Source organism: Colossoma macropomum, unplaced genomic scaffold (assembly GCF_904425465.1).
Source record: "Colossoma macropomum unplaced genomic scaffold, Colossoma_macropomum, whole genome shotgun sequence".
NCBI classification, from domain to species: domain Eukaryota; kingdom Metazoa; phylum Chordata; class Actinopteri; order Characiformes; family Serrasalmidae; genus Colossoma; species Colossoma macropomum.
In genome coordinates this window covers 18,635,498-18,779,676 of record NW_023494792.1, presented here as the reverse complement: position 1 = coordinate 18,779,676, position 144,179 = coordinate 18,635,498, and the positions used below count along the sequence as shown (strand labels likewise).

Below are 144,179 nucleotides of genomic sequence, written 5' to 3'. Positions count from 1 at the left end.
TTAAGAGTTCCATACTCTCTATATCTTTTTAATAAATTTTTCCCCCATTTATTTCCTGTGATTTTTGTTCATATAAGTGGATTATCTTATATCTAATCTCCTCAGAAATATCTCCTGGAAAATGAATAACTTTATTTTGAATTCTGCTGGGAACATTCAGAATTTGGCTGGGAACATAACTAGTTAAACTTGATTTCAGTTTTCATTCATCAAACTTTCAAAAAGTAAGTTAGATGAAAATTAAAATAGTTGATAGAATTAAACTCTTAGCCCAAGCAAAGCACCTTGATTCATTTAAACCTCAGTTCCCAATGTGAGGTTAATATCAGCAATACTCCAGAAATTAGAGCAATGCTTTCTTTTTATTTTGCCACAGTAGAACCATTGAGTGATCTTGCTTTTTTCACATCTGGTCAGAGGAAGAACATGTTTATATCATCCAGCAGCTCTTTAGTACAAAGCTTTCTTGGTGGTGACCCCCTTGAGATTTAGCCCAGCAAATGGATTCTGTGTAGCCCAAATCCATGAGTTTCCGCCATCCTTTTATAACACATGCATCTTTCATTAACTCATTAGCTTTCTTTTTATCCGGTGAAGGAGACAGCAGCTTGTGGCAAAAATTCATGTTAGTCTTTACATGGCCATCTTCTTATGCAGGAAATACTTTAGACAACATGAGAAGTTACTGTCATTCATATTGACAGGAGTACAATAACAGTGTGGTCAGCTCATATACAAGAAGCCCACAGACACATGGACGGTCCCCTGGTTTTTGATGCACGGAAACTTTGCAGTCCCTAATTGTAACAGCTATCCTCCCAGTGGCCCCATTCACCACATCGCCTTCATCTGCCGTAGCGGTTTTCCTCCTCTGCGTGAGAATATGCATTTTGGATTTCTGCTGCTAATGGGTGTTTTACAAGAGTATCAGTCAGGGCATTCGTCAGCCGACTGCACTTCCTTCAAAAACAACAAATGGTTTTCTTGGAACAGTAATGTGTCGAGAAACTGAAACTGCACTGGACATCAGTGCTGTAACCAGTGCTCTTTTGCATTTTGTCCCTCACATGCACTATTAACTTGAAAGAGCAAGAAGAGAAGTTTATACCACAACACTGCAAGAACAGAATTTTGAAGACAGGCACTCAAGCATGAAAAACATATACAGAAACTGAAAATGCATTGAGCTATAAAATACAACAGTAAACAGGAAACGCTGGGGCTGCAGACAGCCGCATATATCCTGCCACTTAAGCTCCTGCTGGGCTAGTCACTGACTGATGGTTGAACTATTTCTGTGCTAGGCACAAACGTAGAGAAAGTGTTCATCCAAAACAGAAGCATCGAATAGTGATTCCATTACAGCCAATACAATATACATGAAATTTGAATAGAACGAAGAATTATAGAGCATAAACATATGAGACCTTTTTCATATACAAATGAAGCTATTCAGAGAATGAGCACTTAGAGCATGTCTCTCTGGATGAGCTATGAGCTGTGGCATTGTTTTTCACTAGTTAAGGGGTTACACTTTAGATCTGGAGCTGTTAGCCACCATGGCGGTCTTCCAGCTTTCAGAGCACTTCATTATCTGTGCTTTGTGTTCCTGTGATGGCTGTGTGAAAGTAATGAATAGCCAACTCTTTCCCATTAAAATAATAGCCTCATCAAACATGCTCATGCCAGGCCTGCTGAGCCAGCGCCAGCCTGTGGTATTCACTTCCTGACAGCCCATAGAATGCCAGCCAAAAGGTGGAATTTTAATTGTTGCACTAGAATCATCCAGCCATTGGATGGTGGAGGGATGAGGATGTGGGGTGACATGATGGCAGAAAATTTGGTTTGTCAATTAATCCCCTTAAAGTGCAGCTTTACAAATTAACGCCTGCTTAGCCAGGGCTAAGAAGAAAGAGAAACTTTCCCTCGGGTTCCACAGGGCTTGTAGAGTAAATATGTAGGGTGGGAATCATCAGAGATTACTAAGGTTTTTCAGATGCAGCACTTATTTAGCTTTGTCACTGGGCTCATCGAGATTAACCTCTGACATCATGCAGCCTCACAGGGCTCCGTCTTAGTAGAACATTTCATGGACCTCTTCAGCCTGGGTTAGCATTAGCAAGGAGGGGTGGTGGGAAGACAAATGTTATAGTTGGACACACATCACCTCCAGTAATCCACTCCTGGTCAATTCATGACCAAGGGATGAGGACAAGGCAAGGATCAGAGATAGGGATTATCCAACTGGAGGGGTAAGAGAAACTTTGGACAGACACACTAGCGTTCAGCAGCTCTGCTGGTAATACAACAGATTAGTTCTTTCCGTTGTTTTCAGTAAGTCAGTACCCATCATCCCAAAGAAAGGGTGTGGGTTCAGTGCCTAGGCCGTGGCTCTGAGCCATCAGTCTGGTAGACCAGGAGGTTAGGTGGCATGTGATGGGGAAGAAGGTATTAGGAAGGCTTAAAACGAAACACACCGCTCAAACCAGAACATTCCGATGGTCACCACGGCCTCCCTGACCAACGGATCAGGAAATAAAGATGGTATCCCAAAGTAACCTCTCTGTAGAGATTGTGTGTCTAGGACAATACAGACAACCCTCATGATTTTATTAAAATAGACTTTGTGTATTATGTGACTTATGATTTACCTCTGCAGTTTAAGATGAATTTATCTGAAAAATATTGTTCTGTCCTGAAAGTGACAGGACAGACCACTAGCAGGATGAAGAGCGTTTAACTTGGAAAGAAACACAGCAGAGACACAAATATCTTTAACAACGTGTCACGTACAAGGGCCCTAACCAAAGGACGTAAACAAAACCAACTATCTAACTTTCAGTGAACCATCCAGTGTTCTTTTTAGAGCAGCCTGCCTTTAAATGTGTACACATTCAGCTGCATAGGTATATTTTTTCAGGGTAAGGTCCAGCTAAATAAATTGTACAAATTTAAATTTGCAGTGCTGTATCTGACTGGATCTTGCATTTATTTATTTTAATCTGCACCTTCTTATAGTCGTATGCAGAATACCCCTAGTCAAATTACATGTTTTGTTGTTTTATGTGAAAATAAGTTAACACATCCTCTACAAGGAAAAATCTTAAATATGTTTTCTGCATCTGTTAACGTCAGCAAATGAACTGTAATTATGTATTAAAATGTGCAGAAGTGTGTTCTCTGTAGAGGATGTGTTAACTTACAAAACATGCAAATTGACCAAAGGTGCCCATAATTTTGCATACGACTCCATCTTTATGTCCACACTGAAACAACTGTGTGGACAAATGTTTGCATGCTTTCTGACAATGGAATACATCCCACTTTACCCAAATAAGAGGCTAGACTTCTTCTCATCCTTACAACAGAGGAAGTGATAAGGGAACACACCAGAGGCAAAAATATCCTCTGCATCTACTAGTGGCTGAACAGTGAAGAGAAAGCAAAGTACATGCACAACATAATATAACATGAATTTTGACACAAATAGGCTTTTAGCACAAATGACAGTTGAACTGTTAACTACTGCTTTTCACGTGTCGTCAGTCAGCTCCCAGCCACACTTAAGCTGTAAACAACAGCTTAATAATACATTACAAAACAGAGAGTTATTCAATCAAATGTCTTGTCTTGAGCCTCCTTTCAAATACACAGTGATGTGGCAGAGAACATGGGTTCACAGACAGACCTGCCAACAACAACAACATTCTTGGCCACAGACAAGAAATGGGAGAAAGTCGAAGTCTTCTGATAAAAACAGCTGTTAGCTACCAAACAGCGCTGCCTAGAGCTGCTGATGTATTAACATTCTATTCAGATGGGCTTTGCCATATCATGCAACCGAACACAACAGAAACAGAGACAATGTACCGGTTGTCAGGGACATGGGAAGTGGGGGTGCTGAGGTGGCTGCAGCGGTCCCAGATTTTAGCATTGCTTAACAGCAACTACTCAAAAAAAATAAAAAAAACAGAACATTAAAATATTTTAAGCATAGTAAAGACAAGTGTGCCTGTTTTTAGTTATTGCTGCATTTTCATTACAGCGAGCCAAGTCGCTTCCCTTGCCGATTGGGGGGCCTGTTGCTAAAACACAAGCAGATTTAATGTGTCCAGAGTGAAAGCGTACACAGAGTTTCTATAAATATCAACAAATACCAACGTAATAGTGATCCATGTTTTGAATACAATTGTTTTAAACCATTATATGCTCAGTGTGCATTTGAGTATTGAATTTTCAGTGTGTATCTAGACTATGAGCGTATCCAGAAGGATAGAGTTCAGTGTGCAGGGTGTACATCAGTGGTTTGATGTGTCAGTAATATGTGTATATTGTTGTCTTACCACATTGTAGCACATTATGACATGTTCTATTTAGTGAAAATTACAAAAAAAAGTGACCGAGGAGTCAAACAAAAAAGTCACTCTAGGCCTTCTGGAAGTCCCACATATATCACTGACTGTGAATATGAGAGGCAGCCTTATCAATGGGCTGTTAGAAACGGAAAACAGCAGCAGCAACTTAGTCAGCCTCATTACTGCCAGATTTACTCTGAAACTGCTACAAGATTAAAATATACTTATATACAATAAATATATACTAACACTTTCACAATCAAATATAGAATGTCTTTTGGAAGTATCAGATGTCTGTGTTTAATCTAGAATGTCCATAAAAGGTTCATGCGAATCGCCTTTAGCTTAGTGCTAACAAACTATTAGAATCTCATAGGGATGCTAGCAGTAATTAGCATTATTGTAGAAGTGGGTTTTTTCCTCATTTTTTGATCATGCTTTGACATTTATTGCTCGAATTCAGTTGTCATCCCAACAACTGTAGGCTATATGGATTTTCATGATGTGATGTGAAGGTGCCCCAATCTATTCTCCAACTCTGTAATTTCTGCTTTTCTCACCTTTTTAACTGTTCTTAAACAAAAAAAAAAACTGCTAATGACTTTTGATGATCATTAATTGTGACATCCATATTATAGGAATTACGTTGTTAGACTGAAAAGTACCCCTCCCCCACTCCACACACACCACACACACACACACTTCCTTTTTCATAAATACAAGACAATCAGCATGTAAATGATAATGCATCTACTCCATTTTTGTGGAGCTGACTTTCCTGATTGTTCCCTCAAGCAAGTTCCTTTATGGCAAGCATGGATGGTGCCTGAGTTTGGTGGACTATGCAAATATAAAACAGAAAAGTGAAAAATAAACAAAATTGAAGTGAAGGAAAAAGCGGTGAGCAGGTTGGCCAAACAGACCAGGATTTGCTTGGGTTTTGGCTCTTACATTGTAATACTAATTTGTTTTGTCTGTAGTTGTGCCTGGTTGTTTGTCTGAGGTAAATGCTCCAACTCCTGGGGTTTTCAAATTCTTGAAAACCACAAGCATGCTTGCTTGGTGCACCTCAAGACAAAAAAATATTCCTTGACTTAGTTTCTAAATGGCCTTTACCACATTCAGTTATCTTTCAGATCCTGCATTGTCATTTGCACAATATTAAACCATGATCACAAGGATATGTCAAGAATGGTTAACTGAATAAACATTGTGCATTAATTTAGGTCTGTGTTGAGGCCAGAAAGAGTACACTGGCTGTATTAACTTCACTTGACCTATGAGATTTGATCATTAAATGATTTACTGTTCTAAAAAAGCTATTACTCAAGAAGCTTGGCCAGATATGTTAGTCTCCAAATAGTGATTTCTATTAATTAATGGACAGCAGTCTGAGCGTCACCATAGATGTCATTAAATGCCATTATGAGGAACTATTTGTTCTTGTCAGCTGTCAAAATGCATGATTAATCCTCCATCAGTCTCCTTAAATTGCTGCTAGTGACTTAGAGTAGAGTGTAAAAGTCTGTTTTTATATGAATGTAGAAGAATAGAAAAGGTCTATGACATCTAGTATATCAAATGTGTGGTGCTGACAGGGATATGCTTGGTTTGATTGGAAAGATATTGGCTGTCCTGTTTTCTACAGACAAAATACCATCATGATGCTGAGAAACTGTAGATATTTGCCACAGCTTTGAACATGGAGCCAGCATAGTTCATGCCACAGGGCACTGTGACAAATATAATAACGCCCCATTTACCTTCTCTGTGTAAATAAATATGGTTTGCAGAAGCAGAAACTCGCTCACTGTATTGGATCATATGTCTGTGTTTTGAGTACACAAAGTATTATCTTAAAAAAAGACATTTGGGATGCAAATGGAGGTTTTTGGAGACAATCAAATTCAACAAAATTGTTTATTGATTTTGATAGGACTACATATCAAGCAGGCATCCTGATGTCACATTTTGCAAAGCTTGTTTACACCAACTGCTGTTCAAGAGAAGAAGCATTTGTTTCCCAAACCACTGATAATAGAAGCACTATTTCAGTGGTTTGGGAAACAAATCCCCTCGTACCATCAGTGCCATAATTCTTGTACGATTTTTTAAAATCCTTTTTAGAGCCTTTTAAAAATAAGTCAGTTGAATCTGATGTTTCAGTATTTCCTATTTTAAAAGTGTGAATCCAATAGAATTTCTTTCAAAACCTCAATAATATTTTGTTTTTTGAAAGCTATTGTTTAGGAGCCATATGTAACTTGAACAACAAGCACAGACATGGAGGATAAAGGGAAAAATCAGTGGCGTTTGTGTCAAACCAGAGACAGCATCTTCTCTGTTTGAATGAGCGGCATGAAAAGTTTCTTTTAAGGTGAACACAGGCCAGATACCTCACCATTCCATTGCTTTCAGTTTTTCAAAGACATCGGCAGGGATATTTTTCCATGCCTCTTGTAAACACCACCAAGGTTCAGTCTTAGAAGCTGGTTACATGTTCTGCTTCCCATGATCCAAGAAATCTCAATTACGGATTTACTCTCATCAGTCCATGAAACCTTACACTACATTTCATTTTGGTATTATAGTGCCAATTTTCTTGTTCTTTTTTGTTTATTTTCTTTTCTTAGTAACAGCTTCTTGACAACTACACACCCTTTCAGTATTGAGTTGTCTTCTCACAGTGGAAAGATGGATAGAAGCACCTGTGGAATTTTTTTGGTCTGAAGAAAGAGTGGAGCTTCATTTAATCCTATCTTTTAAATATGTTCAGTTTTTTTTTTAATTTAATGTACTTAGTGTAATTTTAATTTAATTAGTTTAATTAATAACAATCACGATTGTTGTCATATGTGTCTCATCACTGAGATAAATGATAAGAGGTACGTTTGTCATTCATCAAGGTACAAACAATGTAAATGTACCCTCACCGGACAAAAAATTAGTCAACTGTGACTGAATCGTACCTAATAGCGTGCAATACCTCCACGAGCACAAATAACAGCTGCAATTCGATTTGGTATGGACTGGACAAGCTTCTGGATGTAGGCAACATCATTGTTCAGCCACTCTTGCATCAAAGAATTGCACAGTTTTTCCAGATTTTGTGGATGCCTTCCCTGGCGTCTTACTCGTTGTTCCGGGTAGTCCCACAGATTTTCAAGAGGATTCAAGTCTGGTGATTTTGCGGGCCAGTCCAGATGTGTGAATGCACCTGAATGTTCATCATGCCAATCAGTCACATTTGCAGCTTTGTGAACACGAAAATTATCATCTTGGAATACAAGGATAGGAATGTTATGTTCATTGGTAAGGTAATGAGCAAAAGGCAAAACCTGGTTTCCAGCAGCTTAATGTAGGCACTGTGGTTCAGATTTACAGTCACCTCAACCAAAGGACCCATTTTTGCATAATTAAAACACCCCCAGAACATCACAGAGCCTCCAGCTTAAACCACACCTTGAATGCAGTCGTGATTGAAGGCTTTGTGAGGTCTATGATCAACATGACGATTAGCATCATTAAAATACAGGCAGAAACGTTATTCATCTGACCAGATAACATGTTTCCAGTTATGAACAGTCCAATTTTTGTGTCTTGTGTGCCACTCTGCTCTGCACTCTCTGTTCCTGGTATGCAGTTTCCTTCGGAGTGTTCTTCAGAAATTGGTTGTGAAGGACCTGTGTTGACTTTTAGAAGGAATTCTTTATTTTTATTTACAAGCTGTGAAACACACCAACAGTCCCTGTCCATCAGTTTTGTCTTTTGGCCACAATTTCTGACCTTATGCTTCAATACTGTTGCAAATTCAGCCACTTCCTTCACACTATGGCCTTTGGCACTCCCAAATGCAGTCATTCCATTTTGCCAATCATTAACATCTGCTTTGCAATCCATTTTCCACACATTGAACGAGACATTCACTGCACTGTACCACCTCTTCTCAATCTGAATCCGAATGCCTTATTTATAGCCCAGTGTTCCTTGTGCAACAAGGCCTGAAGTTTATATGCAAGGTGACTAATTTTTTGTCCAGGGAGCTTACCTTCAAAGGTACAACAATACCTTTAAGGTCCAATTGTGTCTTTTACATAAGATTGTGCCAGAAAAAGGTACACATTTTTGTATCTTTTCTTAACCTAATGTTGAGGGTACCACCCCAGTGACAAGAGGGGTGCTGCCCCAGTGACAGTTTTGTACCTTTTTTCTGAGAGTGTAGAAAGGGCATCAGCAGTTGGAACCATGGTCTGGCAGACCATCATGGAGCCTCTATTAAAACAAAATGGTTGCAGCTGGTCTGGCCAATTATGTGACCCTGCACCCAGGCCCAGTGGTCTGGAAGAACAGGGAAAACCACTGAGGGTGGTTGTTTGACCCTATGCTGACAAACAGTTCCACCAAAACTGTCCTATTTGTCCAAAACACCTCACACTCACCATTGTACTTGCTTTGAGAGTGACTCTGTTACCTGGTTGCTCACATTAGGTGGCTGAATAGCAGAGTTGAGCTGTAGAGTTGTTTGTAGTCAGTGCAGGATTTCAGTAGCACTGGCACAATTTTAATTAAAGAAATTCCAGCTACATTGATTATTTTAATAAGCCCTAAATACAAGAGATAACTGTCACATTATGGATCTGTCACATTATGGGTCTCCCCACACCTTTCTGTATCCACGCCTATTCCCTTGTTCCCATAGCTTTGCCACCTTTCATTATCCATGCCTCTCTACTTGTTTCCAAGGCTCTGCCATTTTTGTCACCTATATCTATTGTGTAGTCCCTCCCATTAGTCATTTTTCCCAGTTACATCCCTGTATCATCCTTGTTTTTCAGTTGCCCTTCACACCATTTTATTTGCTTCTAACCATTCATCCAGTTTGCTGTCTTTTTCTTTCCTTTTTTCCCAGTGGATCTTTCAGTGAATCATGGGAGTTGTGCCAATATCTATATGACATGCCCAGTAAAGATTTTAGGAGGCTTGCTCGCTATGGGCCTCAGTGTGGTTGCCCTCCTGCCCTCTCATAGTTACACCACTGAGACAAACAATGGCAGTAACCAAACATACATAGCAAAACTACAAAACAAACAGGATAAGGACATCAATCAAACAAAACCTTACTGACAGCAAATAAATTCACAACACAAAGTAATACACTTAAAGTAAGACAAGTCCAAAATGTTTCAAGGCCGTATGGCAATGCTTAGTAAAGAAAATGGCTTCTAGTAACTTTTAGACCCTTAGTCACACCCTTTCCTCTGGCAAAGATTGATGGTTTTTGGAGTTTTTGCCTGCCTTCCCAAGGGAATTTCCAACACATACATTAGGACGTTTTTTTTTGGGTTTTTTTTCCAGTAGCCTGGCTCAAACTTTATTCTTGTCTCTTGTATTTGCCTCATTGCAGGGGACATTCATTTGATAGTCTTCAAATGGATTGTTCAGTTGCTCTTTCTTTGTCAATGTAAGAGCCGACAAACCAAAACACATTGTTTCAGAAGCAAAAAGAAACATCAGGAAGTATTGATTTTCCTATTTTTAGATTTGATAATGACTGATCCTTGGTGAGTAACCCTGGGAGTACAATTCAAGATGAGTGAACAGTATTTAGATTTTTTTAATCTTTGTTGTCATGGAGTCCAGTATTTGTTTTTAATGTGATAGAGTCAATCAGCATTTTGTGAATAATGTTCATAAATTTCAAAATGGATAGCTAGGCTGACTGAACTGGGCACTTTGAGCAAGTTGCTTCATCAGTAGATAAAATGTTCTAAGAATCTCAGCTCCCTTAAAAAATTAGCGTTCATCTCATTTCATAGCACACATTTTTTAATCTGTTGTTTTCTCTTTCAGTAAGAGATCTTTCTGGCTTTTAATTAGAGTGCTAATTAAACCAATCAGACCATCTTTCCTCTGTTAATTTGAAATGACTTTTTTTCCCAAAAGCAGTGCAGTACATTCTATTTTGAGTAAGAAAGACAGTTTCGTCTGAGCTTTTCTTCGTTTACTAACTTTATGTACATATAATGCTAAAAGTCTTGCCATCTTCTTGTCTTGGAAATGAAAAATCTGGACTGGACTGTACTGAAATCTTTCTTTTGGATATTGAATTCATTGAATTCATCTTAACAAAACCAGACAGAACAGATGGCCAGTCCTCTGGATGAAGTGTAGATGCTCTGAATGGGGGATGATTTTGTTGTGGCTCAGTGAGAGACATACCTTGTTCTTGAGAAGGACTCTCTTCATCTGGATCATTTCATCTTTCATCCCTCAAGGTTCCATATGATGGACTGAAATAAAAAAAGAGTATTGCTATCACTCTTGTTAATAACATTAGTAATAATCCAATAAGTTTAATATAAAGAATAAAATACAGCTGTATATTATTAGTTTAATTTAGACAAAACTGGAGAGAATATGTTTTATGATAATCAATGGAATTAGAAGGCATCTGTACCTGAATCCTTGTGCTTGATTCACTTGACAGCAATATAAAGGTTCAATAGTTTCAGCACTGAATGGTGAATAAATTACAGTACAAAATCTATGAGGACTGTTCAGGACAGAGTTACAAACAAAAAAACAAAAGGTTAATAATGTGCTGTTCCTGAGGCCTTCAAATGAAAACTGGAAATGTTAGTGTGGGCTTCCTGGACAGCCATGGATCTCCACTGCATAAGAACATTTCATGGAAGTCCCAACACCAAAGACATTAGGCTTATTATAGAAAGAGGATTTTCGTGTGGTCCACGACATGGCAGACCTCGGTCATGAGGTCAGCTTTTTTTCATTGAACCCTCACAGCGTAGGCTGTCTTAGCCTTTTATGGCTGAGGTTACTCTTTGCCACACAAAGAGCAGCTTTGTCACCTTACCTGAAGGCAGCACTGCAAGCTCACCGCAACGCATGGACCTCCCTATTCACCCCTGGCTTCTGGTCTGGCCATGGTCCGATGGTTTTGATGACTATTACACCATCAACACTCTGATGATATAGGTAGTGACAGATATACAGTATTCATATTGTGCAGACTAACCCACTTGTCATGTCTATATTTCACTGTGATAAATTTTCATTTAATTTTATGTGTGAGAATCTGCAATTGACCAAATAAAATAAACACAAAACACTGTATATACCCAGCAAACCCGTGACTTTTAGTACAGTAGCTAATCACTACATTGATTGTGGAGGGGACTCTGAAGAGTCAAGAAGCTGGAAATAAACTGTCACTGGGGTGGTACCCATCATGCCACTGGGGTGTTTCCCTGAAGGATACGTCTTCAGTACCTTTATTTAGAGAACATAATTGCACCATATTCCATTGCAAACATTTTTAAAGTTGCACTGACCCCATGCACCCCATTATATCTTATTTATTTTATTTTTCCATTTTAAAATGTCAAACTGTGAAAAAGTACAGATGGTCAAGGTAAGTGAATGTACTGTACATTTAAAACCCATTTAAACTACACAAATGGACATTAAAACCATTGTTGTAGCTTTTGAGGGTATATTTACATTGTTTGTACCTTCATGAACAAAAATGCACCTATGTACTACACTTTTTTCTAACAGTGTACATATAAAATGTTGCACTTATTAGACATTGTGAACTTTCACACATATCCATAGCCTGCTCCCCTAAAGTACACACACACACAGTCTAAACCACTTATCCTTTGGGTTGCATGGGGGTGCTGGAGCTTATTCCAGCTGTCATAGGGAGGAAGGGAGGATACACCCTGGACAGGTCGCCAGCCCATCGCAGGGCAGACAGACAGACATATACATCCACACACACCTAGAGGCAATTTAGCATGTCCAGTTGACTACGTCTTTGGACTGTGGGAGGAAATCCACACAGACGCAAGAACATGCATAATCCGCACAGAAAGGTCGCCTGGCCGGGAAATGAACCTGTGAGGCAACAGCGCTACCCACTGCACCACTGTGCCAGCTCTGGTAACAGCTCTGAATTGGATTTCAGAACTACATACATCAGGGGTGTCCAATCATATCTGCAAAGGGCCGGTGTGGCAGCAGGTTTTCATTCCAAACAAGCTGGAGCACACCTGATTTCACTTGTTTATTTCAGTTAGGCTCAGTCTTCAACAACTGATCAGGTGTGCTCCTGTTTTGTTGCAATGAAAACCCGCAGCCACACCAGCCCTTTACAGATAAGACTGGACACCTTAGTATATCTCAGTATTTTCTTTTAAAGCTAATGAAGCCCCTGAAGCAGGCCAGCCTTACAACACCCCTCCTCTTACCTCTATAAATAGTCGTTCGGATCAAGTTGCTAAATTGTGCCTACATTCTTACTTTTTAAACAGCCTAAGATTACAGCTGACACAACCATTATTTCATGCTGCTGAACCAAAATTGTTGTCAAAGCCAAAGTAGTTTAATTTGAGAAGAGCGTTCTTGGGTAAATGGACTAATTGTTAATAACAAGATGATTGGATAGCATGATTCACAGAGCCACAGAGGCAGGGCCCATTTTTATTTTAGTACCTTTACACTATAATATGTAATTCCCTAACTCATTATCTACTTTCCTCTCAGACTCTCAAATACCTCTGCCTTTTTCTCTTCCCATTCCCTCTGACCTTCCCAGTACTGCTTGCATCTTCATAATTGAGGTCACGTCTGAAACAAAAGCAAAATTATGGGTCTGGTTTGGCTTGGTGCAAGAGGAGTGACCCTGGCATGCGGTTGCATGAGCCAGACCAGGGAGAGGTGAGGTGGAGAGAGGAATTTGTGTGAATCTACTGAGTATTTGAAGAAAGCCCAACCACAGCTAAATTAAATGTGTTATTAACAGAAGGTTGATCTAAACTGGTTCTGGCAGAGAACTAGGGAAAAGCCACATATTCCTAAAGACATCCCCTGTTTTTCCTCCTTTGTTGAGAGATTCAGAGGGCAGTGGTGAGGAACCCTCCTATGCCTTGCACATGCACTGTACTTAACACATAATAATTTTTTTACTTTACTCATCAAGCTCATAGAATTACTGTACACTAACAGGGTCATCACTCCAGTTACTGCTTTTGCTATCCATTGGAAACAACTCACTAAGAGATTTTACAGGGGTGACAAGCGTACTGCATATTTGAGATGCCATTTTGAGCAGGAATGTAATCCTTTCTGGAAAGCAGCAAGGTCGTAGCCACAAAAGAGCATCCCATGCGATTAGTGACAGAAATAGATACGACTTGAAAACACTGAGAATTCACATTGCTCAACTAAAAAAAGCTTGTATTTGATTTACTGACAGAAGACACGGTAGAGATCCTTATCACACTGTTCAGTGATTTAAAAATGCACACTCGCTCTCTTTCTAACACGCACACACAGATGTGTAATGTCAGATTGTGAGGTCTTCAGATCCTATTTGTATCTTGTGGGTGACCACAGCTCAATTAGCTCACTACACATCATACAGGAGGAAACCAGTAAAATTCCCAGTGGATGGAATACCCTCCGCATGTTTACATCTGTCCAGGAAAACCATCTGATCCCCAAGGTTTTGGGGTGATTGCATGATATGAATAGTATCAAGATCACGCCACGTGACAGTGATGTTTAGGTGCTTTAAGTGCAGCCACATTTGTGGAAAGACTTCTTTCTACTGCAACTAGACGCTAAGAATAGGTTTTTAAAAGTGGAGCGCACTGTACAATTTATTACATGAAACTGTACATCTTGTACACATTGTAAAAATAGAATCCAGGTGCTAGTGTATTACAGTCATTTGCTGGGGTTTAGGGATTCACACAAATGTAGTGATGACAAGCAACCTCATCTTTGTCATTCATGTTTAGTATATCAATAAACATGAATTTAAATGGGAATTCCACCCTTTTTAAAAGTGAAATAATTGCATGCTTAAACTTTTAAGATTCAGAGATGTTAACAAATTAATATATTGAGGCCACAAATGAAGTTTCTCATGGCCATGAATAAACATATTGAGGCCACATGACCATGAGAAACTTAACTCATGGCTTTGATATATCCGCTCGTGTGGCAATCAGTATGGCAGCATTACATGCATGATCTATCCAGTGGCATCCTTTTCCCTATGCCCTTCAAAACTTGTAAAGCAAAGAAATGGCAGCCTTATCAACTGGGAATTCAAAACTAACCATAGTGGATGTTGTGACATGTGAGTCTAGCAATGCATTTACAATTTAAGAGTTGGCAGAAGTAGAAGAACAAACATTTGATTTTGAGGCAACCATAAAGCCATATAATTTTAAACCATAGACTGGCAGAGTTTAGCCTGGTTTATACTTGATGTGTCATGACAATCACAAAAGTCTCCATGGATTGCAAGATTGTTCTGTCAGTATTTAAGGAGTTGGTGTGGTTGTCAAGTTTTATAAAACAGAAAACCTGATTCAAACTTAAAAGATAAGGAACATTATTACCTTGAGAACAAAGTTATGTTTGTAATAGTTTATTTTGCATTCTAAAACATCTAAACAGCAGAGAAACATTATCAGAGGACCAGCTAACTAACCAGAGGTTGGATTCTCAAAGCTATTTGGAGGTAACTAATGATCTAATGGACTTATGACCCTCTTAACCTAGGACCACTTTGTGACTGACTACAAACCATCCCGGTTCATCATTCTTAAAAGAAGGATAGAACATCCTAAGGTAGTTGTGGCATAACAGATAACTCTGGGCTAAAATGTAAAGGGAAGATAGCAGGTCAGCCGTTTTACCATCTACCAATGACAGACAGCATTCCAGCATACAAACAGCCAGTGATCATTGTTTATGGTTTATACATATGTGAGTGTTAATCTATTATTTTAAATCTTTTCAGTTGAATTTTTCATGGTTGTATTCAATCAAAACTGGTCTGAGGTGAAATTTCATTTCAGTGACACTCACAGATATGACAGATGATGTGACAGTAAGGTACCTGAAATGTTTTGAAAACCACTTAGTTATGGTTGGGGCTCTAAAGATACAGTGTGTTATTACTGTCCTAAGTGGTTAGCTGATAGCCAGTGTTAGCTGCTTCTGCAACTTTGTGCATTTCAAATTGACTGTTTCCACACAAGGCCACCTAGTAAATAGGGGAACATTGCTGTGCCACTTGAAAAAAAACATAAATCTTTGCATTATATAGGCCAATGACAAAGTTTGTAAACATTCAATTCTCAGCCTATGTGTAATTGAGAGAATGAGATCGCAGGCTGACTGGCTAAGAAAGCTTTGAGTAAGGCTGACCCGAGTATAATGGTTCTGATGTGGAAAAAGTAAGGTGAGGTGGCTTCAGTGTTATACTATGAGTTGGACAGAATCTCTTCTCTAAAAGGAACAGGAGAGAAGAAGCTTTGCTTGCCAAGTTGAGACTGGGTCTTTTAGTGGTATGTGATGAACACTTTCAGTGGTGTGTGATGAACTGGTATGTGATGGCTTTGCTTCCTGCACACTCTCCAACAGAAGTTAATATTGACAAAAAACATAGCTCCTTGCAGAGTAGCAAGGCTAAGTTAGTGACTTGCAGTAGGTGAGAATCCAGTAGTCCTCTGTGCTTATTTGGGTAAAGTGGGTGCATGGCTATATTTGTGCCATGTCAGCTGTTATTATAATCTATTATTTTAAGGTTTAAGGATTAATATAACCCTGCACTGATCAGTTAGCACCTCACATAGCGGTTAGAAGTTTTGCCATACTTGCATTAGTGCCACAGTGACATGGACATGATTATTTTGTGGGAGCAAAGCAACTTCCAGAACCAGATGCTGCAGTTGTTCTTAAAGGACTGTGCAAGCTGAGAGACAGCTTGATGATAACAAAGCTTAGTCCTCATTGGCTAGATGCTCCACCAACAACTATAATGCATTGCTTACATCAGTATGCCATGATGCATTGTTTTCAGCAAACTATTGTCGTCTCAATTATCTGTTTCAAAATTACGATTGACACACCTCTCAGTCAATCATAATCATCTTCAAACATTCCTCCATCCATCAAGCAAAGGAAAAACTTTGACAGAACTCCTTAATACAATCTGCAGTGAGAACGGCGCTGGCAGTAAATTAGTCAGAATTATGAGGCTAAGAAACAATGCAAAGGTGTTACTGAGAAACTCTTTTGATTTCATTCCTGAAATTTTTGACTAAAAAAGTTTTGTACTAAACTCTGTGGAAGACCACACTCAGTGTCAGCATTACTAAAAAGCAGACTTTCCTGGCTCTAAGGTAAGCTAAATTTTATCTAAGTTACTGTATTTGTTAAAAATAATTTGTCTAATGACAAATAACATTACAGACAAATGTTAAGATCAGTTAGCAAACTAGTTATCTTTTCATAACTTATTTGCCAACAGCTTAATAAATCAGTCAGTTTAAGCAGGAATTTACAGCACTTACAATTGTGATTAAAGACATAGTGTGTAAATATTAGTGCACTAGTACACATGCCATTCATTTTATTGTTTCATTAAGCTTGCTGAAAAACCTTGAGGAGGAACTCATTCTCCCAGCATGTGTATTCATGTGGTTTATGTGAGCAAAGAACAGAACATTGCGATTGTGAAATGGATGATGCGGTTCATTAGCTAGCTGGCATCTATTGGTTTTGACATTTTGTTTTACTGGTGTTTTGAACTCGTACAAAGCAGAAATAAAATGTGGGCGAACTGTACATGTTTAAAATATTTTCACTAGAATAAGAGCAAAATTAGTTTAACTAGGTTTAGTTTAACTAGGCTTAGTATAGTGCAGTATGTAAAACATTGAAGAAAATCATCGTAATCTTATTTTTGAAAAAGTTTTTTTTTTTTTTATTTGTTTTTAAAAGTAGCACCACTGGGGCTTCTTTTGTCTAGTCCAACTGAACCTCAGAAAAGTTAAATGTCATAGTACAGATCGTGTATTATGAAAATGTCTCTAAATATCACCGTATTACATTTTTGCTATATCTCCCACCTCAGGAGATTTTCTCAGAATTTTCAGAATCAATTGTGCATCAGCAAGCACTGAAGAGGAGCTTTCATATACCAGTGATATCAAGATCTCTCCTGCTTGTTAGAAACAGTTTAAATTGGAGGTCTGACTGCATTTCTTCCCTCTTCCTGCATTTCACCCTCAAAAAACAAGTTTTGAATGACATTTTAGATTAGAGGCATCACTTTCCAAAGTTAAATTTGACATCAAAATTGAAATTGAATTCAAAATTAATCCACAAGTGTGATTCCTGTCTATCTGTAATACAAAGTGAAGTCTATTATTTGAATTTATTGTTAGTCTGGTATCCGTGTCAGTGAATTTACAGTCTGTGGATCATTAGTTGTTCTTTAAGGGATTTTCTGTCCTAGCTCAGAGGATTGTTTCGGCTGAGTTGTTGGTGTTGGCTGAGCCGGACAGCATGAGAGTGACCAGTAAGCTTTAACTGCTCACCACTGTCCCTCATGCTGGTCTGGTTCTGGCCAGTGAGCATGGGCCAGAACGTGCCTAGAGCAGGGTGATGTGTGTGGTCTGCATTGGTCCAAGGTCAGTGGAGGCCTTGGGCCAAATATGCAGCAAGATTCCAGAAGTAATGGCACTTTCTCAAGTTCAGAAATCATAATTTAGCAGAGCCATGTGAAAAACAAAGATTTTTCAGCTGAGTTTATGAAAAGATGAGACCACAGGCTATAATTATCTAGGCCTGTGTTTGCACCTCGACATACCCTGACCTGCGTGACATCGTCTGACATTACACTTTAAATATTACCACTTGTTAGACCTGACCAAAGACTTAAATTTCTGGTGCAGTCTTTGAATGTTTTCATAGGCGGTAGATCTTAGGGCTTTCATCAGATAAAGAAGAATATTCCAAATAAGACTTAATAACCAAACTCCATTCATCTTGATGCATCCTAATGAAAAGTTTATGGTTAGTAGTTACATAATTGCTTAACCATTCTATGAACCAGCCCTCAGGATGTCAGCAACTTGTGCAGTCTGGGAGACAAAACCAGCCTGCACTCAATTGTGGTGAAGAAGAACTGGTGCGAGTTTCTTTCTTCTGAAACAAAAAAGAGGCTACAGTAGTTTAGGCAGACAGGATTTTCCAGCCACAGAACAAAACTCTACTCAGAATCATTGTCCGGGAATTTGAGAAATACCAAAAACCCCCGACTCGTTTTAGAGGACTCATCTACACGGACAAACAGATGCAGAAAAACAATCATTCTCTTTAATTGAGATGGCAGATGTTTCTACTATAGCTGAGACTTTCAAGGACAGTCATGGACGGTCTGAAAGACAAAGCGTCTGGGAACAGACCATGACTCTCCTGCGTTGGTGTTCTCATTTTAAAATGGGGGTCTGGGGTAGGAACCCACAACACTCAACACAGGCCCTGAATGGGTCTGAAGTGGGTCATACATGCAGCTGGTGTGCAGCCATCTTCAGGGTCGTGTTCTGTTTTTCATTTGTTAGTGTTTTATGTGATTTCTTTCCTGCCATAAGACAAACAGGACATAAGATTTAAAGCCTATCCTAAAGACAGCATGATAAATTAAAATTCATTTACTTGGAATAATCAACATTGTGTTCACAAAACCATAACCATGACAACAGTAATAACAACTAACTCTGATTATATTTTGCAAATATTCAGATCACTCTAAACACATTTTTTCCAGTCCATGTAAGGTATAGGAACATGGTGAGCATAGTTAAACTGAGTTTTCATTTCTTTAAGTCTATTCATCGTAAGGCTCCCTAGGTGAGGGTGGCTTCATTCAGAGCTGATTACTTTGTTCCTTTGTCTGAGGGGGGCTCAGGAATGTGGTTGCTCTAAAGCCACTCTGAGTCAACAGAGTGGACGGTCAGAGTCCTACTGCCAGACGACAGGGAGGAAGTGATGGAGCACTAGGCCCCAGTGAGTTCTAATAATGAGGTTATGCATTAACTAGTCTGCCTCTGTGCAAACTGGTACCAAAACAAAAACATATTGATGGATATCATTCGGGTGCAAGACGACAAAAGAAACCAGGACCGTTTTTCAAAAGCCAAATGCAGTATATCAATAATCATTGGCCATGGCATGCCAAGTCTTTGTTTTGGTTAAGCAATTATTCATGGCTGTTTGTTGGCTTCAAAGGGCCTGGAGTCACATACAGCAAAGGACAGCCCCTGCCTCTGTCTCTGTGTGGTGGCTGGAGGAACCAATAAAGACAAGGTTATGGTCCTGTGAATAACAGCATAAAGCAGCCAAAGCAACAGCAATGAGGCAGGAAGAGAGAGAGAGAAAGAGTGAGTGAGAGAGAACTACAAATACCGAACATTCTACCTCTGATACAGGCTGTTCACTTGGGTTTCTGTCAGGGTACCAGCACTGCTACATTGGACAGATTTCTCTCTTAGCATTCTCAGCCAGCCTGAACTTTTTGTGAGCTCCAGCTATTGAGTTGAATTCAGAGACAGTGGTACGAAATATATTACTTTCAACTTTCAATGACTGCGTATCCTTGGCTGAATATCTCTGCATGCATTATACCTTTCAGTGCAGAGTAAAATTTGGAGGACAGCACTCTGGTTCTCTCTTCCCAGTTTGAATTCTTCTTTTTTGCATCCAACCTACACTCTCCAAAATGAGCAATTAATGCACGAGAGCTGCCTTTGTTGCAGAAGAGATTTGACTAATTAATACCCATTTAAGGCAGTTTTAAGTGTAGGTTTATGTTAACTGGCAGGCTAGAGTTAATCTTATGAACAGTTTGACTTACATGTGTGATTTTTCTATGTGTTTTTTTGTCATATGCTGATAATTCCCTACTAGAGCTGTCAAAAGATTAAAATAATGAATTGAGATCGTATTATTTTGTGTTGTTCATTGCAATTACTTGCATTTGGCTTATTTGCTCTAATTCAGTCTTGTCAAACTGGGGACCTCCTGGGCCAAAGTGCTGCAGAAATGAGCGCTTACCCTCATCTAAGGCTCTGAATTCAGTTCATGAAGGCTTTGCTAATTAGCTGATGTTTTGACTGAGGCAGTGTGCAGAAGTCTGCAGTGTTTTGGCCCACGAGGACTGGAGTCTGTCACATGTACTTTAATTTGACCCAAAAGAAAGATTATTTTGATTATTTTCCATTTAAAAAGCAGTGTGTTTTGTTACAGCTATTTGAGCGGACAAAAAAAAAAAACTCCAACAAGTGTATTTATTGCTTTCAATAATTCTGTTACATGAACCTGAACATGAAAATCATGTGATTTCCACCAGTTTTCCAATTTTCACCACTGACTGCATGTTTAAACTCCTGTGCTAACTCTACTGATATTTCCGGCATCAGTGCTGTGTTTTGCTTACTGAACACTCAGCGTACTGCCATTCATGGCCTGGCAGTAGCTGGAAACAACTGTTTTTTATCAAGAAAGCCATCAATAGAATGCCTTGCCATTATGAGGAAGATAGTCATAGAGTCGCAGCAACCGCATGTGAACAGCTTTGATCCTCCATGGAACTACGGATGATTTGAAAGGTCAAACTATAAAAATGCGTTGACGCAGTAAAAAAAAAGGATGTGCAGATCTGTGAAGTAAAATGGTATCATTCCAACCCTGTAAGGGCTGTTAAAAATATTCATAATTGCATGATTTGGGTCTGCTCACACGTAGGCTTTTCTTCATGTAATGGCTCACATAAATATAGAATGTCCTCAGATTACACATCAGAAGACAAAGTTAATTAAAATCACTTAATAAAAAATCACATTGATTTTATTATTACAAAAATCCCCTTCACAGGAACAATGGATGTTCTACAGCATCAATTAACTTGTCCAATGCCACAGGCTGTGCCCCCACAAAAGAAAAGAACTCCTTGAGCACATGCAATAGTCCTCACCACACAGCAAGTTTTATTGTAAATAAGTGGCAGATCTATCCACACCAGCAGCAAGTACTCAGCAGCTGTACTTACAAGCTTGCAAAGAAACCACAGTGAAGTAGAGAACACTGAACAATTATCCAAGCTCTTTAAATATAGAATGGAGAAAAAATATACAGCTAATGTAAGTAAAATAGAACAAAAAGAAAAATAACTATTAACATTCAATGTAAATATCTTTAATCTGTAGCTGGCATGATTCTTGGAAGTTATATATCCACTTTGAGAATTGAGAGGCATACAATAGTATATAATGATTTAAACAGAAATACCCACAACCTTCCAATCTGCTATCTCTTGCTGCCAGGGACAACACTCTCAGAGTGAAGTGAAATGAAACTGTTTGGCTTGTCAGCTAGCTAGCTAATATTAGTGTTAGCCTAACCCCCTTTCTTTGCCTCACCAATAACTCGCTAGCTAACAAGCAACAAAGTAAAAACCCGACAGCCAGCTTTATTGACCATAATTTGCCATAAGTTAATATTGTAGGTGGGTACTTTCACTCTGTAACTACTTACTGTTTCACTCTGTCTATTATAGATTTTAAACCGCTTCAGCGGTTGATAATTTACATTATTTTGCAGAGCAAGTAAAACCAGGAACACTCCCCCTAGGTCTGATATGATTGGCTGAGTCAGGGTTTCCACTTTTCATTATATGTTAGTAAATCTCTGGTAGCACAGCAGAGGCAGCGCTGCATTAGAGCAGCAGCAGTGCATCCCCCCAGGTTGCACCCTGCTATGACATTACATTGTGAATTTGGAGATGTGAAGGCTCAGTTGAATAATAAAGAATGATTGATAATAAACTGTAGATAATTTGAACCAGTAATGAACATTTATTTGGGTAAAGCCCCCCTGAAACTGGTCTAGTGACACCCCTGCTTGTTGCTACATAGATGATGGATTGATTAATTTTACTTATAATCAAATGGCAATAAATTAATGTGAAGCCACAGTAATTTTATGACAAGAGAAATAGGAAGAGGTGGCAAATGATGTACTGGCAAACTCAAGGACGTTTCACCAGGTAAATAGTCTGGTGCAGTGGTTCCCTATTCTGGTCCTGGAGGACCCCCTGCCCTGCACATTTTAGTGTTTGCACTGCTCCCAACACGCCTGATCCAACTAATCCATTTATTAACACACAGTTGAAGTGGGTGTTTTGTCAGGAATACACAAAAATGTGCAGGGCAGGGGGTCCACGAGGACCAGGGTTGGGAACCACTAGTCTGATGAACACATGTTCCTCACCTGCTCATGGTCAAGAACCAACTACTTAACCACAGTAAGTTATTTGCTGGAATTCATCATATTTAGAAGACTGAAATCTTGAATAATGAGGTTTTGAATGATAAATGCTGTTGTCAGTTTGAATCTAAGTTAAAGCCAGTAGTTATGAATGTGGAAAAGGCAGCCCTTTGTAAGCTCTTATCTTTGTTATCTGCTCAACAATTCACACTTGCTTCTGGGTTCAGCTGTATGCTCTTGCCAGTAATTGTTTTGGATGTGTAATGGATAACTTGATGCCATTTCACTCACTCATTGCACCAATTGCAAAAGGGTAGGCGCAAAGTCACTTGAAAACAATTTCACGCCTGACATCAAATATCAAAACACACCGTATGTAATAGAAACTGAAACGGATCGTCTGAACATGTACATGCTGCATGGTTGCACTCTTTGTTATTCTACCTAGGCCCCTGCTTTCTTACAACTGGAAACTGAGGACGCAACACCTCCTGAGATACGACACACCACCCATGGGAAGACAACTGGGTGTGTGTTTACGGGCGCAGACAAAACAACACTCTCACACAGTTAAGTTTTCTTTTCACACAAGGAAAACTAAAACTGTTGGGTCAAGAGGTCTGGTGATGTCAGTATAGTTGAGAGGGAGAAAGACTAACAGCAAGGGTGGGTCTCCAACACATTACTGAAATCCTACAGAGTCTTCTGCTTTTACTGCAATTAAATCTTGATGAGGTTTTCTCAATGTATGGATTGTATAACAGAAATGTCAATAACTGCAGCTACAGTGAAATAAAAAGAAATACTTTGGGAGACACCCAGTCATTATTCTAAACAGACACTCTCTTTGTATCTTTTGAAGTGTCATTTTCCATTATTGCAAATTTACAAACCTTTTCAGCCAGCTTGTCATTTGGAGCATGGTTTTCTTCAGTAAGCAATGTGCTTTTCATTCGTTTAACAAACACATTTGTTTTGAATGTTACCCTGAGCCATAAAAGCCAAATAAATATGTGTCATAAATAAAGTAATTCTAAAGCCATCCGTCAAGTCCTAAAATGAAAAGCAACTTTTACAATCTGATGTCACTCTCTATTTCTAGATGCTTGTGACTGTGTGAGGTGGAAGGCCTCTTCTTTCCATTTGATTATTCAATATTCATCCACGGTGACCTCAGGGACGTAAAAAAGTGTCCTGTGAAATTAAGGGCCAGCACTCTGGCCTTCTATTCAGAGGCTACAGGAACATCAAAAGAAAACCCTTCGCTTCAAACACTTTGAATTTTCATGAGTGTGGGCTATGTCCCAGTAGCCCTTGCCGCCACTCTTGACGGGTCTAGTGTATACTCTGGCACAAGTTTCAAGCGCAGAGCTGGTTAGAGCTGGTTAGAGTTGGTTAGAGTTGGAGCTTTAAGTTATGTAGAGTCACATGTCTTGTTGGAGTGGATTGCTTTTGGGTCAAGGTGGAGCCCCTGGTCAGAGTTCTCTCCATCAGTCGTAGAAACCTCAATGAATTGCACTGATCACATAAAGCAATATTGGGACTGTCTGTTAGGTTTGCCTTTGGGAAGATGTGTGTAAAAAGGCTTTCAGTTTACATGGAGTGTTAGCTTTTAGTGCTTAGCTGTTGAGATCCTTTATCACTGCTCTTAAGGGCCAGTAATGCCAAAGGAAAGGCCTAGTGCTGTGTATGTCTGCCACCTATTGGACTGCTGTGAAATATCAGCACACGTCCAAAGACTTGCATGATATCCCTGCTGAAAAAGGACTATTGAAAACCATTAGAATTAAAACTTAATGGCTTTGCTTTCTAACAGGAATTGGCTTAATGGTTTTCAATAGAGACCACTACCTTACTGTAGAACTCTATCAGATCCCATGAGGACACCATCCAATGCATTTAGAATCAGAAATTGGTCGGCCACCTGTTAAACCGTTAGGATCCATTACAGTGTGATATATCAACCCATCGAAAAAGCCAAAACACATTACAAAACCATCACGAACCAAAAGAAACACTTAATAGTTTCTATGGTTCTATAGTTTTTCAGTAGGGGTTTTATCTCTACATAATTAAGAGAAACATTACATTAAGATTTCTAATATATCCCCAATACTGCCCCTTGCTCTTAACTCATAATGCAAAAAAATGGAAATATACCAGATACACCTTTTTTGAGAAAAGAAAAAAAAAGGTCTGTATGATTATTTATAAAAAATGAACAGACATTAAAGTTGTTGGTCTACAGACTACTCAGTGAACAATATTTGTTGTCCTGTAGTCTAAATTTTCAGGCATTCACCACTCACCAAACTGGTATCATCATAAAAACAAGGAGATATACATACCTTAGTTCCCAAAAAAATTGGGACAGTATGTGAAATGCAAGTAAATCAGAAAGCAGTGATCCACGTTGACCTGTTTTAAAGTTAATACAGTTCAAGATATTTTGTGTTTTGCTTCATCAACCTTTTTTCTTTTTTTTTTATCAACGTTTTTTTCTAAATATATTCTCATTCTGAAATTGATGCCTGCAACACCTTCCAAAAAGTTGGGACATGGGCAATTTTACATTAAAGTAAAATATTTTAAAAGCACCTTAAACAGCTAATGCAATCATACCTGGGTTTTTAAGGAGCTTCCAGGAAAGGCCTGGTCCTATATGAGTAAGTATGGGTCGTGGCTTGCCACTTTGCCAAAAAATGCATTAGTGATTAATCCAACAGTTTAAAGAGCAATTTTTCTCAACAACTGATTGCAGGGAACTTGGGTATTTTACCCTCTATTGAGCATAAAATCATTAAAAGATTCTAAGAAATCTCTGTGCAAAAAGAACAAGGCCAAAAGCCACAGTTGAATGCCTGTGAACTTTGACCCCTCAGATGGCACTGCATTAAAACTAGCACGCTTCTATGATGGATATAATGTCATGAGGTCTGGAATACTTTGACAAACCATTAAACACTATTCATCGCTGCTTACACAAAACTTAAGACTGTACTATGCGCAGGGGAAGCCATACATTAACAATGTCCAGAAATGCAGTTGACTTCTCTGGGCTCAGCTCATCTTAAATGGACTGATTCATAGTATAAACATGTATTGTGGTCTAAAGAGTGAGTCTTTTAGAATGGAAATAATGTATACTGTGTTCTCTGAACCAAAGAAGGAAAGGACGATCCAGTTTGTTACCAGCGTCTGTCATGGTATGGGGGCTTACACATCTGTAAAGGAACTACTAACGCTGGGTGATATGTACTTGTTGAGGAGCAAAATATGCTGCCTTCTACACAATGTCTTTTTCAGCAATGTGCATGCTTATTTTAACATGAATTACAACAGCATGGCAGTAGAGTGCAGATGTTAGACTGACCTGAGTGCAGTCCCAAACTGTCTGTCATTGAATATGTGCCATATTGTGAAACGTAAAATATGACAAAGAAAGGCAAAGGAGTTGTGCAGCTGAAAACCAGATAAATTGCTGTTGATTCAAATGATTACTGTGTCGTTAAAACAAAAGGTGATGTAACACAGTGGTAAAAATGCTCCAGACCTAATTGTTTTGGAAGGTGTTGCAGGCATCAAATGTGGAATGAGTGTATATTTCATAAATGAATGAATGAATGAATGAAACATATTTCATAAGGTAAAATATTAATTATTACTTTCTTGTGTTTAAAACAGGTCAAACAGAATTTAGTGTTTTAGAAAATTCTATGCTAAATGCTGCTTTCTGCATTTATTAACATCATGCTTCTTTATTATGAATAATGTAACCGATAGGATCCAGAAAGGATGGGCATTAGAACATAGCCCTGTTAGACACTTTGTTTACCCTCGATCTGGTCAGAATCAATCATTCTACTCCAATTCCAAAAGAGAACTGTACAAAGCAATAGTAAACTGATCTAAGGAAAAAAAGGTTTGGATGTACAAACTTTTGCTATCAATGGCCATTTTTTTTTAGGTTTTTCCATGTTTAAAGAACATACCTGTGACCTCATTTCTAAAGTATTGGTCAGGCAGGACACAGCAGAGCTGCATGTGTCTGAAGTATTGCCCTAAAGGCTGCATTTTTGTGTTCAGCATAATGAGAAACAATGGTTAGTAAAACCAGAGAGGAGAAATACCCCCACATTTTTATTAAAAGAACTCACTTATGTCTTAAAACATGTGTTGCGGTAGAGGGCAGGGGTTCTGGCCAGGAAAAAGCACAGGGCAAGGAGTGTGAATGTGTTTGGGGAATGTGTGTGTATAACTTAGACGACCCTGCGCAATCTGCCTGCTCTAGGACTGGGCCTTTTTCCCAAGCGACCCTGGCAGGACTGGACCTTGCTCACCGTTATCCCTCCTTTCCTCTCTCTCTCCACTCCGTCTCTCTTTCCTTTCACCTTTTTCCACAGCCAGAGAGCCTCCCATTCTCTTCTGACCACCACCCTGCCACAGCACAGTCTAAACGCACACATACACACACACGCCTACACACACATGCCCTGACCACTATCTGGCCACAGCACAGTCCCAAAACACAAACATGCACACACGTGCGCCCAGCAGGTTTAGCTGCACTGCAGTTACATTTCTCCTACTCTGATCCAGCGACAATTTGATTCCCCCTGTGGCAGCTACCAGAGGCTTGAGGCATGGCAGAAGGAAGGAGAATTTGGCTCTGTTCTACTCCACATGTGGTCTTTTTTTCTTTTTTGGTGGTGGTGCTGGTGGCAGTGGGGGGGTATTCTCTTTCTGCTGGCTGAGGTCATATGCATTTGTGGTTTACTGTTTAGTGTCACGTTACAGATGTAAGAGACAAGAGATTCTTATAAGGGAAGGGGAAATCTGCACACAATATAGCATAACTGCATCAGAAAGATCTTAAAACACATGTCTCTTTATCTCTCATTCTCTCAATGATAGAAAATACAAATTGCCGCTGTCATGTCAAAACCTCATAACGTTTTTTCACCAGCAGCCCTTTACCGCTCTTTACCCATGAATGTTTCATGATGAACAAAGGACAAATAGGAATGATCCAAAATTACAGGGAAAATATAATTGAATGTACATTAAATTACATTTTCTGTGGCAACACTGTGACACAGTAACACTCTGCTACACAACATTGACATAACAATGCCAGTGGCATGTCATATTCTGTCATGTTACCATACCGTTAATTGTCACGATCTGTCATAATGTTTGAAATCATGACAGATAACTACAGTACAGCAAAGATTAGTATGTGACATTAGCTGTCATCACATCAAACATTATGGCATCTGTCATGGCAGTTACTAGTAATGTAATGTTTATGTCAGTGTTATGTAGTAGGGTTCAAGTAAAATGTTTTTCCTTCTCCTGTAAAATGACCATGTAGGGGATGCAATAACTGTTATCTACATGGTTGTTAGAGTACTTTCTGGCATTCTTATCTTCTGAGCACGGTTAGACCCTGTACTGTACTGAGGACTTCATTCCGTTGTCTTTGAAGGGCTGGTCAGCAACGTTTTTGTCCCAACCACAGTGATGATTAACCAGCCATGGTTCAGGCCAGTCCCTCCATCTGCTCAAATGAGCTGGGGCTGCTTGCCTCATGTCCCCTGACATTGAGAAAAGACAGTTTCGGTTCAGTGGCCCCCGCTGGAAGGGATGTGGTCGTGCATAAGCTTTCTGACCCTTCTGTACCATATGCATTTTCCAGCTCAGAAATGAACACTACTTCATAATGTCAATTATCATAGCATGCCTGAATCGCAGTCAGTTTATGTACAACAGGAGCTAATGAACTTGTGCTGGCATCACTGTATGTCTTAAACTGACCCATGAGAAAAAAAGGCCTTTTATTTGTGGAGGCAACCAAGCCAAGTTACATGGAAAGTTTGATTTACTAATGATTTGAAACAACCCAACTAAATTATGGTCAAATCATGCAAAATAATTGAATTACTCATTTCTACCAGGGAAACTAATACTATAAGGGCACTTTTGGGTTTGAGTTTCACCATATTGTGTCAGTAGCTTACATACAGGCATATTTTAGCTCAAAGAAAACAGCTTGGAAATAAAACTTGTTTTTAATGAAAAACTTTGTGTAACATACATAATGAGAAGAAAAGTTATTGTGTACACAAGAGTACAATCAGTGAATGTGTAATCAATGTTCATTCAATGGTCGTCTCGGATCCACCTTCCAGAAAGGTGAACTCTCAATCAACTCTCAGTGCCTTCAATCTAACTCCCAAAGGCAACTGCAGCAAAGACATGCATGGAATACAAAAATAATAAAAATATGTGCTTTTTGATCATACAATAAAAAGCAACAGAGCAGCAAAGTGGTGTTTCCTCACCAACGAAGATTAAAACATGGTGGTTTCTATGACAGGATGAAACTGAGTGCATGCAATGTTCATTTCTGAACTGCATTCGTGTTCTTTATGCAAAAATGTGAGTGTGTGTGTGTGTGTGTGTTTGGTCAAAAGTGATTTTTTGTATTTTAGGTATCCATTTACATATCAGTAATACGATTACTCACATAACCTGCAACCAAGGAATAACTGGAGGACTTAATGGCTTATAGCTATACATTATACCACCCTAAGGCATGCAAACAATTGCCATTAGACATAGTGTAAGTGCATACCTGTGCATAGTAAAGCTTTATAAATGGACACCTAAAATGATGACTGATAGGTCTAGTTCATTTGCTAGGTCTGATTTATTTAAAACCAGAACTCAGAGACGTAGATGTGAACGTTGATGATGTTCCGATGAGAGACGACTCCATTTGTGACGTAATTCATAGCCAGCTTCAGAATTGTGCTCACTGGACCAACCAGCGGCTTCACCTGTCTGACAACACCTAAGAAGAACAAAGTCACATTATCAAACAATCAAACAAAGCTTCAAACTAACTCATACAAAAGGAGTAGCATCCTGGAAAAATACTAAAATCAGGGTTCGGATTGAGGGAGGTCTTGGGGGGTAAATGGCCCCTCCCATAAGAGGTACAAAATTGAACGTGGTGGTCCCTGCATTATTTCCTTGAAAAAATGTGTATTTCCTGACAACATGAAAGCCCCTACATGAGGTGACTGTTTTCTTCACCATTAGATTCTTCCTACTAGATAAACTATAAACTCATCCAGCCTGAATTCCTAACATAACCATACCATCTAGTGCACTGATTCACATTGAATTGAACATCAAATTCAGATCTTAATAAAATATCTCCTGTTCTGCTTACAGACTCTAATGTGGTCTGGACTGAATCTGCACTTTCCACAGTTTCTCCACTTGTTTCAGTGAACTACGAGTCAGAGATCATTCATATAAAACTACAGCTCCAGTTAGCTCTATGGTTAAGCTGTGCTCTTTGTTGTGGCCCGAGGAAAATGTTTTGCATTCCGCTATAGGGCAGAAAATAAATGCTGTTACCAGCCATGCCATAAGCTAACAAATGCTTTTGATGACAAAGAGTTTATTTTGTAGTGTGTTCAAGAACATGGGATGTATTGCATTCACACCAGCCTATCTCATCATGTGATAATGCATTTTTGTGCAATGACCATCATGTGACCAGAATTTTACCCTTTTGTACAGCAAACTGAATATAATTTGGTTTTATTTCTTATGGGACCTGCAAAACCTGCCTGGTAACAGCTAAATTAATGCTTTTACTATGTAAATAATATATTTTACTTAGTTGCCTGAGAAAAAGTAGGCTACTAGACCTACTTGCCATGTTTTCTTGATAGCTTCTAAGGGTAAAAATCATGTGTATTGATACAGATATGAAGTCAAAAGATTCCTCCTTAGTAATGCTTGTGGAAAAAAAACTGCAGGGGTAAGCTTTGCAAAAATATATTGTAAAAAAATATAATAATTAATATACAATATATAGGTCACCTCATTGTCAGACTTTCCACCAGGGAACCCCAACAAGACCTCCACCACAATTCGAACCTTGATTAAAATATATTGTTGCTGTCATAACAAAACCTTTCCAAACTGATAACTTATAAGAGAATGAAAAAACTTCAGAGTTATGTCAAAATTGATTATATTAATGTTGCACCAGCAGGCAGGGAAAAATAAAACAAATACAAATAAGAGAGAAATACAAACTAATAATATCATGTTAACCTCCCCCTCCCTCCATTCCCACATAAATATTTACGATACTGAAGGAAAATTTGTTATGATTTCTCACTCATGCTGACTTTAATGTGTCTTAATTAACAAGATTTACAAATTAACAAGATGACAATCAAGATGAGTGATTTCGGACCATTTTAATTGGTCGATTCATCATGAAATGCTTGCACAGTGTAGAGGGCAGCCAGAATTTTCAAATGGTGTAACAAAAACTAGAAACGAACAGAATAAAAGGCTTTAGATGAGGTTTTGATATAACATTTATATTTTGGAAAATGTTCAGTTGTATGTCAGGACCACACCATAATGAATAGTTATATTGCAGCTGTGATGTACGGGCTTTTAAAACTGATAAGACAGTTTATAATATAGGCTTTCATCGAGGTTATGTGATATAAGTGAGCCTTAAGTACATTATTACTAAAACAAATGCAAAGACCTCTCTTCCCTGAGGACACTAGACACCCTACATTACAGAAAAGAGAGAACACACCCTTTCGGAGGATGACCAAATGTGCCAAGAATGCGTCGGAAAATCTTTTTTAAGTGAACATGCGATTACAAGGAGGGGAAAATGCACTGTTTATACAGGCTGTCAGCAACTCCTCTCTTTGTGGACGACTGGTGACACTATATACCCCTGTCCTGTTTGCACAGACTTCATCACTCTACACGGAGCAGCCGGGGAGCAAACTCCCCACTTTTTTCTCCACACTTTCTCCCTCTCCACCCCGTCCATGCATTCTGCTCTGAACAAAAAGGTCTATTGTAAAAAAAAGTGAAATGGAAACTGCTAGCTGTAACTTCCACCACACAGTACACAAGCTGCTCAATAATTACAAGCAACCAGCAAAGATTTGAAATAAATCAAGTTGCCACTATTTGGCCATTGAAATGAAATAACTCAAAGGCAGCTAGCATGTTAGCATACTGGAAGGCAGATCCTCATAGTGCTTCCCTGGCATCAGCCCTGCTGTTTGTGGAAGAGCAGGGTAAATGAGGCCCATCTGTCGCAGTCACGCGATGCACTCATGCAGGCATTCCTCCCTGTTGTCATCGTCAATTCTAAATCTTTACTGAGCTGTGAATGAGCACACTCTGCACAGATCACCCTCACTGTGCTCCAGGCATGCTTGACAAAAACCCTAAGTTTAAAGTTCACAGACTAGAATCTTCAACTCTGTGAATGCGTTGCTCATATGCAGCAATTCACAGTCATTATGACACTCAACAGCAATTCATAAGGCAAGATGTCATGTATTCTTTTTGCTCTGTCATTTATGGAAGAGCTCAGATCAGGATTGTTTTCAGTATATATAAAGTTATTCTGATTCTCTGCCCGATCAGGACTGTGTGCAGTTCAGATCGCAGAGTGATTGTGGACGTGGCAACAAAAACAACCCCATGGCTGCAGGCTTTTTTCATTTTCTTTCATTTCTTTTGTAGGCTTTTGTTTTCTGGCAGGGGTCGGACTTTGAATCGATGTAAGGTATCAGATTCCCGAGGTCATTTGTTCAACTAGGAGAGACTAAGAGTGGAATTTGGGCAATCATCCAAACACTGTTAGGATTTGCCAAAGTATAGCACTCTGGCTAGGTGGCTATGATAGACAGCAAATCTGCTTTCTCTCTTTTCTTGACTGTGAAAACATGTACACAGAATGGTGACATAGTCCAAAAAACAAACTGTGCATAAACACTGTGTGATATCAGTTAATTAGCCAGGAAAACTTAAAATGCCATGAATCTTTGTCAGTTTTCGATAAACCTAGACCCTCAAAGCGCATCGTCTTGATTTTTAGTATCAAAGCTTTTATAGTACAGATGTTTTGTTATGATATATCTTCAGTGCCATACATAAAAATCAAGAGCAGACTTACAAGCTGTGATATGTAAGCTAACATTACTGGTGAGTATTTTATCATACAGTTTCTCTGGAGCGTCGTATGACATAAACTGAATGTGGCAGGCAAAAAAATGTTGGGTATGAGAAACAGCAGCACTGTGCTATCAGAATGGTGTTTAAAGCCCTGTTGTAAATTTACAGATGCAACTAAACTGTGCCGGCCCTCCAGGGACAGCAAAGGTTTTGCACAGCGGCATATTAAGCATTTAGAGCTTATCAAAAAGGTACTGTTAATTTTCCGACAAACGTGCATGCCAGTGAAAGACAATGAGAGAATATTTCTGAAGCAAAACCCTTATGTAGTACACACTTAAAAATGATGGTTCTTTAAGGATTCTTTCTATATAGAACCATGAACACTCATGAATAACTTTGCATGAATAAAGGGTTCTTAAGATTGATGGAGAATGTGTTGTAGATGGTTCTATATAGCACCTTTTTGAAAAGGGGTCTTTATAGCAATAAAAAGGGTTCTTCTATTGATACAAGCTTGACATTGTAACAATAGCAGAACCCTTTTTGGTGCTATATAGAACCCAAAAATATATGCAGATGAGAATTATGCAATTATGCAGTTGTACTACACTGATATGAGAATTGAGTACTGTAGGGATTGCGTAAAATTTATTGCACTGTGCACACATATACATATACATGTATATGAGATGAAGTATGATGTTAGGATCAACATATACATCGCTATGATGGGGTGGAAGCCGCATGAAGAAACTGGAGGTCTCTGAATGAATAAAGTGACGATTATAACCAGTCAGTAGGATGGAGGTCTATTTTTTCTAAATATTTTTATTTTTTGTTGAAACTTGCAGGCCTGTACCTGTTTTGATTTTGGCATGTAAAAGCACCTTTATGAGCAGCTATATTCTGCTCTTAAATTATATCTGTGTGGTTATACCAGTGGACAGTCCTGTAAAGTGATATCGAACAATTCACCCAATACTTGATTCCTATTCAAACTGCAGTTTTATGAAAATAGAAAGTTGTAGTTATAATGTTTGGTCACGGAATGACCTTTAGCTTAAGTTAAATGTGACAGATGAGCTTAAAGCTTAGTTGGACCACATCAGTGTAGGCTTTCTAAACCACAAAACGGTCAGGGATCAGAGGGATGAAAGGGTGGCCATAGAGGGACAAAAACAAACCTCGAAACCTCTAAGGATTTTTCCTCTGACCAAATCAAACCTCATAAAAAGGTCAAACTGTGAGTCTGAAACCGTAAACTACATGTTTAATGTTTTGAAATGACCCCTTAATGCTGGCTGAATAGCCAGTTGTCAAGTGGGTCTCTCCCCTGCTGTGACAGTACCATCAATCCTTCTTTGATGAATATTTAGCCAGTTTCTTCAACTGGTGATTTCACAACAATGTTGAGTGCCTCTTCATGCTGAAATGGTGATGTTAATCACCCTTGAAGATGCCCAGATGGTTGGTATATCACTTTATGATTAGGATTATATAATGCAGAGCCCATGCCATTATTTCCTCTCAATTAATGAAAAATAGTGAAGTCATACAGAGAAGCAACTAATATAATTTGTGCAGGGTTTGGCTGCCCTGTGAGCTCAAATCCGATAGTTCTATGTGACTGATGGTGAAGTCATTTTTTTGAGCCTCTATTTTAAGTCTAGATATAGCGTTAAGGCCAGTTGACTCAAATCAGCATTCACACAATTTGTTTTTCATGCAGCCTGTCTCCATAAACCTGTATTGTCCTGCTCAGCCCACAATGCCACGGAGAGCGTAGATAAAATAGTGCATGGCTGTAGTATAAAATACTCACCACAAAACAAAATCAGGTAAATGCCAGCAAGCATTTATCATTCCCAATGGCTAAACAGGCTTCATTATTGAAGGGTTACAAGTAAACAGTACAATTTCTGGTTTTATGGTTACACCAGCTAAGGGAAGAAGTGTATGACAGGGCCTGTAATGAGAAGGTTTAACACTAGGGACAAATGCGAAGTATGAGTCGCCTCACCGCAGTATTGGATAATGATACGCTAGCCAACGTGTTATCCACTAAAGGGCGTTGGAAAAAGCCCAGATGGCAAATACCATGGCTCAGTCTACAATAGGAAGCCCAGTAAGCTTACCCCCAGTGGGACACCACAGTAGGGTACAGAAGGCCTGGCTAGCCGGGCTAGGGGCAGCGTGGCTGCCTTAGACAAACAACCCTCAGCAACTGTAAAGGGGACATATCTTTTGCCTGTTCTCCCTGAAATGCCAGAAGTGTGGTTTGGTATCTCAAGCTCAATTAGCAATGAACCATCATGTCCAGCTGCACAATCAGGGTGTTTGCTCACAACAGTGTTCAGACTACCCTATGCAGTTTTATGATTCATCTTTGAAACTGATCAAGCTGAAGAGTTTAAGGAGGAATGGAAAAACAACATAAGTTGTCAGTCAGACATTTTCTCTCAAACTGAGAATGTTTCCTTCCCATGCAACTCTACAAACCAGACTTGTACCGTCTAGTGTTGTACCTGTGGTCATGGGCTACTGTGATCCCTGAGGTTCTGAATTACAAAGCTAGCTGATCAAATTATGAAACCACAGATTTCCAATCGCATGTGATCAGATCATTTGTTCCCTTGTAGTAGCTGTAGCATAAATAAAGCTTCCTGTCCTTCTTGCGGCCACCACCCCTGGATACGCCGTAGCAGATGATACATCAGCTGTGATGGATTGCCCTGGCTGCCTGGCTGAATGCTGTCAGTGAATGATATGTGTCTGTGGGGGCTGTGGACCACCGGAGTAGAGAAACCCCACTTTAATTATTTACAGTAGTCCCTCCTCTGACAGGCAGAAGAGACTTCTTGGGCTTGGCCCTTCTTATTGTATGCCTAATGATGCCATTTTGTGATTCATTCTGTGATGCTCAGCATCCACAGGCTTATATGTCGGCCTGCTCAAGTCTAGCTTTGGGGAGGCACCCTATTCCCTCTGTTATCAGTGAAATGGAAGGAGCCTTTTCATTTTAGTGAAAGTGGAGCATGTTTCCAGTAGAAGTCAATCTTCTACTTAATCAGAAAACCACAGAGATGTGACAAGGCAGGATTTACTGCTGTAAGTTGTCTTCATGCATGGTGTGGGCAACAAATCAGTTTAACTCTCCTCAGTTCCATACTGTATCAAATCCAGACATCATTACAGAACACATGACAGCTGGAAGCAAGACTAGTATAAACCTGAAACTGTAGTGGTACCAAAAAATGTTCTTTTCTCAAACAGCATATAAAACATGGGTATCTTGTCACAGGTATTGTTTCAATTACTTTTCCTGTCATGCTTTAAATGTTACCATAGTTTATGTCTTCCACAAAGAAAAGCCAAAGTTAGCAGCAGATACAAGGAAATACCCCACACACCACCCACAAACTCAAACAGCCTGACACGCCTAGCTAAAATTCCTCTGGTGTGTGTGAAGGACAGTAGCCACTGCCAGCGACACATACCTGAACACAGACAAACTGTCTCTTCTTTCGTTTTTCACTATGATGCCAACTGAATCATAGCAAATTATTTCATTATTTGGAGTCGGTTCAGACCACAGGTGCATATTCCAACCAGATGTTTCAAGTAGTTGGAATTTTTTTATTTACTTTTTTTATCTTGGTTTTCTAAACTGAATCCAGGCCATGATGTAGCCAAATTGGGAATCACTCAAGCAAGGATGCCACTGCTTTAATTTTTCCAACAATTGCTCTTTCGGAAGTTGGCAAATTCCCTTCATTGCAGTGAGGGGAAACACCACAGTGCACGGTTTTCTTCAGGCCTGCATTTTTGCTGGGGTTACGTCACTGGGGTTCCAGCCAAAGCTTCATGCCGGCCACCAAAGTGTGATATGAGCGCCATCTCTTAGGCTATGTGAAGAAGGTCTGATGCAACAGTTAGTACCTCAAAAGCCTGTATTTTCTTAGGTAGATTCAGAGGGGGTGCTGTTGAGCAAAGACATTTTAAAACATCCTTAAGCAGCAGCTCGCTTCTCTTGTAACTGTACCACACAAACTGATTGTAGAGAGATACATATGGTGATATAAGATGATTTATCCATATGGTATATATGGTGCTATATTCAAACAGAAATGTCAATGTTTCAGAGGCTGCTCACTGCTTTCTTTTAACTTTTAAAACATTGTCCACATAAAACGAATGCAGGATATGAGTGTTAATGTATACTTTAAAGAGCCTAAGCTAACCTCATCTGGTTCCACAATTCAAAGCTGACTTTAGTGTTGGTACCTCAGCAAGACTGAAGTCTGCTGTGTTTGTTCTGACGATTCACACTGCCAGTGTTTTCACTCAGACGTGAGTGCCATGAGAAACCTTCTCGTGGACAGTGATGGATGCGAGAGGAAAACTGATGCTTTCTCTCCCTCTGTGTGCTGCTCAGCATGGGGAAAACCCAAACAAACAAAGAAGCAGAATGCCTCTCAGCCACATCCATTTGTGACCAAGAATTCCCATCACATGAATTCCTATATGAGGGTCTTTCAGATTAATGCTGTGAACAGAATATAATTTTCCAGCATTTCATATTAACCCATACAGGTCGAGAGTCGTTACTGCTAATTATGTAATAAAGTATTAAATTACATACTGAGTTATGAAATGAATTACATTTACATTCAATGTACATTCTGTATCGACAGGTTCAAATCTGCAGGTTCAAATTTTCTTCATTTTTCTGTTTGTTTCAATGTTAAATAAAGATGAAACGTGGCAAAATGTAAAGTCCTTCTGTGAAACAAGACTGTACACTCACTGTATGGGTCATTTTACCATTGCGGTGGCAAATGGCGTCCCACAACTTTGAAGCCATGAAAATAAGCTCAAAATAACAATAAACCACAGAAAGCAGTTGTCCATGTACTCTTTGTTCTGCCCCTTAAATAACCTACAAAAACTATTATAGTTCTTCTTCATTTTCTTTTTATTTTGGTGTTTCTTAGCTGTTTTACATGAAAATCTAAATGTCACAGTAGTGACTTAACAGATGCTCAAGTATTTTTGTCATCTGTGGTGTTACAGAAACATATCTATCTATCTATCTATCTATCTATCTATCTATCTATCTATCTATCTATCTACCTACCTACCTACCTACCTACCTTCCTACCTACCTACCTACCATTGTGTAGCATCCCCTCTTCTTTTAACAACAGTCTGTAAACGTTTGGGAAGTGAGGAGACCAATTGCTGGAGCTTGGGAGAGGAATGTTGTCCCATTCTTGTCTAATGTAGGATTCTAGCTGCTCAACAGTCCTGGGTATTTTTTGCCGGATTTTTTTGTTTCATGATGTGCCAAATGTTTTCTGTTGGTGAAAGGTCTGGACTGCAGGCAGGCCAGTTCAGCACCCGGACACTTCTTCTGCAAAGCCACGCTGTTATGATGGATGCAGTATGTGGTTTAGCATTGTCTTGCTGAAATATGAAAGGCCTTCCCTGAAAGAGACTGTTGTTCTAAAACCTCTATATACTGTTCAGCATTGATAGTGCCTTTCCAGATGTGTAAGCTGCCCACGCCATAGGCACTAATGCAACCCCATACCATCAGAGATGGAAGGTCCCTCTTCTCTTGAGTCATGGCATCCATGGCTCCCAAAAAGAATTTAAAATTTTGATGACCACAAAACAGTTTTTCATTTTGCCTTGGTCCATTTTAAATGAGCTTTGGCCCAGAGAAGACGGCTGCGTTTCTGGATCTTGTTGACATATGGCTTCTTCTTTGAATGATACAGCTTTAACTTGCATTTGTGGATTGCACGGTGAACTGTGTTCACAGACAATGATTTCTGCAAGTGATCGTGAGACCATGTAGTGATTTCCAGTACAGAATCATGCCTGTTTTTAATACAGTGCCGCCTGAGGGCCCAAAGATCCAATATCGACCTTGTCCCTTGCGTACAGAGATTTCTCCAGATTCTCTGAATCGTTTGAGGACATTATGTACTGTGGATTGTGGGATATCCAAATACTTCGCAGTTTTATGTTTAGGAACATTTTTCTGAAATTGTTCCACAATTTTTAGATGCAGTTTTTTGCTGATTGGTGAACCTCTGCCCATCTTTGCTTTGGAGAGACTCTGCCTCTCTAAAATGCTCTTTTTATACCCAGTCATGTGAGTTAGTTGCAAACTGCTCCTCCAGCTGTTTTTTTTTTTTGTACCACTTACTTTTACAGCCTTTTGTTATCCCTGTCCCAACTTTTTTGAGATGTGTTGCTGCCATCAAGTTCTAAACGGGTTAATGTTTTTCATTAAGTGGTAAAATGTCTCACTTTCAACATCTGATATGTGTTCTGCATTCTATTGTAAATAAAATATGAGTCTTACATTTATTTACATTTTACACATCGTCCCAACTTTTTTGGAACTTGGCTTGTGTACACACACACGCACACACACACACTTTCTCTATGGATATCTCAAAGGAAGGAAGACTACTAACTCTGAGAAGTCTACAGTTTGTGAAATTTTTATCATATTTTGGATAAATTTATTTTATTTATTTACATTGACATCTTCATGACACCTTGGTTTGAAACTAAAGTGGTAGTGGACCATATTTTAGAAAAGATCAGATTTTTTTAATTTTGTTAGTGGTATTACAGTCAGTAGTGTTACAACTGTTCTACAGTTGAATTACAAGTTTTCATGCCTTGTTTGTCACTGCAATGGTAGAATGACCCACATGCTAACTAATCATAATAAAATAGCTCCTCTTCTAACTGTCACTACAAATACAGATATTAGTATGATTGGAAGTTTAGAATCTGTACTTCTGATATATTTTTTCTGCTTTTTTCAATATGCTATGAGTGAGAAATAGTTAATATCAAATTATGCCATGCTTTTGTTGTTGGCGATGATAACTGTGTCCTCTAAGGGTTAACTAGGCTATATGCAGACGTACAAGCAAAACTGGAAAAAAAAAATTCCAGTTACCGCAATTATCTTGTCTTAGTCAAGTCATCTGCTAATTATCCAGGCCTTCCAGAATTGAGTCATGTTTGTCCGAACAGACACAACAGTTAGCTGTGCTGCGTTGTGACCATTTGAGAACACAGGCTTACATTAATTGCAACAAGCAAACTCATCCTAGTTTAATGACCATATTTCACCAAATGAAATTCTAATAAGATTGTGCAAGAATTGCAGTGACTAATTGCCATGTCAGTGGAAAATAATTTCATGCATCTCTTTGTCTGACATTTTGGAAACATTCTACTTTTTTCCAAATTACCCAAGCAGCCCATTCACATCTGAGTATGAACAAGCATTGTCTTTATAGTGACACAACTCATAAATGAGATTAAGTCCTTAGTCTCCTCAAATACCCAAGAGATATGGGATGGAAGACTTTCTGTGCAAGCTTGCAAATTTATTCCAGATGCTTTCTCATGACTTATCCTTCTCAGTTGTTTTAGAGCTGGGCAGTGTCTGACTCGCTGATGCCTCTCTCTATGCTTTGGCCACTGCAGGTCCACCGCCTCATCGTGACAAAAGGCCCCGGCTCACTCTGCATAAGCACTGGGACTCTGCATGTGGGAAACGGTTCTGGAAGAGCCGTCTTCAGCTAATGAGGAGCTCTTTGCAATAAAGGCAGAAAGGGCTTTCATGTGGTACCAAATTTTACAGCTCTAGTGCCAAGCCAGACAAAACTGAGGACTGGAGAAAACAATATGTAACAATGAGCAACTGCATGAATCATCAGTGCGGATGTTTCATGAACACACACACACACTCATATATATATCATGACATGATGTTAGCATTCCACAGAACCACGTCTGCCTGCTGTCTGCATTACTTGTGGGGTGATGGTTTGAAAAGACACTTCTACCTCCAAGTGTTCAGTTCACTACACTCTTGTCCAAAAGCACAAAGAGCACAGTATCTGTATACTGATGTTTTTGGAAATTCTCTCCTCCTGGAGTACCAAAAACTGATTCGTCAAATGTAGTGATTCTGACTGAATCATAATTGCCACTAAACAGGAAATCAAGGGAATATACAGTATTTAACGTAAAGGCACTTAAAGCAGCATACGTTTCTACACTAATATCCAAACAGCTTAAAACAGCGACAGACATACAACTGTAGTTAGCCACATAAAAAAAACACATAAGGAGAATGTGTTGTATATGGTTCTGTGCAGATCTTTTTTGAAAATGGTTCTATATAGAACCAAAAAGGTTGTTTTATTGTTACAACCTTGACATCTGCACAATTCCCTACTGGACAAATAGTGCAGTACTTGGGTTTAAAACCTAGAGTTTCATAAATGACATAGCACACTAGGGAGTAGGAAGCAATTTGAAATTTAGTCCTAATATCATGGGAGAACCATGAGAAATTTTGGACTAAGTGTTGGTTGGGAATGTGTACTTAATAGGGTGGGAACAAACTAAGTGTGAAATTTCTAATTGAATGCTTTGTGAGGTAAACATTATCTCTCACAAGGCAAAAACTGTTCTGTTAGCCAACGATAACATTTCCCTAGCTAGATTGTTTTGCTTGTGTTATGTATTACTCCGGACGTTAAAAGAGCATGGACTAGAGGAATTTGGGGTAATTTGTTTGGGGCAGATTTTTGTTGCAATCCAGCAACAAAAGTTTAACAACTTGTTCCCAGATATGCATGTTCTTCACGAGATCATGTCTGGCCCCACAAGACTATTCATTAGCAGAACAATGAAATGTTAATATTGCAAAACTATGTATGGTCCCAAAATGGGATTTATGTAGTAACTCCATCTGTTATACATGACTGCTGATGTAACTTTATGCTGATGTTACTAGCTTGCAAGTTTGCAAGCTAAGGGCTAGTTAAACAGCAAAAAAGAAGGGCAATACAAATCGCTTTTTAACCCAAAGCTTAAGCTAAACAAAGGCATTAATTGAAAAGGTTTATGTATGTTATGCTCAGACCTCTCAACAGTTTGTATTACAAAGCTTGCTTAGCTAGCTAATTAGCTCACTTGAAACATGCTAGTTGTTTTACAGCTAGGCAGTGTCTGACTTGCTGATGCCTCTTTCTATGCTTTGGCCACTGCAGGTCCACAGCCTCATCATGACAAAGGGCCGCAGCTCACTCTGCATAAGCCCTAGGACTCTGCATGTGGGAAACATGGCTGATCACCAGCAAAGTCAGTGTATGGCATTAATGCTGGTTTAAGCTTTTTTTGCAGCAAGCCTAGCTGAGGGCCATTTCAAGTTCTCTTGAAAAGCCAGTCCCTCCTCCCCTTGTACTCAGAGTAACATACATGTCATGCATTTCCGAGCTATGAGGTGAAGTTGACAAAGGCATGTTAAAACCAGTATTAAACTGAAGGGTTAGCCAAATCTCAGGCTTATGGTGAAGAAATGACAAATGTGGTACCAGATCAGCATGAAAACTCAAATCAAAGCTCCTGTGGACTCCTCATAAAACAGTGGCACTCCGATAATGGCTCCAACCACCTCTTCAGGTGCATATGTATAAAGATTCTCTGAAATTAGACAGCTTTCTGAAACAAACACTGACTCATATGCTACAAGTTCAAGTGTCCATGTCTTCTGGGTTTTTCTTGTCAGTCTCAACCACGTTCACCTCAATACGTTTAGTACTGTTAGCCCTTCCAATTCCTCTTGTACGAAGACATAACAACAATAACCTTTTGGTCACTGAAAACCTTTCTGTGATCTTTCCAAACAGCCCTGGATAAACAAAGCAAGCAGACACAGAGTCAAGTGAAGTCAGTTCTGCCACAAGAGAGAAAAAATAAGTCCATATACTTAGTGAGTGAAAAAAAGGCCTCACTCATCTAAAAGGATGCACAGAACATGAACAGCTTTCCTCCAGAAGGGCCATGTAAAGGCTGAGACGACCACAAAAGATGCAAGAGACTCTTAAAGGCTATCATCAACTGAACCAACATTGGAAGACTGGTGTCACAAACACCTAAGTGGAATAAGCATCTACACGCAGTTTCCAAGTTTTCCAGTCTTGTCTTCCTTCTCTCCCACACAGAGACACACATGCAACTGGTTTGTTAAAAGAGAAAAAAAGGCGGGAGAATCTTTCATAACGCAAAATTAGGTCAGAAAACCACTTGAGGCAAATTCAATTTTCAGAGAATGGGGCCCCAGGGTTCAGTCTGTGTTCCCTAGGCATTGTTAGCCAGATACCAGAGTGTACTTACCCACAACCATGCCATGCTCAAAACGCTTAATGATGTCAAAGGAGTTTTGGACGTTTCCCTCCAGAATGTCATAGATAATTTCTGGGGAGTCCATGTGTGGATGATGGGATGGGGGTACAGATCTCAGGAAAACAATTTCTGTTGACAGAAATAAGAACAAAAAAAATACAACAATGAATTCCTTGCATTTGGCCTGAAGGTCATTTTTGGCATATACATTAACAGAATCATTTGAAACGTTTTTGTCAGAGGAGATATATGCAGTATAACATTATTATTTTAAGTTGCTTAGCACCTCATGGACCTGGATTGTAACTCAATCACTCACTCACGCGTGTTTAGCAGGCTGAAAATCCTCCACAAAGGGGAGCTATTAGCACTCAAGTAGCCTTTGTTGCTTCATAAGTGTGGTGTGTCACACCAATAACAATTTGTGTCCTTGTTTGTATTTCTGTACATACAGTGATGAACAATCAGTCTAATACTTTGTGCCCTTGTAGAAAACTGTCATAACATTGTAGATAGGCATTTATAACAAGATAAGTAGGGTAGGGTAGAATAAAGTGGGGCACTTTTTGCTAGATGCACCAGGAGTTCAAACTAACATCCAAAACGATGATGGCCAATGAAAACAAATGCTAAATGATAAAAGTAATTATTCATGATAGGTACATTAGTTTCGTTCTTGTTGCTCCAAGAGCAATGAAATGATATCTCCCAATTTTGCTAAACTCATCTTAATTATGATCCAGAATAATTCTGGGTGAAATATATACTGTACCCTCTGGTTTGGTGAACTCTCTAAAGGTGGGCAGAGAGATGACAGTGTGTGAGATGGAGTGAACAGGGTCCAGCACACATGTGATGTCGTTGGGCTGACAGGACTTTATACAGCGGATGGTGTCAGAGCGATCAACCCTTGCTCTGCTAAAAGAGAAGGAGAAAAAGCATGCCTTCACAAAGCATTGCACTGGACAAACGCTGATCTAACACAGATTCCTACTCTGTCATTATCAATCTTCGTTATTCGCTACAACATACGAGAACACAAGTCTTGATGGCAGCTGGTGACGGAATGAAAAAAAAATCCTTTCAAAACTGGGGGCACACAACAACGGGGAGCCTTCCAGTGCAACTTACCACAGAACCCAATGCCCAGCAGGCGAGTGAAATGTCCACTACATAAATATTATTTGCACAAATAGTGTGCATTCTTAAAATGGGACCTGCAAGTTAGACAATCATGTTTTGGGGGTAGGAATCAGAATAGAATCAAACAAGAGGCCAAAAATCACACCAGGAAAGAGACTTTGGTGGTCAAGTTTCCTGTTAGCCACTCATAGTTTCAATGCATTTTGCCTGTCAGGGTGAAGCTCTGACACTGATCTAAAGCCTGTTCAAGAAAATATTTGGTTTTGTGGAGCGGTCCCAGCGTTCATATCCAATAATCTCATGTGTAGGATTTATGGGCAGAGGGAGTTTTATATCCTTGGAGAGCCTGACTAGACAACTCCCCTGTCTTTGCAGGCCTGTGCAATGGGCTTATTTAAGACTTTGTTTGTGTCTCTGGATAATCGGAGGCAGCTCTGGTAGTAGAAAGCCGGGACAATGTGAGTGAAAACGGCCATGTTCCCTCTATGGTTTTCTCCCTGGAATAGGAGTCCTCCAACTCATGAAAATAGAGTCACAAAGTGAGACATTGCATCTGTAAGGTCACTTTTGTCCTCAGAATTGTATTAGTGAAGATGTAAAAGTGTAAAACGCATAATCTTTTTTCAAAAACATGAAGATCTTGAACAACTATTCTGCTCATTTCCCAAGACACACCTGCATCATCTGTTTGTTGATCTACCCCATGCGCCATGATGCATAGCAAATGATTGCAAGCTGATGCCATACAGAAATTAGATGGGCTTGTATGAGCTGGCCTGATGCGATTACTGACATTTACAGACTGTTACTGGATTTCTTTACCAACGACTGTTCAACAATTTCATTCTATTTGTGAACAACACCAACACGCACACATAAAAGCAGGCGGCTACTTGGCCTCTAATTCATGAAAGAAAGTGCACAGTGTTCCAGTGGTGTTAGGACTGCGATCTCTCAGAGCCACTGTGATTAGTTATCCTTCCATCGCTGCTTTCTTTCATCGGGCTCTAGAAGCTGGAGCTAAACCCCAAGGCCTGGATTGGGTTACGGGCCTTCTTTCATGCTGAGAGGGGAGAAGCCCCTGACAGAAAAGTCAAGCCACCACTGGGCATGGACTTGTAATTAGCAATTAGCGGGCGGGTCCACGTTTTGCTTAGAGCAGAGCCAAAACCACAAGATGTTCTCCTCACTTATAATAGCACGCCTCGTGCACGGCACGCACAGGAGAGTCCAGCGGGTTCTCGGGCGGGAAACGTCACGACGGACCATGAGCTGGATTCATGAGGACATAAAACCCTGAGGTGAACTGCCACTTTGAAGTCGATATCTAGTGACATCAAACACAGACATCAAAGGCAGGTTGAGTGCATGGGGGGTTGATGGCAGCTTGGGACGCTGCACGAGGCCATCAAAGTTATCTTGCGCTGCAGTCACGTGGCCAAAAGCAAGAACTCTCCATCTCTAGAAAAGAAAAAAAATCACTTTTTTTGGACAGGAGTCCTTATGGTCAAGCATAAGTTCTTTTTTTTCTTTCTCTCTCTGGTAATTATTATTTATAGTCAGAGTGTTGATAAAGCCCCAACACAAACTCTGTGGGCCTTCATTCTTGGTGCGCAGTGGTGATGCTGCTGCGCCACAAATTGGTGCAGACCACCGTCCAGAACCCAGAGGCCCATAACTCACTGTCAGAAAGTAAGCGGGGGGAAAAAAAAGAGGAGCATGGCCATGCTTTTTAAAAGCTGGATTTTGAGGACATGGCCCTGGCTGACAGTGAGGAGAAGAGCACCTCTCGCGGTGTGATCGCCCTACGCCCCGAAGAACCTGAGCGCTGATTTGATTTATGGTGTTCAAAACTCAGTCTCAGCTCTTTTCACTCAACAGTTCTTTCGAGTACTCCATCACTTGAGACAGGCTTTTCCTGCTCTATTATCATGGATGAGTGCAATCAGTATTGCTGAATCGATTCAGTTCAGTCCAGTAAGAAACCAGTCGGGTCCATCTTATTGGGCTGGATTTCAACTTTCTTCCCTTGATTTTTTTCTGTTGAAACATGTCAATGGTTAGTCATTGAATGCACACTTTTATTGAATTTACATTAACCCTGTATGAACAGGATCTCTCAGTTTTTCTTTAAAGTGGGATGCAACAGAGAAACTAAAAGTAATGACTAAACTCTTAAGATATTCACAGCTGCCATTATCTCCATATGAATAGACAACACTGGACTTGCTTTTCCCAAAAGCTCCATCTAGTGGCTCCAAGGCTATCAGAACATGAGCAAAACACTGTCACAAAGGAATTGTCACCAACAGTGTAATTTACAGTGTAATGACCATAATTTAAAGTGTGCCTAAAAAAACTACCACTGTCACTGACACTTTATAGAAACAGAATGAGATGACCCAATTCAGAGATAAGGGGGAGTAGGGCACCAATTATGTAGTTAACCACCTTCCCAAAGCAATGTCATCTGCAAATTTTGACAGCAATTAAATTTTTTGTACCATTTTTTGTACCATAACTGTTTTTGATTACTGAGCTTTGTATAAGATACAGAATTCACTTCTTTTTTATTTCATTAACCCTCTTGGTGGATCACTGTTTTGAACACACTGTGAGCTAGTCAGGCTAAAGTACAGCCTCCACACTGCACGGTTAGCTGTACTGCAGTGTTACAACTAAGCCTCCCAATGTCAAAGAAGAGAAAATCTATATCGCTGCTGTTGGAACCTCGTATCTCCAAATTGATAAGTTCACTGGAATAGGGAAAACATACTTTACCTTTAATGTAAATCTATGTCACCAGACCTTTTTCCAACTTGTTTTGGGCTGTTTCTTTTGGTCTATTCATCATGAGATTTACCCACAATGCAAATGGCAACAGGCATTTTAAAATTATATAAAAAACTGAAAAACGACAAAAATGGAGGTACGAGGTTTTGTTCCAACAGAAGCAATATCCACATATATATTCAACACAGTCAATATGTTAGAAGTGTTTTATTAACAAATTAATCAAAAATAAACATTTGGCACATTCACTTTTCACTGATCATATTTATTTTGTTGCAGATATTGTTATGTATTTAGATTGGAAAGCTTATCTGGCTCAAACAAATAGAACTGTATTGAATTAATTTTGTTTGCGGCTAATTTTTCAGCAACTTTTGCAACTAGCTCCTCAGTCTGTTACACTCAACCTCACCTATGGTGTTGGTTGTGACGTTTATACTTCTGCCACTTTCAGCTGAATTGTTCAAAAACAGTGAATACTTGAAACAAAGTTTATGTTTTGTTCGGTAGCAGAGATGTGTAGGTTTGTTAGCATAAAAATATTATTCATCTGGCATTATTAAGACCAAAGTGTGTTAGGTTGTGCCCCACTCTCCCCTACTGCTAATAGAATTCAGAAATCTTTTTAATGCCTGGACGTTTTGACTATATTTGCGTCTAAGAGAAAAAAAATAACTAGACGAAATACATTTTATTTTAAAAAATGGAATGGTACATAAATGGGACAACACAGACAACAAAAGAATGAAAGCACTAAATGTTCTTCTGAGAAACCCCTCTAGAAATATATCATCTATCATCACACACTGCCTCAATATCAAGACACTATGGAAAACTCACCTATTTTAATTTTGTTTTATTCAACACAATGGTACCACTATTGTTGGTCTACTACTGTGATACTACTCAAAATTTCTTCACTATTAGTAACCTACCTGTGAATCTAACATGTTTAACAGCACATCAGTTGTAGTTATCAATTTGTACGGTATATGGGGAATTTCGGTACTAAACCTCTTAATCCAGATAATCAGAATGAATGAGTTTACTACTAGTTTACTAATTAATAAGTTCACTAATCATTTTTTCCTCATTTCACTCAAGGATTAAATTGCTAAGGTCTTCTTGTGTTACAAACACTCGTATTTTGGACAGGTAGGTGCTGAGACTTCCATAGCGCCACAGTTTCATCTCCAGGGAGAGCTCAAAGTCCTGAGGCACAGTGATGGGCTCCTGAACCACTATCACACCTCCATTCTCTACCCTCTGAGCAGCAAAGTAGCCTGCCTCGTTCCCATCCACTATGGCCACCTGGAGGTTGTCGCTGAGCATAGTAGAGGAGGGGCCCATGCGGAAGATGTTGGTGGGTACGGGGATGTTGGTGGGAAAAGTGAGGTGGTAGTAGGTTATTCTCAGAGGCAAGGCCAGACACTCATTACTCTGATTGCAAGGCAAGCGTTCACAGCGACTGCAAATGGGAGACAAAGAGATGGAGAGAAGAGGGGGAAGGAGAGGAGACAGGGAAGAGTTAGGGCGATGCAGTGCTTGACATGCGGTGAAGGAAGGGGGGTTAAGGGAGTGTCATACACAGTGACGAAGTATTCTGCCCAATTCTTGTCATTTCAAGGCAGGGCTCTTAATTGATTTATTCATGCTCTGCTCACAAAAGCATTATGTTGTTGCAACTGTGGGCCAAGTTTTACAGAACACTGTGAAAAATCCCATTCAACCTATAGAGACGATTTGTCATTTGCAGCCTAGCTTTGATTAGCTGCATCAACAAAAGTCCTGCTCAGCAGTGTAGTGTTTTAAGCTGGAGGCTTAATGTTAGGCAGCCATTCTAAAGAAAGACTAACTAGATTGAATGGATTGTTTGCTGCACAACAGTTGCTGTAAAAGAACACATTTGTGAGCAGAGCATGAAGAGTTCTATTAACACTTAATGCTAAGGAGCATAGTATATTATGTCTTGCATGTAAATCTTGTGCTTTATTAATTTATGTATTGCTCAGCATGCATGGCTTTTTCTGCTATTAAGACTGGCAGATTTCCTAAACTGTATTGAAGTCCAAGTTTTCCAGTTTCTAGCTTTAAAGCCCCTAGAGGTACACAGGCTACATGTAAGGCATTGTTACTCCATTCCATGCAGTGTTCCAGTGTACAAAATATATAAATACACTGCAATCAACCTCAAATATATTATTATCATTATTTAATAATTTAGAACATATAGCAGGCCCAAAAGGCATTTAGACATTTGTGCGATATTTGAAAATGTATTATGTTAATTATGTTGGAAAAAAAATGTCAAATCAAGTGGCATTTATTTTAAACAGCATTCTTCTTGGCAAATAATTCTCAAGAATTATTCTGATCAAAAGATTCTTATTATTTGGGCAGTTTATTTGCAGACATTTGCAGGTTTGCCATCAAAAATGCCTTCTGAGTTCATGATCCCATCACAGAACACAAGCTCACCGACACCACTGGAAGAAAAACAGCCCTTGGCTTTGACGTTTCGGTTTGAATTCTTCTCCAGGCTTTCTCCACACAGGGAGTCTACCATCAAAGAGTGTTTCCTCTGAAACTAATATCATTTTGGTAAACATTCTATGAAGCAACTTAAAAACCGTTAAGTTTACCAATGGTCAAACTGTCCAAATACTTTTTGGGGCCACTGTACGCGCAATCATCTGATGCCACATCATATATTTGGCAACAAATTCACTATACTTACGTTTCGCCTGAGCGCCTGTAGTTGGTAGGACATTCGAAGCTCAGGCATCGGAATCCTCCCTGAACGTTAAAGCAGCTCTCTGTCTCTGAGCAAGTGTGTGTCCCTGTCACACACTCGTCAACATCTATTCATGAGGAAGAGACAGACCAAATCAACAGTATTTAAGGACTCCTTATTCATCATACAGTTTAATGAGTGATATGAGAAAACTGAGTGCTGAAGGGACAGAAACTGAACTGCTTGAGGTAAGCACTGATAATTTCTGTTGTATTGGTGAAAATCAGGTTCATACATATAAAGTCGTATGCAAAAGTTTGGGTACTTTGGTCAAATTCCGTTTTTTTTTATTTTATATGTGAAAATAAGTTAACACATTCTACACAGAGAACACACTTCTGCATGTAATGCACAATTACTGTTTTTTATTTGCTGAATGTAACATATTTGGAAAATAATAAAACATAAAATGTGGCCTGTGCAAAAATTCCGACACATATGTTACTTCTTTTTTTCAATTTTTTGCATTAAAATTTACAGAAAAATAAGAAAGAAAATAAAAGTACAGAAAATAAGTTAACGCATCCTCTACAGAGAACAAACGTCTGCACATTGTAATGCACAATTACTGCTTATTTGCTGAATGTAACATATTTGGAAAATAATAAAACATTAAATGTGGCCTGTGCAAAAGTTATGGCATATTTTACGTTATGTCTATTTTTTAAAATTTTTTTACTTAAAATTTACAGACAAATTCCATATTTTAAGTTTTTTTTTCTCTGTAGAGGATATGTTACCTTTTTTTTACTTTAACTTTTTACTTTTACTTTTTAGTCATAATAGGTTCTATACCCTGGCAGCTGCGTCCATTCAGGGCGAGGGTGTAGCCTTTAGGGGGGCATGTGCAATGGAAACTGCCTGGTGTATTGTGGCATCGGTAGGAACATATATGTCCACCAGTGGGCAGAGCACACTCATCAATGTCTGAGGGAACAGACAACATTGCAGTTTAATTCAAATGTATTATGTCTTGTACGTACAAAGTCATACATAAAAAAAGATGTCTAATCTCTCATATAATACAAATTCATGAACTGAAAGTAACACATAACCTCTCGTACACACCTTCACAAGTAATTCCATCCACATCACTCAGTTGGTAGCCTCGACGGCAGTAGCACTGGTAGGAGCCATAAACATTGGCACACTCTTGACTGCAGGGGTTACTTTCACACTCATTAAGGTCTGCATGTTAGTCAGAGGGAGAAAACGGTAATCATTTTGTCCCTCAAGAATGTTTTTTATTCAAAACCTCAATGATCTCCTGGTCTGTAAAGCAGGAGTACCTGACCATGCTTCTGGTTTGGTTCTCTGACAAGTTTAGTTCTATTTTTAACCAATTGCACCTGATATGTCTAATCAGCACCTAATGTGAATATTACAGTCAGATGTGCTGAAACAGAACTGTGCAGTAACAGGAACAGGGCTAAGTCTTTCCTTACCATCACAATTCCTGCCATCACTGGACAGCTTGAAACCTGTGGTGCAGCTGCACTTATAGGAGCCCAAAACGTTTTCACACTTGTGTGCACATAGACGACCAGGATAATGCCGGCACTCGTTAATATCTGAAATCCAAAAGGAGAGAGAACACACATGGTAGCCCAGTAAAAAAAAACAGAATGAAAAGGAAAAGCAGAAAATAAACACTGACACAAGTTTTAGGGAGCGTTTACAGATGACTATAAAACCTGCTGACAGCGAGCAAACCTCAACACCACTCTGTGCTGTAGGTCACATGTGTTGCTGGTCTTACATTGTATCCCTTTGGCTGTGTCTCCTTTACTTTATTAAAATCTGTCCCTGAAGTAGTTAGGCCATGTGAATGTTGACATTGGGCAGTAAAATGGATCAGCACATAGAACTGGAGCTGTCTGTGTTGTCTATCACTGTGTAAAAGAAGCACAACGCTGCGTTTATTGTTGGATGCACTGTGATAGGGCTTATTATTGATTTGTTTCATTGTTTAAAGTTATCTGTACACACTTCCTCAATGTTTATTTCCTGGCTTTCTTTTTCATATAAATTCACAGCAGCCTATGAATGTACTGACAGAGATACACCACATTTCCAAAATCATTAGCAACAACAGCAGTTCATCCAGTTTGGATTTTCTTTACGGTGAAATGTTCCTCTGGTAATCATACTAATTACTCTAGACACAGCAATTTACTCATCTCTAATCCTTCTAACGATGATATGATTTTACACCATAACACTTTCTAAATTCTGGTGAGTGACGCTCTGATGGGCCTGTTTCTAATGTGCACAAATATTTGCTTTCTCTGTGTATAGCTAAGGAATTTCACATAAATCAGTATACCACCAACAGTCTAATTAGATTCATTTTTAGGCTAGTTAGTCTAATAAAACAGCAAGTGAAAAACAAATCTGACAGGATTATTGATGTTAATTGTCCAAAGTTTATTTTTAACAGTAAACCAGATTGATTGACACTAATTGAAGTATATACACTATATGTCTAAAAGTATGCAGACATTCCTCCTAATGAGTAAATTCAGCTACTTTAACAATGACCTTAAAACTGACACAGGGGTTTAATTACGCACATACAGCTTATATAATCTCCATAGAACAACATTACTAACAGAATGGGCTGTACCTGAGCCTAGGTCCCCATTTCCATTGTCACGCATTAGCTAGAGGGGTATAAAGCCCCCCCAGCACTGGGCTGTGAAGCAGTGGCACTGTGTTCTCTACAGTGATGGAGGTCTGTGATCCAGAACTAATCATCCAGCATCAGTACCCGACCTCACATATATTTTTGTGGCTGAATACAATCAAATCCTCACAGCAATGTTCCAACAACTAGAAAGCCCTCCCAGAGGAGCTGTTACTACAGGGGGGAAACCTCCCATTAATACTCCTGATTTCAGAAGAAACGCTCTATGAGCTGGTGTCTACAAACTTCTGGACCTATAGTGTACCTATGCATTTGTTTGCTTGCTCCAAATGTTAAATGAATACATTAGATTGTGTGCTTTTATCAAAACAAATGGGACAGCAGCTCTGACAAATCATGTTATTAAAGGAGAAGAGCAGATTAAAAAGTACATTCAATCTTAATTCAGCTCACATGCAGCTCTGAAGGAGAGCCAGAGATGAGGCGATACTGAAATGACTTGTTCCATTATAATTTAACAATGTATAGTAGTAATGTAATGCAGATGCTATATTAAAGAAAGTAAGGTTGTTTTAACATATGGCTGCCTTTAACATATGGTTAAACTTTTTGGAGGGGCAATGAGTCCTGAAATAGGCAAAGAGAAGGTGCTCAAGTATGTAATTGATGTTGTGATCTGTATGGGCTCTCACCCTCACAGACCCTGGTGATGCTGTTGAAAGTGAAGCCACTTCTGCATTCACAGCGGTAAGAGCCCAGCACGTTAACGCAGCCATGACCAGCACACGCGGTATCTGGCCCTGCACACTCGTCAATATCTGAGAAACACACACAAAATACAACACAGCTGAGCTTTCATTTTACATGAACAGAATGGTTCAAAAAAGAGTCAAATTTACATTTATTTAATAATTAATCTACTGATGTTTTTTGCCGTACCCACGCAGCGTGTGCCCTCCTCATTAAGGTGGTAACCACGACCACAGCTGAGAGAGTTCCTCTGGCAGGTGTATGAGCCAACAGTGTTGAAACACACCTGGCCAGGTGGACACGGCCCCGAAGCACTCAGACACTCATTTATATCTGAGGCAGGTATAAGAGAGAAATAAATTAGAGACCTTATAGAATTGTCTTGGATTGTAAAATGTTCTATATGCAAATTATACTGTAATAATGTGCTGATCCTCCATTAAAGAGCATGTGGTATTTCTATCACTCTATGACTGCTGCTGTTCATAAGAGATTATTTGCTAGGTTGCTGAGAGATAAAGTGAAAGGGGAATTCTAGACTAAAACTAGCATTTAATATGCTCTATGCAACGTTATGTAAGTATTTTATAGCGCATCATTGCACATCTGAGCAACCGTTTGGACAGAATTCATGATATTGTATAATTTTCCTCATTTTGTCTGTGTTCTCTCATTACAATACTCAGCATTATGCAAATACATCATACGACTACTGGAAACCTCTACAGCAGGACTGCTAGCCGCAGATCTAGAGGCTAATAAATACATCTGCGGCGCTACCTATCATTTTTGATATAGCACTAACCTCAAATATTTGAAACTTTTTTCTTTGTTAAAGGAATAATTCAGTTGGAGAATTAGCCAGCTATCGAAACAAATTTCAAACAGCCAGCTCCCAAGTATCCACACCAAAGCACTTGTAGGATTTCAAAATTTACTTTCACCTTCAATATACATCATCAGAAAGGGGGTTTTTCCTAGTCTTTAAACCAGGAAATCTTGCTTTAAAGACTACTGTGGAACAACTGTAAGATGGGAATAGGCATGTTTATAATGGATGTAGTGCTGGTTATGTTTTTTATTTTCCGGCTGGAGTGTCCCTTTAATTTCTTACATAACAATATCTTAAAGGTACTTGCTGTAATACCCAGTCTGAATATTATGTTAAAAATAATAAAAATATGGTAAATATCACAAAGTATTATGACTCCTTCATGACACAACAACATGCATGTAAACATTTAAAGCAAATATTCACAGTCACAGTCATAGATTTGTAAATGAGGTTTTGTTATAATGCTTGCTGGAAAGTGATACTGCTGTGTTTTATTACATTAGTACAGTTTAAAACAGCAATAACATAAACAGATTTAATTTATAGCCTTAATATGTTGTACTTAATGTGGCTTTATGAGGTTAACTCATGCATGCTTCCTTGAGTGCTTAGGACATGCTCACTCTTGTTCTGAAATCTCTGAGAGTGACTTTAATTTCATTATTATATGTAAACTTTTAACACGTTAATAAGACAGTTGTAAACATGAACCAATCATCACCGATGCAGCTGCCCAGGGCGTCCTGTATGAATCCTGCACGGCACTGCACTTTGGGTCGGCAGCGGAAGGAGCCTGGAATGTTCTGGCATGCAAAGTCCTGAGGACAGTTATGAGTGCCTGTCTCACACTCATCAATATCTAAAAAACAGATCATAAAGAACACTTGATTTAAAGCACATTTCTGTCTTCTGTTTCTTTTGAGGCTAAGCTGAGAGATTTTGTGGAAATAAGTGAAATCAGATTATGCAAACAGTCTGAATGTAAGGGGCATTTTTTAATATACTGTCATTTAATCCCTTAAACTGCAGACGTATGGTTCAGTTATTTATATTAGGCCTTAAAGGATTAAGATGAAGACATTTATATATAATGATATAAATACAATTCCATAATTAATGTGTTTACATAAAGAGTTGCATTTATAATTTGAATCTTAATAAAATATCTCCTACTTACAAACACAAATATGACATTGACAGTTTTGAATCTGCAGTTTCAGCCACTTGTTCAAATGAGCTGAAGTAGGGTGAAAGTGTAAAATAACTGATATCAAATTACAACATGCTTTTATCACTTGTGATAACAGTGAGTTCTAAAGGGTTAATCAGCAACTACTGTATGATGCCATAAGTTATAAATAATCTGATATAATGATCTGATTACTTTAGAGGCATTGTAGCCATGCTGATATCTGTGATAACAAAACATTTCTTTCACAATAACTGCATTCCACTGAACACTGGTTGCTAAGTAGACTCCTTTTATGCTGCAACTAATCTTTACTACATTTCTACTTTAGTATATATAAAACAGAAAATGGATACATTAAATAATTTCTAGAAGATAATAATTAATAAATTAAATAAAAATAAAGATAACTCAAAATTATAAGGTAGCCCGGTAACTAACTTCTTTAAGTTAAAACACCAATGTTTTTTACAGTGTGCAGCCTGTTTGGTCAGATTCTGAGGAAAATTCCAAACCTGTCAATGCCCCTAAACAAGCTGTTCAGCCAGCAGCCTTTAGCTCGTGCCTGAGACCGACTCGGAACTGTGATGTTATTTGCAATCTATTGCTTAGCCCCTTAAAATCCCAGGCTTATTACATACTTAGGCTTATTATTCAGTAAATGCAGGGACTTTCAATGCAAACTGGCTGAGCTATTCTTAGGTTATAGAGTGTGTAATAAAACTTTGGGCTCTGGCCATTTAAGGGGTTACGTATCGACAATGGAACTAGTAAGTTATGTAGTTATGAGACACTGATGTGTAGGCCCACTTACTGGTGTAACTGATCCTTTCACTTAAGTTAAAACTTAAGAAAACTTCAGAAAAGTTTTTGGTAACACTGAATCCTACTACAAAACAGTGACATAACCAAGCAGATGTCACATCCAGTCATGAGCTGTCTTGACAGATTATGTCCAGTAGTATGACAGTATAATGTTGTCATTACCGGTAATTGTAATGACAGATGCCATAATGTTTGATGTAATGATGTAGCTGATCATTTTTGTGTACTGTAGTTAGCCATCATCACATTAAACATTATGACATATGTCATGACAATTACCAATAAAGATAACATGACACTGATTTATTGCTGGACATGATCTGCCATGACAACTGAAGAGAGTATATTGTCACTGTCCAAAAAAATAAAAATATGTATCTTATTTTTTCTATTTTTACTTTTCTGCATCATTTCAGCACCGTCCTTTAAATCATGTCAAAATTTCATGACAAATGGATCAACAGAAATGTTCAATGAAGGGAAAGAACATTTTTGCCTCCCAAAAAAGCTACCATTTTGGAGATAAATGTTTTGTTTTGTTTTCTTTCTTTTTTTGGATAACAATGATATTACATCTTCAATGATATGTTTATTGCAAAGGACATTGTTACCCACTTATATACTTTCAAACATTTTCAAATTCACAGTATAGCTAAATGAGTAATGGTGCATGTCACCTTTACAGATGTTGCTGTCAGTGAGCTCGTAGCCTGTGCCACAGCTGACCACTCTCTGGCAGCGGAAAGACCCCAGAGTGTTAATACAGCGCTCACCAGGATGACAGTGATGAGAGCCCAGCAAACACTCATTAATGTCTACAGAGAGAAAGAGAGTAAAGTGATCAAGTGAGAGTGCACAGGAAAGAGCCATATCTTTTGATTAGAGTGCTATGAATCTTCTAAACAGATGTTTGTAGGATACGTAAATAATCTTTTATGCTTGCAATGGCTTTTCTGAAAGATTTTAGTATTTGACAGGCATGTGATGAAGTGAGATTATTTGTGTTAGCCCTACCTTCACAGTTTTTTGCCATCTGGTTTGAGCTTGTACCCAGCAAAGCAGGCACAGGTATTATCTCCTGTACAACGTTGAGCACAGTTCCCAGGTCCAACTGCACATATACATGCACACAAGGTCAATATTTCCACATAGATCTCTTTTAAATGATGATGCATGTGAAGCTATCATGTGCTGTACGAACCAGAGGGTAATTTAGCACTCACCTTTGCACTTCTCACTAGGACTGGACTGTGACGCATCACTAGAGCTTCCCTCTGGAACTGAGATGATATAAATAAACACTTAAAATGGGTAAATTAAAAATGCGACTTATATCTGAAGAAGAAAGGTAGGCTTTCAATAATCCTCAAGTGCAGAGCTGCTGCGAGACCACTAGAGGGCAGCAGAGTTCAGTGCAGGACAGTAGTTCCTAACCCTGGTCCTGAAGTACCCCGGTCTTTCTAATTTTAGTATTTTTCTGACACATTTGTTTCAGCTCAGGAACAGCAAATGACAGCAAATTAGTTAGAGCAGGCATATTAGGGAGGAGAAAGCCCCAAAATTAGTAGAGCATTTAATTAACAGAGATAATTGCTGTATCCCTGTTTGCTAGGTAATCCAAGCAAGGCTGATTGTAGCATGAAGTCTTGTTTTATACTCTTCTCAGATGTTGAGTTGGTAGAAAGAGTAAAATATGTCTCCTTTAAAACATTTTATTCACTCTCCGGTATATACAGTCCATTTATGGAAACTAAGTTGCAAACTCAACTTGTTTTAAATTCGATATCTTTATAATCTCACAAAACCAACACATTTACACATTTACACCTACTCAGCCTACAACAGGTCCGTTCACACTGAAGTTCTAAAGAGTGAAGTATCAAAAACAGCTGTGTAATCCATTAATGGATTTATATCAAGACAAAAGTGACATGCTGTTGTGCAGGGATGCACCGAACATCAATTTTTATGCCCAAATTTGATTTCTTGACAACTAAATTAGCTAAATAATTATCAGCCATTAGCTCACACTGCGTGGGCTAAGTACCAGTAGTTTGTATTAGCCAAAGATGCAATGTAAGTAACATTATTTGTTGCCTATTTAAATAACACGAATCAAATAAAGCACTACATCAAAAGTAACAAGCAACTGACTGTTTAGCACAATGAGTCATGCACAATTATGCTGCAACATTTTGGCCCAGGTGTAATGGCAGCATTTAAATACAGCATAAGTGCACTTACCTGACTCAATTTATTTTCCTCATAAAATGGCAACACAAATTGGCAAAAATCCAAATAATAAACTGACCAAATGTTGATTGCTTGTTTTACGCAATAGTCATCTGATTCCAATTTTGGCCATTTTTGAACCATTTATTGTTAAGGATGTATAGCTAACAGTGTATAGCTATATGCCAAACCACGGCTCATCTGGCACTAAAATCTCTTGTTTGATCCATCCTCTAATTATGCACTACAAAAATATTTTGTCACTGAAATGAAAACATTTTACCGTATGAGGTGATAAGTAGTTTTACTGGTGTTATTCAAATAAAGTCAAATAAATTCCCTGATTAAAATGAAGCAAAAATAACTTTCAAACTGACAATCCATTTTTCATCAATCCAAATCCATCCAAACACTTTAAATCAACCTCTGCTTGTTTCCGTTTCACACTGTACAGGCACTGCAACCATTTGTGCTAACCTTGTGTGGATCTGCCATCGCTTTCTGGTGATTTGTCCACACAGCAGGCTCGGGACACCAGGCCACACTGATAGCTGACAGAGAGGCTGAACTCACAGGACAGACCCCGCTCCTCTGCTGCCCTGCCCAGCAAACAGCACTCACAACACACCTGCACAGCAACAGAACAAACGGGAAGAGAGGAAGTTCGGCTTGAAACCCTTTATCTATAAGGGTCCAAGCTCTTAATTTCTCAGTGACATACTTTACATATTAGTAGTCACATATCCTCGCTGTCGGGGTAAACCTTGTATCTATGGTTTTGTTGTTTTTCATTTGTTTTGCATAATTTGGAAACACCAGTTATCCTTTATACTATATTAAAACTTAATGATGAATGGACAAGCAGAAATGGTCCAACAAATAATTTCTCAATTAACTTCCATTAAATGTTAATGTTTTTGTCTTCTCCTGTAAAATGTTTTGATTCAACAGCAATGATATAGCAGCTACTGAAAATTACATACTGAACAATATATCTAAAAGGGGTCATATCATTAGAAATCAAATTTACCTCACTTTCTGGCACATTTTCCTATATAGAAGGCATGTGTTAGCGACTGATATGACTGAAACTTTTTCGTTTATTTATTATCCTCACTTTAGTAAGTGGGGCGTATTAACAGGCTAACAGGCTACAGTAATATTTAGATAGGCTTTCACTTTAAATCATTACTGAAGGAGCCAACATCCAAACCACACCATCCAAGGTATGAAACATGATACTTAAATGTCTGTTATGATCTTTAAAATATCTGCTCTTAATCTCCAGAGCAGATGTAAAATGTAAATATATACCATGTTAACTTGATGCTATCATAACACTGAAATGAAATTCCCATAGGATGGTAATGAAAATTAGCATTATTTTGGCAAACGAGTAAAAGAAATCACATTGAAGTATAAGGAGTAAACTTATAAGGCACAGTGCAGAGCAGCTAATCAGAACAGAGATCATTTACATATCAGGCACGGTATCAAAAACAGCCTGTTTAAGCATAAGGGATGAAAAGAAGTTGTGAAAATTGCCATGTAAAAAGGAATTATGATGGTTTTTGGTACATAAATGTCATATGTGAAATACAAGGGAAATGTAGAATAAAGACCCTTTAAGATTAGTAACTGAAAAAATAAGCCTGCAGTTTAAGAGGTTAAAACATGCAACTACCCCACTGTGCCCTTTTTACCTTGCCAGAGTATTCCAGCAAGGCAAAATAAAATGCTTTGTAGACAAAAATGCTTGAGGAAAGACATGGATAAATCATCTTGATTCATGTTATCTGATCCACTACAGTGGTAACATGCAAGCACAGACAAGCACAGGACGGGCTGCTGGTGACGTCACATGGGCTTTTGTACCTGTCTTCAAAAAAAGAAGAGTGAGGAGGTTGCTGGGGGGGGTTACCAGTCGAGACAAGGTTCTGACTAATGTAATGAGTTCAATGAGAGCACACAATAAAGGCTCCACACAGACAAACCTCTTAAAAAAAGAGTCTGACTCATCACCCAGCGCTTCAATTAAATTACTAAATATAATTTACCCCTTAAACCACAAGGTCTGTATGAGGAGCCACAGTTCAGTTCCTCACTCTCAGAGCTACATAACATAGATATTAGCTTAATAGTAGGTACTTATTAGGTCTTTTTCTAATAACTAAATAATAAGCATGCATTATCTAATCTAGCCACTTGATCTCTATGCATTTGCTGAAATGTTGAAAGGTACTTCTGATGTCCAGTAAGATGAGGTGAGATATTCACTTATTTCACTAAAGCGTGAATTAGCAAGATTCTTTTGATTGATTTTACAATGTAGCAGCTCCAAGAAATGCTGACTCCTTGTTCCAACACACCTGTCAGCCACATGAGCACATTCCCCAGTGCCATGCAAATGTGCATCACCACAAGATAGAAGCAAAGCAGTAAATCCCAGACTAACACCACTGACATAGTCTTAACTATAAAAATGGACAAAATTACAGACAAAATTTAGTCTCCAGGGTGGCTGATACTACTGTTTTTACATAATCAATGAACTTTTTCTCCATTTTTGAACACAGTGGTGTATCATAAAATGTCAGAAATTACATCAGAAATCTCTCTGAGATTACATTAAAATTTCAAGCATGTAGTTTGCGAACTGTTGGGCTATAGGCTCCCATTACTTATGTAGATATATTAGCTACTTTAGCTGTATTAGTCACATTGCTCCTGTGCAAAACTAAAGAAAAAAAATTCGGACACAAAACGTGATCAACTACATCTGGGGTAAGGAGAAAAATGTGTAATTTAGATTTTTTTGGACAAACTATCACTTAACATTATAAAGGAAACCAAAAACCTGTGCTAATGAATGTGAGTGCAGCAATTATAAAGTAATTTATATATGAAAACTACCATTAAAATATCCTTTATCGAGTAGCAGGTCATGCATTATCTTTTCAGATGAGCTGCAAAAAACTACAGGATAGATTAGCGTTCAGTCTGAAGTCAAGGGCGGACGTGGATCTAAAACTCAGAACTGGAACATACTGATCTAAGTAATAAAATATTACTTTGTCTTTTCCTGACCACATTTGGTGCACAGCCTTTTCGGTGAAAGACTTCTCTTCCATTCCTAGTACATTCAATACACGCCCGGTAATTGCTTAATGTTTATTATGAAATATTTCAATACCTAAAATTATTACTCTTGACAGGAGTTTATCGGACTTGTGACAGCTGTTGAAAGCATGCTGACACTTTCTATGAATGCTCAATGAAACAAACACCTGCTGAGCATTGAAATTCACTCAGGCGTGTATAGGCTGTTGTTCTGTAACAAATCTATCATGAGCCTGTGGATGGCATTACGCTTGAGAAAATAATCCACTAGCAGCATGGTGCATTCAGTTTAGCTGTAAACAGAGTGGAGAATTCTCTCTCTCTCCCCTCCCTCACTCTCTCTCCTCTTTTCCTCCCTTTCTCTCTACAGCACCAATCAAGCTTAATTTGTTTTATCAAAGTTTTACGAAAGATATAATAATGATAATAATGCAATTCTGTAAGGAATTTGACTGGTTGTTACAGACAGGAGAAGTTTCAGTTTAATTTCCCCAAATTCCCACAGATAGCCTAGATTAAAACATCAAAGACTGTACAAATCAGTGACATGCAACACTCAATAACAATACCAACACAGCATACAGGCATGTGTACTAGCAGCCTTTGTTATTACATTACTATGAGGTAAATCTGAACAGAACTATTATTGAGGGAGTCAATTACAGAAGTTCAGCTTGTAAAAACTAAGGATACTGCAGATTTGTAATGGATTAAAATAACAGCTTTCAGAGATTTTAATCACTTAAATTATAGTTCTTTGTCAAGTAAAACTAAAGAGGTCAAACAGGGCTTCAGTCAATTTGATTCAGCTCACCTGAAACAAAGTCTAGGAAAGGAGGATAAAGCAAGTGGTCTGTTTTGACATGGCTTGTTCTGTACACACCAGGCATATGGATATATGTGTAAAGACGCACACACACAAACACTGTACATACAGTACCTTAGCAGTTTTAGTCTCACAGGTGCTCCCAGATAGAAGGGTATCACAGGTGCCCTGGTCTTTGGCCATATTGATACCATTAGTACAATTGTTGTCCTCCAGTACTGCAGCACAGCACTGCTCCTGGGCTATCCTATTTGACAGAACATGGAAATATGAGAATGAAAAGAAGATCCTAAAAATGCTACAGCCTTAAATTAACACTGTAACAGTGTTAATCAACTCTAATGCATTCTGAACGTTTTTAAAATTTCCATTTAAAAATAAAATACTTATTTTACAACATGTAGTTTACTGCTGCTTGGTTATAAACATTCTGAGGGTAGCAATGAACACCAAAATAGGGCCTCACATTCATTAGTAAACTTCTGGAAATTTGCAGTCTAGTCACTGCAATTTGCATTGCACAAGACTCTTTTTATTTATTTTCTTACGAACTTGCTCTTCACTTCATCACTCCCTCTCCTGAGACTGTCAGAACCACAGGACTGCTGTTTAAGAGTGAGCAAAGTTACTGACGGTGGTCTCTCAAGCACTCTTTCAGACCATTTATCACTTATTACACCAGACATCTCCAGTTCTCTCTGAGCTTTGCCAGACTTTTGGGACAGTTGCACAAGGCAGCGTTTACAGTAAGACACACACACACACTGTGTGAGTGCGCTGAGAGAGAGGGAGAGAGAGAGTCATCCTCACTCCCTTAAGTCATCCCCCTTAATTCATTCCCCTTACAGGAAACAACTCTATTTTACTCTGCTCTCTTCTCCCATCATCCACCGCTGCAGTGCCTTTTAAGGGCACAGACGCTCTCCTTTCTCTCTCTTTACTTGGGTGTTTCTTTTTTTTTTCTTTCGGTGTCTGAAATAATCCGCAGATTTCCTGTTATTCCTCCCCTTCTCTTCTGCGTCTGACTATAGTTTCACCTCAGTGGTATTTCCTGGATTTGGAAATACCCCCTTGCCTAAGCTCCCCATCTCCCCTCCAACCCCCTCTCCCCAGCCCTAAACCATCTCTGCCTTCTCGCACTCTCTAATTTGAACAAATTCTGGATCTCCTGGCTTGCCAAAACAAACGCATTTGCCTCTGGAAGGGCAGACGGAGTAACCCATATGGTTTTGAATGGCACTGAACGTACAACAGCGCACCTCCTACCGTTACGCTATTGTTATTGTTACTGCCACTGCCTCTCTGGCAAGTGGTCAGTGGTATCTTTCTCAGAGAATCTGACACAACCACCGGACTATGCTTTTTTGAATACTCACTTCTGTCTGAGACAGATCCATTTTGCCAATAGTAATATAATAAATTGACTAATCCCTTCAAGTTCTTCTCCAAATATACTTTCCTTTTTTCCCCAAAATTTAGCTATGGTCAAGTCACACTGTAGTAACTGTAAGTCTAGCACTGCCTCCATCGATGAATCTTTTCAAACCGCCAGCCACATCACATTGCCAAACCCTTCTGGGTGCTTGAAGGACAGGGCTAATAAGTGGTTCACTCTGTCATGCGACTATGCAGACACCCTTCTGGCTGGAGGAGAGAGATTCTGCCATTTGCATTACCAGTTACATTCTACTGATCATGAGTTACACATAGCACAACTGGGATCAGAACAGAAAAACAAATAATAACTCAGTCAAAACAAACTGTAATATTTTTAAGGCATTTAGGCATAATGGCACACATGTACTGCACAAAGCACACTTGGAATGATGTTGCATGTAGTTAATGGAAGCGAGATGAAGCAGCGCATTGCACCTGCAGGTGGTGGATTCTGAAATGAGAGGGAGTCTTGTGCAGTCCTGGGACTCCAGGCCCTTCTCTTTGCCATCCTTACAGCAGTCATCCAGTGAGACTGTGGTTTCTGTGGAATAAACACAGTTACACCATTGCAAAATGTCCACATAAAAGGCTGCTTTGCTAAATGTAATTCTGGCTTGCAGCAGATTAAATATACAGGTACAGGGCAGCATTTGCCATGACTTGTCCCAGGATGACAAATCCCAACAATATCACAAGAAACAATCTCTGGTTCTCTGGTTAGAGGGTCTGGGCATTCATACAAAACACTAGACCAGTCCCACACTTTCTCATAAAACATTACTACAGAACAAATATTTACCGTGGGTTAAATATTCAACTTTTCTCCAAACCCTTGTGGAGAATTCTAAATTCTGCTACAATATTCTATTAGAATGTTGCTTTACAACATTGCGCTAAAATAATTTAATGAGTATTTCCACAGAACATATTTCAGACGCTCAAAGCACTTTAAGGCCTTGATCCACACTAAAAATGGCGTCTTAACTTTAAGACATACAACTGGGTTTGTTGGTGTTTATTGGAGAATGTTGCCTATGGGCTATAGAGCCATGCGATTGTCACAAAGTCTCTAGATCTGGTGTTCATTTATAATGTTGCACATAGATTTACATCAATTTATATGTATATTAAGTGGAGTAATGTAGATCAGTTCTCCACAGTGGTGCTGTATAACAACTTGGCATGCAAATCAAGAGTGGAAAATTAGTTGTAATGAGATTTTTTAAGTGCTTTGAAGACTTTTTATATGAATTTATTGATTTCAGACTACTACCTATGCACATGTAAAGAATAAGATTATATCAAATAGGAACACCTGGATAAATAATTGGAATGTTATGCCTATCTACTGTAAGAAATGAGAAAAACATGAGGTCTGTGGTGATCATCATGAGTCACGCAATGACGTCTGGTTGAAGAAATCTGGAAGCAAATGTAGTGGAATCTGATTGTCCAGATATCCACACCCGTAGAACAGTGTGCAAAAACGCTTGATCACTCTGTGATTCGTGCAAGCAAATATTTGCTCTTTCCCTTCAGCTAGCAGAAAGTGTTAGCAGAAACATCTGACACAGCAAGGGACAGTTCTAACAAAACTGAAAATTCTATTATTTACTTCAACAAAAACTACTTAGAAATTCTCTTTATCATTAAAAGTTGATTGGTGATTCTGTCGTGGTGGTGCAGCAGATCCAGATGATTATGGTTTTGTGCCCACTCTAACCTTGAAGAACAATATCAAATGAAATATATGAAATGAGAGACGTTGTATTGGTTGGTAAAAAGGGGGCCTTTTTGCTGTGGACAGCTCTTAGGCTGTTGAAGGAAATGGTGCATACAGGCCACATTAGACAAGTAAAAAACTTCTCACATATGACAAGTAAATTATGACAGTTCTGATAGATTCTGCTACAAAGTGACTTCAGCTTGCAACAGTTTGTCATAATCAATAGCCCAACCTGGACTGTGAACTTCTTGTCTTTGTCCTCTCTCTTGCTGATGCAACAGTAGGATCAGATAAGATTGTGGTGGTACACAACAAAATCCAAAGTGTTGATTTTATACCAGGAGACTTAAATGAACTGATGTATATATTAATAAATACTGTAACAGTGTATTCCACTTCAGATTATTTTTTCTTACCACAATTTTGTAAAATAAAAAGATGAAAGATGCTTACATGACATGGACAGAGGGCTCTGAGACTGTATGATTTCATGAATACCACTTATAACATTGCATTAAAACTTGGAAAGGCTTAATGACTTATGGGTCATTACCAGTTTGTATTATTCACGCAAATTTCATAAGAACTGCATTCTCCTGTAAAATGTTTTATCTGGTCAAGATCAGCATCAGGCAGCTTGTCAGTATCTGTCCCAAGAGACTACACAGTTCCTAAATTGTTCTGTGGATATCACTTGTTATTTGGGTTGTTTTTCTATTTGTGACTATCTGCTTCAGTACTTATTTCTTCCACCAGTAGAAGCTGTTCAGACAGTTGGAGATGACTGTTGACTGGCAGGCAGTCAACACAGCAGTGTCTGGCTGTCCCACTAAATTAGAGCACAGAAAATGTTCAAGATATCTAAACAATGACTGGCTGTCTCAAATTGATCAAATACATTCATTTCCTTGTGGTTTGCTTGATCTGCCAAACATGAAATACCTTTGGCAGTCGACACTTTTGGCCTTCTTTCCTTAAGGCTTTAGCATGTAGCAAACTGCCAAGCTGTTTTTATGTGTGCTAATTCTTTTAAATGAAGACCAGGGCCAGAAGCTTTTTGTTTACTAGACGTGATGAAATATAGGAGACACTGACAAAGCTAGCAGTTATAGGGATTAAAGTGCTTTCAAGCTGAATTTTACCTTTAAAACAGAAACTGAAACTTAATTCACAAGATGTAACATAAAGACGTACTTATAACATCTATTATGTAAACCACTAACAGCCTGAGCTCCAAAGATGGTCAGTAATGGTGTACGGTTTCAGCAGTTAGTGCCGGGACACCAAATAATTCTTCCTTCCTTGTCTGATTATAAAATTTTACGAGAAGAAATATCCATTAACTACTCCACAGATAATGTAAATGTGAAGTATCACTGGTTATCTAGAAGCAGTATTTATCATTTATTCAGATAAAAAATAGTTTCACAAGAACATGACTGTGTCTAGAAACCAAGGTAATGTCCAGCAAGATCCCCTTTTCCACATGGGCGCTCAGACATCCTTCTTCTGTCCTTTTAGCAGTAGCTTCTGTGGCCTGCCAGGGCATGCTGAGGCCTAAAAACGCCCTACTGTGATTCACATAACGAGAGAGAGAGTGAGGGGGGGGGGATGTAGAGCGACATGCAACAGGCAGAAAACCAGGCAGGCAATCAGGATGAAAACTTTTTCTGGCTGATTCTGAACAGTAAAACTTGGGTCCACTTTTACTGTGCTTTCCTTCAGCTGATAAGTAAAACGACCCTAGTTTTTCCTAATCCTACCTTACTCTGCCTGTCAAATTCTGTTCCCCTCTCCCTGCTGTGACAATCCACAGCCGTGCGCAATTACACGAGGAGGCCAGCTTTAAAAAACATCTCTGCTCCTGTTATTTTATCAGTCCAGACACTTCATCCAGGCTCAATGGCTCTCCCAGGCCTCCACTCCCCAACACTTTGTCTCCCTCTCTTAAAGCCTGATTGCCATCTTGGAACACAGTGGTGTCTGGGGGAGAACTGAGGACTGAGCCCAAAGAACGTAAACCAGGCTTAATGAGTCTGGCTCTGCCACAGTCCTCACTGAACACCAGCACCACTGCAGCCTGGCGCTGTGCAGCGACCCTCCAAATCTTCAGATAAAAGCACGCAATCGCAGGGACAGAGCCAGATCCACAAAGCCAGTCACTGTAGGATGTTTATATTTTACCCTTTCACCACTGGACAGAGGGCTAGACAGAAGGTACAGAAAGGTTGTTCTTAAGCTGTGGACCTGATAATATGCCTGACATGCAAGTACTGGCAAACAGTGAATCAGCAATTCAGTCAGCCGGTCTAAATTAAAGAGGTGGCTTTTAAAATTACAGGGTTTTTTTAATCAAAAGTGCACAAGAGTTTCTGTGATGGAAATCATGGCAATTAAAGAACAGCTTCCAAGTTGTATCAATCAGTAATGAAACACATTCTGTTACCACATTTGTTAGAACAAAACCATTTTATTTATAACACTTTCTGTCATTTTTATTATTTTATTCACATAACTTGAAAATGCCAGCTGTCACTGACATAAGGAATGGACAAATAGAAATGATCCAAAAATTACTTCGACTTCCATTATTGTTTTTCCTTCTCCTGTAATATATATATATATATATATATATATATATATATATATATATACACTAACATTCACACTTGAATGGTTCTTCAAGGGTTCTTCAGTGAATATATATACGGCTTGTCATGAAAACTGACATAACTCTACATAAATGTTTATAAATGCTTATTCCAATTGGCATCATCTGTCATAAAGGCTACTTTAGCTAACTGTGATCAAAATGGCAAATGTAACCTTTATAGCCCTTATAATGCCTATTGGAATGAGCATTTATAAACATTTACATAGGGTTATGTCAGTTGTTATGACAATCTTATGTAGGTCTCATGTAGCCTTATGAACGGTACCCTACAGTACAGTGTTGCCAAAGAGTTTTTTAATTGTCACTGATGGTCCACTGTACACAGGAGCACCTTCCAAACATGCAGTTCCTCAAACTGACTCCTGATTTTAAAGTGTCACTTAAGGAAACCTATGGATGCTTCTCCATGTGTGGTTAGCCTCTCCAGCCATCATGCCTCTCCAGCTCCTACCTTACAGTGTAAATCAGAAAATCACTGGGGCACTGCCCCTGATACCCACCCACTAATCTGCATCAGGAGAGCCTTCCACCTAGAGATCCATGTTTCTGCTGGATTCATCTTAAATGCATTTGGTATTTGTTCCACTGTATTTGTTCATTTTTCACGGGGGTGAAAGAGATTTCTATTCCAGCATAACCTCAGAACTGATCCAGTGTCAGCATAGTGCAGTTCAGCAAACATCATTCCTACAGAGCTGAGCTAAACACCAAAATGTGGCCAGAGGCTTCATTACAGCCTCAGTCCACAGTTATTAGGCTGTAACAACGTAACAGAGTTTTGAACAGCTAACTCATTTCCCACCAAATCCCCACCAGAGGAGAGTGCAGCGTCACAGATCTTTAATGAAGTTCTCACCACAGCAGGTTTAGTCTCTGGAGCCCTCTTATCTATTCAAACTCATCACAGGGCTCTGCTAACGCATGAAACATTTCTGTGCCCACAAGTTGTTCAAAACGAACATTCTTCAAAATAAATCCTGACGCTGAGCAGATTCAGTCGTCGTGGTGGTCTGCTGTGAAAGGGTCACTTACCTTGGCTGTGCACGAAGCCGTACAAAGAGAAGAGGATGACCAGAGTAGGACCCATGGCGCTGCGTGCTTCAAAAACGTGCTCGGAGGCTTTGATGGAACAGTTTCAAGATCAGAGAGAGTCTGGCTGAGCAGGAGTCGGGCGGGCGGCTGAGAGGTGCTGCTGGAGCCTCGCTTCAGAAAAGCCCGTCCAATTAGCGCGGTTAAGCGTGTTGGGGCAGAGCGCGTGGAGGGGGGCGGGCAGCACGAGTGACACGGACCCCGCTCTCCTGTCCCATCCGTTCACAGCTCGGAGCAAACACTGACCACTGTGCAGGCTATCAGCGCGGGCTCACAGGGCAGTGGCTCTGAAATACCGCCTTAATACCGCTCTTGATTGAACATGTTAAAGCGAGTTCATACGTCATGTACGTCAGCGTTTAAAGCGGTGTTTTTAACGTGGGTCTGTGTGGTACTGTCTCTTGGGGGCTTCCGTAGAGCAGCACGCTGCCGTTTCCCCCTCAGAACAGTCTGAGGGTTTCTCTGAAACAGTGAGTTAGGTGAAGTCTGCAGATTCCTGCTGTTTACGGCCGCTCTTGTGCAAGAGCCCTGACGAAAGTGGCCACTGGGGAAACAGACTGAGTTTATAGGACCCTGCCAGACGTCGCTGCGGTGAGCTTCTGGTTTCGCTGAACCAAATGGCAAAACAAAAGCTTTTTTCTGCAGATGTGAGGGGGAAAGGGGGTTTTAGACTCCTCTCCCACGTTCTCCATTTCAGTAAGCGTTTTCTGGTGTGGGAGGAGAGTAACTTCAGCCTCTGAGAGCACTTTCAGCAGAAACAACAACAACAACAGGCTAGCGGTGAGATAAGCAAGAAACGTGTGGCTGCGTCCGAGCTAAGGGGCTAAGTTTGCTAAGGCTCCACCGCACGCAGCCACTGATCCACTCTTCCTAAGCCTCCTCCTTCCTCCTTTCTCTCACACCAGTCTAATTTCCTGAAATTAGCGACTATGGGGAAAAATAATTGCCAGACGACACACAACTTTTCTGTGCCAGGCGAGGCTTTCTGCAGTTTCAATCACGCCTCTGCTGCTGGGCAGAGCCAGAGAGGTAAAAGAGCCACTAATCAAAGCCACATGTCCTCTCCAAGAAGAAGCCACTCTGGAAAGATATCTATTAAAGGGGAGCTCCACCAAAGTTTCCAAAATTCTCCATAATTAAATGGTTAAGATATAAACAAAGTCAGTCCGAGTGGTTTGATGTGAAGTGCTCTGTTCTAGAGAAACGTACCGAGTCAAAATTGTTCACAGTGGTGGTGATGGGAACCAGACCTCTGAGCAGTTTAACGCGTCTGAAAGTTCCCTCACAGAACGTCAAAACATGAAAGGGCTATAAATACACTGCCTGATCCCTGAGACATCATTTTTATGATAGGTTTGTGATAAAGGCCTAACATGTTTTGTTAATTCATTTATTTGAATCCTCTCATGGCAGAGGGGTAGATGCAGTGTTGTCAGGCAGAATAGTCCCCAAAGAAAATATTTTTTTTTTTCAAATTTTCCACTATATTACCATTATCAACAAAACATGTAGAAACACAGACACGTGTAGGTTCACTGATGGTTTTGAGAAGTAAATGACATCACAACCCCTGTTTCCTACCATTTCACATCAAACTACTATGAATGACTGTATCATAGTAACAGAATTATGCAAATATTTGGAAAAAATCTCTGAAATTACCTTTTAATTCACTGTGCATGCAGAATGCTGAGGACACAGGACTGCTGGATCTATCAGGATCTTGTTTCTTATCCCTGAGAAATATTGGTGGATGTTTTATCATACACTCTTAAAAAAAAAGATGGTGCTTCAAGGGTTCTTCCGTAAAAATAAATCGTTCTGTATAGAACTATGAACACTTAAAGAACCTCTTGCATGATTAAATGGTTCTTTGCATCATGAAAGCATTTTTAGATTGATGGAGAATGTGCTGTAGATGGTTCTATATAGAACCTTCTTGAAAATAGTTCTGTATAGCAGCAAAAAGGGTTACACTATTGTTACAAACCAAAGAACCCTTTTAGGTACTATAAAGAACCCTGTTTGCTCAAAATGTAGGTATTGTCACTGAAACATTTATTATTTCTACCTTTGGAAGTTCCTGTGATTGATTTCTGAAAGTGTTCCAGGTTCACGTGGAGTTGATGGCCTGATTGCAGTGGCTGAAATACACGTTGTTCAACTTTGTAAATAACCATGCAGTTAGCTAGCAGGTTAAATCTGCGCTAACAAGCTTTAATACCAACAGAGAATACATTTGGGCAACAGTGTAAGCCCTGTAAACGGAGCAGTTTACATTGTCAGACAATAGGATACTGTATAGGAACATTTTTGTCCCCCAAGGGAAACAATGTACATGCACCTTCAAGAGTAAAACAGTGTTCTTAAAGTCTGATCCTTAAAACACTATATTCATTTTCCCAGAAGAAATAGAAAAATAAACTTCATAAATAAAGAAATATAATATGAAGCCTGGAATCAAAACAGGATGTATAGAGTCAATGCAATGTAAAAATTAATAATAAATGAATCAGAATAGTTCAAATATGCTCCGTAACTAAAGGTGCTGAAAACGTACCACCCAGTGAGTGTTTGGACCCTGAAATACACATTAGTACCTATTTTTCTGGAAATGTACAATGGTGTTGTTGCCATGTTCTGCTGGGAGGTGGTGTGCATGTGTGGTGGGGATTGGTGCAGGGGGCAGATGCTGCCTTATAAGGTCCCCTAAAGATGCCTAGTAATAGGAAACAGATTGGCTCCCCAACCTAAGGACCAATTTATGCATGTGGCTGTCTCAATAAGTACTTTCTACCTACTATCTCTCCCTCCTCTTCTCTTCCCCTCATTCCTTCTCTCTTAAGGCTTTAACAAGAAGCAGAGAGAAGCAATCTGCCTGCTCTGAGGGAAAGGAAATTACCGGTACAGAGGGCATCTTAATGACAGTAATCTTCCAGGGGGCACTTTGCTTTTGAACTCACAGCAGCCTCGTCCTATCATGACTGTGTTACTCAGTACTGGGCCGCTAAGAATCACTCCATGGAGGGTCTTACACAGTGATGTCTTAAAAGACGCCCCACAGTATTGCCTCAGGTTTAAAGTGCTAGTCTTGGCTAGTCCTGTCCTCCTCTTTATGAGACTATTTAATCTTAGCACAGTTACAATAGAAACTCAAAGTACTATCTACAATTACAGTAGTTTGGATGTGTTACGTTTTGTAATTAAAGGTACTTAAAGGTACTCACAACTAAAGGATTTTCATCATCGTTTATATGTGGGTTAGTATGTTCTTTATTTGGTCACTTGTGCAAGTACTACAAGGTTCAGATTTTTTTACTCACATTGTATCACCAGTTTTAAAGGTACTCAAATTTTGTTCACATTTCCTCATATGGTCTGCATTATAGTGCCTAGATCAGTGGTCAGCAGCCCTGGCCCTGGAGATCTACCTTCCTGTGGAGTCCAGTTCCAACCACAATCAGATGCATTAGTGTTAGATAAGGAGGAGGCAGCATTTCAAATGCAGGTTAGGTGCAGGAAAGTAGGAGGGAAGGAGGAGGGTTGTGACCACTTATCGAGATAATTAGTGCATCAGTAGATATGTTTCCATTTCTGCACAAATAGGAAGTGATAAAATTAGAAATTTCCATTTCCATAGCTTACACTGACAAACTTTACGGCCATTTTTCCACAGCCTACGTTGACAAACATTTTGCAGCGTTAAAACTTTTTCCCTTGGATGAAAACACAACTAGTGTGGAAAATCCCATCTTCACTCTGAAGTGTTTGTGTAAATGATGTCCTGTGAGGCTACAGAATATTGACTCCATAAAACTGACACCTGAGTGTGCCAAAGCAGTGCCTTATAAATCGCTACAGAGCAGCAGCGAACTTTTGCGAATAGGTGTATTGTTTACTTTAGTTTGCAGTTCATTAGTTATCAATAGAAAATCAGGATATTTTCCTAATCTGAGTTAATATAACAGAAATAACAGCATTATTCCTTGTAAATATTAATTTGTACAGAAGTTTTAAGATAGAATTTAAGATAAGATAGGATAAGATAATCCTTTATTAGTCCCACAATGGGAAAATTCACAGAAAAGTTGGGGGGCTTCTTCTGTTGAAGAAACCTGCAGGAGGAATTCTAAAAGAGCAAATTTTCCATGATTCTCCAATTTATTCCGTGATTGCATTGGATCGGATCTAATTGTAGATCTGAGTGACGCTGAAATGATTTTGTTATTCAGTGCTGTATTTAGACTTTCATAACCATTTTAATTATACAGCATTGCAGTGTAAGAAACTCATCATTCTGTCACATTTTAACTAATAAAAAACCCTTAACAATACTAAGTGATGTATGATTATAGTAAGGAATGAAGAGCAAGAAACAACATTGAACCTTTTCATTTTCATGTTCCTCCTTTGGGAAAGGAAACTGCAAAATAGCATATATTTCATTTAAATACTAAGGCCTAATGAGGATAAGTTCTTTTTTTGTCTTGCATTATAATCTGAAGATGGTCACCGCCACCAAGTGTTACTGCCTAAGCAATCAACAAAACAACAAAACACAATACAACTGTCTGACATTTTCACATCTCAATAACATATATACTTTGTTCTTGCAACGTCTTTGACTTCAGGCTTCTCTTGGAAATGTGTATAAGGATGATTTTAGTCTGCATTCAGTCATTCTGCAGGTGGAGATATCTTGCTGAGGTCAGATGTGGGCACAATATGGATGTAGTCAGCTTTTCTTTAGGAATCACAGATAACGAGGGGTCATAACCTGATACTTGACCTCAGGAGAAGTTGGATTTGGTAAAAAAAAACATTCTCAGAGGCTCCTTCAAAACTTGCTCTGTGTTGTTCCTGGTCTGGAAAATATCCATGCCTGTCAAAATGAGGCCAAGGTTATTGATAGTAGTGACCAGTTGACCTAGCACAGAGCAATGCTCTTGCTTATTGTTATTCTTATAATTGGAACAACTGAACATGTTTGTGATCACAATATGCTGGGCCTCTGCCCTTTCTCAGTGAAGGTAAGAGATCTGATCTAGTCGATCCAAGTGTTCTGAAGGCATTAGCTGAAGCAGATATGGCAGATTATGGTTGGAACTACATCCTACAGAAAGGTAGCTCTCCAGGAATAGCATTGATGGCCACTCATTAATATCGTTCATCTGTGTGTTAAACAGATGCAGATAAAGGTACATTTCTGAAATGTAGCTATCCAGGCTGTGGAAGCCTTGTTTGTCTTATTTATCAGAGGTGGATTCATGTGAGTAGCCTTTTGATATATAACTAATTGCCTGTCCTGAGTCCTGAGAGGAAGTCTAGAATTTTGCCCAGATTATGTGTTGGTGGCCTGTGGAGAGAGTTCTCTGGATTTCAGCATTGAATGCACTTTAACATAGAACTCAAAAATGAGACACACAATTTCTAGGTATATACAAAAGTAAGTCCTGTCACATGTTTTGTTATTTATGAGTGGGATGCATGAGTGTATGCATGTGTGTCTCTGCCATTTGGTAAAATATGCAAAGTCATCATTGTGCTGTCCCTGAGGCAATGTAGACATCTCAGTACATCTAATTACTCATCTCAGAATATGTAAATAAAGTAATGAGTTGCCTAAACATGTCTTGAGTGAGATAAGAAAAGAATTTTCATGTATCTGGAATATCAGAAAGATGAATCAAGTCTAAACCTGTCTAGCAATGTTTTATAAACCTTTCTATCTATAGTAAGCATCACAAAACCTTCTTTCAGTGCTTTGGCTTTCGAAAAACTGCCAATGTGTTCCACTGTTTCAGGTTCTAACAAGTTACAAAGAAGTAAACAAAGTATCTTCCACTGCCGGAACCAATACAGATAGTTTATAACCAATTATTCAAAATCCTGATGTTTATCTACAAATAAATTTAGTTTGCTGTTCTTTAAAGGGGCTTTATCTCAAAAACAGCACCTAGCAAATGTGAGGCAGGCGTAAGCAAGTATGGAATGTGTGGCAAGAGCAGGGACATTGTACAGGTAGAGAATTTAGGAACAATTTGCACAACAGAGCAATATCAGTCCCCAACCAAACCATGGCAGATTTACACTTAATGACCATAAGTAAGTGGACACCCTTTTTAATTATTGGAGGTGGCTGTTTCACAAGAACTGTTTATCAGGAGCTTCATGGATTGGGTTTCCATGATGACTATGACGACTGAGCAGCCGCACACAAGCTCACCATGTGCAGTGCCAAGATGACTGTGTGCAATGCCAAGCGTCAGCTGGAGTAAAGCACACCACTGTTGGACTCTGGAGCAGTAGAAACGTGTTCTCTGGAATGATGAATTGCACTTCACCATCTGGCAGTCTGGCAGAAGAATCTGGGTTCGGTGGATTCCAGGAGAAAACGACCATCTGGAATGCATAGTGCAAATTGTAAAGTTTAGTGAGGAAGGAATAATGGCCAGGGGCTGATTTTCATGGTTTTGCCTCCTTAGTTCCAGGAAAATTTATGATACTACAACATGCTTATACTGACATTGTGATTATTGTAGAGAATTGTGTGCAACATTGTGACAGCAGTATGGGGAAGGCTTTTTCCTGTTTCATCATGGCAGTGCCACCAGGCCTACATTAAGCTCTGAGCTCAACATGATCAAACACCTTGGGCGTGAATTAGAACACTGACTGTGAGCCAGGCTTTCACACCCAACATCAGTGCTCAAATCAATGCTCTTGTGGCTAAATGGAAGTGAAACCCACCAGGCATGTTCCTAAATCTAGTACTAACCCTTCCTGAAAGAGCGAAGGCTGTTAGAGCAACTGTATATTAATGCTCATAATTTTAGAATGAGACGTTCAACAAGCACATATGTTTGTGATGTTCTGGTGTTCACATGCCATGTAATGTTTGTGATTTTGGCTCTTTTTTCTGACATTTTCCTCCAGATGCTCTTCTTGTCTCATTTCTCTTCTTGTATTTGGTTCTGTAGCTGGAGATGGTAGTTCTGGTCTGAATTACCTTGTTTCGAGGTTTTTGACTGTTCCTGAGTTGTTCTCCAGTGCCCTGGTCATCGGTTCTCCACTGGCACTACAATTTAGGTCAGTTACATGCTGTTTACTTTGGCTAAACAGGGCTGCCCAAGCATACATGTGGAGATCCACCATGCAGCAGACTTTAGTTTCAGTCCCAACTTAATTCACAGATTCATGATCTCTTTAATAAGGTGGATCAAATGTGTTTGGAGCCAAGAGCAGAGTTGGGCACCCTTGCTTTAGGGGGAGAGTTTCATGCTTTCTCATGCTGAAGTGAGAGCTAATACCTTGGTCTACCACCATACTGTACCTGAAACGGATATAATAAAATCTAAAATCAGTAGCAGGTAGAATATATCAGTGCAGCCAACAATTCACAATACCTATGTTTTACACTAGTCAGATATATTTTGGCAAAGTGGACAGAATTTTTTTGTAATGTATAATTCTATTCGTACCCATGATGGGGTAAAGTTGTTCAAGCAAGTAGTGGCAGCATCTAAAAGGAAGGGTCTATGGATTATCTTCAGCTTTGCAAGACGCCATTGCTGTGCTGCTTGATTCAGCAGGCCTGCCTAAGAAATGTTTCTTGAAAGGAGTAGAGCTGGCAAATGAGCGATATTTCCACAGTATATCTAAGTGTTTGGGTCCACCTAAGCAGTAGATCTGCTAAATCAGCTGGATTACTCCTTCTGTTTAGATAAACAGACTCTATTGTATTTCCATGTGGATAAATACATAAATAAATGAACTGAATAATGAGAGGTTTTGTTGTTTCACTTCAGCTTGTGGATTGTTATGTTGCTTGAAAGTTTGCAAACCCTTTATCATTTTGTGAATTTCCACATAAATCTGACCTAAAATATGACAAGATCTTCACTTAACTCGTAACAATAGATAAAGAGAATCCAATTAAATGACTTACACTAAAACTTATATCATTTTTCATTCATTTATTGAATTTAATGTAATCTGACATTAAATGTCTTTCTTGGAAAAAAGTATGTGAACCTCTGCTCTCAGGAACTGGTGTGACCTTCTTGAGCAGCAAAGACTTCAGCCCAACAGTTCCTATAATTGTTGATCAGCCCTGCATTTTGATTTGAAGGAATCTTGGCCCATTCCTCCTTACAGAACTGCGGCAACTCTGTTATGTTGGTGGGCTTTCTTGGACCAATCCCACACCTTAGGTTCTGCCTCAGTATTTCTATTGGATACTGTTGGTCCATTTTGGAAAGGTTTGGTCAAAGTCCAGACCTTAATAGATAGATAGCCATTCCAAAATGCAACATTTCTTCTGCTCTAACCATTATTTTGTTGTCTTTCTGCAGCACCCGTCTGCTGTTGAGGTTCTGTTTCTGAATGGATATGCTAACATTCTCCTATAGAATTTTTTGATACAATCCACAATTCATAGCTGATGGCAAGCTGTCCTGGTCCAATAGCAGCAAAACAGCCCTAAACCGTGATACTGCCACCACCGTGTTTGAAAGTTGGGATGAGGTTCTTATGCTGGAGCGCAGTGTTTAGCTTTGCTAAACATAACATCTCTCATTTAAGCCATAAATATCAATTTTTGCCTTATCCATCCACATAAGATTATTTCAGTGTGGCTCATCCAGGTGTTTTTTATGAAATTTTAAACAGGCAGAAATGTTCTTCCTGGAGAGAACTGGCTAGAGAGAGAGAGAGAGAGAGAGAGAGCAAGGGAGAAAATGCATGTGTGAGTGTTGAAATATCTGTAAAAAAGGCAAATCTGCTTCACTGTAATACAATAATCATATTAACTTAAAATGTAAACTGGCTGTTTTAATATTTCAGGTTCACTGAGCCTGTAACAGTGATGTAAGGAAATGTGCAGAGGACTTTAAGAATGGCATTATTGAAGAATCATCAATGTTTTTCTTTCTTTTTTTTTTTGGTTTCTATTAGTGGTTTCTTATTTTGTTTGTTTTTTATGGTTTAGTTCACCCAATCAACCCATTCAACAATGCCAAATCACTGCATGCTTTGTTGATGTGTTTATGTCAGATTTAAAAGGTAACTGCACAGGTTTTACAGGTTAATTAATAAAATTCTGGGTGATGATCTGCCAGAATATACAATTCTACAGTGAACTGAGCTGAGCCCCAGATCTTTACACACCCAGTCAGCTTATCTTCCCATCTGTATCACTATATAGTGGAAGGAAAAGTGTTTATCTGCTTGTATATTTCCACCAGATGCATGATGGGAAATAATCTCAAAAATCTAGTTGCAGTCTTGCAAATAGTGACACTGCAAGATTCCTAGGCTACGTTTACACAGCAGGTAAAAGTGGCCCAAATCTGATTTTCTCACCAAATCCGATTTTTTTGTTTTGCTGTTCACATTATCTTTTAAAGGTGACCTGTATGCGACATCAGTCTGAACAGATCAGCTCCTAAACCGACCCGCATCCGCGAAAGAACAATGCTTCATGTGGCAGTTCATCCAAGGGTAAACAGTCATGACGGCCCGCGAACTCCAGTCGCTCCCAGAGCTTCAGTTTCGTCTTCTCAGCATCACAGGAGCGATTATGAAGTTCCAATGACTGACAGCTGGATTCATCACCCACAGTGTGTTTGAGTTTGCCGAAAAAGGGCACGGTATTCGGCCACGGGCACTTCTTTGTTTCGTGTCCTCGGATTCTTTAAACTGTTCTCTGACGCTGCAGCCTTGGGCTCCTCCGGCCGTTTTCCTCTAAACCTCTTCGAACACGGAGCGGTTTGATGAGTCTCTTCTAATGTTTTAGTACAGAAACATCAGACTAAAGGTTTATGAGTCTCCGCAGCGCGAAATTATGACGAATGTCGAGTTGTACTGACTTAAAAGTCGCATCAATTCCGATCTGGCTGCTCAGACTGAGTCGCATTGCCGCAGATCGGATACGTATCGGATTTCAGTACCACATATGAAAGCGTCTCAAATCGGAATTGACAATGTCAGATTAAATGGGTTTTTTGCTGTTCACACAGCCAAACGGATGACACATCTGTGTCATATATGAGGAAAAAGATCGGATTTGAGCCACTTTTACCTGCTGTGTAAACGTAGCCATAGTCTTTGCAAAATCAGATTTTGTGACTAAAACTGTGACATTGTCTTTAGATGTGAGAGGGTGTCAGACTTTTCAAAGTCTTCTAGTGTATGGTTGGCATCAGTCTTGGAGTGATTTTTGTTGGATGACCACGCTTGGGACTGGTAACAAGGTGTTACATTTTCTCCATTTGTACACTATCTGCCTGACAGTGCATGGATCACTGAAGTCCAAACTCATCAAAAATAGTTTTGCCACCTCTTTCAGTCTAACGAGCATTGACAAATTATTTTCTGAGGTCCCTAGAAATCTCAGTTGACTTAGACAGGGCATGGAGTAGAAATATATGCAGTGAAGACCAGGCTTTGATGGTGAAGACCCAGGTTGATGTTTTTTTAAATAGAGTACAGACTCACTCCTGATTGCCATACAATCGATCGAACCTCCTGACCCAAATGATCAGCTATACCTTTGTTTCTATCACTTCGTTCAATAAACAGATTAAAAACAGTATAATTTTGTCATTTCTTTAATTTCGTTCTTTTCTTAAAATAAAGATCTGATTATATTTGAAGTCGCATTTATGTAGAAATTCACAAACTTTCAAACAACACTATGTATACACATATACATATAAAATTCAATTAGATAAAATATAATATAAGACACTATGTGCGCTAGGTAAGTTTGTCTGTAGATGTGTTTTCACTTAGAAAATCAACAAAACATGCCAAAAAAAGAAGTGTTGTCTCAGGCCATCGGTATCAGTAACGGCTTCTTGACAGCTACACATCCTTTCAGACACATAGTGTTGAGTTTTCTCACAGTGGAAGGATGGACAGAAACACCTGTGTTTTTTTCATATCTGAAGCAATAGTGGAGCTTCCTCTATCTCTCTAATTTTGGATAATTTCTTTCAAGCTCCTGTTTAAACTCCTATTTTCAATCGTTTCCCTTTGCCTTTTGCCTTTCTTATGCATGTGGAAGTCCACATATGTACATCTGTGGCTTGACCTCTGAACAAGAATGAACAGGAAGCATCTTGTAACATCATGTACTCCAGCTGCTACTATTTTATTTTCATGAAAAAAAAGTCTTGTTGGACCTGTACCTAGCTTCTAAACCACTGTATCACTCTGAAGTAGTGCAAATGTTATTTTGTCATCTGTTACATATTTTTGTTCGAAGCTGGTCAAGATATGGCATGTATTGACAGCCTCAAAGTATTCTGGAGCTTGCTTTTAGAATGTCAAAATGTAGCAAGAAACCTCAGTGGCTTTTCCAAATCCAGCACTCTAACAGCTTCAAAACTTTCTACACATGATATAAAACTAAAACTTGTTCTCAAAGATGCATAATCCTGATGAGGGATCTAAAAAATAATTACACTATTCATTAAATTGTTTCAGTTTTCAGACTTTTAACAAGAATCATTTGTCATTATCATGCAGACACGTCTGCTTGATGACACAGATAATAAATGTAGCATGCTATGCCAAATAGCAAAAGCATTAAACCTAAGAAAGATGAGAAGGATTTGGAGCTGATATGTAGTCACAGTTTCAAATTTGTCTCGTGCAAAACGTAGTGCAGACATGTGACGTTGGTTTAGTCATTTTTTGTCTGCAACAGCTTGTTCGAATCAGCATGACGCCATTCAGTTCATGTATTCATTTGTATTTTAAATCCAAACACCAGAATGTTCTGTATTGTTCCTTATCCGCCGCAAACCAAAGCTTTCGGATCTCAGACAAAAACACCAGGATACTCCTCCAATAACCCTAAGAGCCTGCACAACTGGGAGGAAGCCTAGACTAAACAACTTAACAAAGCAGACGTCAGCACACGCTCCCCTCTGCCAGCATGTGTGACCAGCTGCTCACAATTTCATGCAATTTACAGTGTGATTTCTCCATGTTTTAGTAAGTGTCTGACGTATGCTTCTAACAGATCTTCACACTGCAGGGTTCACAGTGCTTTGGGTTAAATAACTGTCAGCTCCATTTGGGAGCAGATCCATCTGCTGACATTGCCTGCTATAAATTCCATCTGGTGCTTCTGCACCGACACCCACATTCACCTGTGGCAGAACTCCCGGGGAGATGTGTGTTCTTCATATTGGGGGTTGTAAACCTCGGGCCCTGGTGAGGCCCAGCAGGGGACCACAGTGTGGGGCTAATGGAAGTGAATACCACTTTGCCACAGCCAGGCCTGTAGATGAGAAGACGGATGTCTGGCTAGGAGATAACACCAGCAACCTTTCCTGCATGCATACTTAGAATAGCATACACTTAAATGAAGCCCAATGAGATTCTGATTTTGTCATAGCGTTTTTGTTACAGCATGTAATAATTGGTTAGCAATAAAATCTGTCGTGATAAAGATGTGTTGGCTCCTACGACTGTCCTCTTCAACAAAGTTTATGTCGAAGACCTAGAGTTTGAAGAGTGTTTGCATTTCATCCTGAGGAGGTTCTTGATCCAGAACAAAGTCTAAATCAAAAAAGACATCTTACGAAAAAAAGACAGGAGCATTTCTCAGCAAACGTCAGAGAGTGTAGCCTGGGGTTAGGTATAAGTGATTTACAAAAGAATGCCACTTGCAAGAATTCTTAAAAATATTACTATATAAATAAAAAATTAATCTGTCTATTAATAATAAAGCATGTCAACATGCATGTGAGAGCTTATCAGTAAAATTTAATGATGTTGATATGATTCAGTTATATGGTAGTATTCAGTAAATGGCCTTAGCCCTGACTGATCAAGCAACCCCAAATAATTGGGAAGCAGAAAATGCAACCGACTTCTAAGACTGAACTTTGGAGGTGTGGAAAAACATCCCTACAGAAGAAGAACAAGAAAAACTGAAAGCAAGTCTCCTGAAAGAAATGGAAGCTCTAATAAAGGTAAAGGGTCGACCCACTAAATACTAAAAGATTAGAAATTGTATTTAGTTGTTGAGGCTTTGTGTAACTTTCTGTTAAATATATGTTTTCTACTTGTTTCTGATGCTGAAATATGAACAACTTCTTCTTAATGGCCATTCTGACTGGAAATTAAAGAAATGCGCTGTACCTGTAAGATTTCTTTTTAGCCAATTGATTTCCATTGAAAAGCTGATCACATGATCCAGCTACCTTGGCAGAAATGTCTATGCCCTCCTTCTGTTTTGTCAGGCCTGTCTCATCATCTGCAGTCAACAAAGTGATATAAAATTGTAGTTACATATCTCTACAATAGTATTTTAATGAAGTTGATCAGAACTAATACACTGCGAGTTGATCAAAAGTGGCAAAAAACATCCATATCTGTAACTGACTGGTCAAAAGTTTACTTAATCTTAAGCTTTACTCATTATCCTCGTTGAAAAGTTGTGACAATTGATCTCTTGTTGTAACTCTGTAACTCGTCTATTTTCTATTCATAGTCAGAAGCTAGTGCTGAATATTGTGACCCCGGGCCTTTTTGATAAGATGATTTAATACAGAAATTGATAACTTAAGCATGGAGAATTTCTAGCCAGTATTTTTTTTTTTTAATTCAGGTGTACTGAGAGTTGAGTAGAACAAGTAGAGTAGAATCACTAATGGATTCCAACTAAATAATCATGTATAATCTGATTTTGGGTTCATTTTAAAGCCTTTATCTGGCAGTTATGTTAAGTGGCCACTGGGAGCTTTGATTCCCAAATGATCTCACACTTAAAGAGCAGCTACACACCTCTATTTTCAGGTAACTCCACCCCTGGCTCAACTTTGAAAAATGCTCAAAAATGGGAGGGGCATGTTGGGAGGGACACTGCAGTGATTTATGGGTTTGGAGGTAGGGTTACAAGGGAAACCGGGTGGGCAGGACTGCTGTGTTTTTATAGCTAATGTTAGCTACCAGAAAAAAGTGGAGAGTGACAGAATCAAATGGCATTTTTGCAACTTTGAGGTCTCACAAGGTTGAAGATTTTTCTCTACTACCATCCCCATCTTCGACGAGGAAAGGTGTTTCTGATCAGGCAGTGTGTCTTGAGCCTTAACAGTATGAGCCACTGACTCAAGCCGCCGAAGAGTTAATGTAGTGCCAGAAAATGATTAGCAGCGAGCGGCAGAGGCGTCCGAACAGTAGAACCTTCCATAAAAACCATCGCAGCCAGCTTCTAATTATCTGTTCAGCTGGTCCATATTCAATATAACCCGAGACCTGATTTCTTAGATGCACTGAATTCCAAAAAAATAAAGTGGATTTCTTTGAACACTTTCTAAGTTTCATTCATTTTGACATCAAGCTATGACTGTACAAATCTCTCACTTTTGCAGAACATTTGCAGTAGGCAGGTGGCCGAGGTGTGTTAAAAGTTAATGCAGAAAAAAGCTAACCCTACTTTTGTAGCCTAACCTAGTTAGTTTATGCTAGCTGTTCTTTAGCACAACTAGCATCACAACCGAGCTTGAAGCATGCTGCCTGTTTGATTCCAAGCACAGAAGTATAACAGGGAGACTATCTTACCAAACAGGTTGTTCACAGAAGTGACAGGTTGGGGTCGTACACTGCCTCATCTGTCATCCAGGGTTTGTTGCAGTGGCCCTAAATCCTTATGTTGTGCAAGCTGTTCATGGAACTTATCATCAGCTGGAAACTTGCAAGAATCAGTCCATCAGATTACCTAATCATACGTTGAACGTTATCAATATAAGGCTAGTAAAGTCTAAAAGGCTAAAAACTACAATATCTACAAATACAATAACTAAGAATTACCAATAATAACTAACTAGAACACTAAAAAACATGTTAAACGCAATGAGACAATATGTATGGAAAAACATTCAAAGCTGTGCTGATGTTCTCTCTTACTCTAGGCTCGCATGGTTTCATGTTTATGAGTGCAGCACTGGCAGAGCCATCTCTCTACATGGCTCTGGGCTCGTGTGGGGCATCATCACGGGACGGTAACGTTGTTTGACTGATTTGCATACTGAGACATGTCATCGTACTTTGGTACAAAGACACGTCATCCGCACCTATAGCAGAATTGAACCAGAGGGGCGTTGCAGAGGCAGAACTGTCCATGATAAAATGATATTTTTACAGTTTGGAAAGATGTGTTCACATTTCAAGCAAGGCTGGTGTATATTATTATTACTAAACAATGCATTTCAGCTAGTAATGAAACAAAATGTCTTAGGGTGTAGGTACTCTTTAAACATTTTTCTAATGATCCCATTAGATCATCTCGTTGCTGTTCTGCAGACATAGACAAACCTAGAAGTTCTCAGGGAGGTTCAGGAGAAGTTTTCAGAAAGCATTAATCAAAATGAACTGGTGGAGACTGAGACCAAAGGTATTCAATAGATTACACATTTGTATGATAAGGAAAAAAACCTTGAACCTAGTACATGCTCTCACACCAGAGTGGAAAGATGAGCCTCACGCTGACTGCTGAGAACCACTCCATTCCATTAAGTGATGGCAACAGGATACCCATCATAGGACTCGGGACCTATGGGGATCCACGGACAGTAAGGCTCTGAATCTATGCAGTTGCTAATGCTACAGTAAATGCTAGTGTGGGAATGTGATCAAGTTTAATGGGTATCACGCCTGTTAGGTCAACATGTTTGACAAGACAGTGGTCATCACAAGGTATTAGGCTATTTATTGTATTCATTTTTCCATGTAAGTAGTTGTGTATTTGGTAACATGCTAATATGACAAACAGAAATTACAATGAGTAATTCTGTCTCTTACAGACTCCTAGAGGTACAGCACGAGAGTGTGTGAAGCTGGCAATAGATGTTGGCTACAGGCATTTTGATGGCGCGTTGGTTTATTTTAATGAGCATGAAGTTGGGCAGGCCATTCGGGAGAAGATTTCAGATGGAACTGTTAGAAGAGAGGACATCTTTTATTGTGGAAAGGTACTGCAGTTGGAAGCTACACCTCTTCCTTCACGTGGGAACGCTTAATAATGGACAAGGTCATATGTAGAGAGTCACACTTACAAACTTATCCAGTACAGTATATGTGCCCAAACCTATGGGCTTTGGCCACATATAGTGCACATAAACATAACATAAACACATAAAAATAGGTTTGTATTCAGTAAATGATGATATGAAGCCATTAAAATTATTACACATTTGAAATTCAAATGTATCACATTTCTTGAACAGCCCACATGGGTTGAAATATGATTGTGGGTTTTTAATCTTTTATCTTTGGATTTATAGGTCACATATAGACTTTATAGGTGCATGTAAAATTCAAACACTTAATTGCTCAAACTTCATTTGTTTGTTCTGGATTTTAGCTGTGGAGCACCTTCCACCCTCCTGAGCTGGTTCGACCTGCACTGGAGAGAACACTGAAGACTTTACAGCTGGATTATGTTGATCTGTACATTATTGAGCTTCCCGTGGCCTTTAAGGTAAAGTCTTTCTAGTAACACTGAACAGGAAACTTGTATCCAGAAAGCACTCTGAAAAAGTTTGGCAGAGTGAGAGGTTCCATTATATGAGAGCCCATATAATGGAAAATGTACGCTGTAAATCACGGCACAGACTATTGTGTTCATGTTTTTTGCTATAGAGCTGTGTTCTTGTTTCAGCCAGGTGATGAATTCTACCCTAAAGATAAAAATGGGAAATACATCTACCATGAGACAGACCTGTGTGCTACATGGGAGGTGAGAGCTGCTTTATACTTGTGCAAGTCTTTGCAGCGCACACTTACTGCTAAATAAAGCAGTAACTTTATGAATGATTGTGTGGTGCTTTTCCTATTTTTTGTTGTATTTCCTCCACTAGAGGTCTCTGCCTGTCTAGTAATGTAGTTACTGTTCATTGGCTACACCTGTTCCTTGTTTCTTTTGTTTGCTCCTATTATATGCACACTGTCTTTCCCCTTCAGGGTTCATCAAGGCATGTTTGGATACAGCATTTCTGTGCTAAACTCTCTCTGTGTTTACTGTTCTCATGTTCCACATCTCTGATCATTGCCTTGCTGTTTGTATAGTGTCTGTGGCTCCTGTCTCGTCTTGGACATTTTCAGTGCATTATTATGACTCCTGGTGGCCTGTTAATGACTTTGGACTATGCATTACAGATTCATTGTTGTCTAATACATTTTGTAACTCTACCCAGCCAGCTCCACTGAGTCATCTTTGTTACGTTGTGTGCTGGGTAGGCATTAGAGGCTTGCAAAGATGCAGGCCTGACAAAGTCACTCGGGGTTTCAAACTTCAACCGAAGACAGCTGGAGCTGATTTTGAACAAACCTGGACTCAAACATAGACCTGTTTCCAACCAAGTAAGTTCATTTATGCTGTACATCTCATGCTGTGCCATCTATCTACTTAATAAAACTGCTTTGTTGGAACCATATAGACCCACATCAGAGCTAAGTATATCTGTAATCATAGGTGGTCAAACCTCTTTGGGAAGTGGTTTTGTGGAGAATGTACAAATAAATCTCTAATGTTTGTGTGAGGTTTAGTAATTTGATTATAAAAGAAGGAAATCATCCAACTGTAAGACACTGACTAATGGGCTATAGTGAACAGTGCGCTGAATGTACAGAGTCAATGACTCCCACAATTTTAGTACTTGCTTTTGGTAGCTTTAAGTGCTTCATACATACTTGTTAAAATCCATTTCTCACTATTATTTCAGGTTGAGTGCCATCCCTACTTTACTCAGCCCAAGCTTCTGGAGTTTTGTCAGCAAAATGACATTGTCATTGTGGGCTACAGCCCTCTTGGAACCTCTCGAGATGCTTCCTGGTACTAACTGGTCCATATTTGTAACCCTATTTATGCATGTGCTTTTTACTTCAGGCCTAATTTGGTTCAGTATCCTCAGGAACAATTGTAGCACCTAAGAAAAAGCAATTTAGTACTGATGCAAACTAGGCTATACTCTCTTGATGAAAGTGATCGTGAGGCATGCTGTGATTTGATAATCAGTCCATGGTATCATATCTTATTGCGCACTCTTTGTTGTCAGGGTTAACTTGAAATGCCCCCCACTGCTGGAAGATGAGGTGTTAGTCTCCATTGGGAAGAAGTACAACAAGAGTCCATCTCAGGTAGCCCTGAGGTTCAATGCTCAGAGAGGAGTGGTTGTCATCCCGAAGAGCTTCAACCCTCAACGGATCACAAACAATTTCCAGGTCAGTTTATGGTAATTCTTTCTGGAACTTTGCTTAGAAAAGCAGACTGATCAAAACTGTTTGTTAAACCTAACTCTAATCATGTTGCCTTGGTGTTCCCAGGCTGTAATGCTGTCATGCAAGCATTCTACTATGGCTTTGTTGGATCAGATTCTGTTTCAGTGCATTTGAAATAAATTAGTTGGCTGACATAAATTCACACTTTAAGTTAATCTGAAATCAAAATTTTATGTTAGTTCCATATTAAGCACAATTCTTCAAATGATACCATTTAACTCTTACTTTTCCAGTAATCTTTAAGTAAATGTGACTTTGTTTCTAAAACGTCTTCTGATTTGATTTTCTGATTACATCATCATGCACCAACAGGTGGGGAAAAAATAATATTCACCAATAATATCATGTTTCACCACCTTCCATCTCCCCCATCGATCACTGAGTGAAAAGCTCAGCTTGTTCAGAACCCCATCCCTGATACCATGTTCCACTCAAAAGTATGTTACGGTACAGAATTAAAAATCTGTTATGATCACCGATTCACATTGACTCTGATCATCTGACTCAGTGGTTCCCAGCCCTGGTCCTTCAGCACCCTTTGCTCTGCACATTTTCAAGTTTTGTTTGCTCCCAACACACCTGATCCAACTAATCAGCTCATTAAAATCCCCTTACTGAGTTGAAGTGAGTGTAAGCAGAGAAAGCACTAAAGGTACCACTTTATAACAAGACTACCCTTATGAATTGAAATTGTTTGTTAATCATTATTAATTAGATCATGAACACCTTAAAGTAGCTACAATACATAAATGAAAAGGGTAACAGCATCCTGTATCCTATCTTGTTAAACGTCAGATCTTGCAGGTAAACCTGTTGCAACACGGCACAACTGATCAGACGCTTGCAGATGTAGTTAGAAAAAGAGGCTTTACTGTTTGAAACATGATCCAAGCTCGTTGTCAGAAAGCAGGCACAGGTTATATCCAAAACAATGCAAAAATGGCAAAAAGAAAAACGTCAGAGAAACAGGCAAACAAGATTAAAAAGGGCAAAGGCAAAAGTTAAAGTAGAAAGTCCAAAAACACAGCCCAAACGCACAAAAGGCAAAAGACAATAGAGAATGCTTGGTAGCTCACAGGAAAGAAACAATACCTCGCAAAGTTCTAACCCAGAAGCCCGGGCTTATATACTAACTACTCTAAATCATGTGACAAACAGAACAGGTGTGACAGAATAGTATTAGTTAGGGGAACATCGCTTGGCTGTGGATGAGAGAGCAGCAGTCTCGTGATCTCCAAGGGAGTTCTGGGAATTGGAGCTCTCTAGAAAGTCAGACCTAGAGGAATGCATGATGCTGTCAACTTCATCAGATATTCATATTCATCAAATGTAACAGCTCACTGTGCCCTTTTTGTTCGTGTTAGAACTACTTATTAACTAATTCATAACTATTAATATGCTTTTATAATGGTGGTCTTATTGTAAAGTGGTATCACACTAAATGTGCTGAGCAGGCGTCCTGCTTTGGTCTGCATGTGGCTCTTTTACTGCCCTGTTGAGGCTCCACAGCAGAATTAGATTTTTAGGTAAATCTAAATTAATCCTCCAGTAAAATAAAGCTCTGTTGATCGTTCTAACAATAAACGATCGTAAACGCTGGGGCTATATAGTGTATAACTGCTAATTCTCTCAACCTTTAACCCAGCGTGCAGCGCGCAGACTGCTGGTCACCATAGCAATGCAGACTAGCTAGTGGCTAACGAAAGAAGGAACAAAATAGAGATTTAAGACCAATATTAATAGTTTGGAGATGACTTTTTGCATTTATAAGAACTCCGCTGGTTTTCTGATACAGTTAATCTGTAACGAGAAACTGTCAAACACTAAAAAGTCGCAAAGCTGAAGTCAGGTTCTTGTTTAAATTTTCCCGTTCCACCTTAAATGGTGCAGCATTTACATTCTGGCGCCTCAGAACGGTAAAATTTAAACAAGAACCTGGAACGAGAAGCTGACTTCAGCCTTGTAAAAGTCGATCGTTGAGAGAAATTTCACAAGAAGGACAAAATGGCTCTTCTTAACATTTGGGTTGCGACCCCTGGGCTAGTTGAACACACCACCCAATAAAATGTACATTATATAATGCTCTCTGTTAATGATGATTTTGTTATTTGATCTTGCTCAGATATTTGATTTTTCTCTCACTGATGATGAAATGAAACTCATCGAAGGACTGAATAAAAACATTCGCTTTGTGGAGCTCCTCATGTGAGTACCAGCTCTTTCAGGGTCACTCTTTTTTCTCCCTGTTGTCAGTTAAATTTCCCTTTTTTTGAATTCACACACTATATATGCATTTCAAATGAATGGATTATGTTGTCTCTATCAGTTGGAATACAAGTAATTGCATTTGTAGAAAAAGAGCATTTAGTACATTTAATTGACTTTTAAGCCACCTGACATTGTCTGACACTTGAATAAAGAGCACGTAATCATAAATTACATTTATCAGTTACATATTACAGACACTCAGGTTGCCTATTATTGTGAAATTCATTTCCTCTCACTGACAGGTGGAGTGACCATCCCGAGTACCCATTCCATGATGATTACTAAGCCTTTATAAGACGACCAACTTATTTGATGTCAGCATAAAGGTTTATGATGTTCATACTGTTCCGTTAAAATGTGATTAGTCAATAGGGGGCATCATCTTACCATTTATAGTGTGATATAAGATGATGTTGTAACAAGTTGCCTTTTTTGTACGAATGTAAAATCACTGGAGTAGAACAAACTCCATTGGCATAAAGAACCAGAAGACAAATAAAAAGTTCTGAAAGTCTCATATTCAGCTCCTTTACATTTTTAACTTCATTAACATTTGCTGTGTCTTTAATGTACTTTTTGTACAGTATTCTGTATATTTTAGAGACTGTATGTTTTCAGTGATTTCCTCTCCATGAACTCTCTGCCCTTTAATATTTAAAGGTGTTATTCTGTTACAAAACAGTCAGTCTACATGAACTTATCTGTCTTCCTTGTTTTTTTGTTACTGAAGCTGTGAACTAAACTGGAGTACAGCAGGAAAACTGGACACATCAAATGGTGTCAGTCATTTTGATACTTAAAACAAAGTTTAATCCACATCTACTTCAGCCTAGAGTAGCTGTACAGTGTATGGTGTTTCATCTCTTACAGGGAGGGGGTAAAACCTTTGTGATGCGAGGCAACTAAACGTGAGCAGCAGCTTGAAAAGGTGTATGACTCTTAGCTACACGTGCTGTAGATGAAGCATGTGTTAACTGTTCTAGTATAATAGCTGTTGCGCAATAAGGGAGACCTAGACAGTGAGTGGAATTTACAAATGCGGGGAGAGTCTAAGGCCCAATCCCATTTCTTATTTTTACCCCTACCCCTTGTTTTCGACTGTCACCGTGTCCCTTGGAACTGAGTTAAAAGGGGAGTGGTTGAAATCTTCCCCTATGAAATGAGATAAACCTCAAATAAAAAAGAACAGTACTTCATTAACTGGCTACTAGTGGTGCTGTGTAGGCGACCCTGCCAGTCTGCAGTGATAGTGAGAGGCCAAAATGAATGAAGATTTAAAGCTGTTTAATTCTGGGAATCTGTTCTAGAGCAATACTAGTATTTCCTGACCTGCAATACCTGAAATCGCCAGTAGGTGGAGTAGCGGAGCAGTAAGGGGAGCAACCGACTCTCTTCCTCTTCATTCATTAAATGTGTTGTGAAGAGTGCTTGTGTTGGTGAACCTTCTGCTCACAAATCTTCATTTTTAGGTGGGAATACTATTTAAAAGTTCAGTTATTTCTTCACTGTAGTTTTATATTCGATGTTAGAGCACGTTTGTCGAAAACGCTGGCATTTTTTAGAGAAATTTGTTAGTTTTTCAAACCAGTGTACGTAGTTAGCTAATGGCGCTGTAGCTACATCGCAGCGGTTTTAGGAGAAAGGACAATATAAAGCTACGCCCAGTTCATGTAATATAAGCACTAATAGTATGATTTAACAATTCATTTGTTTAGAATATTAAACAAAAAGAGTATGTGATCTCCAGCTAAGCTGTAAAAGGTGTATTTTGAAGATTTATAGATGGGGGATACGATTATTTATTGTTGCCCACCCCTCATTCTTCAGTGAAACGAAGCTAAAGTCAGCTACTCTCCAGCTTCCTGTTAGAATTGTCCTGTTCCACACTCCGTTTGGATTGTGCCTCTGAAAAACCTCCGTTTGGAGGACCTTGTAGCTCTAACACTTTGCCCTACCCCTCCATCTCAACAACAGTCAGGACACCCTACCCCTAGATGTGAACACACAAAGCAGAGGGGTAAGTGCTAAGTGGTAGGGGCAGGAGGTGAAGTGTTATTGGGCCTAATTATTCTAAAAAAGGGAAAGAAAGTGCACATTCAGTATTATTGAAGTCTACCCTCCGGCCCTCCTTCTGTTTTGTCAGCTCTGTTTTATCATCTGTGGTCAACAATGTGATATAAAAGTGTAGTTACATATCTTTATGATAGTGTTGATCAGCGCTAATACACTAGGAGTTGATCAAAGTGGCTAAAACCATCCATATATATGAACGACTGGTCAGAAGTTTCCTTTATCTTAAGCTTTACTCATTATGCTGCTTGAAGTCTTGTGATAATTGCTCTCCTGCATCAACAATTTCTAGCCAGTTTGTTTCTTTCCTAACTGAGGTGTGTTGGGAGCTGAGTAGAACAAGTAGAGCAGAATCGCTGATGGATTCTAACTAAATAAGCGGAATCATGTATAATCCGATTTTGGGTTCATTTTAAAACCAAAATCTGGCAGTTATGTTAAGTGGCCTTTGGGAACTTTGACTTCCCAAGTGATCTCACATTTAAACGTTTTTCTAAGGATCCCATTAGATCATCTCTTTGCTGTCCTGCAGACAAACCTAGAAGTTCTCTGGGAGGTTCAGGAGAGGTTTTCAGAAAGCATTAATCAAAATGAACTGGTGGAAACTGAGACCAAAGGTATTCAATAGATTACAGATATGTTTGATAAGGAAAAAAAAAATCTTAAACCTAGTACATGCTCTCACACCAGAGTGAAAAGATGAGCCTCACGCTGACTGCTGAGAACCACTCCATTCCATTAAGTGATGGCAACAGGATACCCATCATAGGACTCGGGACCTATGGAGATCAGCAAACAGTAAGACTCTGAATCTATGCAGTTGTTAATGCTGCAATAAATGCTAGTGTGGGAATGTGATCAAGTTTAATGGGCATCAAGCTTGAGAAGACAGTGGTCTTCACAAAGTTTCAGGCTATTGTATTCATTTTTCCATGTAAGTAGTTGTGTATTTGGTAACATGCTAATATGACAAACAGACTCCTGAAGGTACAGCACGAGAGTGTGTGAAGCTGGCTATAGATGTTGGCTACAGGCATTTTGATGGAGCATTGATTTATTTTAATGAGCACGAAGTTGGACAGGCCATTCGGGAGAAGATTTCAGATGGAACTGTTAGAAGAGAGGACATCTTTTATTGTGGAAAGGTACTGCAGTTGGAAGCTACAACTCTTCCTTCACGTGGGAACGCTTAATAATGGACAAGGTCATATGTAGAGAGTCACACTGAATTACGTATTTAGCCAGTACAGTATATGTACATAACAAACATATAAAAAATAGATGTGTATTCAGTAACTGATGATATTAAACCATTAAGAATGAATACACATTTGAAATTCAAATGTATGATCACATTTGTTGAGCAGCCCACATTAGTTTAAATATGATCGTGGGTCTTTCATCTTTTATCTTTGAATTTATAGGTCACGTACTCTTTTTAGGTTAAATTCAAACACTGAATTGCTCAAACTTCATTTGAAGTCTTTGTTATTTCTATTTGTTTGTTCTGGATTTCAGCTGTGGAGCACCTTCCACCCTCCTGAGCTGGTTCGACCTGCACTAGAGAGAACACTGAAGACTTTACAGCTGGATTATGTTGATCTGTACATTATTGAGCTTCCCGTGGCCTTTAAGGTAAAGTCTTTCTAATAACACTGAACAGGAAACTTGATATTCATTTGTTCTTAGAGTACCCAGAAAGTCCATATAGTGGAAAATAGTAATAATAAATATAACTGAAATAAAATTGTTTTCTTTTTTGCAAACTAAGCTGCAAAAAGGTCTGTTTTGTATTTACCATAGTTATGAGGTCACAGCTGTTTTTAAGCAAGGCGCAATACAAGACAGCTAATCAGAACAGAGATTATTTTCATATATCAGTTTTAAAGACACAGTAAAAACAACCCGTTTAATTCAGAATTGTTAATGTCAAATTGAATTACAACTTAATAAGTCACCTGTGTATAATCTGTAATATAAGTTAAAGACAAATTATAGACCCTGTGAATCACAGCACAGACTGATGTGTTGAACGATTTTGCAATAGAGCTGTGTTCTTGTTTCAGCCAGGTGATGAATTCTACCCTAAAGATAAAAATGGGAAATACATCTACCATGAGACAGACCTGTGTGCTACATGGGAGGTGAGAGCTGCTTCATACTTGTGCAAGTCTTTGCAGCGCACACTTACTGCTAAATACAGCAGTAACTTTATGAATGATTGTGTGGTGCTTTTCCTATTTTTTGTTGTATTTCCTCCACTAGAGGTCTCTGCCTGTCTAGTAATGTAGGTACTGTTCATTGGCTACACCTGTTCCTTGTTTCTTTTGTTTGCTCCTATTATATGCACACTGTCTTTCCCCTTCAGGGTTCATCAAGGCATGTTTGGATACAGCATTTCTGTGCTAAACTCTCTCTGTGTTTACTGTTCTCATGTTCCACATCTCTGATCATTGCCTTGCTGTTTGTATAGTGTCTGTGGCTCCTGTCTCGTCTTGGACATTTTCAGTGCATTATTATGTCTCCTGGTGGCCTGTTAATGACTTTGGACTATGCATTACAGATTCATTGTTGTCTAATACATTTTGTAACTGGACCCAGCCAGCTCCACTGAGTCATCTTTGTTACGTTGTGTGCTGGGTAGGCATTAGAGGCTTGCAAAGATGCAGGCCTGACAAAGTCACTCGGGGTTTCAAACTTCAACCGAAGACAGCTGGAGCTGATTTTGAACAAACCTGGACTCAAACATAGACCTGTTTCCAACCAAGTAAGTTCATTTATGCTGTACATCTCATGCTGTGCCATCTATCTACTTAATAAAACTGCTTTGTTGGAACCATATAGACCCACATCAGAGCTAAATATATCTGTAATCATAGGTGGTCAAACCTCTTTGGGAAGTGGTTTTGTGGAGAATGTACAAATAAATCTCTAATGTTTGTGTGAGGTTTAGTAATTTGATTATAAAAGAAGGAAATCATCCAACTGTAAGACACTGACTAATGGGCTATAGTGAACAGTGCTCTGAATGTACAGAGTCAATGACTCCCACAATTTTAGTACTTGCTTTTGGTAGCTTTAAGTGCTTCATACATACTTGTTAAAATCCATTTCTCACTATTATTTCAGGTTGAGTGCCATCCCTACTTTACTCAGCCCAAGCTTCTGGAGTTTTGTCAGCAAAATGACATTGTCATTGTGGGCTACAGCCCTCTTGGAACCTCTCGAGATGCTTCCTGGTACTAACTGGTCCATATTTGTAACCCTATTTATGCATGTGCTTTTTACTTCAGGCCTAATTTGGTTCAGTATCCTCAGGAACAATTGTAGCAGCTAAGAAAAAGCAATTTAGTACTGATGCAAACTAGGCTATACTCTCTTGATGAAAGTGATCGTGAGGCATGCTGTGATTTGATAATCGGTCCATGGTTCAAAGTATCATATCTTATTGCGCACTCTTTGTTGTCAGGGTTAACTTGAAATGCCCCCCACTGCTGGAAGATGAGGTGTTAGTCTCCATTGGGAAGAAGTACAACAAGAGTCCTGCTCAGGTAGCCCTGAGGTTCAATGCTCAGAGAGGAGTGGTTGTCATCCCGAAGAGCTTCAACCCTCAACGGATCACAAACAATTTCCAGGTCAGTTTATGGTAATTCTTTCTGGAACTTTGCTTAGAAAAGCAGACTGATCAAAACTGTTTGTTAAACCTAACTCTAAGCTTGGTGTTCCCAGGCTGTAATGCTGTCATGCAAACATTTTACTATGGCTTTGTTGGGTGGATCCGATTCTGTTTCAGTGCATTTGAAATAAATTAGTTTGCTGACATAAATTCACACTTTAAGTCAATCTGAAATTAAAATTTCTAAAAATTCTTCAAATCATACCATTTAACTCTTACTTTTTCAGTAATCTTTGATTGAAGTGTGACCTTGTCTCTAAAACAATTTCTGATTTTCTGATTACATCATCATGCACCAACAGGTGGAAAAAATAATATTAACCGATAGTATGATGTTTCATCACCTTCCATCTCCCCCATCTATCATCGAGTGAAAAGTTCAGCTTGTTCGGAAACCCCTCCCTGATACCATGTTTCACTCAAAAGTATGTTACGGTACAGAATTAAAAATCTGTTATGATCACCGATTCACATTGACTCTGATCATCTGACTCAGTGGTTCCCAGCCCTGGTCCTTCAGCACCCTTTGCTCTGCACATTTTCAAGTTTTGTTTGCTCCCAACACACCTGATCCAACTAATCAGCTCATTAAAATCCCCTTACTGAGTTGAAGTGAGTGTAAGCAGAGAAAGCACTAAAGGTACCACTTTACAACAAGACTACCCTTATGAATTGAAATTGTTTGTTAATCATTATTAATTAGATCATGAACACCTTAAAGTAGCTACAATACATAAATGAAAAGGGTAACAGCATCCTGTATCCTATCTTGTTAAACGTCAGATCTTGCAGGTAAACCTGTTGCAACACGGCACAACTGATCAGACGCTTGCAGATGTAGTTAGAAAAAGAGGCTTTACTGTTTGAAACATGATCCAAGCTCGTTGTCAGAAAGCAGGCACAGGTTATATCCAAAACAATGCAAAAATGGCAAAAAGAAAAACGTCAGAGAAACAGGCAAACAAGATTAAAAAGGGCAAAGGCAAAAGTTAAAGTAGAAAGTCCAAAAACACAGCCCAAACGCACAAAAGGCAAAAGACAATAGAGAATGCTTGGTAGCTCACAGGAAAGAAACAATACCTCGCAAAGTTCTAACCCAGAAGCCCGGGCTTATATACTAACTACTCTAAATCATGTGACAAACAGAACAGGTGTGACAGAATAGTATTAGTTAGGGGAACATCGCTTGGCTGTGGATGAGAGAGCAGCAGTCTCGTGATCTCCAAGGGAGTTCTGGGAATTGGAGCTCTCTAGAAAGTCAGACCTAGAGGAATGCATGATGCTGTCAACTTCATCAGATATTCATATTCATCAAATGTAACAGCTCACTGTGCCCTTTTTGTTCGTGTTAGAACTACTTATTAACTAATTCATAACTATTAATATGCTTTTATAATGGTGGTCTTATTGTAAAGTGGTATCACACTAAATGTGCTGAGCAGGCGTCCTGCTTTGGTCTGCATGTGGCTCTTTTACTGCCCTGTTGAGGCTCCACAGCAGAATTAGATTTTTAGGTAAATCTAAATTAATCCTCCAGTAAAATAAAGCTCTGTTGATCGTTCTAACAATAAACGATCGTAAACGCTGGGGCTATATAGTGTATAACTGCTAATTCTCTCAACCTTTAACCCAGCGTGCAGCGCGCAGACTGCTGGTCACCATAGCAATGCAGACTAGCTAGTGGCTAACGAAAGAAGGAACAAAATAGAGATTTAAGACCAATATTAATAGTTTGGAGATGACTTTTTGCATTTATAAGAACTCCGCTGGTTTTCTGATACAGTTAATCTGTAACGAGAAACTGTCAAACACTAAAAAGTCGCAAAGCTGAAGTCAGGTTCTTTTTTCCCGTTCCACCTTAAATGGTGCAGCATTTACATTCTGGCGCCTCAGAACGGTAAAATTTAAACAAGAACCTGGAACGAGAAGCTGACTTCAGCCTTGTAAAAGTCGATCGTTGAGAGAAATTTCACAAGAAGGACAAAATGGCTCTTCTTAACATTTGGGTTGCGACCCCTGGGCTAGTTGAACACACCACCCAATAAAATGTACATTATATAATGCTCTCTGTTAATGATGATTTTGTTATTTGATCTTGCTCAGATATTTGATTTTTCTCTCACTGATGATGAAATGAAACTCATCGAAGGACTGAATAAAAACATTCGCTTTGTGGAGCTCCTCATGTGAGTACCAGCTCTTTCAGGGTCACTCTTTTTTCTCCCTGTTGTCAGTTAAATTTCCCTTTTTTTGAATTCACACACTATATATGCATTTCAAATGAATGGATTATGTTGTCTCTATCAGTTGGAATACAAGTAATTGCATTTGTAGAAAAAGAGCATTTAGTACATTTAATTGACTTTTAAGCCACCTGACATTGTCTGACACTTGAATAAAGAGCACGTAATCATAAATTACATTTATCAGTTACATATTACAGACACTCAGGTTGCCTATTATTGTGAAATTCATTTCCTCTCACTGACAGGTGGAGTGACCATCCCGAGTACCCATTCCATGATGATTACTAAGCCTTTATAAGACGACCAACTTATTTGATGTCAGCATAAAGGTTTATGATGTTCATACTGTTCCGTTAAAATGTGATTAGTCAATAGGGGGCATCATCTTACCATTTATAGTGTGATATAAGATGATGTTGTAACAAGTTGCCTTTTTTGTACGAATGTAAAATCACTGGAGTAGAACAAACTCCATTGGCATAAAGAACCAGAAGACAAATAAAAAGTTCTGAAAGTCTCATATTCAGCTCCTTTACATTTTTAACTTCATTAACATTTGCTGTGTCTTTAATGTACTTTTTGTACAGTATTCTGTATATTTTAGAGACTGTATGTTTTCAGTGATTTCCTCTCCATGAACTCTCTGCCCTTTAATATTTAAAGGTGTTATTCTGTTACAAAACAGTCAGTCTACATGAACTTATCTGTCTTCCTTGTTTTTTTGTTACTGAAGCTGTGAGCTAAACTGGAGTACAGCAGGAAAACTGGACACATCAAATGGTGTCAGTCATTTTGATACTTAAAACAAAGTTTAATCCACATCTACTTCAGCCTAGAGTAGCTGTACAGTGTATGGTGTTTCATCTTTTGCAGGGAGGGGGTAAAACCTTTGTGATGCGAGGCAACTAAACGTGAGCAGCAGCTTGAAAAGGTGTATGACTGTCTTAGCTACACGTGCTGTAGATGAAGCATGTGTTAACTGTTCTAGTATAATAGCTGTTGCGCAATAAGGGAGACCTAGACAGTGAGTGGAATTTACAAATGCGGGGAGAGTCTAAGGCCCAATCCCATTTCTTATTTTTACCCCTACCCCTTGTTTTCGACTGTCACCGTGTCCCTTGGAACTGAGTTAAAAGGGGAGTGGTTGAAATCTTCCCCTATGAAATGAGATAAACCTCAAATAAAAAAGAACAGTACTTCATTAACTGGCTACTAGTGGTGCTGTGTAGGCGACCCTGCCAGTCTGCAGTGATAGTGAGAGGTCAAAATGAATGAAGATTTAAAGCTGTTTAATTCTGGGAATCTGTTCTAGAGCAATACTAGTATTTCCTGACCTGCAATACCTGAAATCGCCAGTAGGTGGAGTAGCGGAGCAGTAAGGGGAGCAACCGACTCTCTTCCTCTTCATTCATTAAATGTGTTGTGAAGAGTGCTTGTGTTGGTGAACCTTCTGCTCACAAATCTTCATTTTTAGGTGGGAATACTATTTAAAAGTTCAGTTATTTCTTCACTGTAGTTTTATATTCGATGTTAGAGCACGTTTGTCGAAAACGCTGGCATTTTTTAGAGAAATTTGTTAGTTTTTCAAACCAGTGTACGTAGTTAGCTAATGGCGCTGTAGCTACATCGCAGCGGTTTTAGGAGAAAGGACAATATAAAGCTACGCCCAGTTCATGTAATATAAGCACTAATAGTATGATTTAACAATTCATTTGTTTAGAATATTAAACAAAAAGAGTATGTGATCTCCAGCTAAGCTGTAAAAGGTGTATTTTGAAGATTTATAGATGGGGGATACGATTATTTATTGTTGCCCACCCCTCATTCTTCAGTGAAACGAAGCTAAAGTCAGCTACTCTCCAGCTTCCTGTTAGAATTGTCCTGTTCCACACTCCGTTTGGATTGTGCCTCTGAAAAACCTCCGTTTGGAGGACCTTGTAGCTCTAACACTTTGCCCTACCCCTCCATCTCAACAACAGTCAGGACACCCTACCCCTAGATGTGAACACACAAAGCAGAGGGGTAAGTGCTAAGTGGTAGGGGCAGGAGGTGAAGTGTTATTGGGCCTAATTATTCTAAAAAAGGGAAAGAAAGTGCACATTCAGTATTATTGAAGTCTACCCTCCGGCCCTCCTTCTGTTTTGTCAGCTCTGTTTTATCATCTGTGGTCAACAATGTGATATAAAAGTGTAGTTACATATCTTTATGATAGTGTTGATCAGCGCTAATACACTAGGAGTTGATCAAAGTGGCTAAAACCATCCATATATATGAACGACTGGTCAGAAGTTTCCTTTATCTTAAGCTTTACTCATTATGCTGCTTGAAGTCTTGTGATAATTGCTCTCCTGCATCAACAATTTCTAGCCAGTTTGTTTCTTTCCTAACTGAGGTGTGTTGGGAGCTGAGTAGAACAAGTAGAGCAGAATCGCTGATGGATTCTAACTAAATAAGCGGAATCATGTATAATCCGATTTTGGGTTCATTTTAAAACCAAAATCTGGCAGTTATGTTAAGTGGCCTTTGGGAACTTTGACTTCCCAAGTGATCTCACATTTAAATGTTTTTCTAAGGATCCCATTAGATCATCTCTTTGCTGTCCTGCAGACAAACCTAGAAGTTCTCTGGGAGGTTCAGGAGAGGTTTTCAGAAAGCATTAATCAAAATGAACTGGTGGAAACTGAGACCAAAGGTATTCAATAGATTACAGATATGTTTGATAAGGAAAAAAAAACCTTAAACCTAGTACATGCTCTCACACCAGAGTGAAAAGATGAGCCTCACGCTGACTGCTGAGAACCACTCCATTCCATTAAGTGATGGCAACAGGATACCCATCATAGGACTCGGGACCTATGGAGATCAGCGAACAGTAAGACTCTGAATCTATGCAGTTGTTAATGCTGCAATAAATGCTAGTGTGGGAATGTGATCAGGTTTAATGGGCATCAAGCTTGAGAAGACAGTTGTCTTCACAAAGTTTCAGGCTATTGTATTCATTTTTCCATGTAAGTAGTTGTGTATTTGGTAACATGCTAATATGACAAACAGAAATTACAATGAGTAATTCTGTCTCTTACAGACTTCTGAAGGTACAGCACGAGAGTGTGTGAAGCTGGCTATAGATGTTGGCTACAGGCATTTTGATGGATCGTTGGTTTATTTTAATGAGCATGAAGTTGGGCAGGCCATTCGGGAGAAGATTTCAGATGGAACTGTTAGAAGAGAGGACATCTTTTATTGTGGAAAGGTACTGCAGTTGGAAGCTACAACTCTTCCTTCACGTGGGAACGCTTAATAATGGACAAGGTCATATGTAGAGAGTCACACTGAATTACGTATTTAGCCAGTACAGTATATGTACATAACAAACATATAAAAAAATAGATGTGTATTCAGTAACTGATGATATTAAACCATTAAGAATGAACACACATTTGAAATTCAAATGTATGATCACATTTGTTGAGCAGCCCACATTAGTTTAAATATGATCGTGGGTCTTTCATCTTTAGGTCACATGTACTCTTTTTAGGTTAAATTCAAACACTGAATTGCTCAAACTTCATTTGAAGTCTTTGTTATTTCTATTTGTTTGTTCTGGATTTCAGCTGTGGAGCACCTTCCACCCTCCTGAGCTGGTTCGACCTGCACTAGAGAGAACACTGAAGACTTTACAGCTGGATTATGTTGATCTGTACCTTATTGAGCTTCCCATGGCCCTTAAGGTAAAGTATTTCTAGTAACACTGAACATGAAACTTGATATTCATTTGTTCTTAGAGTACCCAGAAAGTCCATATAGTGGAAAAGAGTAATAATAATGATAACTGAAATAAAATTGTTTTCTTTTTTGCAAACTAAGCTGCAAAAAGGTCTGTTTTGTATTTTGTAACAAGGCACAATACAGGACATCTTATCAGAACAGAGATTATTTACATAAATCAGTTTTAAAGACACAGTAAAAACAACCTGTTTAATTCAAAATTGTTCATGTCAAAATGAATTACGACTTAATAAGTCACCTGTCTATAATCTGTAATATAAGTTAAAGACAAATTATAGACCCTGTGAATCACAGCACAGACTGATGTGTTGAACGATTTTGCAATAGAGCTGTGTTCTTGTTTCAGCCAGGTGATGAATTCTACCCTAAAGATAAAAATGGGAAATACATCTACCATGAGACAGACCTGTGTGCTACATGGGAGGTGAGAGCTGCTTTATACTTGTGCAAGTCTTTGCAGCGCACACTTACTGCTAAATACAGCAGTAACTTTATGAATGATTGTGTGGTGCTTTTCCTATTTTTTGTTGTATTTCCTCCACTAGAGGTCTCTGCCTGTCTAGTAATGTAGTTACTGTTCATTGGCTACACCTGTTCCTTGTTTCTTTTGTTTGCTCCTATTATATGCACACTGTCTTTCCCCTTCAGGCTTCATCAAGGCATGTTTGGATACAGCATTTCTGTGCTAAACTCTCTCTGTGTTTACTGTTCTCATGTTCCACATCTCTGATCATTGCCTTGCTGTTTGTATAGTGTCTGTGGCTCCTGTCTCGTCTTGGACATTTTCAGTGCATTATTATGTCTCCTGGTGGCCTGTTAATGACTTTGGACTATGCATTACAGATTCATTGTTGTCTAATACATTTTGTAACTGGACCCAGCCAGCTCCACTGAGTCATCTTTGTTACGTTGTGTGCTGGGTAGGCATTAGAGGCTTGCAAAGATGCAGGCCTGACAAAGTCACTTGGGGTTTCAAACTTCAACCGAAGACAGCTGGAGCTGATTTTGAACAAACCTGGACTCAAACATAGACCTGTTTCCAACCAAGTAAGTTCATTTATGCTGTACATCTCATGCTGTGCCATCTATCTGCTTAAAAAAAACTGCTTTGTTGGAACCATATAGACCCACATCAGAGCTAAATATATCTGTACTCATAGGTGGTCAAACCTCTTTGGGAAGTGGTTTTGTGGAGAATGTACAAATAAATCTCTAATGTTTGTGTGAGGTTTAGTAATTTGGTTATAAAAGAAGGAAATCATCCAACTGTAAGACACTGACTAATGGGCTATAGTGAACAGTGCTCTGAATGTACAGAGTCAATGACTCCCACAATTTTAGTACTTGCTTTTGGTAGCTTTAAGTGCTTCATACATACTTGTTAAAATCCATTTCTCACTATTATTTCAGGTTGAGTGCCATCCCTACTTTACTCAGCCCAAGCTTCTGGAGTTTTGTCAGCAAAATGACATTGTCATTGTGGGCTACAGCCCTCTTGGAACCTCTCGAGATGCTTCCTGGTACTAACTGGTCCATATTTGTAACCCTATTTATGCATGTGCTTTTTACTTCAGGCCTAATCTGGTTCAGTATCCTCAGGAACAATTGTAGCACCTAAGAAAAAGCAGTTCAGTACTGATGCAAACTAGGCCATACTCTCTTGATGAAAGTGATCGTGAGGCATGCTGTGATTTGATAATCAGTCCATGGTTCAAAGTATCATATCTTATTGCGCACTCTTTGTTGTCAGGGTTAACTTGAAATGCCCCCCACTGCTGGAAGATGAGGTGTTAGTCTCCATTGGGAAGAAGTACAACAAGAGTCCTGCTCAGGTAGCCCTGAGGTTCAATGCTCAGAGAGGAGTGGTTGTCATCCCGAAGAGCTTCAACCCTCAACGGATCACAAACAATTTCCAGGTCAGTTTATGGTAATTCTTTCTGGAACTTTGCTTACAAAAGCAGACTGATCAAAACTGTTTGTTAAACCTAACTCTAATCATGTTGCCTTGGTGTTCCCAGGCTGTAATGCTGTCATGCAAACATTTTACTATGGCTTTGTTGGATCAGATTCATTTGTGCATTTGAAATAAATTAGTTTGCTAACATAAAGTACATTAAGCACAATTCTTCAAATAATACCATTTAACTCTTACATTTTCAGTAATCTTTGATTGAAGTGTGACCTTGTCTCTAAAACTTCTGATTTTTCATTATATCATTATATCACTGTGCACCAACATTTGGGGAAAAAATTAATATCAACCAATAATATCATGTTTCACCACTTTACATTTCCTCTATCTATCATCGAGCAGAAGGCTCAGCTTGTTCGGAAACTCCTCCCAGGCTTATTACATACTAAGGCTTATTATTGAGTAACTACAGGGACTTCAATGCAAACTGGTCGAGCTATTCTTAGGATATAGAAGTGTGTAATAAAACTTTGGGCCAACCGGTGGGCACTGGCCATTCAAGTGGTTTAATGTGAATGTGCTGTTTACTTGTGTGTCACACAGAACTGAATCTCAATCATTTGTGGTACATATGGGCTAGCTGAACACACCACACACTAAAATGTACATTTTATAATGCTCTCTGTTAATGATCATTTTGTTATTTGATCTCGTTCAGATATTTGATTTTTCTCTCACTGATGATGAAATGAAGCTCATTGAAGGACTGAATAAAAATATTCGCTTTGTGGAGCCCCAAACGTGAGTACCAGCTCTTTCAGGATCACTTTTCTCCCTGTTGTCAGCCAAATTTGCTCACTTTACTAAATTTTGCTTACTTCTCTATCAGTTAGAATACAAGTAATTGCATTTGTAGAAGTGATAATACATAATATGGTAGAAGCTCAAACTTTCAGTCCTGGTACCAAAGTGCTCCATTTAGTCTGTTAAGAGCATTTAATACATTTAATTGGCTTTTAAACCATCTGATATTGTCTGACTCTTGAATAAAGAGCATGTAATCATATATTACATGATTGTACATTCAGATTGCCTTATACTGAAATTTATTTACTTACTGTCAGGTGGAGTGACCATCCCGAGTACCCATTCCATGATGATTATTAAGCCTTTATAAGACGACCAACTTATTTGATGTCAGCATAAAGGTTTATGATGTTCATACTGTTCCGTTAAAATGTGATTAGTCAATAGGGGGCATCATCTTACCATTTATAGTGTGATATAAGATGATGTTGTAACAAGTTGCCTTTTTTGTACGAATGTAAAATCACTGGAGTAGAACAAACTCATTGGCATAAAGAACCAGAAGACAAATAAAAAGTTCTGAAAGTCTCATATTCAGCTCCTTTACATTTTTAACTTCATTAACATTTGCTGTGTCTTTAATGTACTTTTTGTACAGTATTCTGTATATTTTAGAGACTGTATGTTTTCAGTGATTTCCTCTCCATGAACTCTCTGCCCTTTAATATTTAAAGGTGTTATTCTGTTACAAAACAGTCAGTCTACATGAACTTATCTGTCTTCCTTGTTTTTTTGTTACTGAAGCTGTGAACTAAACTGGAGTACAGCAGGAAAACTGGACACATCAAATGGTGTCAGTCATTTTGATACTTAATACAAAGTTTAATCCACATCTACTTCAGCCTAGAGTAGCTGTACAGTGTATGGTGTTTCATCTCTTACAGGCAGGGGGTAAAATCTTTGTGATGCGAGGCAACTAAACGTGAGCAGCAGCTTGAAAAGGTGTATGACTGTCTTAGCTACACGTGCTGTAGATGAAGCATGTGTTAACTGTTCTAGTATAATAGCTGTTGCGCAATAAGGGAGACCTAGACAGTGAGTGGAATTTACAAATGCAGGGGAGAGTCTAAGGCCCAATCCCATTTCTTATTTTTACCCCTACCCCTTGTTTTTGAGTGTCACCTTGCCCCTTGGAACCTGGTTAAAAAGAGGTGAAATGTTATTTGGTCTTAGTATTCTAAAAAAGGGAAAAAAGGGACACATTCAATATTATTATTCTTATTATTATTAAGATTATGACCTGAGATACTAAAAGCAGTGCATTTGCCTGACTGTTGCTATATATTGTGTTGCCAGAGCAGTATGTAATATGCGTATTTCTTAGCAGGTTGGGTAGGTTCTCTTTTCTGGGAGTGTGAGTTTCTGTTACCCAAGTTTGTGTTCTGAATAATAACCTTAGGCGGGACTCTATGGCAGAACATGGACAAGCTATAGGTTCATAGTGCATATTTCCCTCTTGAAAATAAGAGCAATTTTCCTCTCTTGTACACTGGCTGAGTCAAAATAAAGCTGCATTATGGGCACGAATTCTGAGTTGTTTATGCTTCTTCTGTGTACCTCCCATTCTATAGTATGAATACTAATGGAAATCATTGATGATAAAATACATGTGATGGGCTTTCTAATCATAGGGCAAATTTTACTTTAAAAGCATGTCTGAGCAGGCAAGCCCCTTCACTTTTGCTCACTTGGTTTTCATGTATAGTAATTACGTTATATTGTTTCCATCATTTGCCAAGATCCACGAGGGAACTAACTGAGCCTCACCCCAGGAATAAAGCTAGGATACCCTCCTAATAATGGAATTCAGGTGTTTCAGCCACAGCTGTTGCTAGCACATACCCATAGCACATAAAATCAAGCACATACCCATGCAATCTCCATAGACAGTCACTGGCTATAGTGTGGGTCGTATTGAAGAGCGCACTGACGTTAACCGTGGCACTGTTATAAGGTGCCACTTGTGCCACAAGTCAGTTAGTGACATTTTTGCCGTGCTGAATGTCCAACAAGCTCATATGGGTGGAATGGTGAGATGTCCACATACTTCTGGCTACATAGTATATCATAATTATGATTAGTATCTCATAATTACTACTTAGTATCTCATAATAATGACCTATCGTATAATAATGAGACATTATGTCAGAATTATGACTTATAATCTCATAATTATGACTTGCGATCTCAAAATACCTCTTTAAGAAAACACACACAGGAATAAGATGCTATTCTGAACAACAACCAAACATAATGTTGGCAGTATGGAGTGCTAGTGCTTTTCACAGCTAAGCTCAGGAGTGTCGGGCCATGGGTGATGATGGACCTGACTAACCAGAGCACACCCCCTTGATGGGGGGGGGCCTTACAAAGGCAATAAAGTTGATTTTCAGTTCAGGTTCAGTGGTTTGATCCATGTGCACACACTTATCATGTAACTTACACATTGTTGTCTATACAGAGCGGGTAGTGGCTGTCCACCAATTCTGATCTGGTTAAAATAAAACCTACGTCAGGATTTCCTGAAACAAAACGAGAGGAGAGAGACAGAGAAAAAGCAAAAAGAGGGCAGGCAACTTCTGATACCTTTCTTCCAGAAAACAGGACAGCCTGAAATGCCGAGCAGAAAATATGTTGTAGTAATGTAAGCTAGCTAGCCGTTAGACATTAGCTCCATTTGCAGTCCTTTGTAACAAGCACAAGCTTATAAAGAAGCACAGGATTTGATTCAATGCAGCAAGTAAGCATTTTATTTAAATAGCTAATGTAATAGACAGAGTTTCTGTGATTATAACCCAAAAAAGTGAGCTCAGCCAAGCCGCTAATCTGTAAAATGCACACAGTCACTGAGGAACAAAGAGTAGGCACCTCTTCCCTCTCTGATGCAGCTGAAGACATGAGCTGTTCCAATAGCTGTAGCTGTACCAACTTCTAAGCAACCATTTGTTGAGCAAATTTTTGATAAAAATTACAGGAAATATATTTAAATATTTCCTTTTGTTTTGTTATTTTGAATCCACTCTGATTACATTGATAGTTTCAAATGGAGACAAAGCTTAGTTTGAAAGATTATTTTTTGCTTTCCTTTGTTTCATTTTTCTTTCCTTTATTCTTATTCATCAGGACACACTGGCAAGGAAACCTACATAAGCGTCTCTGAAGTAATATTAATCAGAAAATAAAAGAAAATCATACAATACAGCAGATTAACTTCACTGTTTTCAGTGCTTCTTCTTCACTTAGCCTATATTAAAACTCAGAATCTTTTTGTGATAATTTATAGTTACCCACAATCACACCTAACCTCTCCCCCACACACACAACTTCACCCTCACCTCCACACCTATCCCCCACAGACATATACATTCTCCTCAATCAGCTAAACAGAAACCGTTATCAAAACAAAATATTTTTAATGTCTTAAAACACTAAATTACTGGTCAGTGAAATAAATCAAACTGAGCCATTGTCGCAGCAAACCAAAAACAAAAATAAATAAATAAATAAAAATTAAGTAGTTTATCATTGTGGTGTGTGTTAGAGAGAGCACACTTCTCTATATACTCCTCTGTACAGTGGTGAACTGTGATTATTAGAGATAGACTTTGAAATCAGGCCATAAATGTCAAAACTGGGACAAAACATGAACAAAAACCCACCTCTACAATAATGCTATTTTCTGCTAGCATTGCTACAGAATTCTATTAGTTTGTTAGCGCTAAGATAACGACAATACACATGAACATTTTGTTGCCACTGTAGATTAAGCACAGACATTTGAAGCTTCTAAAAGACATTCCATATTTTACTTGAAGCTTGTGACAGACATATTAGCATATATTTTACACGGTAGCTGTTTCACAGTGTAAAGTAGTGAGGCTGGTATTGAGCTGCCGCTGCTGTTTTTTGTTTCTAACAACCCATTGATTAGGCTGCAGTTCTTATTCACAGTGAGTGACGAATCTAGGACTTCCAGAAGATTTGTTCTTACAATACTGGTCCCACTTATTGGAAATCAAAATGTGATTAGTTGATTCCTCTATCACTTTGTAGTTACCTGGGGCTTCTTTTCAACTTTTGAAGTTCTTAACCAATAGGAGAGCTCGCTTAGCTACATCTGTCTAGATTCCACAGAGAAAAACAATTCCTCATTGGTCAGTTTCCTGCTGGGCATTTAGTTCTCAGAAATAAGTAGGCATCATCTGAAGGCTTCAAAGGCCCTGAGGGTTCAACTGTGCACCCTTGTCACAACAGGTTCTCAGTTGTTCTGAAGGCATTAAAGGCCCTGAGGGTTTACTTGTAATTCCTTGTCACAACAGGTTCTGAGAGTTAACATAAGTGAACATATATAATTCCTGGAAATTCACTGGAAATGCATATGAATTTAAACCACTGGAGTCAGGCTCCAGAAACAAAGATATTTTAATTAATAAAAAGTACTACCACCTGCATTATGATAAAAATAATAAACAATACATTATGATTTCATGTGTGTTGAAGTGTTAGTTTAACAGTTTCCGAATGTCTACACAAGTGTAACTTTCAACCACTTGATCCTGGATAACATCATCAATTCTATCCAAGAGCTATCATGAGCATCCTGTGTATCGGATTCTGAACATTTTCAAAGGTGTTCTGTAAACTATCCAATGTACTGAACAGAAGACACACCTAGTGCGGCAAAGTGAAGAAGAGAAAAGAGCTGGGCTGGCAAAACCTCAAAGTTCCCCTCAGGGTAAAGAATCACGAGTTGAGTTCAGTGACACGCGGTCTAATATGACTCATAAGAAAACAAGGAGAAAGAATACTATTAGAGGAATAACAAGTGATTAGCAAAATAGTCTTGTATACCAATGGTTCAGCACCAGTAGAACAAGTGCAGCTGATTCTAGTTTCGGATTATCTGTGTATGGAAAACTGGCATTTAAGCTTCCTAAAGGCTTAAGATCACTGAGGAGACAACTGCAGTATTTCATCTGACCATTCAGTCTCAAAATGTGTTGTGTGTTTGTCCTTGAAGTAACAATGCCCATGCCTCATGCGATGACTGGTTCAGTTGAAGCTCTTCTTGTTATTATTTTTAAAGAAACGCTTTTATGAAAGAGGCCTCCTGCTGTTTCTTTTGGGCCACTGAACAAATGCTAACGATTCACTCTATAGGAGTTCTGTAACTGCATGCTTAAACTCGTAATTAACGGCAGGCTTGTTATGCCTAAGGCTGTATGATTTTAATAAGGGGAGACAGAGCATCTTCTTCAGATGAGGGCATGGCTGGTCAGTGACCTGTGCCACCAAAGTGAGGAACAGTCTGGACTGTAAACGTCTGAGAGGAAAAACACAATCTCTTGCTTTGCCCATTCCTGTAAAGTCGTTGGAAAATCACATAGTGTAACAATTACTTTAGACATGTGTTTTTGGCCTTTTTTCAAAGAGGTGAAATGGAATGTCAGTGCAGTAAAACTTTTCTAGAGAACACAGTATCCCCTGTAAGGTAGTTGTGGAATGCTGGAAATCAGCTCTTTTACACACTTAAAAAAGATGGTTCTTCATGTGTTCTTACATAATAATAATAAAGGCATTGGTTCTATTTAGAACAATGAGTTCTATATAGAAACCTATCATGCTTAAATGGTTCTTTGCTTGGTGAAATGGTTCTTCAGATTGATGGAGAATGTTTTGTAGATGGTTCTATATATATATATATATATATATATATATATATATATATATAGGTTCTGCTACTGCCATTAAATCAAACTTATTATATACACAACATATAGCACCCAGTACTGCCATTTGAATCAGAAACACTGACTCAGTACAATTCATCCTACCTGTCAATTCAGTATATCATCACTCAATGTACCTTTATGCAAACCATCAGTGATGAACTGAAGGCAATATTTTCACATTTAAATTTCACATCTGAGTCTTATGTGATACCTACAGTACTCTTTGAAAGTTTAGAATAACTGTTCAAAACATCTGGAAGGATTTTTCATTAATATAAAACCAGTTTCTTGCAGGTAAATGTATACAGTGATTCTAATATGATGCTGATATTGTAACAATTAGTAGAAAGCTGTAAAAATACAGACATTTTCAATGATGAATGGAGCTGTAGACATTTCCATAATAACAGAGAAAGCTGTACAGCATCGGGAGTAACAGTCTAATAAAATATATATTCCTCATATTTATATTTATTTTCATATTCAGTACTTCATATTCTAAAAATGGTGACCAAATTTTGCTTACCAAATATTCATTGTTATTGCATGTCAAACTACTACTTACTGTAAATACATAATAATAACATTCACTGTTTACTATTTCAGTGTTTTGGCATTTACAGGGTCATAAATTTTCATTGGGCCTCATTCAGCAATATCTTCCTAAGTTTTCTGTTATATTTGTTCTTGAGAAAGGTCCTAAGAAAAAGTCTACATCAAATTCATGACGTGTTCTTACACCAGAGAACTGTAACTCCCTTAATCAAGAATTCCATATAGAACCATGAACACTCAAAAAACCCTATGCATGATTATAGGGTTCTTTGCAATGTTAAAGGGTTCCTTAGATTGATGGAGAATGAGCTGTAGATGGTTCTATATAGGACCTTTTTGAAAAGGGTTCTATATAGCACCAAAAGGGGTTCCACTAAGTCAAAGATCCCTTTTTTGGTACTGTATAGAATGCTTTTTGCTAAAAGTGTATGTTTAGCTATTTTGGCATGGCATTAGCTAATTTTGTTACTTTTTCACTTTTGGAGACAATCATACTGTAATGTGATCATTTTTGCAGTATATTCACTTCTTACTATGTAGGTCTTTTCCACCCTGTGTTTCTGATTTGATTACTTGTTTGCATACCTGACTACAGATGTTTTATTTCTTGTTCTCTTTTTTCTCTTCTTCTAGTGGCCTAGCAGTCAGATTTTGCAGCACTGTCCAGTGTAGAAATAGAGACCTCATGAAACATGGACAACAACATGACTGTCCAGCGCAGCACCAGGACCAACTGTGCCAAAGATATTTAAAGACACTTGACAGACTTTAACATTTGTCAAGGCCTCACACCCCTGATTATGTTCTGACACCAGAGGAGCTTTCCTAGTCAAGAAACTGCTGACTGTGTTTTTAACCATTTTGATTTTAATACAAATGCTTCTTTGAAAAATGGGGGTAATATTTAACTTTGGGGAAAATAAAGAAGCACTTTGAAATGCTTAAAATGTTAGCGTTTTACATAAATACATTAAGTGTATTACCTGTAAGTGTTTAAGAAAAATTATTTGTGTTGTTAATACAACCATCTTGACCATCTTGTATTATAAGTTACAAAGTATAAAATAAATGGTCATTTAAATACAGTGGTTGTACACTTTAACTATATTTTAGTGTACACTTAAGTAATGTTGGAAGGTTACATATACAGCCCAATTTCCAAAAAAGTTGGGACGCTATGCAAAATGTAAATAAAAACAAAATGCAATGATGTACAAATCATTTAAACCCTATATTTCATTGAAAATAGTACAAAGACAACATATCAAATGTTGAAACTGAGCAATTTTATTGTTTTTTGAAAATTATGTGCCACATATTTGTATAATATATTGTGTGTAGAGGAGTGTGCTCTCTCTCACACATATACAGTTATTTTTTACTTATCAAAGCATTAATGCATACTTAAATATGTGCCATTTTGAATTTGATGCCAACAACATGTTCCAAAAAAGTTGGGGCAGGGCAACAAAAGACTGGTAAAGTTGTATAATGCTAAAAAAAACACATTGTTGTTGATTGGCAACAGTTTAGTAACATGATTGGGTATAAAAAAGCGTTTCAGAGAGGCTGAGTCTTTTAGAAGTAAAGATGAGGAGGGGTTCACCACTCTGTAAAAGACTGCACGAGCAAAAAGTGCAACAATTCAAGAATAACGTTTCTCAACATAAAATAGCAATGAACTGCCACTTTTCATCTACTACAGTACATAATAACATTAAAAGAGAGAATCCAGAGAAATCTCTGTATGCAAGGGACAAGGCTGAAAACCAGTATTTGCTGGTCGTGATCTTTGGGCCCTCAGGTGGCACTGCATTAAAAACAGACATGATTCTGTAGTGGAAATCACTGCATGGGCTCAGAAACACTTCTGAATACCACTGTCTGTGAAAACAGTTTGTCACTGCATCCTCAAATGCAAGTTAAAACTCTAAAACGCAAAGAAGAAACCACATATAAACAGGATCCAGAAACGCTTCCACCTTCTCTGGGCCCAAGCTCTTTTAAAATGGACTGAGGTAAAGTGGAAAAGTGTCCTGTGGTCCAATAAATCAACATTTTGAAATTATTTTTGGAAATCATGGACACTGTGTCCTCTGGGCTAAAGACCACTCAGCTCGTTATCAGTGCACAGTTCAAAAGCCAGTATTCATGATGGCTCCCCCATTAGTGCATATGGCATGAGTGACGTGCACATCTGTGAAGGTGCCAATAATGCTGAATGATATATACATGTTTTGGCAACACATGCTGCCATCCAGACATTGTCTTTTTCAGGGAAGGCATTGCTTATTTCAGCAAGACAATGACAAAACCACATTCTGCATGTATTACAACAGCATTGCTCCATATTAAAAGTTTGAAAGTATTAAAGTATTAAAACTGACCTGTCTGCAGTCCAGACTTGTCACCACTGATAACATTTGGCGCATTATTAAATGAAAAATATGACAAATGAGCCCCCGAACTGCTGAGCAGCTGAAATCCTATATCAAACGAGAACAGGACAACATTTCACTTTCAAAACTACAGCAGTGTCTCCTCAGTTCCCTCAGAGTGTTGTTAAAAGAAGAGGTGATGAAACACAGTGGTAAACATGCCCCTGTCCCAACTTTTTTGGAATGTGTTGTTGGCATCAAACTCAAAACGTGCACATATTTTTCAAAAAACAATAAAGTTTCTCAGTTTCAACATCTGATATGTTGTCTTTGTAGTATTTACCTTTAAAAATATGGTTTATATAATTTGCATAGCATTGCATTCTTTTTTATTTAAATTCTGCGCAATGTCCCAACTTTTTTTGGAAATGAAGTTGTATAATGCTGCAAATGTTGTTATTGTGTACTACAGGTAAAATACTTGTAGGGGTATATGACATACAACGCTAAGCATGTATTTGAGTACACATTAGTAAATACTTAAAGTACATAATTTAGTATACTAAACCAGCATTGCAAGGGCACAAGGCAGATTCAGTAAATATACTTCACTGTGTTTGTAAATGATAATTATACACTTGGACTATATAACTTGATATACTACTTATGTAATTAAAGAGCACACAGTGTTAATAGTATTACAAACATACTTTTAGCACAATATAAATGTATTTTTAGTTCAGTTTTGAGTTCAGTTCAGCAGCATAGACTGGTATACTTAAATTATATCTTAAAAGTGGAGAAAATAACATGATTAGTATACCTAGGATACATAAAGTTACATGACTTAAATACATATCAAATATACATGAGTAGTGATTTAGTACCATTTAGTGGTTCCAGAATAACATAAGTATATTTGTCTTTTAGCTCTACTTTAGTAAACCTTTTTCACAAGGGTAATCTAAACCTGTAAGTTTCACAAACCTCAATAAGTGAAAAAAAGCCAAAAGCTGCCCTTTATCAGAAACATTAAACAAACTCCCTCAGTTAAACTAGCTAGTTAGCAGACTACTCTGAAAAATTACTCTAAAAGGAACACCAGTGTAAACAGACAGAGTGAGTATACAAAAAGTAAAACAACTGAATCATCAAGGCTTGTGGGCTCAAGGGGTCCTTAAAATCAATATGGAAATGTTAAAAAAAAAGACGTCCTCAGGATGTTTCTGGTTCATATAGTTAAACCAAACTGGGTGTACACCAAAAGCATGGAGTAATGTCATGTAGTATGCATGTACCTACTGTATGTATTCACATATTTATTTGCAATATTGCAACTATTGAAATAGCCTATTGATCGTTTCAGCCAAAGCTTTTGCCAAGTGTCTCTGAGTGCTGTGGCCTTGCAGTGTTTTAATGTCAGTTCAGTCAGTGTGGTCTGGCCAGGGTGGTCTTCTGACCCAGTGCCATATTCTCCCTGCTCAGCCTCCTTTCTCACTAAAGACAGACACTTTGTGGGCAGAATGGGAGAGTAAAGAGTTATGCAATCTTTCAATCACTCTCAGAGGCTGCACAGGCCTCCAGTGTGCTGTTTCATGAATGAGGGAGACAGAAATTGGGGGGAGGAGCTGATAATGCTTCATTGAGGGCTGAGTGGTGAGCCTTAGCAGGATCCCTCCTGTGCCTTCAATCACATTAAATAGTCAAACCTTGAAATTTATTGGTCACATCTCTGAGCTGAGGACTGCACTGCAGAATCCAAATGACAGGTGAGTGATGCCAAGAGGAAACGTTTTTTCATTGTCATGCCATTTGCAGGCTTGAAAGCAAATGCTTTTATAATCTTGAGGAAATCAACTGCGTGAATCTAGTGCTTCAAAAGATTTTATGTTTCTTAGTTTGCTTGTCACAGCTGCTGGTTAAATGTTAAATGTCTAATTAGCAGATTGGTGAGCAACAGCTTGCTTAATAAAAATGTATATTGACTGTATCTATATTACAACAGCTTTATGAAACATCAGTTTTCTGTTCTTAGTTTAGTTTTGCAGTGATGTGCAGGTCAATGACATTTTTGCATCTGTCTATGGACTTGCCTGTGAGTTAATGATTATCAGTTACTCTGTTCTTTAAAAGCTACACTTTATATTGCATGCAGGCTTTTTAAACTATGTGATTCCTGTAGGGTTTCACTCAGCACAGTCAGCACGGAATATACATTTGTGAACTATTGTTCAGGGTATTTTGGCACATTTGCTAGCCGTAAATGTCCATCACTTTCATGGATCAGAGTAGAAACTTGCAGTGTGCTGAGACTGGCTGGCGATTCTGTTGCTTGTGTTGGAAAGTTACAAAGTCTCGCCTGAGCTACCGAAGAGAACGGCATGTATTGCACAAGTATGTACCTGTCATGATGTGCATAAAGGAATTTTACCTGTATAGCTCTTCATGTGGTACTTTTCCATTATGACACCCATTATATACAGGAGGTGAGCTGAAAAGTTTAGATAAGGATGACCTGAAATGTTAAAAACTAATAATTCAACAAAGATTTTGGGGCATTTTTAAACATTTAATGGACTGCAAAGACTGAATAATCAATATTTACTAATGTCAAATGTAATTAAGTATATTTTTGGGCAAAAGAGTAAAAGACTTCTGTGTGACCTGTACTAGCCTTTGTATGGAAACATGCCTCTGAAGGCTTAGTTTATTTTAACCTCTTAAATGCCCAGGGCACACTGGCAGGCCCAAACTTTTATGACACACTTCTACAACCTAAGAAAAGCTCAGCCAATTTTCTCTGAAGACTCTGTAGTTACTGGATTATAAGCCTTAGTATATAATAAGCCTGGGATTTTAATGGGTTGAAAGGGTGTGAAGTTACATCATCTGAGGCTCAACCATGTGATCCTTTAGGAATTAACAGTAATATTTTTGCTTCTTCCAACTTTCTGTTTCCTTTAAATATTTGAAGGGTTTTGTTGTAAAACATAAGACCACTTTCAATAATTTTCCTTTTTTCATGACATACATTGTTCACACATAAAATAAACATCAATGCTATATTATGTTTAATACCATCTGTGTTAGAGAAATAAAATCAGCTGCTGTTCATTCCAAAAACTTTTATTATTTTAATTATATCCAAAATGGTTACAAATGGATTCACAGCATTTTGGAATGAAACTCCTTTATTTTGCGGCCACAGAGCACAGTCTTGAAGAGTTACTGACCACTGCTTTGTTGTCTGACAAGGATCCCCTGCAGTTTATTCTATTTCTGAGGTGCATACTAAGTCACACCAAGTGAACGATGACCACATCTTGAGCCTCCTGTTTTTTGTCTATGGAGCTGCTGTGAGTTTTTCAGTACTTGGTAATCAGGCCACTTTGTCAGCTCCCTGAGCCTGTGAAAATCAAGGTAAACTGTGATCAAACTGCCTGGCACCAAGGCTTCTCCTCAAACACAAAGGCCTCCAAGCCACAGGGCCTTTTTCTGCTCAATGCTGCCAACCCTTCATTCCCACAAGTTCCTTGTTAAAGCAAGAGTCTATTTTTACCCCCCTTGCCAGGCTTTTCAGTACTGGGCTGGCAATGGATGGAGGGATGTGGGGTGGTGGGTGCTGAGTGCACCCCCCCTAGCTCCACAAGGAAGAGAGAGAGGGAGAAAGAGAGAGTGAGAGCACATTCTCAAGGCTTCTGGCACTGCGGGATGCCCTTGTCGTTTGTTGTTTGAAACCTCAAGTATGTCGAGGGAACAGTTGTCTCCGTCACCCCTGGGGAGACAGACGGAGATCTGGAATGTATTTCTTCTCTCGGATCCCTCAGCACTGGACCTCTACTGGCTGAAGACTGGGGCAGTCTCTTCCAGCTTGATCATTAAATTTGTCTTAGAAATGATCAATTATTGCTAACGATAACAAAAGTGTTCACTTGTTGCTTGTTTTAACAGGCAGAGAAATTCTGTCATAAAAAATGGAAGTTACTGAACAGCTCTTGAAAAAACATCCATGTCTTTCACTGTTTTTATTCTCAATACAAACCAAAAAGTTAGAAGGCCAGGCTCAAACCTGTTGATAGAGAACGCAAATCAAATAGAAATTTTATCTATTGTGTAATTCACTACATAATGATAGAGTTACATAATGAACAAAAAGGTAATTACTCTCACGAGTTATAACTTGACGCCTAAGGGTTAATATGCTTCTTTCATTCTCTGCTGGGACTTTTTTCTTTCTTTTCTATGGCCAAGCCAGAGCAGTGCAGGGTCTCGAGTGGCACGGAGCAGGTTGTTAATGCGAGCTGACAGGAGTGAACACAGTCAGAGAGCGTTCTGTTTGTGGGACAGAGAGAGCTCTTTCACTGATGCCACTGCCAGGTCAGGAGAGCGGCCCACAATGCTGTTGTAATTCAGCACTATGGCCTGTGTGCATGTAGCACAACTGAATGATACAGGCAACGATGTGTCTATAAGTGGTGCTATGATGAGGGACTGGAATGTCAGTGCGTTTTGTGGGCTGTGAATAAATTGGGCTTGGGCTCTTGAGATATTTTTATGAAATTACTCATTAAATTACAGATTAGAATACAGCAAATATGATGTATTTGCTTGGGGAAACCCCCGGGGCCTTCTAGGCCTTCACAGACAGTCTAAAAGACTTTTGGGAACAAAAAAGATATGTCTGTAATTTTTAGTTATTTTTTTATTTTATAATGTTTTGTATTTATACTTATCAACTACTGTAGAAATACTTTGTCACTATTAGGTTTTAGTTGGAAATAAAAGTGTTAAAATCTTGAAATTCTTGGAAAATGATCTAATCAGCATTTTTCTCAATGGTATCTATGTAGATACAACAAAGCTTATACTCCTATTTGTTAGGCCTTCAGGAGCTGGACAGGAGGCCCTACAAGTCAGATTAACTACTAACCTGATTAAGAGTTCACAGTGAAATCAACCAGTTATGTTTTGCTTTTCAGATGAATGTTAGGAGGGACATACTTTTTTTTTTACTTTATCTGTCTCATCTTTGAAGCTTTTTTCATATGTTTTATTCATTTTATAATGGCATATGCATTTTTACAGCAAATTGTTTCTGACTGGAACTCAATACTGTTATTTTCTTGGCCTAAAATGAAGGCTCTGCTTTAATAGTCATGATTCACCGCTGCTTATATGGACATGCATAAATCCAACTGCAGCAGAATTGCTCTTTCAAATGCACCCTGAACTATTTACGGTGACAGCAAAAATGTAATAATCTCTGGATAAATTCTACACATCTTTATGTGCCGCAAAAACAGGAATATATAAGACCTCTTTGCATGAGTGAAGAGTTTTTCATTGCATTCCATTCACACGGGAGAAAGTAAACATCACTGCTCTTATCTTTTGCCTTTTACTGTCTCATTCAAATCATTCAAATCTTTCTTGTATTGCCACAGGAGAAAAGGACATCAGGTGTAAAATGGACCCTTCTAACGGTTTGAATCGGTCACTGGATATTGTGCCCACCACTGAAGAGAAGATGAAGGACAGAGGCCAGTGGAGCAACAAGCTGGAGTTTGTGCTGTCTGTAGCTGGAGAGATTATCGGACTGGGCAACGTGTGGCGCTTCCCTTACCTCTGTTATAAAAATGGAGGCGGTAAGCATGAGAGAATGTAAAAAGCAGAGCACTCTGCAGTGCATGATCTTGGTTTTTAGTTTCCTGGTTTTCTTATTTTGAGCAGAAGTGTTTTAGCCCTTTAAAGAATTACATATTATAGCCATACATTACAGTAGCAGCAGCCAGAAATACAGATATGAAAGTTAAATATGTTAAGTGTAATGTTGGAGAAAGTTTAATAAAGTTTAAATGTCTTATTTCAGAACTTATTTAACTTATTTAAGTTAAAGTTCTCAGTACATAAAAAAGTATTTCAATATAACCATGTAAAAAAATATTGAGGACTATCCATAAACTCTCCTATAAACACCTCTCTAGTAATTCTGGCCACCAGTTTTACCTCAACTGACACAAGTAATTAATGTGTGCTTTTTTAAAACCAGACAAGCATTTGCATTGAGCCACTATAACACCTGTTTGTTTTATTTGCTGAATCATTCTTGTTCCAGAATGAGTCTGTGCTGCATTTTATAGTGTAATATTGTTGCTTGTAAAACTAAAGTGAAGCACATGTTTCGCACTGATGTAGGATGCACTAACCTCTCTGTGTTACAAGAATGGAATTTGGCATATAAATTTGTGAGACAAAGGCTTTTTTAACAGAACACAGTGCTTGAGCATCAGTAATTCAGTGCTGAATGAAGAAAAGCAGCAGAGGCTAATTACCCAACAGAATGTTCTGCTCTATTTTTGGGATGTAGTGGTTATTTTATTTTATGACCTAACTTCACCTGAACCAGTAAACTTCATTAATTTTCCATCCAAAAAAAGACCAGAAGCTTTTTTCATGGGTTTGCAGAAAAGGGAAATTAGTTTAACATGTGTTACCAGTCTGCCAGTCTGGTAGCTCCTCTGTAGAATGACAGCGCAGCAAACATTTATTATAAATTCCAAACAGGGTTTTTTGGAGCGATACAGTCAAAGAAGCATTTTGACCTTTCAACAGATGGGTCATTTTTGAAAATTTGAAGAACTTTTTTGGACATTAAAAGAGTCTCCATATGATGGAAAGGCTCACAATTAGACAAATACAAAACACAAACCCCCAAAAAAGGTAAAATGCATCATTTTATTTATGCTTTGGAATTCATGCAATAATGCTGAAGATGCTTCAAAAGCATTTTTTGGGCAGAGAGAACTAAAGGAGTTACTAAAGGACTTTTAAACAAAGTCGAAATAATAGTAAATATCAAATTATACGATTATTTCAATATAATATTTCACGGTTAACCAAAGCCATATAAAGATAAACTCCAGAGCACCTCCGCTATGACAACTGAAAACACCTCATTCTTTAAATATGTAAAGTGTGTGGATGTGGCTCTGGAACTCCTGCCTAGCAGTCTGATGTATCTCCAGCAGGGGCGCTAAGAGCACTTAATTCACTTTCTGTATTTGTCATTTAGAGAAGAATCAGCCATAAACTGCAGCAGGATCTAACATATGCACATGTTTGCAGTAAACACTTTCAAAACAACAGGTAAAAAGTTTAAGTTTTAAAAACATATTAAGTTACTCAGTATTATTCATCCATTTGAGCTCTATTTAATTGTTTGCTTTTTAGGACAAATTTTCAGCCTTTGTTCAATTACAGATGAAAAATAAGGGCTTCTTTCAACCATTTGTGCTGGCTGAAATTTCAGTACATCTCTATCAGTAAACAGGTTTTCTTAGAACCACACACCTAAACCAGGAACCCTTTAGGAAGCTTTTAACCTGTTATGTAGCTAGGGCCCAAAGTTTACACACTTCATTAAGCTAACAATAGCTCAGCCAGTTTGTATTGAAGTCCCTGTAGTTACTGAATAATAAGGCTTCGTGTGTAATAAGTCTGGAATTTCAACGGTTTGACAATGAAATGAAAACTTACATGAATAAGTTTGAATAATAAGAATGGATAAGTGTCATATGTAGTCATGAGGTTTGGATTTATTGCTCTGAACATTTTGATTCTGTCTTTTAAATTAAGCATCTCACAAAGGCATTGGAATATTTGTAACTCTGCTGGCAGGTCTTGTCCATGAGTTGTTTTGCGTTCACCAGGTGCCTGTGAAACTGACCTCTTGATCTGCTTGCTGGGGTGTTGAGAACAGAGCTGGCTCACTGGGTCACAGATGTTGTTTGATGAGTCAGTTGTGTCTGGAAGTGGAAGCCAGGCATGTTGGGGATTTACAAAAGAGCCGTCTCCAAATTTCGAAATAAATCTCCTTTAAAGCATGACTAATTACAGAGTTTTGGTGTTACTGCCCTCTAGAATAAAGGATAATGTTGGAACACTCTGTTGCTGTTCATTTCGCTTGTTTCCTCAGTTTTCCTCCATTGTCTCTCTACCACACAGGTGCTTTCTTCATCCCTTACCTGATCTTTCTCGCCACGTGTGGAATTCCTGTGTTCTTCCTGGAGACGGCATTGGGTCAATACACCAGTGAAGGAGGGATCACCTGCTGGAGGAAAATCAGCCCACTGTTTGAAGGTTTCAGCACCACCTGGGAAAGCACTACCGAATGCTCCATACTGTCACGTTGTTCTTTTCTTGTTTTTAATCACTCCTTTTTTCTACAGGTGTGGGATATGCCACCCAAGTCATAGTGGCCTTGCTGAATGTCTATTACATTATAGTTCTGGCATGGGGGATCTTTTACCTGACCTTCTCCTTCTCCTCGAGCCTGCCATGGGCCTCCTGCAACAACACTTGGAACACAGGTGCCGATTTATTTACCATAATCTTATTTAACAGAGTCTCTTGCTCATTTACAAAATCTGCACCTGACAGTGCAAAACAATGTCAATGTAGCTTCCAAGATAACATCTTACTGACACTGTCATTCATATTAAATAATGTTTAGATTCTTGCATGGAATTTCAGCGGAGGAACGAATCTATTGACCAAAGTCATATGGAGAACGCCACCTCCCCAGTCATTGAATTTTGGGAGTAAGTATTTCCATGTAGGCTACAAACATCTACCTCACAACCACAGACTTACTGAATACACTGTACATTTCTCCACAATACCTCAATAGCCTTTTTGTGTGGCTAAATAGAATAATGATCTTACCGCATCATTACAGTTAATCTTAGAGTGAGTCTTTTGTTTGACTAAGGTGTAATATGTTTTAATCTTTGCTTAATTAGTATTATTCCTGTTTAATGCCTTTTAGGGTAGTTGTCTTGCAGTTTGTGTAATAGAACCTTACAGTAATTATTTGATGAAAAATCAAATTTACACAGTTTACCCCTTAATCCAAATGTCAGCCAAGACAAATTTAGTATTCAAAGTTTGCTTCCTTTTTTTGTACATATTAATAGGTAATTTAACTAACCAGTGCAAGCTCCATGGCTAGATCATCATCCACTTGCCTCAAACCATGTCAGGTTGTTGAAAATTCTGTCAAATGTTTCAAACTGGAAACTTAAATTCTTAAGATATAAACAAAGTCATTCAGTATGGTTTGATGTGAAATGCTCCAAAACTTACTAAGTCAGAATTGTTCGCAGAGGTGGTGATAGGAACCAAATGTCTGCCTGATGCCTGACACTCTGATTTATGATAGGATTTTGGCCTGAAACACATCTTTTAAAACATATAGGTACATGCAGGACATTCTAATGCAAAACAGTCCCCAAAGACAACTTATGCTTTCAGATTTACCACTGCTTTACCATCAACATTTCAGATAAAACTGAAGACACATATAGGTTCACTGATCATTTATGATAGTAAGCAAAAATGCTATTTGCGTTACAGACATTGTGACCCCTGGTTCCTTTCAACACCACTGTAAAGAAATCTGAGTTTCTCTACAATGAATCATTTCACATCAAAACACTCTAAATTTACATCTCAATGATTGAATTATAAAGAAAGTGTGAAAAGTTTCTAGGATTCTCATTTAAAGGAGCAGTGTGTAAGATTTATTAGCAGATATGGAATTTAGTACACAAAACCATGTTTTCTTTAGGGTATAATCATCTGTAACTATGAATTATTGTGCTTTTGTTAGCTTACAATAAGCCCTTAATTTCTATATACGAAAGCAGGTCCTCTTCCAACAGAGGCCACCATGTTGCGCCGCCATGTTTCTATAGCAGCTCTGAATGGACAAACCAAACACTGGATCTAAAGAGTGCCTTTTGCGTTTTTCTGTTGAAGTGGCAGCTTGAATGTAGTGGCACTATAGCACCGATTGGAAGAAGTAGAAAGAGGAACAAGCAATGGTTGCTGTCAGTGCTTTCTAACTGTTTTGTGTTGTGAGAAGTTTGAGAACCCAAATTTGACAAATGGAGGATCACATTTATTCATACCTATTATATAGCACAAGAAAAAGCAAGGGAGGGTGAATCCTCATTGTCAAAGCAGTTAAAATATGTAGAAGCAAAACAAAATCGGGACAGGCGATGGCAGAAAACCTGATGGCCACCATAGGTTCTACTACAGGCTTGGAAAGGGACGGGGTGAGGGAGGGGTTTTCAGTCGATTGCAGTCTGCAACATCACTGCTAGATGTCGCTAAATCTTACACACTGCAGCTTTAAGTAATCTCAAATAGACTTGCTTATGTCGTTTCAAACACTGAAAACTCTGCAACCTTCAACTTTTTCAAACAATTTTCTTTAGTGCTGAGCTCCCTTTCCTCACCTACGTCTCCTGTTTGCTTCGGTGTTGTGTGGTTTTAGGAGGAGGGTCCTGCGGATCTCCTCTGGGATAGATGAGATTGGTGAGCTACACTGGGACATGGCTCTCTGTCTGCTTCTCGCCTGGATCCTCTGCTACTTCTGCATCTGGAAAGGTGTCAAGTCCACTGGCAAGGTGAGATTCGGTGGATGGTACATTTGCAGTCCAAATGAAAAAGAAAGATTTATGCTTGCAATCTGGAGCTATAAAATGATTCAGACTACAAGTGTAAAATTAGATGTATGATCCTCTGTGTGTATTGTGAACTATATATATATGTCTGGAAAATGGAGCTTCCTAAAGAGTCCTTAACCTCTTTAACACATTAACTATAACATGCACTTTCTATCTGTTTTGGGTCCCTTGGTTAACTATACTTTATTTCTAGGTTGATGGAATTTGTTTTGGAAATGTGTATAATTTACAAACTCATCTTTGTAGGTCAGCAAGCAAGTCAACATTTATAAAAGTGTTTCATTGAGATTTTTATTGTGTCAACTGTACATATTTTTTTATATCAAGAAAGCTGCAATTGTGCTGTTTTATCTTTGCACCGCCATCTTTGTGCAGAGATGTAAATTGTTTTCACAAACAGAGGGTTCTCACTCCTCCCCTTTCACCTCTCATTGCTCGCTAGCAGCTCAACATAGAGAACCAACAGAGTTACAAGGAAAGATATTTTATTTCATGATATTAATAAAAATATCCATTATAGTGCCTGTAGAAAGAGGCTATAACACCATTAGGTGAATGTTATTAGATTATTAGTTTAAGGATAACCTTATAGCATTAAAGTTACACTGCAAATCTAATTGCAGGTTGTGTAGCTTTTTACTTAATATTTCCATGTTAATGTAATCTACCAGGTTGTGTATTTCACGGCAACCTTCCCCTACGTGATGCTGATGATTCTGCTAATCAGAGGGATCACTCTGCCAGGGGCTTCTCGAGGGATTCAGTTCTATCTCTATCCTGACCTGGGACGCCTGGCAGACCCACAGGTATTGCATTTTAACATGATTTTAAACATACTAACCTTCATCTAAATTGTTCAGGTTTATACACAGCTGTCTTACTGTAAAAAAGAATAGAATAGCACAATGGTGCCTCTCATTTCATTATATGGGACCTCTTTTGGGTTCTATAGTGTGTTTTGAAGTCTTTAACAGGAGATTATCTTGAGGCTGAGGTCTTCTGGGGTGAAAATAGTAAAGGATTTTTTCCCTCTTCTACACAGGAGGGGTTCACCCAGGTGTTTGATATGTCCTAGAACTGGCCGCTCAGCATGAAAACACTGTTTGTTTCATCTCTTGGTTGTGTCCAGCTGTGCATTTTGACCTTTGCTCCATCTTCCCCATCTGTTCCAAAAAGAGGGCTCCCCCATGGGGAGGAAAACAGTGATGTGTTCAACAGAGCCATAAAAACACAGCAATTTAGTACATCTCTTCTGCTTAAACATCATGAGTCTTAAGAGCTGTGAGTGTCTTTCAAGTCAAAATAGTTTTGTATTCACATCAATGTATTTTAAAACAATATTCAGAGTATGAAATCTGCTTAACAAACAATTTAATTGAGGAGAAAGTGCCATGAAAGTCTTTTTGGAAAAAAAGTAGATGAACCACTTTTGGCTCTCTGGTTCTTTAAAGAACCATTTTTGTAAATCAATCAGTGTGAGTGTGGAGAACCTTTTTAAAGTTTAGAACCTTAGAAAGTTTAGCACCTCTGCATAGTGTAAAAGTTGCATACCAAATAAAAGTGTTTTGCAGAACCATACATTCCATTTCAGTCCATTTAGGAAGCTTTGTGTTTGAGAATGTATAAATAATTTCATTACAGCTTCAGCAGATTCATTATAAAGTAAAATTTCCATGTTGATTAGGCACTGGAATACGAGTGGCATCAATGTCACTCTGTATCAGATTGATATATTTCCATGCACAATCATAGGGAATTTACTTGCTGTTTTTAATAATAATAATAATAATAATAATAATAATAATAATCATGGGTCTAATTTATATAATGCCTTTCTTAAATACAGGGTAGCTTTACACAAGCAAGATATACACTGGAATACACAGATCAACAGTTGGCAAAATAAATAAAACATAAAACATGCAGAAAAAAATTTGAAAGATGGGAATAAAGAGAAATCACAGAGATTTTGTGGAAGTAGTGGTAGTCCATAGTGATAGCGAGCAGAATTGGCAGACTGTAGAGTATGGACAGTGACAAAGATGGCCAATATTTCACATGGACCCTGTCCATTTTTGACACTAACCTATCAACTACCAGTTTCAGCAGGGGTGGTACCTGCAGTGGCCAATCAAATTCCACCTCAGCCTCCAGACATGCCACTGAATAGCACCTCCCTGTGGAGAATCTAAACATTAGCGAGTCAGTGAGTTACAGTTTCATGTGGGGTCACCACCTGACTTTCCTGGATTGTCTTGAATTTTGGTTGTCTGTGCAGGAACAAAATGACCTCCATTCCTGGACACAGAATGTCCTGAAATCCAAGAATTTACATAGGTTAATATTTTGCATGAAGTTTAAACTGCTTCTTTTTATCCAGTCAAAGAATGGGGTTAATTGGTTGAGATTAATATCAGTGTCTTGACAATTATTTCAGAAAGGTAACACTGCGACATGATAACTGAGAACTGACATCTGTCTACTTTTGAATGTATCATGAGCATAGCTAACCATCCACTCAATTTAGAAAAAAATCAAGCCACTGATTGAGCGCCCAGGAATTTTACAGGGTTTATTTGACAACCTTGTTCCATGAGGTGCTTTATGTCTAAAAATCATTGCTTTACATGAAAAAAAACAAAGATGGTGCAACCATGGTTGCCTCATACCCAAACACCACTCCACATGGAAATACCATGGAAATTCAAGGCTCTGTAATTCAGATTGGACCAGTTGAGTGGAAAAATACTGTCATCCATATGTTTAAAAAGAAGCATAGGGGATGCTGTTTTGTCACTGTCAGGGTTAGAGAAGCATTCACTAATCACTGCTTTTTCCATTTCAGCTTATTTTTCTCATGCTTTTGGCCTGGAGCAATTCACATGGTTTCTTGTGAAGAAGATTTAAACTTTCAGAGATGACAGATGAGAGAAATTATGAGACAGTTACAAGATGCATTTGCCGATGTTGCTGACATTGCTTAATCTGGCCTCAATCAGACCCATAATTTTGTTTTCTTCAGTAGTACAAACCAGCTTAATGGCTGATGTTTGTGAAGCTGGTGAGTTGTTTCAAATTATACTGAAAAGAGTGCTAAATCCTGTATTACTGAGTTTACCCTGACCTTTTTTCAGGTATGGATGGATGCAGGAACCCAAATCTTCTTCTCCTATGCTATCTGTCTGGGGTGTCTCACAGCACTGGGCAGCTATAATAAATACAACAACAACTGTTACAAGTAAGACCACCGTTGTAGGACTGTTCCTTTAGCCATTGCATTTAGAGGCTAATGTATTTGTCATTTTAGTTTATTGTGCATGATTTAAATAGCAAAAGAAAGCCTTATAGCCCTCTGTTCATCTGTTAACTCTTTTTGGTTTGCAGAGATTGCTTGGCTTTGTGCTTTCTGAACAGTGGCACAAGTTTTGTAGCAGGATTTGCTATTTTCTCTATCCTGGGCTTCATGTCTTTTGAGCAGAACGTACCGATTTCAGAGGTTGCGGAGTCAGGTTCGCACTGTCTGCTTTCTCATTTCTGTTGGAACTTGTAGATTTAACAAGCTTGCATATACATGAAAAGTTAGACTGACAACTAAAGACATGTACCCTAAATAAAGGTATCACTGTATCAGCTGTTTTTCACAATAGGGATCATTCTTCCCAGCATAATTTGCAAAATGGATTATCATAGATAACACATGCAGTCACTTGTCTGCTAATATTTACTCTTATGTATACAGTCTATTAATGTCATGTTCATATCTTCCTACGCTGACATGGCTGCTGGAAGGTATATGCAGTGATGCATGTAGAAACTGATCTTCACTTGTTCTAGGTCCTGGACTGGCCTTCATTGCTTATCCACGTGCTGTGTCTATGATGCCTTTCTCTCCTGTCTGGGCCTGTTTCTTCTTCATTATGATTGTTTTGCTTGGCCTGGACAGTCAGGTAAGGGCCGCTCATGTAGTAACTTGTTGATTATAAAAAGAAAGTCCAAACCAAATAAATGCTGCTATTTCAACAACTTACAGCAGGTTCAATTTCAGGTTAATTCAGAATGCTGTTATGTTTTTAAGCTGTGGAGTTCATGAAAGGATGTTAAAGCTACTCGAGAGAGTTTGTGTCTATTAGGAAACAAAGGCTTTATTCTGAAAACAAGGACATACAGTGCCATTGATGCAAAGCACTGCTCTCATGAAGCGCCAAAAGATATCTGAATTCTAATGGTGCTCCCCTGTGGAGAATTTTCCAGCTGCTAAACATGAGTGAGTGAGTGAGTGAGTGGGTAAGATGAGTTGAGTGGGTGAGTGAATGAGTGATTGAGGTGAGGTGAGTGTGAATGGCAGGATAAGGTGAGGTGAGTAACTGACTGATTGAGGTGAGGGGAGTGAGTGACTGACTGACTGACTGAGTGAATGAGTGAGGTGAGGTGAGTGACTGAGTGAGTGGGTGAGGTGAGGTGAGTGACTCTGAGTGATTGAGGTGAGGTGAGTGAGTGGGTGAGGTAAGGTGAGTGAATCAGTGATTGATGTGAGGTGAATGAGTGAGTGGGTGAGGTAAGGTGAGTGAATGAGGGAGCGAGTGAAGTGATTGAATGAGTGAGCAAAGTTATCATTTAGCCTACAACAGATTTTGTAGGTTAGAGTCGTCATCTCTCCGTCTGATTTGTAATGTCATTGTGAAAGCATGTAAATAGCTATGATGCTTCGCTGCATAAATATCTGATACTGGCTATCACGGAACAGTTTTATTAAACTCTGATTAGCCTCTGGTTTGACTCAGCTTGACCCTTGTTGTCCTGCTTGTTCTCTCATCACTTAGTTTGTTTGTGTGGAGAGTCTGGTGACGGCAGTGGTTGACATGTATCCATCAACGTTCCGTCGTAAAAACCGCAGAGAACTCCTCATCCTCGCTGTGGCTATCGTCTCTTTTCTCTTGGGCCTAATAATGCTGACAGAGGTAGGGCTACTGACAAAAGAACAGCATCTTCAAAACTTAACCACAAATCGTATATGCTCTATCAGTAAATTTACACCCGTGGCTTAATGAATTCATGGTAAGCAACCGCTGAAACACTGACAGAGATAAAACGGAACAGTTAGTATGACCACTGGGATATTGCAGCATGAATGTCATCCACGATCCATCCGCAGGTCATTGTTGAGGTTGCAGACCTGCTGGAAAAGGATAGCATTTTAATGGGATATGTTCAAAAAGCTCTTTGTCTTTGTGGGTAAAAGCACTATATTTGTGGTGGGCCAAGGACCAAAAAACAAGACAGTGTTTGTTTAAAAAGTTTTTACATTTTTATTTGATAACATTATGCTACAATTTTTGCATTTTGTATAAATGTATACTTTGTACAATTGTATAATTGTTTCTAAAATATTTAAAAATGCAATTTTACAGGTTTTGAAATTTTGTATGTTATATATAGCATGAAATATGCTTCTTCTCCCATTAAGTGAAGTGGTGGGGTTAGAGTAACTTGCTCGTGGGCCAAATTAAATGCAATCATAGGCCTAACTTTGAGCAGCCCTGGGTTAAGGAGAAAGACAAAAACAAGTCAGGAGCTTCAAACCATAATACTTTTAGTTCAGCCATCCATAAAAATACTCAACTAAATTATAATTCTCTCTCTGTCTCTCCCTCTCTCTCTCTCTCTCTCTCTCTCTCTCTCATAGGGTGGAATGTATGTCTTTCAGCTTTTTGATTACTATGCAGCCAGTGGGATGTGCCTCCTGTTTGTTGCCATTTTTGAGACTATTTGCATTGCCTGGATTTATGGTGAGAACATGATCATAGATCCTTCTATTATAAAACTTATTTGTTTAATTTGTTTATTTTTTTTTCAGCATTAGATCAAATTGGTATCAAACAAATTAACTGTCTAATGATGTCCAAAAACAAAAGCTTCATACCTATTTTAATGCTACATTTGTGGTTAGCCTGCATGTGATGATATCAGAGATCAGTTGAATCAAGTCTGAACAAATAAATTGTGCCTATTTTAATGCTACCGTTGACATTTAATCCATCTATGCTGCATATCTCTTTCTGGCATGGCATTTATGTGACTGCTCTCTTTGCTTTCCCAGGTGCTGACCGTTTCTATGACAACATCGAAGACATGATTGGCTATCGACCTGGACCTTACATTAAGTGTTGCTGGCTGTTCCTGACCCCGGCCACCTGTTTTGTATGTAACGATTTATTGTTACTGAGGGGCTTAATCAGCTTAAATGGCAAAATGATTCTGTTACTGAAACATTTTTGTTACTTGTACATTTTTTATAATATGGACATTAAATAACCATATTTTAAATACAAATTCACAAATATTTACTTCACTTCCAGCCACTTATTTACTATTTCACCAATAATTTTTTTTCTGTAGGGCACCTTTGCCTTCTCTCTAATCAAGTACACCCCTCTGAAGTACAACAATGAATATGTGTATCCATGGTGGGGCTATGCGCTGGGCTGGCTGCTGGCTTTGTCCTCCATGGTCTGTATTCCTCTGTGGATCATCTATAAGATAGGCACTGCCAAAGGAACTCTCAGAGAGGTGCGACCCTCCAAACACAACAGCAACATGCAGGCCCATATTTCAATCTCATAATTCCTGTTTGATCTCATGGCTTAATTTCTTTTTATCCTATTTAGAGATTCCACAAACTGTCCACTCCCTCCCCCGACCTGCCTAAAACTAGACGTGAGCAGGAGAAGCTGCAGGCCATCTTTTCTGCAGACGGGGACAGTCTTCACCAGAGAGGAGCTCCCACCAAGGATGGATACTTTCCAGTCAATGAGAAGGAATCTCACTGCTGAATCCTCTATGGGCCATGATGGACCACCTTACGTTTCTGTAAAGGTGGTGCTTGGAAACCTGATACCTCACACTGTCAACAGCAGCCAAATAGCACCAAAACAGAGGAAATGGGGGCCACCCTTCAGCTTCCTTTGAGTCTAAGAAAAGACCTCTGTCGCCCTCTGTAGGTACCTTTTTGATTTACCAACAGCTCTGGCCCTTTTTTGTTGGCCAAACCGTGGCCTTGGTCTAGGCCAGCCAAAAGTTGCAAAGTCCTTCTTTTAGTCCCCGCCTGCATTTTCCTTCTAATAAAATCCACAGTTACTTTTAAGCTTTATGGTAAACTCAGCCAATAACTAACTCCAACCTTTTAAGGTGTTTAAATAGTCCTGTCAGAAATAAAAAAGGGCTGAGAAGAGTGAGGTATGAGATGAGACTGGATTGTGATTTTCTGTTTTCCATTTTTTGCCCACCCAGTTTCTGCCTTTGACCAGCTTGAGCAAAAAAAGGCAGAAATAACACAGGTTAGCAACGCACCTTTTTCACATTTGGTCATGTCCAAAACATTATAGTCAATGTTTACTTCACTAAAAATGACAGTACATTGCACTGATGACTGTTCTGCAAAAATGTCCATCATTTTCAATGTTTTATACACATATCAGTATTATGTTGAATAAGCATTTAACAAAAACCTGATGATTTTACATGGAGGGATAGATACTGGAACTCTCCGCTGAAGTGATTGCTGTGATCTGCTTTCTAAGGAAGCAAATTTATATTTTAGCTTTCACATGGAGACTTCGTTTCATTACTGAGGCCACAAGTTAAAACACTATGCACTAGTGCAGTAGTGCCATTGTGGTAGAAAGGACTGCAAAATGAAGGAACTGCATGAAATATACATACGTCAAGATTTGTTCCTTTGCTAATCATTGAGAAAAGAGGACAGGACTAACCCAGAAATGCTTCACTGTAGTTTAAATGATGAAGCAAGATGCATTAAACAATACAGTGCAATGCAATGGGCCAATTTCACATCTGTAAATAAAAAAGCACAGAAATGCAGAAGGCAGTTGAGGTTATTTTAACTGAAATTCAAGTGCTCCTAAAGTTATAAATGTTTAACCACTCTTTTTGAGATAACCATTTTCAAACATTGTCACAGTAATAGTCTCATTGTACACATTCTTTGGCCACCAAAATTCAAACATCTTGTATTCATGAACAAGAAATTTTACAAACATATAGTACTGAGGTTGGCAGGAATACAAATTTCCAAGTAAAAGATTTACACAATGTGTGTAAAAATTACACAGTACAGTGTAATACACATTAAAACATAAAGTAATGGTAATTGCATAGCGATGGATGGAAAATAAAGACTGCCTGTTCATGTTCAACTAGAATGTACTGTTATATAAGCACATGAAGATTGTTGACTTTTGGTTAAAGTTATTTGTATTAAAGCTTATCAGAAACCTGTACAGAGGTTAAACATTATCTTAGCTTTTTAGATTTTAGGTTTCAGATTTAAATTCAAGTATATAACTTTTTGTATTGAAGATATTATTTAGCTAACCAGCTGTCCCTTCTCCGTCCAACATTCTGACCTTATGTGTGTACAGAGGTGGGTAGTGACTAGTTCTATTTACTCAATTCCAAGTAAAATTTTGATACATTTGTATTTTCCTAAGTGTTTTCAAATGACATACTTTTACATCTATTCAAGGTTATCTGTAAAGAAAGGAAACGTTTAATTCAGATATACTTTAGTCCTTCACATTTAGTTCTTAATTCCTTTTTGCGTTTAATCTCATGTATGTTATGTTGGTACAGCTTCTGTACTGCTTCATGGTTGGTCACATCACTTACTCTAGACGTTTTATTTTCCAAAAAAAAGTTAAATTCAAACTTAAACTTAAACTTAAATTCAAAAGTGATGAATAGAGCCTAACAGTTTTTATGTTAATACATGCTGAATGTAGATCTTCTGCAGTTTTATAAGTTATTCTTAAACACTTTTTTGAGCTGCTACTTTTCTACTCCTACTAGTTTTTTTTTTTTCATTATTTTTTGAAAAGGTATTTTTACTTCTACTTGGGTCATATTCCATTGAAGTAACAGTACTTGGACTTGAGTATGAGTTTAGAACACTCTACCCACCTCTGTGTGTACATACTTCTATTCTTTTTGTGATGTGATGAAGCATGCTTGGCAACAATGACTAAAACTGTGACCAGTCTATATGTATATAATATGTAAAGAATGGTTAAGTTTTATTTTTAAACATTAAAAAGATTTTTTCTTTGGGAGACTATGATTAAATATACCAATTAAATCCATACTGAGCTGTTTCTTTGTCTTCACGGTGTTCTGAGGAATCTGTTCAATTCTTGAAGACTGTAATGTCAGCATAACTGTTTTGCGTCTTCTTTGAGCTTAAATATAAACACTTCTTAAGCATATTGATGATGCAACGATGAAATGTTTGGTCTGTAATTATTAATTATTAATTTGGTCTGTATTGCTTATAATACTACACTATAGGCTACATGTTTAGAGATGTTAAGTCAGCAATTTTTTTCCCTATGGAGGACAACCAATGGCTCATCTACCTGCTGAATGCTTTTCATGTTGTTAGCATATGTAAATAAGAGCCTAATGTGCAGGTGCTGGTTTCCATGCAGCTTAAGTTGAATCTCAATTGCGCTTGATCACTTCTTCAAGTACATCACTCTGGGTTCTCGAATCTGCAATTGATTTTACTCAGCGACGAACTGATGAATTGTGAATTGACACACAGGTGAAATGCATCTGTTGTATGCAGTATGCATTTTTTAGTAGTCCAGACTCATAATATGAAATATGCAGCAATAAAAAGCAATATAAGGAATAAGTATGTAGAATGTATTTTTAAGTACGTAGTACTGATGGGCGTACTTGAAGTAGTGAATTTCAATGCTTCAAAATGTTTGTGACACTGCTGTGTCAAAACAGTACTGAGAGTCACATATCAAAGTGGTATCCAAGTCATTTAAGCAAATAAACCTTCATTCTGTCTAGTCTCGCAAGCCATACATCTGTTTGGCATTAGAGAGTCTGGTGTGTTTTGTCATGCAACATGGCCAAGGCCACCTACTTTGACACAAAAAGACCATTTGACTTACATGACCAACCACAAACAACTGATGTAGGGTGAAGTATTGGGGCGGGCCATAGTCAAAACTGTGCCACACCAAAAACAGACCCACATGAAACAAAGCAGTACATGGGAGGTATTGTGTTTATTCATGATTAACTGCTTCAGACCAAATCAATAACTCTTAAAGTTGGATTTGCTGAAGATGCTGTGTCTGATCAACTTGTACCAGCACAACACACACTGACACGTCACCACCACATCAGTGTGTGTTGTGAGAATTATCCACCACCCAAGTAATACCTGCTCTGTAGCGGTCCTGTGGGGGTCCTGACCTTTGATGAACTAGGTGAAAGGGGACTAACAACGTATGCAAAGAAACACGTGGACTACAGTCTGTAACTGTAGAACAATAAAGTGATCCTATATGGTAAGTGGAGCTCATAAAATGGACAAAGTGTGTAGAAACATATACACATACTACAGTGTGTATGCATTTATATCTAGCATGTGTCTATAGAGTGTAGAATGCATCATCATGTAACATTTAATATTCATCTGTAGTATATTCTATGAAGATATATTTAGTATGTTTAAAGAATGTAGCATATATTATTACATAGCACATAATATGTATGTGTAGTATGCTGTGTGCATTATTATGTATTAAGTATATTATGTAGTATATACTACAGGTCATCCGTAGTATGTGAGATGCTGTACTACATAATGTTTCTGTAGTATTTTGTGTGCAACTATATAATGTAGGATGCATTATTTAAGCAAGAGAACAGGAAAGGAGTGTGTTATCATTAAATAGCATCACGGTTGTGATTTGGTCGCAGGCACGAGACGAAGGCTTTTATACAACAGTTAAATAAATACAGTAATAAATTAATAAACTGGGCCGTGAACGCGGCATTTAATACGTTTTAATGTTAGCAAATCCTTCCAACAAATTATAGTTCCTTAACAAGCAGCTCGTTGCTACGTCAGAGTAACGAGCTCTGCTCTCTCATTGCACAGCCGGCAGTTCATTCTCCAGCTCCACACACTACATTCCCAAACTGTCATCACCACTGAGCAGCTTTTCAGTCGGCAGCTGTGACAGAAGAAAACCTAAACAACGTGGAACTGGCCAGAAATGAACCGAATACCATTCGCCAAACGTGTAGTCTCATCTTCAGAGTCTGACCAAATCGGCTGTCGGTCAAATGTAATCTTAAGTATCCATTTTTGGTTTGTGAGCAAAGTAAGAAGTAAAAACGTTCAAATGGCGTGAGCGTCTCCTACAGCTGTCAAAGTCGTTGCTTAGCAACGGCGTCTCAGCGGAGTGGTACAGTGTTTGTGAAAAAACCTGCTGTTCTGGCCGAGACAGAGCCGTGTGGAGAGAGAGTCGCCGCACTCTCCGTTCACGGCTATGGACTGTTTTTTTTCCAGTAATGGCGGATCGTGGAGCCTCTCAATGGTTCTCGGAAGTTAGCAGCCAATACTAGCAGCGCAGCCACGTTGCAGCTGAATAGACAGGTTGTGATGCACTTTTGAAGGGTAAAACATTTAAATGTATATTTTTGTATATTATCAGCACATCTGAATCAAATTAACATGTATATTAAAGCATGTTAGTGGATTATCCCCGATTAAATTAGTAGATTTAGGGAACATTAACAGATAACAGATCAGGCTAGGATACTGAGTAAAGTTAGCAACACATAACGGTGACCATAAACAGCCTAGTGATTGTAACTTCCCTGCTCTCAGTGTCATTTCGTCCACCGTTGTTGAATCTTAGAAAAGGCTTCTAAACGTGATTTTTCACGGGGTGGGTGGGAGTTAAATATTAACCTAGTTAAATATAACATTGGGGCAGAGCTTATAGAGGGGAGGAGGTGGAGATAAAATGAGAATATCGTTATCCATTTTGGAGTACGAGCTAATGTAGTTAGGTCACACAATAAAAAGAAAGAGCTGTTTTCGTGATACGTCACTACTGATGTGGATTTAGAGCGCATATTGGAGACTTAAGAAGAGAGTAAACAAATATAAGACTCACGGATTGAGTGTTTGCAGACTTTGTGATTCTGTTGACTGTTATCTGTACATTATGTTGCAGTTTAGTTGATTTTGGATTGATGGCAAGAACCACGGGGGGATTCAACTCAGCCTAGAGACTCCTTACAATAAGACAGCACCCTCACCCTGCAGCCTGAGTCTCAACTGCCTGGGTTTTACAACTCTTTATCTGTTCCTTATTTTTAATAAATATTAAGCTTCCCAGTTTGTGAAACGTGCAAACGCAGTGTCAGATTTTTGTTGCAGCACAGCAAACCATGGTGGGGACTATATGCAAGGACAACATGGAGAAAAGGGCACAGACAAACTGCCTGCCAAGCTATTCATGTTTGAGTTTATTATAGCTTTATTTACTGAATTAATTGCAGTAAATAAGTGCATAGTAAAAAGACAAGATACATAAAATATGTTTATATGTGCACAAACAAATATAAATAGCTGTGTTCTAATATGTCCTGTCCTGTCTGGATGTGATGTGTTTTAATGTACCCTTTTTAATAGCAGATATTTGCATACACAAGCCAAACAAATTTCTTGGGCTCCTTCTCCTTCAGTCCTTTCTGAAAGTCATAAAGTTTACAGTAGTCATCAAGTCATGAAGATTATCTAGGCCTTGGGTTTACTGAAACTACCATTAATTAAAGATGTGTTAATGTTAGAAACATTCCTTCCCCTCCCTCTAAATATATTAATAAAGATGAGGATATGACTGATCTTAACTACCATACAAGTTTAAGAACATAATATCTTTAATACTAAAAAGTCAAAGCAATAATAGCAACACACTTTATAACCATGTTGATGTTAACCCAACATGTCAAGAAGGCAAGTAACGATAGCTGTTTAATCCTCAGTAGCGAGTTTGAGTTTGAAATATATCATATGGTTGTAACTATATACACATGTTGGTTTTCTATATAAATATTGTAAATCAATGCATTTATTAACTGCTAATTACCAAAAGACGCAGTTCTGTCACACTGTGCTTATGGGTTTAAATTGCCCGCCAAGAACTTCCTGAAAGTATCTGAAGTCTATGTGAATCATGTGACTGTCAAGAGTTTTGAACATCTGTTGACGCTCTTTACGTGGCTCTGGGCAAAGTGTGCCAGAGAACATGCTTTAAGGTGTCTGCCAGTTTACTGATGTCAATTCAGTGTGTGGTAGCATTAGCTTACGTGTAACAATATTCATGCAAGTTAAATATGGAAACATTCTGTTTACAAACCTCTTTTTAAAACTCTTGATATTATTAATTGGCCTGTTGTTTAGTAAATTTGATTTCTTGGTTATGGATTTTGTTTTTGGGCCTCAAAACTGTTGGCCTTATTTTGGCGACATATGTACTGGAATGTTTTGTCTGAGCAGTGTGTCATCCGGGTATCTGTTGCATACTGGAGAAATTCATGTTGGTTACTACTGCACACTGTGCGAGCAGTATGTAGTAGGCTATTTGCTGTATCAACAGCCCATTATTGTATTATATGAAAGGTGGGATGACAGGAATGTCCTTCAAATGTGTTCTTTTCCAAGATTTAAGAATTTTGTTGTTCTTGGACAAATTAGAATTGCATGTTGTCTGTCTGTAGTGATCTTAAATGGCAAACAAATTTTCAGCAGGTTTCAGTACATAAAATACTCAAAATTATGTCATTAACAAATACAGATTGAGAGAAAGTCAGAGCTTTTGATAGTTCTGCTGAATTTATAGAAAGATCTTTCAATTTCTCTTTGCCAATTCATGCCACACATGAATGTTAACTGCAGTCTCTTTTTCTGACACCCAAAGCCCCCAGTGAGCACGCCTAGGGCTACAGTGGCAAGGAAAAACTCCCTCTGCGCCAAATGAAGAAGAAACCTTGAGAGGAACCGAGACTCACTGGGGGAGCCAGTCCTCCTCTGGCCGGTGGGGTGGTCCAACTGACCTATCCGGCTCTGCTCACAAATGCTTTCTTTCGTAGAAACTGTTGCGAGGTTGAAATAGCTCTACAGAACATTGGAAAAAATCCCATTCAACCAAATGAATTTGGTTTGGAGTTTAGATTCATTTCACCAAGTTGAGTTTTCAATTTAAGTCCAATCTAAATTCTATCAAGAAGAGCTACGTCGTTGTAGCTAATCTAAACTAGGAAGGTTGGAAACGACAAAAAATTTGTCACCATACTAGTTTAAAGTTCACGTTTTCAGTTTTAGCAGAGACGTGTTTGAATAAAAAAAAATTATATTCATTTTGCTAAAATGCCTAAAAAACTAATTTTGTTGTTTGGTTGTACCCTGCTCTCACCTACACGGTAAAAATCTATCATGTCAGTGTGACCTTTTATGAGAATACAAAATTAGTTTCATTTAGAATGAGTAACACTCTAAATATCAGTATTTTGACTGAAACACTACAATTTCTCTTTAGGTTGAATGGGATTCTTGCATAGGTTCTAACTGTGGGGCATTGGGTCGTTCACCCTCCGCCAAAAAACTTAAAAATTCTAACTTGAGAAAGTAAGTCTGAAAATAGCTGCTATAGTGAAACTGCGTTTAAAAGTAAGTATTTTGAGCTGCAGGGTCGCTACAGCAGCCATAAAAACTGATCTGTTTTCTGTGCATGTTTCAATCACGGGTTCTTTGTCTTTCATACAGAAAAAAAATGGCTGTTTGAAAGTACAGTCTGGAAATTTTATAGTCGCGGGGTTTGTTTTTGATTGCAGCTACAGAAAAAGAATCATCTTATGAATAATGGGCCTAATTCACCAAAACCTTCCTAAGTTTTTTCTTACATTTTTTCTTTCAGTTTTTTTTGCCCCTTTAATGTTCAACCCAAGTTGGCATCCATGGATTATTACCAGCGTTCTGTAAAGTTTGACCAACTTTGTAACAGTTGCTATGGAAGAACACATCTGTGGGTGGAGCACTGAGATGTCAATCAGAGATCAGAGCTGAGAGAGCTGGTGAGCTCTCCAGGGCTCAGAGACTGAGTGTGGCTGAAGGACCTGTGGAGCTGAGGGAGAGAAAAGCAGGTTATGCATTACAAAGTTCACTTTGTCTCATAGAATAATACATAAGCACTGCACTGCCTCTTCTTCACAACCTGCTCCTCCATCATTATGGTGACTCTGTCATCGTTGTACGACAGCCAGCAAGAGTCTGACTGACTGGAGCAGTCACTCAGATAGTGTCCTGAGAGAGAGAGGGAGAGAGAGAGAGAGAGAAAATAAGAGCACAATACTGTATAATTCTTCAAGTTCCATTACAACTCTAAATAAAAAAACATTATTAATCTGACTTTTATGAATGTGCAGCTAAGTTTTATTGTGTGTGTGATCTTACCAGAGTGTATGCTGTGTCCAACGTGGTTCAACACGCTGACTAATGAAAATCTGAACACAGATTCACCCTGTAAAACAGAAACAGCCCTCAGTCTACACATATGCAGACATAATAGTCTCCTCATTTCTCTTCAGTCATATTCATTCTATATCATTCTCCAATCCTCTACTCTACTGTATCATTCTGTCATTCACCATAGCATGTTACTTTTCTTTCTTTCTTTCTTTCTTTCTTTCTTTCTTTCTTTCTTTCTTTCTTTCTCTCTTTCTCTATTTGTCTGCCTCACCAGTTCATTTCTCTCTGTCTGTCTCTCGTCTGCTTTTCTGTCTTCTAGATTATGAAGGAAAGAACACAGAAAGGAAAGATCAGCTCTGATCAGTTGCTCTGGGTGTGATTAATACTGCCTCTCTCTATAATGTACATAGTCTATTACCTCTGAGATTGATTAGTTATGTCTATATTGCATTTCACATTAGGAGCAATGTGAATATATGGTGTTTCCATGACGTACCATCTGGAGGCGCATGTAGACCCAGATTATCAGGGGGCTTGGCCTCTTTGTGGGTGTGGTCTTCAGGAACTCTGTAAAACATAACAAACTTTAAGTTTAACAGTGTTTAAGTTTAAGTGTGTGTTTGTGTGAAAAACTGAGAGAAAGGTTTATGTGTGTGTGTATTTGTGGCCACCTCTGCACTGGTAGGGTCAGCTGTAATTCACTGTCTATGTGGACCCTATTATGCTGCTTTAATATAGTAAATGCTGAAGACACCTGAAACCTCTTCAGCTGCAGAACCAGAATTCTGTAAAAGAGAGAGAGAGAGAGAGAGAGAGAGAGAGAGAGAGATAAAGAGAAAGAAAGGTTTAAAAAAGCACACTAAGGATCGCCATCTAGTGTTAAACTGCTGAATTGTTATTTTCTTTGTTTCTCTTTGTGCTGCAGGACAGCAGAAGCAGTGGTCAGTTTGATCAGTGAAGTTTTGCACCTCCACACAGTGTAGAGGGTAAAATGGTACAAAGTAAAACTTTACAGTGGTTTCTTTTTCCTGCATCAAACTAGTGTAATGCGGTTTAACATTCTTGTAATCACATTACTTGCGTTACTCATGTGTCTATAAGAGTAAAGATCTCTGTGCTGTGGCAGAGAGAACCCCAACCTCACCTAAAGAAGCCTGTCCTGATTTTCAGAAACAGCTCTGTAAGCTTTACAAATAAATGAATACATATTTTATTTTGAGGTAGCTCTTTTTGAACTGTTTCTACTGAGTTTTCAAAGAGGATTAGCCTTTCATTATTTTAATAGGTGTAACAGGCTGTGTCTCGTCTCAAAGGCAGAGATAGTGGAATCCCATTTGACTTATATTTAGCATATTTTGACTGTTTATTTCTGAACAAATATTGACTTTTCCTTTGTAGTTTACGGTTGGTCTAGAATTGTTTGTAGGTAAAGTAATGAGCAATGAGATTAGTGATACTTTCTAAGGAAGTAATTAGTAAAGTAATCCTATTAGAGTTTTAGTTAAATAATTTGTAATGGTTTACTTTCTTGGAGTAACTACCACAACACTTGTTATTCAACTTCAATTAATATAACATTATAAATACAGTATTTATCAATACATGTTTATAAACCTTTAAAAAAAACAATCTGGGTGTAACAGCTTACCTGGGCAGTGTGTGAAACGCCCACCTGCAGCTGGCAGAATTACACTCGCACACCTCACACCTGGACTCAAATTCTGCCTCATCCTACACACACACACATCATAGTTACTGCTGAAATGTACACTTAAAAAACAATCACGAATCATAACCACATTTCAGAAAGTGTGAGTGTGTAAAAGGCACATAGAGTCACAGAGAGTGTATATGAGTGTGTGAGAGCTACTTACACTAAAGAAGAGTCTTAGGCAGTCCTTCACTGAGCCCTGAGCTGGCGAAGCCAGAGAAAGATGATTGAAGTCCACCTTACTACTTTTCTGAGCTCCACAACTGCACAAACAGACACATATTTAAAGCTTTATTTGTGAGTCTTGACCAAACCTTCAGCATGTGGTTGTAGTTTGGGAGAGGCTGTATGACTGTAGGAGCCGAGAGAACTCTGAGAATTTGGTCTGGAGTTCTGGGCAGCATCTACTTTATACTAGAAGACTGGACCCCTCTTGATGACCGGAGGTAGAACTGAGAGATAGGACTGAGGAACAGGAGATGGGGGAGGCGGTGAGGTGCAAAAACTTTGTCATAGGAAACGTAAACCAGTAGAAATGGTCATTTACAGGAAGTTACATAGGAAGGAGGGAGACTCAGTTACATAGGAAGGAGGAGTTCAGGCAAACTTTTGGTTATTTTGTAACTCCGTAAAAAGTATCCTTACTTAAAATAGATAAAACATAGATATAGATACAGTACAGATAAAAAATGTTTATGTTTTGCTCGTGTCAGGGTCTCTTACCCGCCACAGGTAATGATGGATGTGAGCTGGAACCCAAAGTTTGCTCTGACTGGGCATTCATAAGCCACACCTCCTGCATAGCTCAGCATTTGGCCAATCTGCTGCATTTGGCTCAAAACATGAAACAGAAATTCATGTGCATCCTGCACACAAATAGATTCACACATGCACAAAGACACAGTAAACAAATAAATAACATTAATAGATTATCACATTATATCACATTAGAAATCACGTCAGGAATGTATCAGTGAGCTTTTTCTGTGCATGCTGATTTTTCACACTCTCACATTCTGGGTGTCCACAGTAAAATCAGGGTTAGTGGTGGCAGTTGCTTCAATGAACTCCATGAGGAGAGAGGCCTTCATCCCCCAGTCAGCGCTCTCCCTCATCCACCACAACTCAGTGAAACACCTGCAGGAGCACAACACTTAAACTTAAACACTTAAACCTTAAGTAATTAAAACCATACGTGCAAAATTGGACATTTTGAATGATGAATATACCATTCGCACAAATCATGTAGCTTTAAGAGTTAGAACTATTGTGGAAAAGAAGGTACCAAAACATGAAAAAAGCAAAATCTTGTGCAACTAGTTTAATTTTCACATATTTGAATATCTGTTAGCTTTCAAATGGTGCGTGAAACATGTTAATATGTGTACATGATCATTCTTTGCAACCAAGACAGTCAATCAAAAACAACTACCACTTAATTTTTGTCTAAAACTGAAGTACAACACATTCATTTCTGTGGGATGTCATAACCGCTATCTTATTAGGATTTCACTGGTCCTAGATCATTTGATATGTTTGACTCCAGCTGCTATTGCATTTCACCTTTCAGCTTTTTTAACAGAGTTTGTGTTTGCGGTGTTACAGAATTCCTAACAACACGTATTCCTTCTCTCCTTTCTGTCTTTCTTTACCTGATCAGCTGAGCTGAGGAGTCATAAATCAAGTCGCTCAGCTGTCTGGAGAGCTGTGTGCAGAAAGACTCTGCACGGAACAAACACTGCAGACTGGCGTTCACATAGCAGCTGTTTCCAAAGTTCAACAACCTACACAAATTACACATATACCATTAACTGGGGTTCTCATATAATAGCAGCTCCTCACAAGTTCTAAAAGACTAGAGTGTCGTACCCTCTGTTCATTAGCTGCTGCTCTCTGATGAGGGACAGAGTGAATGTGGGGGTTTTGGCCCCTTCAGTTTGGGCCTTGTCTTTCTCTACCTGTCCAGGAGACTCACCACGCTGCTTCTGAATCGCAGCAGAACTGAGAGAAAGGAAGACAAAGACAAAGACAGAGAGACATGAAGTGTGTTAATATACTGCATAGGTTGTTGATCAGTGCGGTAACTATCAGTGTCTGAATCCCAATTGGCTCCTTTTTACCTACATAGTGCGCTACATAAGTCATTAAACTGTATGTGCGGATCTGAATGAAGTTGAGTTCTTTGTCACTAGATGGAGTTTCAGGCTGATGCAGCACTCTCACCTGTCCAGGGACACTAAAGAGAACTTCTGGCTGACCCCTTTAATTTCTTCGGCTTCTGCAAATATCTCCCTGTAAACTGCAGCCTTAAGGGTGACCGTCAAGATCTCTACAATGGTATCATAATCTACCATGGAGATCTCATTGACTTCCTCGGTTGCCATGGAAACCAGAGTTGTCACCTGGGTCTCAGTGGGCTCCAAAGAGATCTTTGGAATGGCATTATTGGTTACCGAGACATCACTGGACATCATGGTTGTCACAGGAATCTCGCTGGTTGCCACAGGAATCTTTGCACCAGTGTCATCTGTTTCCATGGGGATTTCACTGGTACATGCTGTTGACACACGAGTCTCCGTGGTTGCCGTGGAGATCTCAGTAGTGGCTGTATCGGTGACCTGGCTGAGATCAGGGCCCTCAGTGTTTGCCTCTGAGCTCCTGAAAAAACAGAGGAAACCTGTGAGTCACAGAATGAACACATGCATGTACACATTCAGACGGTTTCTATGACTGGCAGACAAATCAAGTTCACTGATTCAAATACTAATTTACCTGCATAACAACACACTGTATGTCCACCTTCATTATACAGACCGTACAGAACTACTGTAACCTGTATCTTATCTTTTAAACCTTTAAAGACGCATTCATAATGCATTTTAGGTTTTACAGTTTTGCTGAAGTTTGGCCTCAACATAAAAAAATTGTGACAAAAAACTTTCTTTACCTTTCAGCGGCTCTGACAGCCTCTTTCTTAACTGCTGCTTTTTTCTTCTGTGAATGATAATACAAACAGACAAGATAAGTTTTAGACAAATAAATAACGTATCATTTGTCATTATTTTGCCTGCAGTATCACTGAGTTATTGTTGAGTTACTGAAACAGGTTCACAAAAACCAGTGAAGAGAATATTATTTTGTCTTTTGTCTTTTCCTCTAAAGTAATCATGTGTAAGTAACAGACAGTCTTACTCGTCTGAAACAACACCACGGAAAGCACGGCATCGTTTTTGTCAGTGTAGACCGATTTAGTCAGATAAAGAACAAATTTCGCACTTCAGTATCTTCTCGAAACTGAAGGACTAACGGCTGATCCTCCAAACATCCATGAATGCCGTAATCATGATGTAACAGATGCAGAATGCAGTAACATCATAATACATTCGAACGCTACAGCTTCAATGTCATAAATACTATATAATAAAACACTATATATATATATATATATATATATATATATATATATATATATATATATATATATATATATATACACCCCTTTTATAACTGTCGAAAGTATTAAATGGTTCCCAGCGTTTCAGTCATAAATAATAAAATATTCCCATGTATCAGTCAGAACTCTGTTAGCTTCACTCCTGCTCTTAACAGAGCGGTGGATAAGGAACTGTTAGCAAACGTAACGTAACTATCTAGTACTTTTAATGGTACTATTGTGTGATTAGTAACATGAACTCCACCAAAAGGCAGAGTTATCACTCGGTGGAATAAATCTGTTAAGCTTACTAACATTTTTTCTGTCAGGAAATTTTAATTACAGGTCATTAAAGTGCACGTTTACACACAGCCAATTAGCCAAACTGGCTAAGTCAGCGATGTGATATTGTAGTATGGTATGTAATTTGCAGGTGTGTCATAAAGTTTGTTCCATTTAAATGTGTACTGCATTTCAATCAGGACAGATACGA

General features: G+C 38.7%; 5 protein-coding genes, 1 long non-coding RNA gene and 1 other non-coding gene across 10 annotated transcripts; 4 read left to right on the top strand and 3 right to left on the bottom strand.

The window, feature by feature from the left end:
- Positions 1 to 28,563: 28,563 nt before the first annotated feature.
- fbln1 (fibulin 1) lies at positions 28,564 to 69,621 on the bottom strand. The gene is given in 18 exon segments (XM_036576379.1): positions 28,564 to 29,367; positions 42,771 to 42,908; positions 43,552 to 43,694; positions 49,453 to 49,576; positions 50,305 to 50,436; positions 50,578 to 50,697; positions 50,955 to 51,080; positions 52,849 to 52,974; positions 53,096 to 53,239; positions 54,463 to 54,600; positions 56,433 to 56,570; positions 56,770 to 56,782; positions 56,784 to 56,866; positions 56,979 to 57,035; positions 58,465 to 58,615; positions 62,048 to 62,180; positions 63,806 to 63,911; positions 68,803 to 69,621. Coding segments are annotated over 18 exon segments (2,067 nt in total). The 5' UTR covers positions 68,858 to 69,621; the 3' UTR covers positions 28,564 to 29,227.
- A 3,329-nt stretch (positions 69,622 to 72,950) lies between these two features.
- On the bottom strand, positions 72,951 to 73,006 carry LOC118812831. The gene has a single exon (XR_005007574.1). It is a non-coding gene; the product is annotated as a U7 small nuclear RNA (small nuclear RNA).
- A 495-nt stretch (positions 73,007 to 73,501) lies between these two features.
- On the bottom strand, positions 73,502 to 84,091 carry LOC118811846. Of its 2 annotated transcripts, XR_005007501.1 has the most exons (4): positions 83,785 to 84,091; positions 83,440 to 83,596; positions 75,086 to 75,261; positions 73,502 to 73,741 (listed from the first exon to the last, which is right to left on the bottom strand). It is a non-coding gene; the product is annotated as an uncharacterized LOC118811846 (long non-coding RNA). The 2 variants fall into 2 exon arrangements; XR_005007500.1 differs by having other exon boundaries at positions 83,440 to 83,847.
- Positions 84,092 to 84,308: 217 nt separating this feature from the next.
- LOC118811845 (aldo-keto reductase family 1 member D1-like) lies at positions 84,309 to 89,941 on the top strand. The gene is made up of 9 exons (XM_036576384.1): positions 84,309 to 84,449; positions 84,681 to 84,848; positions 85,241 to 85,357; positions 85,538 to 85,615; positions 86,116 to 86,238; positions 86,601 to 86,710; positions 86,934 to 87,099; positions 89,279 to 89,361; positions 89,667 to 89,941. The coding sequence occupies exons 1-9, from the start codon at positions 84,327 to 84,329 to the stop codon at positions 89,707 to 89,709; spliced, it is 1,011 nt and encodes a 336-aa protein (XP_036432277.1). The 5' UTR covers positions 84,309 to 84,326; the 3' UTR covers positions 89,710 to 89,941.
- A 243-nt stretch (positions 89,942 to 90,184) lies between these two features.
- On the top strand, positions 90,185 to 97,936 carry LOC118811844 (aldo-keto reductase family 1 member D1-like). Of its 2 annotated transcripts, XM_036576382.1 has the most exons (10): positions 90,185 to 92,111; positions 92,185 to 92,292; positions 92,472 to 92,639; positions 93,013 to 93,129; positions 93,561 to 93,638; positions 94,139 to 94,261; positions 94,624 to 94,733; positions 94,964 to 95,129; positions 97,274 to 97,356; positions 97,662 to 97,936. In XM_036576382.1, the coding sequence occupies exons 1-10, from the start codon at positions 92,085 to 92,087 to the stop codon at positions 97,702 to 97,704; spliced, it is 1,023 nt and encodes a 340-aa protein (XP_036432275.1). In that variant the 5' UTR covers positions 90,185 to 92,084; the 3' UTR covers positions 97,705 to 97,936. The 2 variants fall into 2 exon arrangements, with proteins under 2 accessions (XP_036432275.1, XP_036432276.1); XM_036576383.1 differs by lacking the exons at positions 97,274 to 97,356; positions 97,662 to 97,936 and adding an exon at positions 95,473 to 97,005.
- A 2,123-nt stretch (positions 97,937 to 100,059) lies between these two features.
- On the top strand, positions 100,060 to 111,353 carry LOC118811843 (aldo-keto reductase family 1 member D1-like). Of its 2 annotated transcripts, none has more exons than XM_036576380.1 (10): positions 100,060 to 100,108; positions 100,181 to 100,288; positions 100,499 to 100,666; positions 101,028 to 101,144; positions 101,549 to 101,626; positions 102,127 to 102,249; positions 102,613 to 102,722; positions 102,953 to 103,118; positions 103,833 to 103,915; positions 110,902 to 111,353. In XM_036576380.1, exons 1-10 carry the CDS (start codon positions 100,082 to 100,084, stop codon positions 111,038 to 111,040), a joined length of 1,119 nt encoding a protein of 372 aa, XP_036432273.1. In that variant the 5' UTR covers positions 100,060 to 100,081; the 3' UTR covers positions 111,041 to 111,353. The 2 variants fall into 2 exon arrangements, with proteins under 2 accessions (XP_036432273.1, XP_036432274.1); XM_036576381.1 differs by lacking the exon at positions 110,902 to 111,353 and adding an exon at positions 104,239 to 105,532 and having other exon boundaries at positions 100,067 to 100,108.
- Positions 111,354 to 114,205: 2,852 nt separating this feature from the next.
- Positions 114,206 to 132,336, top strand: slc6a13 (solute carrier family 6 member 13). The gene is made up of 15 exons (XM_036576378.1): positions 114,206 to 114,415; positions 118,091 to 118,291; positions 120,651 to 120,785; positions 120,875 to 121,015; positions 121,159 to 121,246; positions 122,989 to 123,121; positions 123,853 to 123,987; positions 126,316 to 126,419; positions 126,566 to 126,690; positions 127,016 to 127,128; positions 128,002 to 128,139; positions 128,865 to 128,967; positions 129,279 to 129,379; positions 129,578 to 129,748; positions 129,847 to 132,336. Exons 1-15 carry the CDS (start codon positions 114,409 to 114,411, stop codon positions 130,009 to 130,011), a joined length of 1,860 nt encoding a protein of 619 aa, XP_036432271.1. The 5' UTR covers positions 114,206 to 114,408; the 3' UTR covers positions 130,012 to 132,336.
- The last annotated feature ends 11,843 nt before the right edge of the window (positions 132,337 to 144,179 follow it).

Bases quoted from the DNA above. Each gene is read 5' to 3' on its own strand.
- slc6a13 (XM_036576378.1), top strand. The intron at 127,129-128,001 runs GTAAGGGCCGCT...CTCATCACTTAG, and splicing joins TGCTTGGCCTGGACAGTCAG to TTTGTTTGTGTGGAGAGTCT. The intron at 128,968-129,278 runs GTGAGAACATGA...TTGCTTTCCCAG, and splicing joins TTGCATTGCCTGGATTTATG to GTGCTGACCGTTTCTATGAC.
- LOC118811843 (XM_036576380.1), top strand. From the start codon at position 100,082: ATGAACTGGTGGAAACTGAGACCAAAG. The intron at 102,723-102,952 runs GTACTAACTGGT...CTTTGTTGTCAG, and splicing joins ACCTCTCGAGATGCTTCCTG to GGTTAACTTGAAATGCCCCC. The intron at 103,119-103,832 runs GTCAGTTTATGG...GATCTCGTTCAG, and splicing joins GGATCACAAACAATTTCCAG to ATATTTGATTTTTCTCTCAC.
- LOC118811845 (XM_036576384.1), top strand. From the start codon at position 84,327: ATGCTCTCACACCAGAGTGGAAAGATGAGCCTCACGCTGACTGCTGAG. The intron at 86,711-86,933 runs GTACTAACTGGT...CTTTGTTGTCAG, and splicing joins ACCTCTCGAGATGCTTCCTG to GGTTAACTTGAAATGCCCCC. The intron at 87,100-89,278 runs GTCAGTTTATGG...GATCTTGCTCAG, and splicing joins GGATCACAAACAATTTCCAG to ATATTTGATTTTTCTCTCAC.
- LOC118811844 (XM_036576382.1), top strand. From the start codon at position 92,085: ATGAACTGGTGGAAACTGAGACCAAAG. The intron at 92,640-93,012 runs GTACTGCAGTTG...TCTGGATTTCAG, and splicing joins ACATCTTTTATTGTGGAAAG to CTGTGGAGCACCTTCCACCC. The intron at 95,130-97,273 runs GTCAGTTTATGG...GATCTTGCTCAG, and splicing joins GGATCACAAACAATTTCCAG to ATATTTGATTTTTCTCTCAC.